The sequence below is a fragment of the Crassostrea angulata genome, chromosome 1 (assembly GCF_025612915.1).
Source record: "Crassostrea angulata isolate pt1a10 chromosome 1, ASM2561291v2, whole genome shotgun sequence".
In the NCBI taxonomy this organism is placed as follows: Eukaryota; Metazoa; Mollusca; class Bivalvia; order Ostreida; family Ostreidae; genus Magallana; species Magallana angulata.
In genome coordinates this window covers 4945255-5089433 of record NC_069111.1, presented here as the reverse complement: position 1 = coordinate 5089433, position 144179 = coordinate 4945255, and the positions used below count along the sequence as shown (strand labels likewise).

Genomic DNA, 144179 nt, shown 5'->3' with positions numbered 1-144179 from the left:
AGCAGACAGCAAAAACATTGAAAACAATCACATCATATCATGAGTAAAACAAGTACCAAATGAATTAATTGAAAACTGCCACGAACTGAAAGATTTTCCAATGTAACGATTCATAAAATAAAATATTTGCAGTATTTCATAACCCCTACTTTAACCCCCCCCCCCCCCGGATATATTTCAAGGAGTGGGAGATGGAAGAAAGCTGAGTAAACAAGAAGATAATATTGAATTACTATAAGAGGTATTGCCAATGTGTAAACACCCCAAGTAGATAACTCTGTAACTAGAATTTAATTATAGCGCGTTTTAAAAGATTGCGTTTGAAAATAGCTTTGCTATATAAGTGAACGTCATACAGTTGATTTTAAAAAGATAGTTTTGTAATCAAAACTCTTAAACAGGCAAGGGTATATCTTAAATTTATCATTATAACAGTAACTTGATTACGTCTTGTTGTTAGGCGCGGATCAACAGATCAAACTCGAAGCTTCGCGTCTCGTTTGATCTGATGATCAGTGCTTGGCAATTCGACGTGATCCGACGCTTTGCATCAAGTTACTGTTATAATGATATATATTTACCTACCGTGTTAACTAAGCCACTATAGGAACTTTTATAATTTTATGGCTTAGCAAGGGCCGTCCATTACAGGTATAATAACCACCATTATTAACAGACTATGAAATGTAAAGGCGCGCCGAATTTCTACATATTATGCAATATCTAGGTTTTTTTTTACCTACAGTATTATGTTATAAGAGCGTTGCGTTGTTCTACAGTATAACTTGACCTGTCCCCAGGATGTAGACAGCTGGAACAAGGCCTCCACCGCCGCGAAATGCGTCACACCAAACGTGTACCACTGTCTGAAAACATCGGATGGACAGTTAATAGAAACGTGCCTGGAGAAAACATGGATTCAGCCAGGTTTGTGAAAACTAATTCATGAACCATAGAGACAAAAATTGTTTAACATTTAGTAGTGGCAACGTTTTTTTTATCACCAATGAAAACATACGGTTTTGGTATTTGATATATGTTAGGTTGCATATCAATGTAGGTATGTGTCCGGAGTACAATACCAATTTAGACATGTTGGACGTTGATGAATGTCAAGGAACCAGCACTGAATGCCCGGATGTTACCTACTGGTCAAACGACGTATATCTGTGTAAGCTTATATACTGTTTCCTTTTTTTGTATTTTACAATGACATTGAATTTAGTTAATTACAACAATGATCAATATTTTACTTATAGATGCAACCTGTCTACAGAGAACAAACCAGACACAGGATTTCAACAACATAATAGTAGTAGACATTCAAACAACAATGTAGGTATTGAATTCAGTTCTGTAGTAATCAGGTGTATTCTATCCAATGCATTTATCAGTAGTAGCAATACATATACAAGAAAAATGCTCGTATAGTGTTCAGCTATGAAAAAATTAAATGCACTCAATAAAATGCAGGTATAAGACTTAGTGCATGCACAACATTATTTATGTTTCAAATCAATTGTTTATGTACCTTTCCCAGATCACCTAACATTACAACGACTACCACTGACAGTTCCGGCCTCGACATACAGACCTTACTGCCCTACATCATAGGAGGGGTCATACTTATAGCACTGGTGTTTGTTGTGGTACTGATATTCATACTGTGTAGAAGAAAGAGATCGAGACACAGAGGTTAGTTGTTTTACCTTAATATTATCACCATGCAAGCCTCCATTACACGTAAATCACTTTCAAGTTGTGGCTTAATGTAAAATCATTCATACAAATATTAATTTACAACAGTTACATTGACAGTTAACTGTATAAGATTTTGTCTTTCAAGAATATAGACACGACATCAAGATTGAATACTCAAGGCGAGAACATAACCCACAGGATGATCTCATTAACCAAGGTAATTATTTATATCATAACCAGCCAAAACATAAAATTATGTAGATACACGGATATATACTCTCTATAATTAAAGGTATGTTTTGTCTATGACTTATGCAGTGCATATTTTAAATGAACAGATGCAGTTAATGGCAATAACCTAACAAACAGGGACTCTTTGGATGCTGAAAAACGCCCATTCATAGGTAAAACTTTTTTAATATTATTATGTTAAACATGATATAGGAAATATATATATATATATATATATATATATATATATATATATATATATATATATATATATATATATATATATATATATATAATATTGAATTTAATTGATTAATTTCCATTCACAGATCACTATTCAGATGTCTCCTCCCCCTCCCCCACCCCTTCCACCGCCCCTAAGAGTAACATCACTGTGTATGTTGGAGACGACCCCGACAAGATTGCTGTAGCCTACGAACATCTAGTGTACGAAAACAGATACGACAAGTGTCAGTTTGTGAAGGATATAAATGAGTTTAAGGCGGATAGATGGACCAAAGTGTACTTCATCCAGGATATATTCCGTCACGTGATACACTCATCGGATATAGATAAATTGCGGGGTGCGTTGCATGAGATCTACTTAGCGGCGGGCCAACAACCACTTTCAATGTTTATTTTAGAGATGCCGCTAACACTGTGGACAGAACAAAGGAAATATTTCCAAGAAATGGCTCTATTTCATGATCAACATATTTCTTTTGTCTGAGAAAGTACAACTTTATGTTAAGAAAGATGCTGTGTTCGTGTGAGATTTTTTTAGCAATGCAAACCAAGAAATTAAATTTTGCAAATTTTTGTCGTAGTATATATCATAATTCGTGTTATTTGTTCTTTATATCATATATACAATGGTAAATTTTTATAATGGTGCGATGATACGATAGTGCACTACATGACCGTATCGGGATTCCATACATAACGGTAAAATCAAAATTGCTTCCCAATTAAAGTCTCTCTAACTGGTGATGCTTGTTTACTGGTTATCTTAAAAACCAGTTCCTTTATTCTAATGATTACACTCTTTATATCTAGAGAATAAAAATAAAACAAGGACATATACTGTATGCAGGGTTCGCCCCTTTCGCCCTTGTAATTCAAGCCTGGGCGATTTCCAAAGTCTCAAATAATCTCTCTATAATCACAATTTTATCTAGGCAAATTCAAGATGGGGCGAAACTGTTTGAATGTGAAGAAGGGCGAAAAACCATGTATACAGTATTTCGTCAAATTTGAAACAATGAACAACTGCAACTTGAAAAAAAAATGTTTTTGAACTAAAAAAAAAGATTTAGTGGACAACAAATATGATGCATGGTATTAACCAAACTCAGTGACATGTTGTGTTTGTTTTCTAAATTAAGGTTAAAAACCGGAAATGGCTTTTTGGAGTTTTGACATTCAGCTTTAAAAAACATTTGAAAACTTACAAATAGAAGAGAATTCACAAAATTAAAATAATTGTTTCTATAACAATTTATTAGTTCTAATATCTTTAAAAAAAACCTGAACCCTCTATGATGCTATATGCTTAATGGTTAGGTCTAACTTTGCAAAAAAAGTGCGGGGCTAAGCCCCCGTTGCCCCCCCCCCCCTGTTCCGATGCCTATGTTAGTCTAATTTTACCATTTTTACTACTGTGCTATGATACGATATACAAGTTTGTTTACATTCACTTTCTATCCCCTATTAATTTATAAATTCATTGATATGAGTGACATTTACACATAACACAGGAGACCCAACCAACAAATCCGTAGATCGTACGAATACAAATTCAACAATTCTTCCATCAGTACAGAGTACTGTATACTTTCAATTCTAGGCGAATTCTGACGGGATCATGGCCTGATATTATACCTACGTTGATAACCATTTCATTTGTTAACTGTTAAACAGATTTAGTTTTGTTAATTTGTTTTATTACTTAAGATCATTGGCATCATATAACAGAATGAAAAATTAAATTGTATAATTGTAATTCATAGCGTTGTGCAATTTCCATAATTCGGTCGTTGTTATGAATCTTCAGATGATTGCGCATTACGCGTAAAATAAATCAGGGATTTTATAAACTATAAATTATAATTGCGGGCAAGGGATTGGGGATAAAAACGTAAATATAAGCATTGACTCATTAGTTTTTGAAAAATGTGGTCTCAAAACTGAAACGATGTGTGCAAACAAGATTTCATAAAGTGCTAGCACGCGTTACTTACATGTAATTGTGCACACACAGTTGCACCTTTCAAAATAAATATTGATTCAATGCTTCATAAATGTTAATTCAAAATGTGTAAATTTCGATTTTTTTTTTCGTTAGACGTTTTGTTTATTTGTATAGATTTTATTATTGAAAACAAATTATCTAAATTTTTAAATCCGATGTAAAATTTGCATATGTGTAAAACATCTGAGAGTGATTGAGTACAGCTGAACGAAATACATGTAAATACATACCCCAATCATTTTAAGCCAAAGAAAGGGGCAATTATAAAGTTATGTTTAAGTCAGTGTGTCAATTTCTTTAATAAGTAATATGTAAATACATAGTTTTATTATTTTTTAACGAAAAACCTGTATATATCTATAGATTTTGAATGAAATTTGTCCGCACGATTTTTGCCCACGTTTCCTGAAACCTTCGATCTGAATCTTTATTCAGTGATGTGTAAAATACAATAATAATTTACTATGCAAATAATACCTTGTCATGACCCAGTGATTGAAAATATCTCTGTATGAGAAAAAAACCCGGTTACACGTATTACAATGATTGAAGGTTAAATTGCACAAAGATCAAATGAACATCATTCAACTGATTAAAACACGCTGTAACTCGATTTATGTTTTGCCTTAATTACAAAGTATAATTATCTTTTTTTCTTAAGATAACAGATTGACATAGACTTTTACAAAGAATTATGCCTAAGTTTTGTTCTGTACTTTGGAATATATTTCAAGTAACGTACTTCACGGGTGACTTGTACTAGCGTAATGACATGCCATTTAAAACCACGTGCGTGACATATCGATTTTGTATATGATTGATTATTTAAAGGTCTTTTTCATTTGCAGGATATGGCATGTTCTCAAAACAAAGCGAAAGTAAGAATTCTAAGGAATAATATGTGCAAATGAGTGTACATCAATGTCCTCAGAATAAGAACGATTGGGACACCGCCTCCCAGAGGTTACAGTGTGTGGACCCTAACAGTTACCACTGTCTGCAGACAGAGGATGGCGGGGAAACGGAGCAGTGTCTGGGAAAAGTCTGGATCCAGGAAGGTGATTTACAGGGCTACTTATAAACCTGAATTTACCACATAAAAACGCTGTAAAAATGTTTCGCATGATTTTGCCTTCCATTTTCTTTCTCTTTCTTAGTTTTGTACAAGTCATTTAGAATTACGGCGAAGCATTTGTGCATACCGTGTTAGATATTGAAATGACTACGTTATCTAAAATCGAAATCAAAGGGGCTTAATTCTAAACATTTTCAGCTTTTCTTTTTTGCTTTGCTTGTTAGACGATTCAACGTCAAACTCCATAGAAAGCTATTGTTTCAAAACAGGCTGTGTTGGGTGTTCTCCACTTATGAATATATCCCTCTACCTGTGCATGTTTACACGACCTTGTAAAACAAAATGAACTGTCATTAAGTCATATACCAATTAGCTAAGTAGTTATAATGAATGCATTAAATGATCGCTTTATCGCGTAAGGATAACAAGTAACATTTTTAGCTCACCTGAGCTGAAAGCTCAAGTGAGCTTTTCTGATCAAAATTTGTCCGTTGTCTGTCGTCGGCGTTGTCGTTGGCGTTGGCGTCGGCGGCGTTGTCGTTGTAAACTTTTCATATTTTCTTCTTCTTCTCCAGAACCACTGGGCAGATTTCAACCAAATTTGGCACAAATCATCACTAGGTGAAGGGGATTCAAGTTTGTTTAAATGAAGGGCCACGCCCTCTTTAAAGGGGAGATAATTGAGAATTATTGAAAATTTGTTATTATTTTTCAAAAATCTTCTTCTCAAAAACTATTCGGCCAGAAAAACTTAAACTTGTGTGGAGGCATCCTCAGGTAGTGTAGATTCAAGTTTGTTCAAATCAGGGTCCCCGGGGGTAGGGTGGGGCCACAAGAGGGCGATCAAGTTTTACATAGGATTATATAGAGGAAATTTTTAAAAATCTTCTTCTCAAAAACTATTCGGCCAGAAAAGCTTAAATTAAAATGGAAGCATCCTAAGGTAGTGTAGATTCAAGTTTGTTCAAATCATAGTCCCTGGGGGTATGGTGGGGCCACAAGAGGGGGATCAAGTTTTACAAAGGAATATATAGAGGAAATTTTTAAAAATCTTCTTCTCAAAAACTATTCGGCCAGAAAAGCTTGAATTAAAATGGAAGCATCCTAAGGTAGTGTAGATTCAAGTTTGTTCAAATCATAGTCCCTGGGGGTATGGTGGGGCCACAAGAGGGGGATCAAGTTTTACAAAGGAATATATAGAGGAAATCTTTAAAAATCTTCTTCTCAAAAACTATTAGGCCAGAAAAGCTCAAATTAAAATGGAAGCATCCTCAGGTAGTTTAGATTCAAGTTTATTCAAATCATGGTCCCCGTGGTTAGGATGGGTCCACAAGAGGGGGATCAAGTTTTACATAGGAATATATTGAGGAAATCTTAAAAAATCTTCTCAAAAAATATTTGGCCAGAAAAGCTTGAATTAAAATGGAAGCATTTTCAGGTAGTGTAGATTCAAGTTTATTCAAATCATGGTCCCTAGGGGTAGGGTGGGGCCATAATGGGGGGATAGATTTTCACATAAGAATATATAGAGAAAATCTTATTCTCATAAACTGTTAGGCCAGGAAAGCTCAAATTTGAGTGGAAGCATCCTCAGATAGTGTAAATTCAAGTTTGTTACAATCATGGTCCCCGGGGGTAGGGTGGGGCCAAAATTGGGGGATAAATTTTTATACAGGAATATATAGAGAAAATCTTTAAAAAAATTTCTTTTAAAAACTATTAGGCCAAGAAAGCTCAAATTGGCGTGTAACTCCTCAGAAACTGTAGATTCAAGTTTGTTCAAATCATGGTACCTGGGGTAGGGCGGGGCCACAATGGGGGATAAATTTATATATAGAGAAAATCTTTAGAAATCTTCTTCTCAAAAACTATTAGGCCAGGAAAGCCCAAATTTGAATGTAAGCATCCCCAGATCGTATAGATTAACGTTTGTTTAAATAATAGTCCAGGGGTAGGGTGAGGCCACAATGGGGGGTGGATTTTTACATAGGAATATCTAGAAAAAATCTTTAAAAAATCTTCTTTTTAAAGACTATTTGGCAAGAAAAGCTTAAACTTGTGTAGAGGCATCCTTGGGTAGTGTAAACTCAAGTTTGCAAAATCACAGTCCCTAGCTGTAGGGCGGGCCGCGATGGCAGTTTGAATTTTTACATAGGAATACATAGAGAAAATCTTTAAAAATATTCTGGAAAAGTTTTCGGTCCAAAACTCAGTACTTAATTTGAAAGCACAGGTTTTGTAGATTTTAGTTTGATGAAACCATGATTCCCTAGAGAAAAGTGGGGCCACGAAATGGGGGGGGGGGGGGGGTTATATAGGAATAGAGAAAAATCTTCTTACAGGTACAAAAACAAAAGGGCCTTGGTACATGTATTTACAAAAAAAAAGATGTGGATAAAAATTGGCAGATTTTGAAATTCTTTTTAGCAAGATCTGCTGCACTTAGTTATCAAGATATTTTGATACTTTACTGCTAATTTGATCAGAGTTAAGGCTCAGTTCCCTAGCTGTAGGGCGGGGCCGCGATGGCAGTTTGAATTTTTACTTAGGAATACATAGAGAAAATCTTTAAAAATATACTGGAAAAGTTTTCGGTCCAAAACTCAGTACTTAATTTGAAAGCACAGGTTTTGCAGATTTTAGTTTGATGAAACCATGATTCCCTAGAGAAAAGTGGGGCCACGAAATGGGGGGGGGGGGGGGTATATAGGAATAGAGAAAAATCTTCTTACAGGTACAAAAACAAAAGGGCCTTGGTACATGTATTTACAAAAAAAAAGATGTGGATAAAAATTGGCAGATTTTGAAATTCTTTTTAGCAAGATCTGCTGCACTTAGTTGTCAAGATATTTTGATACTATACTGCTAATTTGATCAGAGTTAAGGCTCAGGTGAGCGATGTGGCCCCTGGGCCTCTTGTAGTTTTTATTATTATTAGTTTCCTTATAGATCTCATCGTCCGACCATGCCCTGACCCTCTCAAAAAACGCACACTGACTGTTACTGCTTCATGCTTGCTTTAAGTAAACAACTGAACTGCATCTTCGGCCTTCATATTAAAATGAGATAACTAATCATGTTGATTAAGCATAGAAAGAGAGTTTCAATGCTTAATAAAAACGTTGAAAGAAGTTGAAAATCTACTAGTCATTTCAATTTTCTTTGATTTGATTATTTTCGTTGTACGTTGCAATTGGTGTACACGTTGACGTAAAATCACACCTCCTTATGTGTTTACCAATTACAGTTAAAAGGAGAAAAGTAAGAAAATTTGACTAAAATGTATAAAAGAGCCACTGAATAAATATAAAACAGGATACAATTTACTTTAAATCACTGAATTGTATTTTATTTGCAACTTATATATGTATTTATTTATTTCCACAGACTACTAATACTCTTTTTGGTCTGTTTGACATTTTGAGTAAAAAAATGTCCTAAATTTCCTAAATGAACATCGCGGTCTGGTATTATCGTGGCTAGAGGTGCATAGCTCCCGAAATCTTTGTATCAAATGAACATTACAAGGAGTCGTTTTAACTCACCCGAGCTGAAAGCTCAAATGAGGTTTTCTGATCACTTTTTGTGTGTCGTCCGTCTGTCTGTCCGTCTGTCTGTCCGTAAACTTTTAAAATTTTCAACATCTTCTCAAGAACTACTAGGCCAATTTCAACCAAACTTGGCACAAATCATCCTTAGGCCATGGGGATTCACAGTTGTAAAAATTAAGGGTCACGACCTTTTCCAAGGGGAGATAATTAGAAAGCAATTAAAAATTTGAGAAATATTCAAAATCTTCTTCTCAAAAACCATTTAGCCAGGAAAGCTGTGTGGGATTTGAAACTTGTGTGGAAGCATCCCCAGGTAGTGTGGATTCAAAGTTGTGAAAAGCATGACCCTAGGGGGGGGGGGTAGGGTAAGGCCACAATGCGGGGTCAACGTTTTACATAGGAATATATAGAGTAAATCTTTAAAAATCTTCTTCTCATATACTCATCAGCCAGAAAAGCTGAAACTTGTGTGGAAGCATTCTCAGGTAATTTTAAATTCAAAGTTGTGAAAATCATGACCCTTGGGGGTAGGGTTGGGCCACAATGGGGGGGGGGGGGGGGAAGTTGAAGTTTTACATAGGAATATATCGAGTAAATCTTTAAAAATCTTCTTCTCAAAAACTAAACAGACCGGAAAGCTGAAACTTGTGTGGAAGCATCCCCAGGTAGTGTATATTTCAAAGTTCAGAAAATCATGATCTCCGGGGGTAGGATTGGGCCACTATGAGGGGGGGGGGGGGTCAATGTTTAACATAGGAATATATCGAGTAAATCTTTAAAAATCTTCTTCTCAGAAACTAATTAGCCAGGCCCCGCCGTCACCAATTTTCCTCAAGTCAATACTCAGCCTCAAATCTGAGGTTTGACCTCAAATTTATGCACGTTTCTTTAAAGGATTTGAGTTGAGGAATGAGTTGAGGGATTTGAAAATTTTGGTGACGGTGGAGCCAGGAAAGCTGCAACTTGTGTGGAAGCATCTTCAGGTAGTGTAGATTCAAAGTTGTGAAAATCATGACTCCTAGGGGTCTTATTCTTTAATAACTTTCTTTTCTGGAACTGGTCAGCCAGAAACGCTGTAACTTGTGTGGAAGCATCCTAAGGTAGGGTAAATTAAAGTTTGTTCAAATCATGATCCCCAAGGGTTGGGTGAGGGCACAATGGGAAGGGGTTTAAATTCATCCTGCTACAAAGGGGCTCAATGGAACCATAAGAATACACAATTTTTTAAACATGATTTTTTATACGCCACTGTTAAGATATTTTGTATATGAACCCATAAAGCTGATTTTATTATGTTGTTCAGATAAGCGAAGTGGCCAATGGGCCTCTTGTTGTTATTTTGTTATAAGAGATGTTGACAATGTTTGTGTTATCCACTTTTGGACGAATAGCTTTAACATGTAACTATTAGAATGATTTTGACAGACTGTGTTAATAAACGCTTTAAACAAGTATTGTTTTCAATTATGATTTCAGGGATGTGTCCAGAATACAACTCAAAAGTCGGTAAAATAGATGTATTTTCCTGCAGTCACTCCCTAAGTTGTCCGACGGAAATATATTGGTCCAATGAAGTATATCAATGTAAGATACTTCAAAAATGTTTTGACTGTATTTCATTTTTTTCATATCCGCTTATGCTATCTTTTCTTTTATCATGAAATGGGATTAATACATAACATGTATATAGATTAATACATATATAAAATAAAGTTCGCAAAAGATATTTTGGCAAAGCAAATGGTAGCAAAAACTATTTAGTCATAAAATTGTTATAACTTTTTGCCGATATTTTTGTGGCTTTTCAGACCCCATCTGTAGTGAACTAACAAGCTCGACAACAACAAGGTACAGTCAGAGAGAGAGAGAGAGAGAGAGAGAGAGAGAGAGAGAGAGAGAGAGAGAGAGAGAGAATTCTATTAAAGATCAAAACAGATTTTGAGAGGTTTCTCACTTTTCTTACATGCTGTAGTTCTGATCTTCTATGGAATCGTTAGAATTCGTGGGTAGCGCCTCTCCACAAATTTACATCCTCAACGATTTTTTGGGGAAAAAGTTAGTTATCCTATTGAAACTGAAAACCGACGCATCCACGAAATTACATCCCCACGAATAAGAAAATAACCCATAATTTATGAAAATTGCCCCCCCCCCCTCCATCGAAATCAAATGATTCCAAAGCAGGTGGAGCTAGCAAGATTTACAAATAAATAATACACAATAATTAGCCAAATTTTTGGTCGGTATATTTTTAGAAATCCTCTACAGGAAGATGACAACTCTCCAATCGACAAGGACCAGTTTACAAGCGTTTACATCATAATTTCTATTTCTATTGCTACAGTCATCTTTATAAGTTTGCTTATTGGAATAATTTGTTTTATACACAAAAGGAGAAGTGGAAATCGACAAAGTAAGCATACCATTTTGTGACCATTTCAATACAAGCGTATACTATTTTAAAAAAGTAATTTATTTTATCTTATACGTGTGGTGAATATTATCCGTGTGACATATCGTAGCTTCATAAACGGCTGATGCTTTATCAAATACTTTTGGTCAAGATTTTTTTTAACGCAGCTCATCAGTGTCCAATTGCAAATTTTTGGAGATTTTTCTGCATGTTCCACTTCATTATATCTACTACCAAAATTGATAAAATAAATTTTGTCGAAGAAATGAAGGAAAAAACATTGATGTGTAGCTAATAAAACTACAAATCACATTAGCTATCAAGGAATTAATCCTGACGATTTGATGAAAACAGAACGCATTAGTTATGTTTCTATACATAAAAACTTACCGAAATGATGCATCCAAAGACTTTTATTTTATCACCACGGGCACCAGTAAGCATCCCTCATAACTTTTAATTTCAAATCATTTGTATTTGTTTTATAAAACATTAACAACTATTCCTCGTTCACATCGATTCAAACTATCGAGAATTTGCAACTTTGTGCATGTCAACAAACTTGACCATTCAAGTTGTCAGTATTTCCATTTAAGAGATCAAGGTCTAAGAAAAAATATTTTGAGATATATAACAACATTTCAAGGTGTATTTCAATAAAGCTTTAAATTAAAAACATCTATGAATAGAGATTAATACATGGCGAACTCTTTATCTCATCCCATCTCAACCCGAGACTCCAATATTAGTCCGAGTGCCGACGGTTTATTTAAACAATAGCACGCTTTATTTACTATCAATCAACGTTTAAGGAAAATCAGGGTATAGAGAAGGATGGAACCCGAAACTATATCTTAGATAGTACAAGTGAAGCTGTTAAAGAAATGGACGCGCTTATAAACGTTCTCAAACAACTTGCTTTAACAGTATGGATATAAATTTATGAATTGAATCTGACAGGAAACTTACGAAATTACAATGGAAGAACTTGACTCATTACCAAGTTGCTCAGAATGTAAGTTTCTATGAAGTAAAGAAGATAGTGTTTCATCTCAGATGACGGACCCCTTCTATTGAACAACATAGACAACTTTTCTAGTGCCTAATGAGCTAATGAGTTTTGTAATCCGAAAAATTCATCGCTTTTTATAATTAATTATCATCCTTATATGGAATTTGATTTTATTAAAAATCTTTGGATTTAGATATATGATATAAACAATAATCACATTGTTGTTTTGATTTTGTCCCTCGGTGGTACGGGCATGGGCCGATATTAACCGTTCGTGCTAATACCAGGACCGAGATCAAAGCAACACTGAAAACTGCGTATTTTCGACGTTCAAATGTATTTACCAATATCAGCCCGTGGGCCTTCGGCCCTTAGGTGGATATTGGAGTCTCTGGTTGATATGGGGTGTGATACAGATTTTGCCATATATTACTTATTGTTTTGCCTCGGACAAGAATGTCTCGACGTCATTGAATGAATCGCGTCACGTGGTTGCCTTATAAAGTTCTTTACACGGCAAGCGTCAAAATTTATACGGCAACATGGCGGACGTAACGTTATTTTAGCTGAATTTTTTACACAAGCGTTCGACCATACCTTTAAATTTAAAGCCCCAAAATATTTAGAGTGACCCCTCCCCTTTGCTCGTGACATAATATTACGAATTTACAATAGCATCCATGTTTGCACAAACGACTGACGAGGAAGGTAAAAAATTAGAGAATTAAGCTATAAATTTAATTTTTATATGTTATCTTTTGTTTGTTTACATATCAAACTGTAGGTCCTCGACAAAGCAAAACACTTTTTAGGTTTGTTACTGACTGTTCAAAGAATTTTGTGGTGTCGGTAAAGTCCATAGAAGGTTCGGCTCCGCCAAATATTTGTAAACAGTCAGTAACAAATCTAACAAGTAATAGTATCCTCTATTCATTATATATTTGGTATAAAATACAAGAATTTGCAGATGACGCTGGAAAAAGTTTTTCAGATGATATAAAATCTTGTTATCTATCAAATATATGATAAAAACAACAATACATGCCGAAACTTGTATCGGACCCAAATCGACTCTCGACCAATATCAGACCGATGGCCAAAAGCCAGAGGGCTGATATTTGAGTCTCGGGTTGATATGGGGGGGGGGGGGGTTACAGATTTTGCCGTGTATTATTCTCAATGTATTACATATCAAGTATATAATAGACATGTGAAAGTCGTATTTCAGGAGACTTGCACTCTATACTTTCAATGTATTTCAACTGTATTGCGCTAGGTTTCAATAACTGCATAACAAATTAAAATATTGCATCATCGATTAGGCTGAAAGAAATCAATCCGTATCTTTTAAGGGTGGTCACAAAAGCTTCACATTATAAATCAAATCGTATGGGATAAATAAATATCTAGTATTGTGTGAGTTTATAATTGTTTTATCAAACTCGTTTGAATACTTAAATTCGCTCGGCAAGCCTCGCGAATATATACAACATTGCAACTTGTTCGATAAAGCAAATATAAAATCACACAAATAGATATCCTCTATTTATTTAACTTCTATACATTTTTGAGTAATTTTATCGATTTAAAGCACAGTACATGAAATTAGGTTTGTTAAAACATTTTTTATTCAACCTCAGGCCCTGGGGCCTTAAAAATTAGACGAGCTCACTTTTGATCTCAGTCTCACATTTATGAATGAAATATATAGTGGGAAAGTGAGACTGAGATCAAAAGTGAGCTCGTCTAACTTTTATGGCCCCGGTCTGATTGCTATAACCATCATATGTCATTAATTTCTACTGCAATTATAGATACACCCAATGCACATCAACTAACAACAGATTGTCCTCTGCTCGAAGGTAAAATATAAAAATGTATTTCAATGCCACTTTCTCATATAAGCTATAAGTTGAGTTACTTAAATATTTACAATTTTTAACTACACATTATTTACCTATTGTAGTTGCCCCTAATGAGAACTTATCACCTAGAAGACATTATACAGTGGCTAGAAACGGTAAGTCACAACAGTATTATATTTCGTTGGACTATATATTCTACTCTGTCCAAGGCATCTTCTTCCACCTCTTTTTAGTTCACCTGAGCTGAAAGCTCAAGGAGCTATTCTGATCACATTTTGTCCGTCGTCCGTCTGTCTGTCCGTCCGTCTGTAAATTTTTTTCATTTTGAATTTCTTCTCTAAAACTGTTTAACCAATTTCAACCAAAATCGACACATAACAGCCTTATGGGAAGGCAAAAAAATTGCAGAAATGAAAGACCGATCTTTTTTTAAAGTGGAGAAAACCTTGAAAATGTAGAAAAGGGGGTGGCATTTTAAAAAATCTTCTTAAGAACTACTGAGTCAAATTCAACGTCATTTAGCATAAATATTGCAAAAATTATGGGCTAATTCTGCTTCAAATCTGAGTTATTACAAAAGTAATAATAAAGGAAATGCGTGTTTCGATCAGATTATATTTTCAAGTTTGGTATTCCATACTTCTAAAACGGAACGATGTAAAAGTAGGTTCTTTGTTTAAAGAAGCCATGTTGAATGATAAACAGGTCGATCTGACTAATGCTGTGCAACAGTTCGCGTGCAAAGGGAATCTTTGAAACATGCAAGATACATTTGTGCCGCCTTTGTGAAGTAAATTGAGGTTAAATACACAGGGGCCAAGTCCGTTTTAACATAAATTTCAATGTAACCATAAAAAAAGAAAGGGGTCGAACTCTGACCCAGATAAAAAAAACTACCAGCTTGCTTCACTCGCAATATGCATGTATTTTTCATTAAAGTAATGTCTGAGATACACTCATGCCAAATTTCAAGTTGATGGGTCTTAAAAAAAGCGGAGATATACGTCATTATTCTCTCGAGGTCGCCAGTTTATTTTTACTCGGACATTTACCGGTGCAGGGCTCACGATGGGATTTTGCCTATGACAACAGCAGTGTTGCAACAAGTCGAGAAACATTCGCACTAATTTTTTAAAATCTCACATCAAACGTATGCTACTTACATCCTTAAATTCCGATAAAATTCCTTAAATATTCTCCAAACTGATCTTTTATTCTGCAGCCACATCAACTTCTGACCAGACCTGCCATTGTGATAGCTAATGTTAAACTCAGTTTCATTGGTTAATATTCCTGATGGTCCAATCAGAATCAGTCCTTCTCGAAGACGTCAAAAGGGCTGGCCCTGTCAGAAGTCAATGTGATTGCAGAATAAAAGTTCAGTATGTAGAGTATTTAAGGAATTTTATCGGAGTTTTTGTATGTAAGTAGCATGCGTTTGATGTAAGATATTAAAAGATTTGTGCGAATGTTTCTCGACTTGTTGCAATACTGCTGTTGTCATAGGCAAAATCCCATCGTGAGTCCTGGACCTTTCGTTTATGATGGGGAAGACCAATTAAATTTTTGAATGTTTTTGATTTGAGGAATTGAGCGCATTGAAGCACAGTTTTATTCTTCACATCTTCCTATACAGTTCATTCCACCATCTGGTGTAAGATCGACCAATAAACATTATAATAATTTTTTAAAAAACAAAATAACTAGTAAGTATTAAGGAAGAAAATGTACCTATATGCTCTCAAATATTTTGATCGCTTTATATAGTTTTGGGGGGGGGGGGGGGTTAGGGGCAGAACGAAAATATAGGGAATTAGAAGTTAAAAGTGTACCCCTACCAAAAGTTTAGTTATATATCTTGCATAAGATTTTTTTATTTTTGGTAAAAATGCTATTACATAAAGGTACAATGTCAAAGATTAAGTGTATGCAAAAATAAGTGTAAAATTCGAATACTTTACGATATTTATTTTTTGTTATTCTACCATAGGGCCATATGGTACAATATCCTTTGAACGCCCATCTAAATTCATTGTTGCTGAGGTGGGCGACATGGCCCCATGTGCCTCTTGTTGCTTAATTCCTAGCTATAAATACCTTTGTGCCCAAGCAACGTTCATCAACTAAAATGATAAAAGCCCACGTTTTCTGTTTTGAAACACCCCTTCTACTGCTTTAGGTTTAAATATACAACCATAATAGAAAGAAGTATACCGGATTTTGCATTGCAAATAACATGAAAAGCAGCCAATGATAACGTTGAAAAATTGCGCGAGGTGTCCTTAGTACTTTCATATGGAGAAAAGATGTAAATATTTTCCATTTTAAATTCTCCGTAACCCGATTTCGTTTATATTAATTTCTTCGTGGAAACATATATAGATAAAGTGAAAAAAATCTTGGATTCCCCCTTGTATTGATTTCAATTGAACGATTTTGACAAGTAGTGAATTCTCGTTAAAATTCGTCGAAAACTTACGGAAACAGTAACCAGGGACGGACTACAGTATAAACAGAATCAGTGATGACAAATCAATTTAAAATATTACAACTTAAATGCTTAAAAAATATGTTTTTGTATTTGTAGCATGTATTTCTATATCATTTTTACGATTCCGAAAAAGAAACATCAATAACAAGTTTTGTTAACTTCGATAAAATCTATTATCTATTTATGAAATTGCATTTCATATATAAATTTCCGGTGTCGATGTAATGTTATTTTCATACTTAACTAACAGCAGTGTAGTTTAGTTGCTGTGATTTTATAATTTAAAGACGATTTGATAAAATAACACTGCTAAGTCTGTTTCATACTTTAGCAATTTATTCCATTCTATAAAATGAAAGTCTAATTTAACAAGAAACGTTTATTATTAAGTTACAACAGCTACAAATGTATTCAAAGGTCGAAGATAAGAATTAAAAGACTTGAGATGATTCCAGTTCTTTAGTAAATGTTAATAGCTCTCATAACTCAAATTGTATGGCATGCATGGCAATTACACATCGGTTTACTTCAGTTTTCAAAACAACCTGACTTATTCCAATTTACCTAATTTTCTTACATTTGAATCTTATTAGCCACCGTCCCTTTCGTGCCATTCTTAATTTGTTGTACGATGAGGCGCACACAATTACAGAAACTAGGGGTGAAAATTTCTGTTAATAGATGAGTTACTAAGCTTGTTAAATCTTATTTACGTTTTCTTTATCAGATGCAACTACAAGTGTGGATCCGAGTTTTTCTGACATCGAGGATCTGGAAATGTATGGTGTGTTGATATTTATCTATGATGACAGTATTGGAATTGGACCGAGAATAAAGATTATCGAAGAATGTGGAAAATTTGGTAAATCCAAATATGTGTCTCCTCTTGATCAATGGGAACCAGAGGAAGATGTATCGTTGTATTTAATTCGCCAACCTATCGGTGATTTATCATCTCTTATGGAATTTTTGTGTGATAATGGGGACAATCTATACCAGAGAGTGAAGTCAAAAGAAATGTATTTTGTTCTGACCTTTGAAAGAATTGTATGGCAAAGAAACCAAATTCGATTTCTTAAATACGATTTTTTCTATAATGCAAAAACACGGACGATTTAACCTTACTTCTCGGGTGAACTATCTTTAGTTTACATTTTGCCTGTGATGCGAATACAATGACAAAAAACTATGGCGCGGTCTTCTCGCAATGGCAGATGATTGCTAGTACTTTCAGTTTTTAAAATGTAATCACGGACTTCAATGCAAGCCCTTTTGATTTTGCTGTGTAGAAAGTTATAAAATTTAAGCTGCTTGGTCCGATTTTTTTGTTATTACAGTATTAAATTTTTTCCATACAAACCAATTATCTTAGAAAGTTTGGACTTTCTCCTATTTACACGAGCAGAATCAGTCTCCTTTCAAAGTTAGAAATATTCAAAGTAAATAAAAAAAATCTTTTTGGGCAAAAAAAATAAATAAAACAAACCAAAGTGCATCACGGGAATTTTTAGAAAAGGAAACCGTTTGGTTTTCGTCCCCCGAATGATTGGGGTTATTCAACCTGCATGCTATGCATCGATTGTAAATAAACCAAACTTCAGAAATATTAGCAAACAAAACGTATATATGTTTTTTTGTAACTTGTCTGATTATTTCGACCTTAATTTAATGCGATGTCAAGTCGTTATACAACCATACCGGTCTCGTCGTCAGGGGTAAAATTTAACATAAAGCGAAATAACGCGGTACCCTTTTATGTCGTTTGTTTGTTAGCAAATTTTGTACGCATTTTTCATTGAAATTTGGCTTAATTGACTAGAAAAAAAATACTGCAATGTCTATCATTACACATATACTAAGCATAACCATCGTTTAAAAAGCGTGCATAAAATTTGATATAAAATCGGACCAAGCAGCTTTAAAAAAAGTTATTAGTCAATAGGCTCTGACGTGACAACAAACGTGCAAAACATCAACTGTAAAGAGACTGTAGGTTTACATGACTGGTTATTGCAAATTTTTGTATACGTACTGAAGTCGTATTATGATAGGATTGTCAAGATCACAACTAAAGCATTGTATTATCAATATTGCATGACATCTATGTACCAAAGGGAATATTTTTTGTTACGCTTGTAAAGATCACACGGAGATAATGTATGCGATTTGTCTTAAGTCTCTTCTGATACCTAAAACGTTGCATTAATAATCGTCACAAATCAATGCAAAACTCTTTGGCAAGTGTAAGTCAGGAATAAAAAATATCAATAATGTCAAAGGGAAATAAATGAACATCTGATATATATATATATATATATATATATATATATATATATATATATATATATATATAAGAAGCACTAACAAACCAACAACACTCGTTATCTATAGTGTCGGATCGAAAGATACATGTACACGGTTATAAGATGAGATATAAAAAAAGCACTAAAAATAACCAACGACACGAACAATAAAGTAAAATATTGTCAAATTTTCGGGACGACCCGTCCCTTTATCAGAAGGGACGGGTCTGAAGAAGGGACGGGTCGTTCCGAAAATTTGACAATATTTTACTTTATTGTTCGTGTCGTTGGTTATTTTTAGTGCTTATATATATATATATATATATATATATATATATATATATATATATATATATATATATATATTTGTTCATATATATGTTCGTTCTTTGTCTACTCGATTAATAAAGTGTGATGTGGTAGTTTCGAATTTCAGGCAAGTTTTAGATGTGAATAAGACAGTTGACAGCCAGGAATTTAGTATTTTTTTTTAAATTTTCGATTATTACTTTTATTCTATTTTAAGGGAGCCGACTTTGGTGTTCAATGCACGTGTTTTTAGCATTCTTGTAATTTGCCGGGTTTTTGCACTTTCCTAGAAAATTACTTTGATGACTTTTAATAAAATATAACACAATAGATACATGAACTTGTCAATAAGAATAGTTTCAAGTTGTATCATTCAGTAAAAGAATAATCCTCTAAACGTCAAAATTCGGCCCCCGTAATTTGCACAGGAATCGAATTTATTCATACTATATTTTGCATCATACTTTCCTTCAAACATTGAGATTTTTAAATTTTAATTTTTCGTTTTACTTTCTTACTTTGTACGTAATTAGGCATTTTCTGGATTAGCGCAGCAAAGATATGTTGTTTACATCGATTTCTCATAGATTTATGCCTCACCCTTTTTTGAAAGCATATTTTCTATATTTATAAAATGTTTTACGTGTCGTAAATATTGTAAATAAAAACAGTTATATTTATCATTCATATGCATGAAAGAAATTGAAACATGGGTGCTTTTATATATTTTTTGTAATTTAGAAAGTGCAAAATATTGTGTGCTTGTTTCTAAAAATAAAGGTATAGGATGTTTACATTTCAACTCGTCTTGACCTAATAAAAAAACAAAGCCCGAACTCAAATATGCTCTCATTCCTTCTTTAAGCACATCTGTGCGATATTGTGATAAATAACAAGAAAGTATCAAAATATTGTCTAATTCTAAATTCAATACTATAATATGTATACAATATGTATACAAGCGCTAGCCTGAAGAAAGTGAAATAGGTTTTGATCGCTTTCTTTAATATCACTTTAAAAACTTTGTTACTTTTCAAACACACTAGAATTTATTTATGCTAAACTTACTATTCATACTCTTGATTGACGCTCCGCTTCTCATTTAAATAATATAATGACATATACAAAAGTGTAACAGCAAAGTCGGGATTTTGCACTGAACTTGATTTTATTCAATTGATATTATGTTTAATCTGAGAATCTCTTTGACAAATAAGTTTTAAAGGCTCCATGCAGACCATACTTTTAGATCATAGCTAATATATTACAATATTTTGTTTTAAAAATAAATTTCTGTGCTCAAAAAGGGGCGAAATAGCGGGGTTTAGAGGACAATCTTTTATCTAAAAACTGTCATTTTATCAATAGAATTACTAGCAATAATTTTTATGACCCATGCAATAAATGTTTCCTAACTCAACTCATCTGCTAGATCCGCAAAATATTTAATTTTCCTTTGCTTCAAATACCTCAATTAACATAACGTTAAGAATTCGTACCACGCAGGAACTTATTACATTTGTACTCAGTCGCAATAATTTAATCAAATTTTACGCAATTATCATTAGCCAGGATAAGAGCAATTTCAATTATCCAGGTCAATACATTATTTGCAAACAAAATATGTACATAAACAAGGAATAAAAGCCTTACATCTAAGACAACGTAAAGAATGCAACGTGCGGCCATAAATTGTTTATATGAACCAGTGCTGTTCCTATGTATTACGAGTTTTACTCCGCTCTGACCTCATGATACGACCTAGAACGCCCTATTATACTTAATTCTCGTTGAAAATTTTGAATATTGCATTCAGTGTATATTACCTCTTATGTTTCACATTAAACATATCATGACCTATGTGACGTAGCAGGAGTAATTAATCTCATAATACAAAACAAGTATCATAACATTTTCCCCTTTTAAAAATTACAGCGTCATACTGATAGAAACACAATCAAGCACATAAATAATATATATACATTTCACAAAGAAAGAATAGAGCGAGGTTTTATCACACAGCCAGACTTAACTAATTCTTTCTGGGACACTATCTAAAATTTAAGATTTTAGATCACCCGTACCCGGATTGTCTGAATTTATAGTGATTTATACTGAATTTATAGTGGATATTGCTATATATTGGCAGCCTAGGGCCTTAGTTGGTTTCTGTTTAACGGCTTATGGGGTAGCGGATTCATAGTCACGACTCAAGAAAGTATGTGGTTAATTTCCGGTTGTTGTTCCCATTTATATTTTAATGGCGTCTCACTCGAAATAATGTTGATAACATTAAAACCAACTCTATCAGAGGTTATTATGTATAAATGCAAGCTAAACTTTCTCCACAGAGGTAATATTTTTTCACACATAACAAATACATGCAGTATAGTTTCTATTTCAGTGCCACAAAATCTACAACAGTCATCCGTTTTGATTTTTTGAGGAAGCAATAAACAGGGACAATCCTATTAAGGATTCTGTATAATAACCATTGTAATGAGGAATCAAAAGCAATTTTGAAATAATACATGTACTATCTAGGCGATGTGGAGACTTATTTGTAGATACAAATGAGTCCCAAACGAAAAGCCGCACAGACGGCAAAAGACAAGACTAAAGACTGGTTATAGGTGTGACGACGTCGACATTGTTGGTCGTGGGAGTGTTGACCAATTAATTCATCACTTCTCTGTCTCTGTTAAAAGAGTTCTTGTTTATTGGTAAGAAACAGCTTCCCAATTGTTTTCCGAAGGTATCTTTTTGCTTTTCCAATAAGACGCTCATAGAAACCATCCATCCATGGGGCAAGCTCTACTATGAGTTGCCACTTGATTTCTTCATTTGCGATATAGCTCTGAACATCTGGATTTCTAACTGTAGAGGTCTCGGTTTCTTATGAGATATTACTGGCCAGCTTGAATTATGATGCATTATCTGTAATAAGTTGTTTTGGCTTTCCCCATCGAGCTATGAATCGTCTCAATCCAAAAGAAACTCTTCTGTGCACATATCTTGTATAAGCTCTAAATAGATGGCTCTAAGTACTAAACAAGTAAACAAGCACACCCATACTTTCTTGGTGACGCCGTCTGTTGTCACATATATTGGATCAAAATGGTCTACTCCAATGTAGGTAAATGGAGAAGAAATATTTACTCTCTTTCTAGGTATGGCCCTCCTTCGTGGCTCTTGCAGATTGTACATTTCCGCAAAACTCTTTCAACTTTCATAACGTCCCTGTATAATCCAGTATGTCAAACAAACCATAGACAAGATGCAGTGATTTTCTGTGATAACTGTCTATCAGTAAATCTTTCACATGATTTTTCTTAGGAAGTAAAATTAGTGACCTAGCTCCCTCAGGTGTGCAGCTCAAAGTCTGCCAACATATCTAATTATTTCATCTTGGTCTAACATTAATCCTAACTGGTATACCAAATGATGTATCTTCTTCTCTATTGAAGCAAGTTTTACATGTCTGTAGCTCTGGATTTGAATACATTTTATCTTAAGTGTCTTTGCCACTTTACTCTGTCTCAGTCAAAGGACCAGAGGATGACTTCACTCTCTTTAGTCTCTTGATGAATCTAAGAATCCATGCTTATACTCTTATTATCTTCATGAAGGATGAGAATCGCTTGTCGTCCATGCCATATGGATTCTTAATATTCAGAACAGGCAGTCTCTGTGAATCAATGAGGACCCTCCCCAGCTAAAAGTTTTGTTTTATTCAACACTCCAGGTTTCTTGTACGCAGTCCCAATTATACTACCAATGCCACTTTCATTGGTAGGGGGCGTCCATGAAGGCTACTTATCTTTGTTCTTTTTCAACCGTGTTGGGTCATTCCACCAAAAGGTAGTTTCTCTTAAAGTGTCTATTTTAGTACCTCTGTTTGCAACATCTGCTGGATTATCATTTTAAATTACAAACCGACATTAAATGTCAATGCAACGCCAGTGTAAAACACATTGTGAGCGTCAGTTTCAGTTGATCCTCTACAAAGTTTATGCTTCGCAGACCAATTAGAGCAGCCAGAAGTTCAAGACGAGGCATGGGCATTTTCTTTGTAGGTGCTAAACTTAACGAGTCTTGGAAAATATTAGCTTACAGATGCTTGAAGTGTCAGTGATACTCTGTAGGTAAACAGCAGGGGCAAATAACTTCGCTGCCGCAATACAAAAGCACGTATTTAAGAAACTTCTCCTGGGAACCCAAAGTATCTTGGAATCTGGCATTGTTGAATTTCTCTTAAATCTGCTGCTCCCTTTCAGGGATTCAGTGATCATTTAAAAAAATATTCACATGAATGTTTTAACAAGTTTTGTTTTGATTCTATAGCTGGCACTTGATCACTTTTGTGGTTCTCCTGTATGATCGTTTGCTTCATTGTAAAAACAAACTCATTGCTGTTAACCGTTTTACATCAATATCTTGAATTTATATTAATTTCACATGTATTTGTTCTCATGTTTAAAAGTTAATGAAATACGTTATGTAATACGGTCGGTCGCAATAGAAATCATCAGAGTACTGCAAATGTCGACGGTTTCCTTATTTCTTTGAAACACCTTAGAACATAATTCATTTGATTAATGACTGTATGACTGAAAAAAAAACATTCAAACTTTTTTATATTTCCCAAAGCAGGGAGTTGCTGTACAGTGCGTCGTTTCTCTTTTCTCAGTTTTGTGTTTTAGGCCTTTTAGCTAAAATTCACTATAACTATTATCACTGCCCCCCCCCCCCCTCAAGATCAGATAAAAGACTGTATCCTTACCCGTCGCGATTCAAATTCCTCCTTTTCTTTTATGCATAGTCATCATCTACATGTATTTATACAGACGTAGAGTTTTCAACACGATTTGTTTATGTTTGACAAATTAATGTATATAGTTTACTACCAATCTGCAGTGGTATGACATATGATTGAGTTTAAAAACGCTAGATACCACCCCCCCCCTTCTTCTCACATACATGCCTTTATCTGTTTTATGAGAGTATTAACTCTACAATAATTGGCAGTTGGAGGTCACATAAAAAACAGGCTTGCATTAACTTGTCTATCAACTTCTGAATCGTCCCAATTCATTTTCTAAAAACCTGATTGGGCAAGAAGTTATGGTCGTAAGAAGACGACCTCCTATATAAGATGACCTTCTAGCAATATCCTAACAAGTGTAAGGAGAAGGGGTGGTTTTATTAAGGCTGATTGACTATCCTATCTTGGCTTGAAGCTATAACGGAAGACCTCCTCGTTGCTTGCAACGAGCTCGGCTCTAGTGTTGAAGATCTTACTGTATGTGACATTTTTAAGAATTGTTTTAAAACTACCAAAGATTCTTCTGTATAATGGCTTCAATTTAGAATTTTACACAAACTTTTTCTAGTTGGCTTCTTCCTTAAAAAATTAATATCAAAACTACTGACAGATGTGGGTTCTGTAAAAGTAATGTTGAAACTATTATACATGTGGGTTTTTTTTCTTGTGAGAAAATACAAACCCTGTGGAGTGAACTTAGTTTATGTATTTACAGAAAGACCTCTGAAAGAGTCGGATCTAATATGTCTAATATTATACTTGGCCAACTTCCATTGTCGTTTCGTAACAAAGTCATTGACTTTATAATTCTTTATATGAAACAAAAGATATTATGCTTGATTGGTTTCCTTTATTTAAAACTAAAATACAATATTGAAAGATATGCTGCAATACAAACATGTAAATTACAATATTTTGAAAAATTATGGGATAGTTGGAAAGGTTTATTTGATGCTGACATCTCATTTATTTTCATTATGAATATTTTTTCTATTTCTCTTTTTTCACTTAAACTTTTTTTTTCTTTTCATGTAAGCAAGTAACCACTAAATACTACATTTTGGTGTTTTTTCATAAGTGTGGGTTTGTATCAGTGTGTGCGTGACTGAATGTCTGTTCTGTATGTCTGTTCCTTGAAAAAGAAATAAATTATCAAAAAAAATATTGATGCAACTCTTTGTAGTACTTCTCGTACTTTTAGTCACTGGTACTGGCATGCTTCGATAATTCCCCACTGGGACTGAGAGTACATCTTCTGTAAGACTCCAGGTCAATCCAAGTATTTTCATCTTCTCTCTTGTTGATTGATCTTCAGGAGGTATAAGTTTGTAGAACTCTTTAACGTTTGATGCCAAGTCTCTCAAGTTCATAGACATACATGTACTATTGAAGATTTCCTTGCGTCCTTGTACAGGGTTTCTCCTTCTTCAATTGTATCAACTCCTGTAATAACATTGTCAGCATAAATATTACTCCTGATGTTTTCTGCTGTCTTGCTATCATAAGCACTGAAGTGATAATCTGCCAAATCTTTACACTTGTACATTCTTGTCTATCGTGGGATTATTTACATCCTTGATATTTTTCCTGTAAAAATGCCTTCTCAATATCAGATAATTTTGCTATCATTTTTAGTCTAAAGCGCAGTAAAGTAAAAATCCACATAAGTCATGCAGCATCACTGGTCATCTGTCTACTTACTTACTTACTTAGGCCTCTTCATGCCAGGTGGCACATAAGGCAGCCACACAGTCTCTCCACCCAGTCCGATTCTTTGCTTTTGCCACCACTGTTTTCCATGTTAGCTCTATCTTTTTCAGCTCACTCTCTGCTGTTCTTCGCCATGTTGTTTTAGGCCTACCCCTTTTCCTTTTCCCATCAGCTGTCCAGAAGATGCTTTCTCTGGTAATGTCGTGCTGGTCTTTTCTGAGCACATGGCAGATCCATCTCCACTTCCTTCTAGCGATTTCCACGGCTATGTCTTCTTGACCTGCCATATCTCTGAGGTCATCTGTCTAAGCACCCGTTTAAGCTGGAATATTTAGGCTGCGACCTACGCTGATGCATCGTACATGTACACAATTCTTACTTTGGTAGTGAGTTTCGTTATGTCTGTTACAGCATGATGAGGAATGTAATGCTTAATTCCCTTCTCTCCGTAGCTGCTCTAAACTTTCTCTATAATCTCCTTTTTACACTGGTCCTGAATTATCTCATCATACTTATGCTGTAATCAGAGTTACTCTGCAGCTTGTGGACCAGTGACTTGAATCTCCCATAATTATGCTAGTTCTTGATTTTCGGGAAGTTCTGGAAATTCTCCCTTCCAATGCCATGTGACCGGGTATCTGTCGTTTTCTTTCTTCAATGGGTTTTTCCATCATCTGAGGTGTAAGGAGAATCTCATACTCAAGATTCCAAAATTCATTAATGAAAGGTTTCACAGATAAGCATTCATCCACTCTTGAATATAGGCAATACTGTGGTTTCACCAATATTCGTTGAATACATATTTTCGTGGATTTCGTTGTCAAGTTGATCCATGAAATTAAATGTTCATTGAAATGCAATGTCTATTAACATTTTGTATTAATAGGGTCATTGGCCAGATATTTACGTATCCTTGAAACTGTGATTTTCACTTTATCCACGAAAATTGATACCCTTGAATATTAATGAAACCACAGAATTCTGTGAGAGATAAAGTCCAATTAGTTATCATCATAACTTGCTCCTCATCTTCATAATAAGGTCTTCGGGTCCATCCAGTGAGAATCCATCCAAGTCTAGAAGCAAATAGGTTAAATACCTTTGATTTCTATTCTTTCTGGTAGTATCAAATCCAGGTTAAAGTCATTACATATCAGGATGTTACTGTCGAGTTTTCAAACTTTACAGGTAAATTATCTGCTAACTGTGGTCTTTTCCACAGGTTTTGCGTGAAATTTATGGTTCGTAGATCCATTCTTGAAAGGTGCATATTTACTGCATTTTTAACTATTAAGTACTCGCATAAAACTTGTTTGTTTATGCCAAGCATCCTTTTATATCATATATTATTTTAAAGCTATTCTCATTAAAAAGGTCTTTAACTAATAACCTTTAGTCCAACTTGAAAAAGTAGAGATTTATACCTTAAAACTTATGTTTTTATTGAACCAGATATTTTGATTAGCAAAATTGGTTAACTAAATATCTTTGCATTCGTTAAAGACCACAAGAACCTCTTTATAGAACACAACGAGGGAGTTTAATTAAATTCTTTGTATTTTGTAATGCTTGAATTTAGCAAAAATGGAATATCGATATTATGTTTAAGTACATATGCGTTTAAAAGTGAAGATAGACTACTTTTTTCTGAATAATTTTCGAAAATTTGCATCAATTTGATAATTTGCATCATTACTTAAATAATGTCCATTCTTGAGTCTCAGTGTTAAGGAAACTTTAGGTGTTTTCACTATTTTGGGCCTTTCCGCACCAACTGTTATCAAATATATCTTCTCTGTTGTATGGATTTTTAACTGTAAGCTAAGTCCTCTGTTATGTATGTTCTCGGAGATCCTGAGTTCTCCGAATCCCTCTGAAACTTCGAAGTCTCTTCTATTGTGCTTATTTCTACAGTCAGGTGTGAACTTTCTCTTCGACGGAAAGGTATTTTCTTGAGACACAAGCTTCTACGGTGGCTATGCTGCTTAGAATGATCACATGCCTTCTCAACTCTGCATTTTATATAGTTTTGTATTTTCTACATCCATCAGTCCATTGACTACCGTCACAATAGGTACACACTGTCGGTTTTCCTTGATTTCCTGTTGGTCTGTTTCGTCGCATTGCTGACTCCTTATTAGGTGAGATCAATAAGGCTTCTGCTGTGGTCTGTCTCTCTCTATGTCTTACAACACTCGAAGCTTGAAATTCTGATAATTCTTTCACTGTGATGTAACTTTTCATTATATCTCTGTTTCTGCACCGTCCACTTTTCCTGTGAGCCTTTTTGTATTTGAAGCTGTAGTATGGTTTTTGGGTAGTTTTGAGGTAATCATGGAGATTAACACATCCTGGTTGACGTTCCGATGTAAAGCTTCCAAGCGGCGCATGTGTGTTTCAACGTCATCATATAACTTCCGCAGACTTATTGGTAGCTGACTGTGTATTGATGAGTTAAACATAATGTTTGTTGATAACTTATTGCATATCTACAAATATGACAGTAAGAATATTAAAAGAGAAAATCCAAATACACTGTATGGCTAATTGAGCTGCTCCTGTCAGTTTGCTTCTGAGATAGTTGAATTTCTCAATTTTGGAAATCTTTTGGTTCCTGCGAACAGTGGCTTCAAAGGCATCTCAGAATTCTTTGAACTTAATTTTATCTCCATTGTGGGAAGGTAGTTTTAACTTAGGAAGCTTAACAGTCAATGAGTCTGCCACTAGGTTTTCTTGTTGGAGTGACAGCTCTTGAAAATGAATAATCTATTCCTGTATCTTTGCTTGTAAATGAATCAGATGATCTAATCTTGGGTCTGTCATATCCGGAGGTTTTTTCAGAGTTGTGAGTTTTTCTTCTAGTGTTTTCTCAAGAATGATGAGCTGCTCAAAGCGATCATTTGCTTCATTTAATAAAATGAACACTTTTCTACTGATTTCACTGAATTTCTCTTGTTCACCTTGTATAGTCTCTTGGCCCTCTATCACCATTGACCACTTCTCCATCTTTTCTTAAAGTTTGGCGCTGAAGTCCTTTTTCCGTCTCACAGATATCTCAACATTTCTTAGTAGAGCTGTTGGATCCTCCTCGGATACATCTATCGATACAAATTTATCGGCCATTCCAATTTCTGTCTATATAAAATTTTTGTTTCTGGTACAAAGTCCTTTCAAGTAGATTGCTGACATCTTTCTACTGTAAACTTGAACACTTAAAGGTTACTAGAATATTTACAAGAGATTCCGGCACCAATCAATGTGGGAACTATTCCTTTACTTTTCTTAATTTTTACTGGAATGAAAACTCCTGTTTCTCTTTTCACATTTATGGAACATATATAGATAAATCGACAATACAACACAATATTAGACTGAAACAATAGCACGAATAACTTAGTACGTACGTACGTACATACATACATACATACATACATACATACATACATACATACATACATACATACATACATACATACATACATACATACATATATACATACATACATACATACATACATACATACATACATTACATATGCTCACACTACTCAATCTACCAAAACATAGAAATCAGATAACTTTAATTAATTCAACCGCTCTTTCTCGCACGAAAATCCACCTTCCTACACCTATATCTACTTCCCAGCTTAAGCTACACTCTTTTTTTACTAAAAAGTCGTAATGTCTTTATCTACTAGCCTTTCAAACCCTTGCTTCTTCTGCTCTCAAACGTTTCCGTTCAAAATCTGTATTCTGCTTTACTTACTTCATCTAGTTATATATTGACAAAAAGTATACACTCGGGAAAAAAACGGAAAATGGATTAAACATGAACAAAATATTTTAATCTGACAAAAAACGGAGTTACATAAACATCACCAGGAAAAATCAACTTATAAAAGCATACATGTATTCATAAAAGTCTATGTTCATATTAGAAATAAACATATAAAATCAAAATTGTGATATATTGATATATTCACAACAACCCCTGGTATTTTATTTTTCACTGTTCGTTTATAAATATCTTTCTCGATAAATTAAATGAGATTTTTGTCAGAGTTTTATTGATCTTTATTAATCAGGTCTGCTGTGTTTTTGAAATATTAGTATACTTTATTATGAATGTGGATTCTTGCACAACCCATATAAATATTTCATGAATTGCATTTTAAAAAGTTAGTAGTTAACAAATACTTTATTCAAACCTGCTTTCAAACATACACTTTATTATTTAGGGAATAAGGAATCATTCTTTAGTATTATGAGGGAATAATTTCGGTCGAGGACTGATCAAATCCAATAAAACGCGAACGAGCTTTATAATAGATTTGATCACACCCTGAACCGATATTATCACCCCATTATATTCAAGGAATGATTCCTTCCTACTTATATTTTTTATATTTTCAAGAAATGAACGATTAAATATTTGAGTAATTATGTGTTAACACAGACAAAAACACTGACAATTTATGTAAATATTTTACAATTAAAAATACAATTATCAAGGGTCAAGTTTAACATTCAAAATATAAAAGAATTTAATTGTAAGAAAGTAGCAAATAATATGTAAAATGTAATAGTGCTTATAAAAGCCATCACAGCAAATTTAAATATCCCCAAAAATGTTTCATTGACATCCCAAACGTTGTAAAGTTATCAATTTTAATGTTGACTTCCTTAAAACTTTCCTTGTTCCTTGCAAAAACCTCTCATCTGTTTATCACCTTGCAGAAGCACCTAGATACGCAGTATGTATTGCACTGGGATTCTCTTTGAGAAATCAAGTCTTTAAAATAGAGAACGATCTACTAGTCAAAAATACATTTACATTGTACAGCCCGAATAAAACTTTTTAAAAAGTTATTTCGTGTTTAATAACTCTTCGCCTTTATTGTAAATGATATATGTCTTTTAACACAAGAATATACTACCTGTTAAGAGCTTTAGATCAGATAGTTACACACGACCATGCACTTAACATTGAGTTCGGGTCGCTGTTTACAAATACTTATTTCAACTAGGAACAGCATGTGACTTGACTTACAGCACCTGACGTTAAATTTTCATATTATTTATAACCTAAAATACCTTCATAAACACACCTTACAGTTTATGTACATGTACCAAACTATTAAACTGCTGTCCGATGTGGTGTGCTTGTATTCTGTTTTGAAATACGCATTGAATTTCCAGCAATCTACTTTTTGCGATAAAAAACCCAGAAATTAGTTTTCTGATTTTTTTGCCAAGGCCACTTCAACATTGCTCGTGTAATTATAATTTTGATAATTACGTGTATAAGATATAATTGATTGCGGTGTGTAAGACTTGTACAAGACCTAACGATTTTTTAAAAATATATATCTTTAGTACTTATTGTTGAACCTAGCCTTTTATTTTCTATATCGACTGGTATTGGTCACCTTCACTGTAAGTTGATATTTGTTAAATTCCGTTTTATCATCGTTTTTTTCAATTATTCTATGAAATACAAATTTTTCATATTTATTAACATAACATGATTATTTACAAAATAAATTAATCTAACTTGCTAGAAACAAAGTTAATTCTTTAAAAACAAATTATCCGATGTAGTTGATCCATTTCATATCGAGATATTGTCTTACCAGATTAAATCAAAATAAATCGATCGCAAGATTGAATTCTCTGAATAACTAGCAAAAACAAAGAAGTATTGTGTCAAAATATTATTTTTTTATTTATCAATATTACTCCTTGACTCTTTTAACAGCAACAATGTATATTTTCCAATTTGATATCAAACCAATAACAAACAATCAAATATAACATTATCTCATGTCAACTTATTTTGTTGTTGTTGTTGTTGTTCTTGATAGCAGAAAATGATCAGATTGGGTTACAAAGGCTGTTAAAAGCTTTATATGAATACAGAATTAAGCCATGTTTACGATTCGAAACAAGCCTTATACTTTCAACAGCTACGTATATTAACAAGAAAAATATTCTTATAATTGTCAGAGTTTCTTCAAAGTTTAGCACTGTATGAAATGTGGCAGTAACGTACGGTGTTCTAACTCTAATCTGAACAGATAAGGCGAAGTATGTACTCAGGCTGTCTGGATCGAACCAAGGAAGTTTTTTTTTGCTGAAATCAGAAGTTTGGAGTTTACATACAAGAGTAAGTTATGAGACTAATGGGAATAAAATTGAATAATCAATTGATTTGGTTACTTAACCTGCAATAAATAAACTTTCTAGCAACTTTATACGAACTTTTTTTTTAAATAAGTAGCTCATGAAATACATATGTAAATCAATATTTTAAGATTTATTATCGCTATAATTAAAGCAAGTAATTGCAATGGATATGCTTCTTTCAATGTTACTTCAAAAGACTACTGTCCAGAATACAACATCAAAGTTAACACCCTCGACACAGTTCCCTGCAATGTGTGTACCGAATCGTGTCCAGACGTACGTACTCTCTCTCTGTCCTATGAAATGTACTTGTAAGTGAACGATTTGTCAAAAACAATTTATAACCGTCAAATTATTAAAAAAAAGCCTTATCGTAGTGTCTATTAGGTTACATCCAATCATTATACCGGAAGATGTTTATCATCTTAAGGGAAATGTCCACCAACTTGAATATACATGGACCAACAAGATATATGTGAGCCAATGCTCACTAGTGATACCCCCGCTCTGATGTGAATATGCAAAATAAGCGAAGTCGACATTGAACAGAAAGCTGGCATCCGATTGGTACAGAATTATATCCCACAATATGGCATGCCTAAACAAATAGTGTGTTAAAATTTCAAGCATCTGCGATAAATAGCTGCTGAGAAATCTTTGAGGAAAATTTGTTTGAAAAGTTTGGCTAAAATAAACAAAGTACTCATTTAACAGGAAGTTGACGTCCGATTGATACAAAAATATATCCCACAATATGGCATGCCTTAACAAGCATTGTGTAACAATTTCAAGCATCTGCGATAAATTGTTGCTGAGAAATTTTGACAAAATTTTGTTTGAAAATTTTGGCTAAAAATAAACAAGTAATCATTAAACAGAAAGTTGACGTCTGATTGGTACAAAAATATATCCCACGATATGGCATGCCTATACAAATACTGTGTAAAAATTTCAAGCATCTGCGATAAACAGTTGCTGAGAATTCTTTGACGGAAATTTGTTTGAAAATTTTGGCTAAAAATATACACAGTCGTCATTTAACAGGAAGTTGACGTCTGATTGGTACAAAAATATATCCCACGATATGGCATGCCTATACAAATACTGTGTAAAAATTTCAAGCATCTGCGATAAACAGTTGCTGAGAAATCTTTGACAAAAAATTTGTTTGAAAATTTTGGCTAAAAATAAACAAAGTTGTCATTTAACAGAAAGTTGACGTCAGATTGGTGCAAAAATATATCCCACGTTATGGCATGCCTATACAAATACTGTGTAAAAATTTCAAGCATCTGCGAAAAAAAGTTGCTGAGATATCTTTGACCAAAATTTGTTTGAAAATTTTGGTTTAAAAATAAGCGAAGTCGTCATTTAACAGGAAGTTGACGTCTGATTGATACAAAAATATATCCCACGATATGGCATGCCTTTATAAATACTGTGTAAAAATTTCAAGCATCTGCAATAAACAGTTGCTCAGAATTCTTTGACGGAAATTTGTTTGAAAATTTTGGCTTAAAATAAACAAAGTACTCATTAAACAGAAAGTTGACGTCTGATTGGTACAAAAATATATCCTACGATATGGCATGCCTATACAAATACTGTGTAAAAATTTCAAGCATCTGCGATAAACAGATGCTGAGAATTCTTTGACAAAAATTTGTTTGAAAATTTTGGCTAAAAATAAACAAAGTCGTCATTTAACTGGAAATTGACGTCTGATTGGTACAAAAATATATCCCATGATATGGCATGCCTATACAAATATTGTTTTAAAAATTTCAAGCATCTGCGCTTAAAAGTTGCTGAGAAATTTTGACCAAAATTTGTTTGAAAATTTTGGTTAAAAAATAAGCAAAGTCGTCATTTAACAGGAAGTTGACGTCCGATTGGTACAAAAATATATCCCACGATATGACATGCCTTAACAAACACTGTGTAAAAATTTCAAGCATCTGCGATTAATAGTTGCTGAGATAAATGCGACAGAAATTTTTGTTACGGACGGACAGACAGACAAACAGACAAACAGACAGACAGACAGACAGACAGACAGACGGACGGACGGACGGACGGACAGACAGACAGACAGACAGACAGACAGACAGACAGACAGACAGACAAGGGTAAAACAGTATACCCCTTCTCCTTCGGAGCGGGGGTATAAAAATGTAAAAAATCTCAAATTATGTTTAGTACATTAAATTTTAAAGAAAGCCGAAACTAATTCTAAAATATTAACAAAACAATGACTTCTCAGTAAATGTAAGATTATTAAAAAGTAAATAAACGAAATATCTTTAAACCGACATTTTTTCCCCTTAAACTCAATAATTTATATACTTTTTCACCGTTTAATGAAAATAAATCTAACTTTAAAAAAATTAAAGTAATTTTTGCTAAACAATGGAAAAGATCTACTTATTCAAATTTTATTTACAGACAAGAGTGTCCGCTCCAGTATTTTTTCCTTACAAATGACGAATTACATACATTCTTCCGCTAGTTAAAAATATCAGTGGTCTTGCCACATCTGCAAGAATTTTTTTTTACTTTTGTCTCATTTGGTAAAAAAAGACAGTTTATATATATCAAAAAATGAAGTGTATCAAAAAAATTTCTGGATAAATAATCAAGCGCAGAATACCAATCAATATTAATAGCTACCAGCTTATCTTTTAAAAAGATTGGTGAGCTAGCGCTGTAGCCATCATAAAACACAGAAGCAGATTAATAAAACATTGGTTTAAATTTCTGAATCGATTAATTAACAATAGGAAGGCACAGTGGTGTACTGAAATTGTGTTGGAGTGGGGCCGACGTCTCAATTTAGAATTGTGAATCTAGAGTGGGCTTCACATTGGCAATGGCATAGCTCATTGACTGTGCCTTAATCATTACGATCTACTGTTTTTTCAATTTCGAGGTGAAACTTTTCAAGAACCATTGGTACTGTTTTGTAGCAATCGTATCTTCTCGGGCCTTTCCGGCAAGCTCGGAAATCATTATCCGAGGTTGTTTTCCGAGCTTGAAGGAATAAAGCTAGCTATTTATCATAATATCTAAAATAACTTTGCATTATAAGACCTAAGCTACTGTTACTTTTTGACATTTACAATAGAACACAAAACTTCTCGTGAAGATTATAAAACAAAATTCAAATGGTACAGTTTATCTACAGTAGTACAGTATTCCAAGAATCCCTTACTATGAAGTCGAGCATGCGTATGCAAGTGAAAAAGACCAACTAGCGCTAGCAATAGAAAGTACATGTAGGTTTCGAACTTCCCATTATCGACTTTTCGACTTTCACGTGACTCAGTGACGCAAGTGCGATTTACTTATCGGACGAGTTGTGTTGGGCTGGCCATGTTTCATTATAAGCTAAGGAAAGGGCCTTGTGCTTTCGAAGAATCTGTTTGGAAACAAGATGCAGTCTCCCTTCATTGTTCGAGTCCCGGGGATGACTACCATTGCCTCTCAGACGAAAATAACAGATTAGTAGAACTATGTATACAACATATCTGGGTCGATCCAAGTAAGTACAGAGAACATATTACCTGCTTAGAAAACGTTATCTTTCTTTTCTTATGATCACTATGCTTGATAACCGATCTATGTCAGATTAAGAATATTTGTGTGTAAATTTTGCTTGCGCATGCTGTCACGATGGTTTTAAAACCGAGATATTATTAGAAAGGAAACCGAAACTCTAAATATTGTTCTACTTTTACACTTGATTTGCGTATTAACGTCGATCAACTTAACTGCAATGTAGCATTGTTATGATTTTGTTGTAAGCACTATTAAAATAACAGTTTTAATGTTTCATGTAGTAGTTGCAAATCTATGATACTGAAATTGTAGACCCTTTTCATTTTTCTGGCATAACAGATGAATTTTTTGAATGAAACTAAACTAAAGTATCTTTAAACTGGACGTATAGGTTCAATGTATCAAGGGGTAAAAAAAGCATCGTCGTTATGCTTAATTTAATATCACATTAAAATAAATCATTTCTACTTATCATCAAATAACATATTTTGGCCAATTATTATTATATTATAGAATTATAATATCTTACATTAACTTCTCTTTGCTATGCATATACCTTTTCCTAAAATCAAATGCAAAGTGTTTATTAACTAAATCTTTTAGTTTTTTGGGGGATAAAGATACGTGTTGGTCGTGTTCACTATGTACAGACTGTTGTTTGCAATAACCCCATAAAACTCAAAGAACGCTTCCTTGTAGCTATTTAATTTGCTTTTTATTTGTTTAAACATGCAAACATTGTTTGCTCACAAGCAGTGTGGGTCATTTATTCTTGTCTCTTATCTATTTACTGTGGTTTCATTAATACTCGAGAACATAATTAAGTTTCCGTATGTGAGGTATATGAATCTAAATGATAGATTAAAGGATGATTCTTTTGTGGCCAATTGTCTTATCAATGCAGTATCATAAGAAATTGCAATTCAATGAGCATATTTGATTTCCTGGGTCAACTTAACAACAAAATCAATTGATATCACCAAGAGGCGCATGGGGCCACATTGCTCACCTCAGCAACAATGGCTTGGTATGGACGTTCAAAGGATATTTTGCCATATGTCCCCTCGGAAGAATAACAAAAAATAAATACTGCTAAGTATCCAAATTTTACACATGTTTTTGCATACATTTAATCTTTTTCATTGTACCTTTATGAATACCATTTTTACCACAAGAATATCCTATCCAAGATGATATTAAACTCAAGTTTTGGTAGGGGTACACTTGTAACTTCCAAATTCCTTTATTTTAGTTCTGCCCCCCCCCCCACCCCAAACACTTAATAAAGTGATCAAATATATGAGCATAAAGGTACATTTTCTTCATCAACTACTTACTACTTATTGTATTTCATTTTTAAAAAACCTATATGTGAAAGAAGATTATTATACCTCAATTGCTCAAATTAAAAACATTAAAAAATTTAATAGTTCTTCCCCATCAATAAACAATTGTTGTTTACCTGGCGTTAAATCGTGTGACGTTTTATAACCTCATTCACCTGATCGATGAATACATTCGAATGAAAAATGTTGTCACTTGATATGTTAAAGAGCTATTATAATCGATGTATTCACAGGCATATCACTCTATTTTACTAACGCCAACCCATTATTTTCATCTTTATTCAATAACAAGTAGTTACAGCATACCATCCCTTTTGCAAAACATTTCTATAATGATCAACCAAAATTTCGGTATCAATCGTAGAGTTTTAAGCAAGATACATAGATTGGTTTGAGTCATGTTTTTGTTCACATGAGTTCCTTACATTCAAAATAAGATTTTAAAATTTAGTATTTCCTATTCAGCATAGCTGCATTTAAAATATAAACAAACTAAAGCATGAAATCAGCTCTGTGTACAAACATAGCATTGTGCGCAAAGCTCTGTATCTTGCTTATATATCAAACAGATATTTTCTTATACAAATCACACTACAAGAAAATATCATTATGACTTTTTGCTTTGTCAGCTTCTGAGAAGTTTACCCTTCAGAAAAATATTTCAAGCAAAAAGACATATATTGCACCGTCAAAAACACTTTCACATGAAAGTCGAGTCAGTAATTGGAGGGACAAAACAGAATACTGACACAATATTCACAAAATTTCTATTCAAATAAAAAGTTGTTGGCGTTTCGTCTTTTAATGTGTATTAGCTACATGGGACATGTAATGAAGATATAAGGGAATTAAAATATATTGTTTTAAAAGTGCAAAATAAAATATAATCCTGAAAACGTGTATTGCTATTTAAACAAAATTATTTATGTATTAAAATCTTTGTTAGAGTTTGCAACTCTAAAGGAATTAGAATAGTCCCTGATAATAAAACTTTTATTTTTGGTGTCTTAGATGATGTGAACTCAAAAGCATTCAATATTGTACTCATATTGATAAAAAAATACATATACAGAAGTAGATGCCAGAAAAACCAATTAACAGTAAATGCCCTTATGAATGATTTAAAACAGTTATATAAAGTATTCCAATTCTGTGCAAAAGAAAGAAGTGAAATGGATAAGTTCAATACAGACTGGGAAATTTGGACCCCTGTGATTAACTCACTCTAGAGTGCTCTCTCTCTCTCTCTTTCTCAATAAAAAAGGTGCTCAATATGTAGTTTGTTTTTTTCTCTCTTAGTAAACGTTCATTATATATGCATTATTGATGTAATTGTTCTCGTTGCTTTCTTAAACATACTTTGTGTCCTTGAAAATTTGTGATGTATGTACGTGATGTATGTAGAAGCAGTTGGTTATTAATAAACATTTCATCCCAAAAAACAAAAAAAAAAAAACAAAACAAAACAAAACAAAACAAAACTTTGTGTATTAAAATCTTTATATAATAACGTATATGTCAATGACATGAATATATTTTAATTATAGCTTAACTTTTTTTCCAAAGACTACTGTCCGGTATACAACACCGGGGCCAACACTCTTGATACAGTTCCCTGTAATGTGACCACTGGATCGTGTCCAAGCACGCGAATTTGGTCGAATGAAATTTATAAGTGTAAGTTTATCTTAAACTATGTAGTTCTTTAACTAGTATTGTCAACGGATTTTCATAACATACAACTATTGTTGTCTATCCACACCCACTATAATTTGATAGTAGGATGACTTTTATTTATTTATATATGCGAACTGTTTACATGTACATTTATATCATTATTTGAGTGCTTGTGCATTTTTATTTTCCTGATAAAAGTTTATTCAATTTAAAAAAAAAAGATATAAACAAAGATTAAAAAGTTCTCGTGGATATGAACTTGGTTGGTCACGTGATCAAATCCTGTGAAGCCCAAAAGGATTCTCAAAAGGTTTGATCACGCAACATTTTAACATTGCTGTTTTTTTCTTATATTTACGTTTGAGAAAGGCAAATTGTTCAGAATCATTATGATTACCATGATTTTAAGTTAACAATAATGCAATCATTACTATGACGGTGGTTTTACGTTTACAATAACGCAATCATTACAATAAACGATGGTTTGACGCTAACAATAACGCAACCGTCAAAGCATAATCGCGTGAAATTATCAGGTAGTCATTACACATCATAACAGAGTTCACATAGAAATGAACGTTTTCGCTATTTTATAGGTTCATATAAGGAAGCATATTTGTAAATGTAAATATACAGAAATGAACATTTTTTCTCTTTTATTGGTTACTTATTTAAAACAATATTTGCAAATGTAAACATTTATGAAAATGAGCGTTTTCAAATGCTCACGGGAATATGAGATTGGTTGGTCATATGATTAAATTTTGTGTTTAAAGTCCGATGACCTCCTCAGAATATTTAAAGAAACGTTTTAGAAAGGCAATCATTTAATATTAGCTTTGTTTTTATGTTTAGAGCAATGTAATCGTCAAACAATAAGCGCAGTAATCTTTATTACGTCATTGCAAAGTTCATACATTGCAAAGTTCATACAAATGGTCAAACATGTAGGTTTATAAAAGGAAACAAATATTACCAATTAAAGAGGTGATTCAATCCTTGGATCAGGATTCCATGTTTGAACATTTAGTATTCATGCTATGCTGCCAATCAATCACTCGAGTGTGATAAGCTTTTATGTTTTGCCGACTTTATATTTTGTCAGGAAGCTTTTGCAAAGTTTAGGTTTCTTATATATTTTCAGATCCTGTATGTTTGAACAAAACGTATAATGATGGTGAAAAGTAAGTCTTTTGTGTTCCTCTATTAATACTACTGTGAGTATTAAAGTTATTTGTAGAAGTTGTCAAATGATCATTTCCTGCCCTAAATACTATTTATGCCTATGGAATACATTCTAGATTAAAAAAAAATCCAAACTGAATATTTTTATAGGGGGGGGGGGGGTCCGAAACAGATGTATTGGTAATTTGTAAGGGTTTCAATTCTGAAAAGGATGGGGATTGACATTGAACAAATACTTTATTTAAATTTTAACAACCGTAAGTGAAAATCAACAATTAGAACAATACGCTACCATTTCATAAGCTATTTATCAGTGCTCGTTATTTACAGAAAACTTATTTTCATCAAAAACGGTAATACGTCTTTGACAAATATCTTTCAAAAGGCGGAGCCTATAAAATTTAATGGAAACTATTCGAAATTTTGAAATTTCCTTTCGTTGGCTTTTTCTCTCTGCATTTATATTTTGCTTCAAAGAACAACTGATTATGATAGGTTTCTTGCTCTCTTGTTTAATTTCTTTTTGAATTTAAGCGACGTTTGTCAGGGCAGTAGTGATCAACTCTTATGAATTGACGATGTTAAGAGGTGAATTAACCCATATGCAAGCATTTTGCATTTTTAGTATTTTATTGGCTTTATTTACTTTTTTTTGGCCTTGTTTTATAATCAGAATGTTATTGAAGTCACCATTGAAAAAGCGTAGTTTGGTTTTGATTTTACCCGTTGACGTTTGAGATATAAAATAATTATGTGTAAAGTTTATAATCAAAGATGAACATAAACAGAATGATCAAATGTTTTGTTGGGTTTCATATTTAAAACAAATTAATAATTATGTTACATAAAACATTTTCAATTAATCGTCGGTATTTTAAATTTGTTTTAGTGTTTCAAACGAAGCAGTCTCATTGCCGCTGGGGATATTAATCGGAGTTCCTGTATCTTTGTTCATTGTTTTCTTTGCACTGTTTTTAATCGGGCATTGTATTTGCAGAAGAAGTAAGTATTATAAAACTAAGTTTACAAAAGATATTAATAGAAATAAATACAAACAGCACAACCTTTATAAGTTTTCTTTTGATTAGTTACATAGAATACTACAATAAAACATTATAAAGAAGAACTGCATGCAAGTAATTTTTATGATTTGAAAGATTGTTTTAAAAATACTTTACCAACTGGAAGTGCATAATTTTGCCTATCGATGTTGAATCATAAACCATTTAGTGCATTTTCAATGAATCTCTTGTTATGTACTGCAATAACTCTGATGACATGTTCAGTGATAGCTACGTCATCGGAGCAATGGCAATTTCTAACAAAATTCATTATCACTATATTTATTTTTATTTTCAAAGACATAATAGTAATATTATTTAATAATAAAAATATTAATTATAATAATATTATTAAGCTGATGGGCTGTATTGCCCAAGGTTGTATTTCTGAATAAATAATAATATTTGAAATGTCATATTTTATTCTGTTTTTAGGACAATACAAGGAGGGAAATGAAGAAATTCCTTTTGATGGTATGTCCAGTTCTCTACTAAAGATATCAATACTTAATATTTTTACATTCTGACATAATAATGTATGACCTGATAAATAATTATTTTTTGACTTATTAGATTTCAGCTTAGAGAAACCTTTCTATAAAACATCAGCCTTTCACGAGGGAGTGAACTTTATCACCAGCGGTGGTGAAGTACTCTGTTTGGTAGGCCTATGGGGATCTGGGAAAAGGTCAACAGCTAAACAATTATACGTGGCTGTCACGAATTCATCACCGATATTAATCAGCAATCCTCTTACATTTGACGTTACAGAATACCATGAACCAATTATCGTGGACATGACACTTGCAATAGACATATCAAAGTCCGAAAACGAAAACCTAGCAGAGAAAACGCACATGTTATTTGAAAACATGTCCTCTTCAAACACATGTACAAAAGCTTTCATAATCTTTTTAATTGATGAAGATCGGGAAAATATCGTTAAATTTGTCAGATCCCTTGGAAAGAAAACAAAAGTCAAAGATCTATCAGAGAGTTTAACAAAAGGAGATCGGACTCAAATCCTATATTCACAATTTGAAACTTTCTGTCGGAATGAAAACTTCAGTAAAGTTGAAAAACTGGCAGTTGGTAAAGGCAAGGACCATTCATTAGGATACTCAGAAATATGTGCTCTTTTTATTAGATGTTCTTATTTCCAAACATTTGGTCCCGTGTTATTTCGAAATCGTCCTTTACAATATTTAAAGTCATATTTACAACAAATGCACAGATTTGCTGAAAAAGAAAAATTTCTAATGTTGGTGTATATGAGTCTAAATCAAATGGAGATAAACGTTAACAACCCAGACGACATTCTCTTTAAAATACTGGAGTCGTGCAATTGTGTACCAGCTAGAAAGGAGACGAAAAGCAAGAAAAAACAAATAGAAATTACTGGAACTGAAGTAACACTAGAAACAAGTAATACTGAGCATGTATCATCCTCAGAAAATAAGCCAAAAAAGCGCATTATGAGCAGAGAGGATATTATTTCCTTGATACCTATGGAGTTTGTAAACAAGCTAAAGGTACAAGAGGCGTGTGTTTACAGATTACAACATGACGTCATAAAGAGAATGACGCTTATTGTGTTTGGAACCTATCACTTTGATAAACTGCTTGAGTTATCTGAGCCAGGGGAGTTAAAGGAATATGTTAAAAAACAAAGCAGGACAACTTTTGTTGCGCAATGCCAAATTGAACCTCCTATTTTAGAAATCAGTGGAAAACAATGGAGCCAATACCAAGAAAGATTACAATGGAGATAAAAAATTTAATCAAATATTTATCAAATGAATGTAAATGTCAACACTGGAAACGACATGATTTTTACTGGAGCCTTGTAGCTAATTCCTACAAAATATTATATATAAAAGAATTTTGAAGTAAATATTTTTGTAAAGTTTAAAAGAAAATTAAAGACCTTCCCTTTTTATGGCAAATTACTGCTGCTCCGCGTTCGGAACAGCCGTATAATGGGGGTGTTAACACTCATTTAAAAGAAATATCAAAGATGAAGAAAAATAGCTGTAGTGTATCTTTTATAAAGATAAAACATTATTCATGGAAGAAAACATAACACCGTGTTTATGGATAATAATACAGAATACTTATCCATAGAAATGTATTGAAATAAATATTCTTAAGTCTCATCTAAACAACTGAAAAATATGGTATAGATAACGGTTTCTTATTTTTTTAACTTAGAAATTGATATTCAATATGTACTATCTAGGACGTTTTGAGGTTTAGCGTTAAAGCAAAGTAAACACTTGGACTTACGAAGGATTTTTTAAAAAATTGAATAAAACATTTCCAAAAATATTAGATATACTTCCAATCCCTATATTCATGTTTTATATCGACAGTCAATGAAAACAAAGTTTGTTTGTTAATGATGCACCGCTATGTACGCATTGATAGTTATCTACATCTGTGCCTGCATGGATTAACTATTTATCAAAAAAATTTCCATTACGAATACTTATATTTGGATAGAAAATATTTTTTTAGTCAAAGTGCATGTACATGTATATACGCTATCTTTTTAATTCAAAAGAAAAAAATCTCCGAAACCAAGAAAACGGTCTACTTAGTAGACAGTGGCTTATGTATCAAAATTCATTCAGTATAGTTAGCATGTGAATTTACACCTGAATTTATTTCAATAACTGACAATTAGATCAGTTACTTTGTTGCTTTAATGTTTATAGTTTTATTGATTGTGTCTACTGAATGATATTTTTTCAACATTCCAACAATTGAGCACACTTATATTACCTATATATGTTATGAAGTATTCTTGAAAGTTGTCAACATCGCTTTAATTGCTAGTTTCCCCGTAAGTTGTAGATGTTGTACATATTTGTTTTATTCATCAAAGCTAATTCAAGATGCTTTCATCAGACATACGAGTGTTTCAACCTTTTTGAGAGAGAGAGAGAGAGAGAGAGAGAGAGAGAGAGAGAGAGAGAGAGAGAGAGAGAGAGAGATTGTCTGTCGTTTTGACATAATTTGCATAATAACACATCAAAAGAGTCCGACTGTTAGAGCTTCAGTACTTTATTCTGTATTTCCTTTGATATTGATATTGAATAAAAAATACGTAGCTTATAAATTAATTCTTTTTTTCATAGCTTAAGGTGGTTCACTACATTTTGAAAAATATTCTCATAGCAGAAAATTACTTGATTATGACAAAAAGCACAATAGGTAAGAAGTATATGACTCAAATAGGCGAAAAATGTGCAATTTTGTATAAATAGTATAAATAATGATTTAAGAAATGAAGATAATAATTTTTCTATTGATTGACGTATCAAAGAAAATATTGACCGGAAAACTTTTTCATCAATGCGCGTAGCGCATTGATGAAATTTTCCGGTCAATTTTTTCTTTGATACGTCAATCAATAGAAAAATTATTATCTTCATTTCTTAAATCATTATATATTTTAGATAAAGTCAATAAAGCTAAATCATCAATTATCTATCAATACAGGTAAAAAGGTTGATAGGTCAAAAGTCCAACAATTGACAAGTCGACCTGTGCTACCCTTAAATCTTTTAAATCACCTGTGAACCCGTCAACATGTGAACCCGTCAACCTATAGACCTGTCCAATTGTCAACCTGAGAACTCGTCAACTTATCAACCGTCGAGTTGTCAACTTGTCAACCCTTCGACTTGTCAAGCTGTTGATAAATATCCGATCTAATTAATTTTTATCCTTAACTTATCAGAACATTAAGAAATCCTTTTCTTTCCTTTTATAACTAAAAATGACAACAATTAATTTGCCAGAAAAAACAACGCCAACACGCCAATATTGTCTAACCCGATTATTTATATCGATAAATAAGTTGACATGAGAACTACATGTACTTTTGTCTTACACTGTATTTGAGCTACATGTACATCTCTTATGAAACGTTATTTGTTATTTTTCGTATTCCGAGGTAAATATCATTTTTTAACGTAAAAAATTGCAGATAATCTTCATAAAAAAAAGAAGTTAATATGAATGAATGGTCCATGGATTTTTCAAAGTCACCTATCTTGAACTACAATTTAGGATATTTGTGACATAAATATCTCTATTTTCATATTCACATTTGTTAATCTAAGAAAAAATATAATTCCCTTTATACATTTTAAATAAATGACTGGCGTTACGTTATCTTTTGATTTAAACACTTAGAACAGTTCTACAAATTAGGAAAAAGAACACATATTTTCATCTTACTGCCTCCGGGTAATGTTTTACGTTCAGAAATATCTGAAAAGTGTATATATGTTACATGTTCCAATGATTTTCAAATAAGGAATTCGGTTAAGACTGGGGGAGGGGGTCCACTTAAACGTTGAGAGATACATGGTCATTTTTCTTTTCATTTTTTTAAATTTTAAATGGTCAATGTACAATTCGAAGTTTTTTTTTAATTTCATTTGTCCGTTTTCAGCAAAATACAGAGTTTTTTGTAATTTTTGTATGTATACAATGCTTGTATCATGTCTTTGTTTACATTTAGGTTGCTGGCTATAATATCAGAATTTAAACAATATGGGTTGAGCAAGATAGTAAAAATTGTTTAATTGTGATCATAGTTAACAAGTATAAAAAAGAAAAAAAACTTATTTGAGTGAACTTTTTACTACTTAAGGAAGGAGTCTTTTCTGGTTTTCGACTTGTCAAACATAAATTTGATTAATTGTTCATTAAATCAAGATGAAAGGAAATTAAAATAGTATATTTTTCTTTTTCTTTTTTTACTATCATACAACTTGGCATAGAGAAAGTAATCAATGTCTAGAATCTAACAATGACTATATTTTTGGCATAATATTGCCCTATGAAAATATCACGTTTCGCAATTCAGAATTTCTGCAGATTAATGAGTCTGTTTTAGCATTTTAAAAACAATAACATTCATGTTGGATTTTTCTTCTAATGTGAACTAATGATATGATAATTGGGGGTTTCAGAACATGTTTTTAAAATATGATTTGCCTATCAAATTACATTTTTATAAGCTTTTTAAAGCGTCCATTCTATACATTGATTTTTGTGAAAAAATCACTAAAACCAGGTTTTTTCTCTTATTTAATGGTCAATATATTAGCTTTTCTGTCATTTTATATCTTTATACCAAGTCTTCATAATACATAAAAATCAGAAATATTTTATTATTGGAAACATAAAAAAAATAATCAAATTTTCTTCAAAATTTAAGAAAAAATTAAGAGGAAATGCGGGCTAAGCAATATCAATTTTAGTATAAATATTTATTCCAATTAAGTAGTATAAGCTGATAGACATTCTGATATTCTATCATTTCATCGAAGAATAGAATCTTCAAATCTTAAACAAATGTCTACAGAATTTCAAAGAGCTATACTTATTTTGATCATCCTTTACGTTGAGGAAAAAGGTAGTGACCTTGACCTGACCTTGATGCGAAAACAAAAAGGTCAAATTTGATTAAACTAAAAGACTCATTTGGTAATAAGATCCGTTTGACGGTGTCAAAATTTTATGAATTTCTTATTATGAGAGGTATGTTTGATAACAATAAGACTCCTTCCTTAACAATCAATGTAAAAAAAAACAATACACGGACAGTGCATGTATTTACAAAACAGAGAATTGCGAGGCATGTATCTTGCTTATAATTTGACAGCAGACCTTCAGCTTTCGGTAACACATAATAAATGTCTTCATAAAGCATTGTAAACAACAAAATAGGAAACTTAAGATATAGCTCAAATCGTGACTATCTTCCTTAACAAATTAACATTGATTTTTAAATTAGGAATTATTGGTAAAAACCTACAAAATTATGAAAAAAAGAAAGGAGCTTTATTGGTCACTGGATTGTCGATGTTGATAAATTTAGCTTAGGACTTCATCTAACGTGTTTGCTCGGTTTGCACAGATGTTTTTAGGGGTTTTGTCTGGTGTTACTATATAAGTAACAAGTACTGGTTGTTTTTTGTTAGTTTAGGTAGCTATTCATTCGGTGCCTACACTAGTTTACATCAGAAAAGGTGCAGTATTTTTGGACCCTTGTAGTGTGAACTTCTGTTTGTGTCTCCTGATGAGTGATGCCAAGATTCAGAATCTATGTGGTTTCATTTAGCCGCGTTGAGTTGCAGGACCTGACTGCCTACATTATGTTGAATATCCTGTATTGTTGCAACACAGTGACCATCTTTTGTAACTTTAAAGTAATATATTTCGACCACCGATCAATTTCGACCAAATTACTAAAACTCAACACAAGGATTCAGGGAATTGTTTAGAAACGTATACTGTTTCCGGCATTAGAGAAAATCCGTCGCCAAATTTGTTTTCTTTTTAAATTATTTGATCATAATAATGTTTTCTTGTTTGAAATCCCCGTTTTCAGGACGCTTGCTATCACGTCGGCAAATACAAGAGAGGTAATTCTTACTTTTATCTGGGTCCATACAAAGAAATTTGTTTTCAGAAGTATATATAGGAATTCAAATCATTTTTAAAAGAAGCGTAATAATGAACAACTGACTACACTGGATTTAGAACTACAAATAAAAACGCACAGAAGATGAATATCAGGGATTTTCCGTTATATAGCTAATTAACAATGCAATGCAAATATTAAAGAACTTGTGAATGCGGCTTTATTTCAGGAATTATTTCTTTGAGTATTATGTGGTGATAATTTCGGTAGGGGCGAGGTCAAATCCTTGACCACGCTCCGACCGAAATTATTACCTTATAATATTCAAACAATGATTTCTTATTACTTATATTCATATTATTTCCAATTTCTACACTTTTAAACAACATTATTTTAAAACCACTATTTTCTATGTAGCACATGCTATGTATTACTACGCGGTGCAGCAAATACCGTTTCTCGGTTATGCTATAACACACGCCCATTTTGTGTCTCTCATGTTTTATTAAGTTTTTGGGTTTTAGGGTTCAAAATTGACTCGTAATGTAATCACAGACAAAGACAGTTGAAATTGTAAATATAAGTTATTAAAATCCCATGAAGCCTATAAAGAGTCTACTTAGGCATTTTCAGGGGAAACTCTATCACAGAATCAGATTCAAGAGCATAATAATTTTTCTCCGACATTATAGAGGAAAGAAATTTTAACTTCTAAGTTCTTTTTACGGAACAAAACGGACAGAGAAGCATAGGGAGTTAAATTTGACCGTGATTCGTGGATGGACTAAACATGAAAGGTCTGTGATATTGCGTTTCCGATTTTGATCGAGGCTTGTAATAAAGTCAGGAATTGATTTTAACTGAGTTAACTCCTTTGACAAATTGCGATTTTAATTTTCAAGAACGCCTCTTTACGATGTCGATCCATAAACATTATTCTGTTTACAGACCTATCTTAACATGGATCATTTATCCCCCGCAATGTTATTTTTTTTTCAAAAAAAAAAAAGAATGAATAAAACTTCGTATAACAAAATACAGATACAATTATTTTTTATGCATAAATTATGTTTTCATTACGATATCTCATAGGTGTGTTTCAGGAAAAAGTAGTGTCCTCTTGACCCATAATGATGTTATGCAGGAATAACAGCGGATTGCGCAAACAGTGTTATATAAGTGAAAACATCTGCAAGTGTAAATATTTGTTCATATACCTGTATAGATCTTGTTCCTACATGTACTTATGTTGTGCATTGTATTGAAAATGATATTGTAGAGCACATTCCCCTGACACTATTCATTAACAAAAAGCTTTCAAAAGTGTAATAAAAATCAATACCCTGCTAAGTACCAGGGCTTAAATGCTGATTTATCACTTCTCAATTGGGTTGAAGAAGTATTCAATTCAGAAAACAGAAATGATATATACAATAATTTTACTCAAAAATACCCAAAACTTACTGAAAAGCATGTACCAACAAAAACAGTTATTGTTCGACCCTCTGATAAGCCTTATACATGTTTTACTTATGCTGCCGGAAACGAATGTGACTAAGAACAAAATATATTTAAAAAAACTATACGCACCAATGACCCACAACATTGTCAACAGTTTAAATGTATCCGTAATAAAATAAGTAGCCTACTTCGCAATGCCTAAAGATATTAGAAAAATTTCTATTTGAGTCATATACTTCTTACCTATAGTGTTTTCTATCATAAACAAGACATTTTCGCTCTTGTTGAGAGCAAAGAGGTCTTCCGTTTGATTTTTAAAAGATGGAATGACTTTAGTTTTGAATTTTGTCAACAAACATATCTGAAAGTGGGGGTGGGATCTAAAATAGCTATGGGTGAAAAAATATAGATCCCTTTGGATCCCTAATTTGAGGGATCAGTTTCTTTTCCTTTATATCAAATAAAATATATTTAATTTTTAATACATTTTGTGTAAAATTGTTCAAAATTCGTTACTGTTTTTGACATATCTGGGAAGGTCGTTTTAAGAACCGATCCTGTAACTCCTGTTAGGGTCCAGATAACAAACAAAACTATGGTTGTAGATTGTTAAGCACATTATTTTGAACATATTTTGATCAAAATTAAATATTTACATTCTACTGTGTTTTTCCATTAAATTCCGTGATGTTTAAATGCCTCTAAATGCAACACCTATTCACTGCGTATGAATTTACATGTAATTTACATAAGTAGTTCTCAAACAGTGATTTTTATGTAATCGGTTAAAAATGTATTTCATAAATGTTGTCAAAACACCATGTTTTATAATTTTTCAACAAAACAGTTGACTTTATTGTTAAAAGCAATATTTCAATAGTTATTTTTTATGGATTATATTTTCATGCTCGTCGATCTCATCTCAACGGTCTCTGTGAAAACCAGTTTAAACCGGTATTACAAATCAGCTGTTCTTGCTGTTACTAATTTACTCCCTCCGTGGTCTTCACTTTATATCGATTTATTTCAGTAAACAATTGATTTCTTCAGTAAGGGAATGTAAATATAAGCATTAAATGATTTATTTTTGACGTCGTCGTGTCAATAACTGCCGTCAGGTGAGCAGACAAATTATCATAACGCGCTAACGCGCGTTATTCAATTTGTCTGCTCACCTGACGGCAGTTATTGACACGACGACGTCAAAAATAAATCATTCAATGCTATATTGCCTTTCAAAATTTTTCTCTATTTTGAAATAGTGAAGATCAAAATTTCAGACTTTTGGTCCCTTAAAATCCCTAAATACGTAAGAATTGAGATAACAGTAGTTGTCTTGAATAGGTAAATAACGTTACAATATAAATAATTACTTCTATAATGTATCACAAATGATTTATTTCACAGTTAAAAATTATTATAAAAAGAATAAAGATTCCTTTCCGTCCCTCATTTAAAGGCAAGCCAATTTTTCTTGATATCAAATGAAATTTTTTGATTTAATAAAACTTTTATGTTTACATTTTTATACAAAATACATGTGAGAAAACTGATATTCAAAGAAAACCATGCAAAATCGCAACGCTGTTTTTTTTCCATATTTCGAGCTTGGGTGAGCATCGGCACTTTTAATTACAGAGCAATACAAATGCTTCTATAACATTTACAATCTTTGATCTACAATCCCGTAAAATTTGAACTCATATCTTTATTCCGAACAAGCCGACCCTCGAAATGTCGTTAAAATTTCCATATGTCAAAAATATTAATGACGTCATAAATAAAATACATTACATTACATGAGGTTCAAATCAGTATCTATTAGTTTTGAAAGTTTCAAAAATTCGAGAGTTGTTCTCGAGAAATTGTATCCACAAAAATACGTAAGAAAAAAAGAATAATAAAGGGAAAAGAAACAATGCAATAACAAAAAGATATTCCGTTGGAACCTTAGTTACATTAAAGGCGATGAGCTACTATCAAAATTCCAGTCAGGGTTCTTGACAGAAGATCGAATTGTTAACCAACTAGTAGTACTTTATGATAAAATTATATCAAACTTAGGCAAAGTAGAAGATATTTTTAATTTACCGTGATATTTGTAAAGCATTCGATAGAGTTTGGAATCTAAACCTTATTCATAAACTTGAGGGGCTAGATTTTGGGAAACATATTAGGCTGGATCGAAAATTATATTATTTGACTCATGGCGACAGAGAGTAACATCAGAAGGAAATACATCTACATTTAAAATGTTAGATACTGGGATTCCCTAGTATTTTGTCATTTCCTAAATGTTAAATATTAATGACATTACTAATAGTATTTCAAACAATATTAGACTATGTAACGCAGTCCGAGCAACTATTCCCATTTTATGTAATTAGTTAAACCAATTGTCACCCAGGTAGCTTTTTGATATTTAAGCACTGATCGCCCCAGGCGATTAATTCCCTCCTTCGGAATAAAAAGTCCGATGTTTTGTTTACATTTTATTTTAGTAACTGTTAAATCTCGATATAGATATATAAAATCAACAAAGTCCACAATAAACAATAAATCCAAAGAATATCACATTGTAGTCTAAACGGAGTCAAAAACGCACTGCACCGTATTAAATTATCGCTCTAGATATATACATGTAGTAAATTGTCATCATTCCTAATGAGTGATCGGTTATATAAACAATGGGGCATCACTCCTTTTGAGTGACTGGGTATAAACAATTCTAAAAATAGCACGAGTGACTGAAAATAAGGAAAATGATAGGTAACTAATTTAACAATAAATAAATAAATAAGACTAGAATTTTTAAAGTGTTACAATTATTTTACAGATAATACTTCTCTATTTGCTTTGATTTGTGATATCATACAACAAGCTTTATAAGTTACTAATGACCCTGACTTAATAAAATTTTAGTCCAACACATGAATTGTAGATTTTAATTCAAATAAAACTGTAAATGTTGACTTTACTTAGAAAAATGATAAACAGTAACAAAAGTCATGTACTCGTAGTCTTGCATCTACAATCTGATGGTGGTTTTTGTTAGTGGTATTTCTGAAAAAGCATTCAAAAGGCTAAATATATTAACATTGCTCAATCATTTAATTGATAGATAAAATACTTGTTTAAAAATTATGTTGCTTTTATTAGACTTATATTGGAATATGTTGATGTTGTGTCGGGCAACTGTATCAAGAAAAATCAAGAAAAGGTACTAATTGAAGCAGCCAGAATAATAACAGGGCTGAGAGTTAAATGTTTTAAAAGCATCTTATATAGTGACTTTTTATTTGCTAAACACTGCAAAAGTGTCTTATGTTCACAGTTATATTAGAGCTTCTAAGCCTTTTCGACTTTCTAAGTACAAAAACTGTGCTTCATCACATTTGATTATTATTTTGATAGTTATTTCATAGTACACTCTTTAATGATTTAGTGTACTTATTAAAATGTGCTGGATCATGGATACTTCATTCTTATGCCTGCATGTCTCTGAGTATTAATAAAGGTTGTGGATTTGAAAACGTAGGTGTGAATGCATATACATTAACTAACAAATTATTCTACAAATTATCTATGGAAAATTTCAAGATTATATTTTTAAATTCAATTTTCCCTTGTCTTGTTACAAAATAATATCAATAATATATCACTCTGTAAACTTGTAATACTATATCCTTTAGATTATATATTTTATAACAGCACTACATGACTCTCTATTTTGGAGAGGGTTCCCAATCCATTTGCCTTCTTAATAAAATATGTTTAGAATTTATTGTTTAAAATATGCTGCATATTGTTCGTTTTGTATTAACGTCCCTTTATACACTGTGTAATCACATAGGAACAGCTCATTCAAAATCTTAATGAACTTGAATTGAAATCTTGAAAAAAAAAGATTCGCTATAAAAGGAAAGGAATGTAATACATGAAGAATGAATGTCCCGTTTTTTTTAGTATCAAGCTCATTTCAAAAGATGTATATTACCCTTCATATCTAAAAGTTTTGCTTCTATAAGAGACAATAAGGTAACTTTGGATGATATACATTTTAACTTTGAAAGTGTGTTGTTGACAGTGTTAAGAGCATAAAAAGGGAAGGGAGTACAATGGTTTGATTGGACCAGAAAGTTACTAATATCAGGCGCATTACAAAGAATGTATATTACCCTTCATATCTATGGTACGACAAATTGACAACTATGAGCTAAACATAGTTTCACGTTAGATAAATTAGGTTTATCGACTTGTAACTAAAGTTTTCAAACCGCAAACTATAGTTAACGAATTGTTAACTATGGTTTTCATCTGTAAAACTATATTTAACGGTTGTAAACTATAGATAACGAATGATAATCTAAGTTTATCTGTCTGCAAATAACGTTGACAATAGATTAATAGATTTATATCTGTAAACTACATGTATATTTCTTTCTGTTTTTTTTTATAATTTAGTCAGACACAATGCATGTACAACCGTAATGTCACAACCTTTCTTTCGCGTAATATTTAAGGAACACAATAATAAAGTTGAAGTATTGTATTTCGTTGAATAGCCAAATTAAAAACAGAGATAATGAAAATATCCTCGCTTTCTTACAAAATGCACTCGTACTATTCACACTAGTTTTGTTACTCGGAATTGTCCAAAGTTAAAGACTTAGTTATTTCTTTGATGACGGTTAATCCAGTACATCTAAATCACGTCTGGAAATTTCCACGGCGGAACTCAAAACTGACTCTTTCACACAACGCGCATCTTTCACTCAAACATTCAATTAACACAATTAAGGAATTATAACACTCTCACGCCGGTGACTCTTTGATGGGAGGAATGACACTAATCTTAAGCAAAACAAACAACACCTATACTCTTTAGCTTTGTCCCCGGCCCTCGAGGGATCTGAAGTAAATGTTTTCAATTAATAAAGAATTAGAGAAAAAATAAAATGTCATGTTGGAAATTGAGATGTTCATTAAATTTACAATGTGACAATTCCTCCCCTCTCCGAGTAAGACTCTGACCCAGAGTTTAAGAAAACTTGGTTATACGTACTAGTAAAGGTATACACACATTTAAGATTAAATGTCCACATACAGTTCCCATATACCAGAGTCCCCAGATGTTCCAAACTTCCGGTTATTATGCGCAATTTTGAAAATTGTTACATGTACTTCTCAGACAATAATATCATCTTCGTTTTATTTGCTGTTTTATCTTAAATGTCTGAGTATTGTTTAATCTTAAATGTGAGTATACCTTTACTAGTACGTATATCCAAGTTTTCTTAGACTCTGAGTCAGAGTCTTACTCGGAGAGGGGAGGAATTGTCACATTGTAAATTTAATGAACATCTCAATTTCCAACATGACATTTTATTTTTTCTCTAATTCTTTATTAATTGAAAACATTTACTTCAGATCCCTCGAGGGCCGGGGACAAAGCTAAAGAGTATAGGTGTTGTTTGTTTTGCTTAAGATTAGTGTCATTCCTCCCATCAAAGAGTCACCGGCGTGAGAGTGTTATAATTCCTTAATTGTGTTAATTGAATGTTTGAGTGAAAGATGTGCGTTGTGTGAAAGAGTCAGTTTTGAGTTCTGCCGTGGAAATTTCCGGACGTGATTTTGATGTACTGGATTAACCGTCATCAAAGAAATAACTAAGTCTTTTAACTTTGGACAATTCCGAGTAACAAAACTAGTGTGAATAGTACGAGTGCATTTTGTAAGAAAGCGAGGATATTTTCATTACCTCTGTTTTTCATTTGACCATTCAACGAAATACAATAAAGAAAGGTTGTGACAATTTTTTTTATTTTTTTTGTGGACAGTAAGTAAAGGTGTTTATTCAAAGAGCGCAATCGAGTAAGTGATGCGCATAGCCCAATTCTTGCCTGTCGTAAAAATTTAGTTCTTGAAAAACTGACCAATGAAATTAGTGACAATTGCGTATGTTTAGAAAAATGTAAGTAAAAAGACGATTAACGCGTAATAATAATTCACACTATGTAAGAACTACATTTTTGCTAAAGGGGCTCAACTTGAGTAAATAAGAGTCTCATGTATGACACCTGGTGTTTGGACAGTAAATTGCTTCACACATATTGGATAACAAAGAAATTAGTGACATCAAAGAAAAATGAGTATAAGAAGACACAAAATGACTTATCCTAAATAAACAATGCCAAATGTTACAATAAAGGGAATTGGCTAAGTACATGGGTCTTGGCCATTAAAAAAATATTTCAGGAATTTCACACTTTTAAAACCATTGATTTTAGAAATAAACAGAATGATTGAAAAACATAACATATTCTTATATTCCACAATTTTACACAGTATACCAATTAAAGATTTAGAATTATAAAATCCTCTTTCTGATCATTTGAATTATTGAAATCAACGCTTTATATGAAACTGAATGAAAATATGTAAAAACATGTAAACAGTGAAAATATGAGTGTGACAGTAACATAAAAAAAATGAATAAAATTGGAATCTCAGGAAACTAATTTTTTTTTTAGAAGATCCGCCAACTATCCTTGACCTCATTTTCTTTTCGTAAGCTTAATGAATGGGAAGAGTAGATGTTAACATATCTAACAAATTATTGTATTCAAACAATGATTTTGTAGAAGGTAAAATATACTGACATCTGTTAATATAAATAAACCATTTTGCTAACAATATAAATAGATTAAATGTTCTATATAATATCGGATTAGCATGGTTACATCCAAGTTACATACAAGTTCTTTATTTTTCCTGTATTATAATCCAAATGTTTCGTGCATACAGACAACCATAAAAAGGATGACTTATTGACTTCTTAGTTTCATGGCAAAATGAACACATTTCAGTATCTGATATTTTAGATATAAATAAATGAAAGCTAGTGCACAGAATTCTATGTAAAATTTGGAATTGGAAACTTATCAATTTTGTGTTCATTGTGACATTATGAGGAATCTATAATTTACAAGTGTTAACTAAAGTTAACAGTTTTTAATAATAGTTTCACACTAGTGAAACTATATTTAACAAATAAATCATGTTTTGAAATCGCAAATGGTTGTTTTCATTGTTACTTATAGTTTTACACTTCTGAAACATATATGATCGCGTTTACCAAGGTTTAAAGATGTGAAATATATATAAACGGGGTTAAAAAAAATCACAGATGATATATTTGGTTTATCAACTGTAAACAATAGTTTACAGACGATAATCCAGAGTTAACAATAGTTTATTAAGGTCTTCCGTTTCCAACGGAAGACCTTTCTATTATTGTGCGGGAAAAAAATTAAGATTATTCTTATTTTTCTTTTTAGGGTCTTCCGTTTTCAACGGAAGACCCTCTTGTTATTCTTCGGTTTCTTTTTATTATTATTATTATTATTCTTTTTCTTTTCTTCTGACTCCTTTTTTGCTTCATAACTCAAAAAGTGTTTAACCGATTTTGATGAAATTTTCAGAGATTTTTGTAAGTTGGCGTCCCTCAAAAATATTAAAGTTTTAAAGAGAACGTCACTCCCGTTTTGACGTGACGTCATTTTTAAAAATTTCAAAAAGTCATTTTGTCCCGGACTTTTCTCAAAAACGCTTTAAGATAGAGGCTTGAAATTTTGAATGGTTATGATTTGATCGATTTACCTCTGTAATAAGGCTGGAAATGAAAATCTATCACTTCCGGTCGAAACCGGAAGTAAAACAAAATTTTCGAAAAAATGAATTTTCTGATTTAATCAAAAATGTATATGTGTTTTGTAGAGATTATTAAGCTGAATCTAACACTGAAAGCCGTTTTAAAATCGGACGATGCATTGCAGAGATATCGGGGTTTAAAAATTGATTTTTCCGGAAATTTTGATTCTGCGTCCTTGGTTTAAAAAATAGCGTAATGTTCAAAGTAATATTAACTCGTACCAAAAATAATTGTTAAGTCGTACTTGGACACATTCGGATTTTTTTGTTAAGTCGTTCTTGAAATCAGAAAGGTTTTTGTTAAGTCGTACTTAAAATCATTCGGATTTTGTTAAGTCGTACCAGGAATAATTCGATTTTTCATCTTTTTATTTTAGTTCCTCTTGTTATTGGTTTAAGAGCTCTGCTTCTTACAGGAACTTCCAGCTTTACTTCCGACATTAACGGAAGACCCACTCGTTGCTTTGCAACGAGCTTTGCTCTAGTTTTTTTTTTGTTTCCTAGACGCGAACTTTGAGGCTTCATATCTTGCTCATTTCTAAACGCTTTTTGCTCAAATTTTCAGGGCTAATGTACTTTACAAAACACTATCTTAAGCAATTCATTAAATGTAGAATTCCCTTTCCGTTAAAGAGTTATTCCCCTTTTAAATTTTTTTAGGGCCTTTTGTTTCCAGACAAAGGCTCCGAGACTATGATAGCAGGGAATGGGAATCCAACGAATTTGAATAACAGAGACATTGTAGTTGTGCACATCTGTTTATGTTTTTAGATTACGTTTTTTATTTAGGAAAAGGTAGGGGGTCAAAAAACAGGATTCAAAAAAGTGCAAAAATTTAGACATGTTTTCCTTTATATCTTTTGAACGAAAAAAATTTTGTAAAGACATGTAGAATAAAAGTTGTGCAAAATAACAAGGGCTTTCATTTGACACCAATAAAAAGGGGCTGGCCCCTTAAATTAAGGGCCAATGGCCCCTAAAACATTTTGCTTAATAACTCAAAAACGGTTAGGATTTTGATATGGCTGTCGCTGGAAAAGTTGTTTGTTGGGATCTCATGAAGGTCGTTTCAATGTTATTTTGTAAGTGGTTTGTGTAGTATGAGTGTAAAAAGCTTTACATGTTGGCATGTACCTGTTTTTATTTGACAAGTTAACGAAAGACTTTGTGCATACAACTGGCATGAAGTTACCGCAGAAAGTATGCTGGTTTATACAGGAGGCATTAATTCATAAGAATTTTTTTTTTTAGAATACATGTTTTTTTTTTAGGAGTTTAAGTCGTTGTTAAGTTCTTATAGTGCACAATCCTTAAAAACGGGAATTGGAAAACAAAACATTCTTTTTCTTTTCTAGTAAAACACAAAATATGGAATGAAAAAATATATGCATTACCTTTTTAATATAAACATCATGCATTCAAAATCTACCTTGAATCAGAGCTGTGTGTGTACCATTACGAAAGCTCTCCCTCGCCCGCGGCCGAGAAAGTCGGTCACCGTGGTCGCGGCTGGACTACCTAGCGGTCAGTGGTTATCTAATACACGAGAGTTGCGTCTCTCATATATGAATTTATTTAGCCGCGAACTCAAGAATTGTTTTAGTTTTGATTACACAAAATCTTTTGTGGATTAAACGATTGGATGTCAAGTAAGAAATACATGTAGTTCATTTAATTAATAAAAGCAATGTCATTCTCTAAAGCAATAATAGACATAGATCAATTGTGGGTTTTTAGTTTAAAATAAAGAACTTCTATTTGATAGAGTAAGGTCATTATACTGCAAACTTTTCAAATCTTCCTTGGTTCTGAGCTGTGCGTTTCTGTGCGTTGTACCTTTACGTAATCTATCCTTCGCCCACGGCCGAGGAGATCAGCCACGGCTGCATTACCTAGCGGTAAGCGGTTATTTAATACACAAGATTCGCACACCGCGACTTACACTTGCATGCATATGAACGTGTTTGAGTTAATATAGCCGTATATACAAGAACTGTTTTAATTTCATGTTATAAAGGTTTGTCCTACTTGTATATATTTAATTAAATATTTGAGTGTAAATGAATATTAATGAACGATGTTACTCCATATCGGAAAAATCGTTAGACATAAACTAATGGTTGGTTGGTTTATGTAAACTACTTTAAAAACTGTACAATTAATGTTTTAAATCAACACCCCCACCCCACCCCCCTCAAATATTAAACCTTTAAATAATGATCATCCCTCGCACATGGCTGAGGAGATCCGGCGCGAGTGGTTAAGTGATCCGCGGTCGGTTCGTGTTCTTCTACATGTACCTTATGACGCGTTTATGTTTCATATTTTACACGGACACAACTTTATTTTATTATGTTTTCAACTATTATATTGGTTTAAGATAAAGTTTTTTTACTTTTACAGTTGATTAAGCATTGATTTATACGATAGCGTACAAGGTAGTTTAAAAATCAAATCAAATTATAATCAAAGTTCCATGTTACATGTTTGCGGTAGGTGCTAGCACGATAAAGGGATGCCCTGAATTGAGGCATTCGATGATTATTTTAGAAAATATTCACATGAGTTTAAACAACTTTAGATTAGATTCTATCGGTCACATATTAATCACTTCTGTAGTTTCATTGTGGAAGCGAACTCATTGCTGCCCCCCCCCCCCCCACCCCCCACTCCTCCCGCCCCGCTGACAGGTGCTCGCGCTGGATTTTTTTTTAATTGGAGAAAAGATATCAAGATCTGTCGAAAAACATTTTTGGTGGTTTCTTCTTATGTGTAACATTTTGTTTCACTTTCCCACCCCTTTGTTTATTCGGCCAGTCTGTGTTAATTCAATTGCCGCATGCGATCGAGAATCTTGTGCCGCTTCAGCGCACACAGCTCAGAACATTTATAGCCCCAGGTCATCAATTGTTATGTAATTGAGTAACAGTTGGAAGGGTGATTTTACTACATAAAATAATAAAATCATAATATAATCTATTTTATTTGAGTACCATGCGTATAGATTCCCATAATAATTAATTTTTTTTATTTCCTTTCAATGTTTACATTTAATTTTGTTCAAATAATTAATAAATTTTCTATCATTTAAATTGTGTGCTTTATCAAATTCTGATTCCGATTACCTTGAATTCATTAATTTTCCATTGGCTTTTGACAAAAGAGAGACGCCTGACCATCCAATGAAAACAAATACACAGAGTTTGATTGACAGATTCAGCCAGGTGCAGGTCTCGCCCGATGTCCGAGGTTATGTGTACTGCTTGTACACAGCCGAATGGTCTCAGTAAGAGTTATCGATGTAAATAGATAATAAAAATACATGCTTATCAAAACATGATCGTGCAAGTTAAAGTTGATTTAGGTTTGTTCCAATAGAAATCATGTTTCGCTAACTGTATTTAATATTTTTTATGTATTGCGAATTTTAATATTGTTTCAGTACTGAAACATCGCATGAAAACGTTAAATATACATGTAATCTGTAACTAGTCGTCTTTTAATACATATACCTTTCTTTTGTTTTTAAAAATTCGTTCAATTTTGTTAAAGTAATGTAAAACACGCGCGCCATTTTGAAACAATTAACTTGTCAGAGAGTTCCGAATGAAATCTGATGAACGTTTCAAACGGTTCTCGCACGCTTTGCTCGAAACGATTTACACGCTTTGCCCGAAACGCTAAACGGTTTACATGAAACTCTAAAAGGTTTACACGAAACGTTTCTCGCACGTTGGCCGCTCGCTTTTTTGGTGTAGTAGTACGTTTTAGGGTCTGTAAATTTTGTCAGCACGCAATTCTAAACTTGCACATAGTCTTCTAAAATTTAGAAATATTTTAATATAGAAGTTATCTTTGAGAAAAGTTTACGTGTTTTGTAGGCGAGTTCAGTTTAAAAAAGAAATACAATTCCTGACATGAATCATGAGTACATACTGTTTAATGTTTATAACAATGCTTGCTACCCTTTGAAAATTTAACTCGCCATTAAACATGATCTCATTTTTTAAACAATGTTTCAAACGATTACATAAACTCTGCTCGACAAATAGTTTTCCTAAAATATTTTCTTTCTTTCTTTTTTCAAAACACGTTTTATATACAGACTTTCAATTACAACACATTTTTATAACAAAAGCAGAACTGAAAGTATAGTCATTATAATCGTAACATATATTTTCAACTCGTAGCAACAACGGAAGACCTACTCGGGGCTTTGCCACGAGCTCTGCTCTAGTTGTTAACTATAGTTTATGGTTCGTATACTATAGTTAACGATTCGTTAACTATAATTAAAGAGATAGTACAGCGCATCTTATCAAAAAACTGTTCTGATCGGGCTCGGTATTTTTGTTCTACTTTTAAATGTATAAAATTTTAGAAAATCACAAATTTCTCCATGAAATAAATCCTATTATTTCAAGAAAATTAATACGCGGGGGTGTTAAGGAAGCATATGGAATTTGAGTTACATGTAATTCCGTGAAATCACAAATCTTAGTTATTATGTACATATTCAAATATATAAGCAACGAAACGTTGACCAAAAACAAATAAAAAATACTGAAGACAATTTTTGCCAGAAATTAGTTTGTATCACGTAGATTTACACATTGATGACGTCATGACTAAAAGTTGAATGTCGTGTGAATTTGATCGGAAAGCATTGTAAACATATTCAAAATATAACTAATATAAGAAATCTAATAAAGTATTGTGGTGTGATTTATTGAGAATTGAACATAAGAATACTGGGGGAGATGTTAGTTTTATCAATCATTCGCTAAAAGGTATGTAAATTTACTTTTATTTCTCGGCCAGGCTTTCGTCTGTCGTTGTTTTCGATTTAAAAATCCGCCTAGAACAACACTACCCCGTGTATATTGAACTTGAAATTTTATACGTATCGTTAGTTTGATTAATGCTTAAATTGAAAAGTGCTGCTAGAATCCCAAGTTGTTTGTTATTTTAATGCAATTTGCCGTTTTCCGTGCAAACTTTATAAAAGTTGGGAAGGTTTTACGAGAACCGGATGAATAACTTTTTAATAAGGAAAAACATAGGATTCTAGCAGCGGTTTTGATTAAACTGAGATGTTTTGGCTTCACTTGGTATGTTTAATTTTATTTTGGAAACCGGTGGTAGTGTTGTTCTATTTCATTTTATGTTAAGGAATATACGTAAGCTATTTATAGTTATAGTTGTCACGTGATAATGCACCAATGTGGCAGTGATGTACTACCCGATTTTATTGCAGTGACATCTATTTTAAAGGATAATACTAAGTTTTTGATCTGATTCAAAATAATTATTTAATTTCACGATTTTGAATACAACAGTTAAAATAATGCTCATAATGCCCATATGCTTCCTTAACACCCCCGCGTAATTACGCAAGGCTTGCAAAGATTCTCTTGGACGTGTTGAGAGAAATATGTCTTTTTTACTTCTCCCAGGTAATAATTGTTCAAAGGTTTTTAAATAACCACAACTATTATTTTGTAAGAATGTATGAGGGGTTTTTGACATATTCATGTCTGTTCATTTTAACATGAACTCGAATTGGTAAACTATTCATAAATTATTAAGAAAGTGATAACTAGTATGTGTTCCGTTTAGAGACTCCCTATAGCTCGTATACCATGATGATCGTTGGCCGGGCGAAGATCGTGTCAATTACTGTCAATCAAAATCAACTTGGTACAAATAAACGATATAGGTTCGTCCGGTTTGTACGACTCTTAAATTTCTGTAAGTTCATAATTACAATAATTAGCTATGAGAAAGGGATTTTTATATACCTCCACTGCCACAATCAATCATATTTCCTAACAATACTATGGGTAAATCTGAAGTTATTCACATATGTGTTTTTCAGCTGTAATGTCTCTTTAACACTTTGTTTACTATAGCTTTTATCTGCAAAACCATATTTTACGGTTGTAAACTATAGTTAACGAATGATAAGCTAAGTTTATCTGTATTCAAATAACGTTTACGATAGATTTTGATTATAAAAAGAGATTCACCTATGTAAACTATGATTTACATTCGTTAAATATGGTTAAGAGTTGCTTATCATATTTTCACACTCTTGAGACTATATTTATCAGAAAAACTATGTTTTGCAAATATTTGTTTTTAGTGTTACTTATAGTTTTACACTTCTAAAACATAGATGATCGCGTTAAATGTGGTTTACAGATGTGAAATATAGAGTATCGTCGTTAACTATAGTTTTCTGTCCGTAACTATAGTTTAGAACAGTTAAACCTAGTTCATCGACTGTGAAGCTATGATTAGCTCATTTTTGTATACATTATTCAAGTCTGTTGTTGACAGTTTTAAGAGTTAAAAAGGACAGAAGTAAGTTGATTTGACAAGAAATTTACCAATATATTTTAGACTGAAAGCGATCAGGGTTATTTCAAATGCCGAATCTGCGAAAAACTATAATTCATTGTAGATAAACAGCTTAAAAAGGAATGAAAGTAATGTTTTATTGGATTTCGAAACAACTGTGTGCGTTTAAATCATAGTCAATTTCACTGGATTCATTTCCTATTTGACTGCCTACGTTCCGGTTCATAAGAAAGACTCTCGCGAATCTGACTAAAATTATCACAACTGTCGAATGGACAAAGGAGACTTTTTAATTCATGAATCCATAAAACTTTTCTTTTCAAAATAAATAGAGATTTAACATGATTTAGGAAAGTGTCTTTTTATTAGTATTTAACATACCAAGGTCTCAATATAGCCTTATTTGATTCACGTGTAGCAGATTATTCCACAAACATTTAAAGTATCTCTGCCATTCAGTTGAATTCATGTGAAAAAAATTAGCCTTGATATAAAAGATATCTGAGAATGAGATGTTTGTGAAAGAAAATGTAGGTTTCTGCCTTTGGAAGGTGTAAACTTGATATATTTTGATTCATTTTTAAATATTTTGTGTAAAATGACCTTCTTGTTGCATAAAGCTATCTCTCTTACATTTGTAATATTATCTAGGCAATCCGTTACATCTTAAAGCTTCCTCATATGCACTTTACGATACAAGTGAACTTTGTACAAGTATGTGAACAGCAGAGTACATATCTTTATGAAGTTTTGATTGGTCAAGTATATCTGCACTGAACATGTTTAAACTATTGAAAGATAATTATAGATGATGTATCTTCCTTCTTTGATTTCATATACCTTGTAATCTTTATAGTTTTAACGGGAAATATTTGTGCCCTTGATATCAACTTATAAATGTTAGTTTCTCTTTTCTGTATATCTTTATACTTTTAACAGGAAATTGTGTGCACACGACAACTTATACATGTCGGTCTCTCTACTTTACTTATTTTCACATTAACTTCAAACTTTAAACAAAAGCTTTGTTTACATAGCAAAGAATTGGAAGCTGTGTAACTCGCGTATAACTCTGCGAATTACACTCATATTTAGTTGCCTATTAAAAATGCCTAACTGAAGCATAGTGTACACATTAGAATAGAGAAAATAATTTGACGAATGACACTCAAATTTTAGTTGCCAATTAAGAATGCCTTTCTGAGTCATTGTAAACAATAAAAAAGAAAATTCTTTTAGACCCAAATCATGACCATGTCCTTTTATTACATATATTTTTAACAAAGGGGTAACATGAATTTGACTTACAATCAATCTTCTCAATAAACTTGGTTTGTATTAAGTGCTACTTTACAGTTTTACATTTTCATCATCTGTATTTTAAACATAGTTTTAAGAAAAACTATATAATATTGAACGTTTATGACATTTTTTTTTTTTTTTTTTTTATAAAAGTACAGTATGGTTACATGTATGAATGTATTTTTCACTTGAACTTAAATGCTTGAGAAAAATGCGAGGTTATAATAAAAGTTATATTTTTTCTTTATTCAAGTCAAACCCAAATATAAAACTATCAGATGAAATAATTAAAGATGCTACAGGTAATAACATATAGCGTGCGAAGTGCTTAACACTTTGAATTATCTTTTGCAATACATATCGAAGCTCGTGATAAACACATCGCGGTGACTCAAAAACAGTTTTATAAATTGATCATGTGCATGGCAAGTGTGAATGATGATATGTATTCACTTCTTTTGTCCTTGTAGCAATATTCGCCTTGACATCCACTATTCTTTTTTTAAGACACGCCATACGATAAATAAAACTTTTTTGTTGTCCACAAAATAACAGCAATCTGTTTAACCAATCCGAGTAATAAAAAAAGAAAATATCTTATACATCTGCATGTACCATCTTCTATGGAATGGCGAGCGTGGTTGTGGCCTTTATAATACATTTACCACAAGAAGGAAAATAAGCATGAGACATGTGTTTACCAAGTAAACTTTCAAGCTCAATATTTTACACATTTCAAGTTTTATAATTAGATGAACAACAGTGGAATTTTTAACCAGTTTGATTTTTTAAGTCAACACTTTTGGATCGTGATTGAATATTTGTAAGAATATTAGATATGATAACGGATATAGTTGTGATTAGAGTCTAATCCAGATACAGACTTTATTCATGTAACCCTTTGAACGAAATCAAAACGTTTTGTTAAAAATCATGTGTTTATAAGATATTATAAAATATATGTCAGGACTGTTTTAGAAGTAAAGTAAAAATATGAAACAATTCCGAAAAGTCCGAAGAGCTTTTATCATGAGATCTAGACGGTAACTATAAAAAGGGGATATACCTTTTTTCTTTTTTGTTCAAGGTTTCTAAAAGAACTGAAATATTTGAAGCGCATCTGAACTATTTTGAACATATTTCCCTGGAAGCCATAATAGTTTATTTATTCTCTTTCTTATTTTATTTTTTTTTTCAATTCTCTCATTGGTTCGTTAGAAAATAGAATGCGCGTGTGTTCGATCAGTTGTATTTCACATGGTCATGAATCAAGAAATCCAATGACTTTAATGTTTATGCCCGTATCTTATTTATTGAATCAAAACCACACATACTCTGGTGTCGAAAGATGTGTTTTACGTAAAAACACCATCTAGACGTTATCGTTGTCATCAAAATTCACATTTATATCGTCTATTTTTCACTAATCTTATCATTTAATTTTCCTATTCTGAAACGATAATGATGAAATCATGTTAATAATTGTATTCCTTTTTTACCTTTGTTTTACTTATATGTTTCGGCAAGCTGTGAAGACAGTGTGAAGTTGCCAAGGTAAAAACATTCTGAGTTTTAGTGAAATCAAGAAATGAAATTAAGTGACTGGGCTATGTTATGTTGTGTTGGTTATGTAGTAACTAGGTTATTTTGCGTAATAAGTGGGTTATAATGCTTTGTTCTGACTGGGTTATGTTGTGTGTAGTGACTGGGTTATGTTATAAAGTGACTCGGTTATTTTGTAAAATGACTTGGTTATATTATGAAGTGACTGGGTTTTACTGTGTGTTTCAACTTGGTTATATTGTGATTTGACTGGGTTATATTGTGTATTGACTGGGTAATAACGTGAATTGACTGAATTATAATGTGTATTGACTGGATTATAATGTGTATTGACTGGGTTATGTTTGCAGCGAGATGTTTTGCATGGTTACTTGGTTATGTTGTGTAATGATTAAGTTATATCATGAAGTGACTGAGTTTATTGTATGTTGACTGGATTTTGTTGGGTAATGACTTTATTGTATTATACATGTATATTAATTGGATTATGTAGTGAATGATTTTGTTGTGAATTGTCTTGGTTGAGTTGTATAGCGACCAGGTTAAATTATATAATGACTTGATTTCGTTGCGTAGTAACTAAATTATGTTTGGTGGCAACTCGGTCGTGTTATATAGTGATAAGGTTATGTTGTTACGTGACTAAATATTGCATATTTTATCTATATCATTATCAGCCACCCCATGACATTTGTTCTATATAATGATAATAATAACAAAATATAATTCTGTGTAGTGTGACAAGATAATGTTGAAAAATTGTGAGAGGTTTTCCGTTTACTTCCAAATGAAGAATTTTTCCTTTTCCATTATTGATCATCACAAGAAATATGCTTCGATCTTGGTACTTCCCCGGGTAAGAAGAGATAACATGAGAACGAAGAATTATTGGCCCCCCCCTTATTTTTATTTGATTGTACATCGAGATTTACTGTGAGTCACAATGTGTTATGCTTTATAATAACATATTCTCGACTAGGTTATTTTGGTGTGTGCTCCACAGTAACGGAGTCCTGTCTTTGAGTTTTGATTTATCAACAGGAAATGGCCTGCAACTTTGACGAAAGTAGATTACTTGAGTAAAGAAAAACAATCACAAATTTCAAAACAAAGTTTTTACTCTGTATTTTTTGCTCTAATTATTTTTTTACATCATACTCAAAACTGCAAAAGCTAGAGCGCATGAGACGTAGTGTGTACATTAGATCACGAATCAATAAATATGATAATATGATATAATTTTTAGCCTCTGTGTTTTCTGATATAGTGAAGAAAACGCATGCGCAAATCAAAAAATAGAATATGTACCTTATTTCTTCTTTAGTAGTTCTTATGCAATAGGAATATAATAAGAAAGGTGAACATGCGTTGTGTCTTCCAAGACTATTTAAGGACTATTTAAGAAGGAGAAATGTAGCTGGGGCTAAATGGACCGTGGATATCGGCCCGGGTAGCTCAGTGGTAGAGCTGCTGACTAGAGTTGCGGTTCCTGATCCAGGCATATATTTTCATTGTATTTATATTATCATTTCTCTCCTACTATACTTCATTTATGTAAGAACTTACTACATTCAACATTTTGTTTTTTACTTTTTTCATCGAACTTCATCAATTTTTATTTTTTCGTCAATAATATCTTTTTACTATGAAAAATGTATGATTAAATAATAATAATTTATTCGGAATTTATATTTCCGCATGCAGTGACTGAGTTTTGTTTTTAACAACTCACCTACGTATGCATCGATAAGGTAATAATAGTGGGTTGTTTGTGAAGAGGAAAATATTCGATAACAAGAATGTACATGTAGTTATGTTTAAAGTACGAACTGTGCCTTGTTCGTTTAACAAAACTGTATATGAGAAGGATAGAGATTCCTTTAACTGTCGGAGTTCCATCAATGTCTATCATTGTATCCAGAATGAGAGGAACAGGTCAGGGGAAATATGTATACAACCTGTTTGGGTCCAACCAAGTAAGTCTTACATTCACATACAGGAAGTAGATAAGATTATTTTACACATAATTTTAAATACATGCATGTTAGGTTTAACCTTTTTTTCAATTTAGATATGTTGCAATATTTAGTGTATATTTGATTGAGTTTTACTTTTGTTTTCGATTAAAAATTTGACAGAAGTGAAACTGAAACCAACGTCATTCAACTAAATATTATTTTAAATCAATACACTGTAGCAGCTGTCTTTTTTTTTCAAATAGTCGATCAGTGTTATTGTGGAAATATGTCCGTGATAATCATGATTGAACACTTTAATTAATTTATTACACGTTTATTTTTCACGTTACTGTTGACTACTTGATATTACAATGTCCCTTTAAAGTTTTGGATATGTTGTTCGAGGTCTTGGGTAAAAATTTGCTATTTAATCTATTTTAACAGACTACTGTCCAGAATACAACACTGGCGCCAACACTCTGGACACAGTCCCTTGCAATGTGTCAAGCGGTTGTCCCGACGTACTATATCACTCGAATGAAGTTTACAAGTGTACGATTTTTTTCTATTTTAGTGCGTTTACAATACAGATTTATATCTTCTTAAATATAATCAAGAACCAAATATGAACACAGCTTGAAGTCCCCCTCAAAAGAAAAAAAAAACATTTTTCTATGTAGTTTTACTCTTTTTGGTTTGCGTTTCACGAATGATGTATACTTATAATGTGTACGCAATATTACACATGTACTTCTCAGATAGATTCATTAATTTTATCTATTCACCGTGTGTTAGATCAAGATCACAGTCAATGTCAGTGTGTTATTTATATCACACAATTATTAAAAAAGGATTTATTCAAGCGAAACAAGCATATACATTTACCTTACAAATCCGGTTTTAATCTGTTTTTGGGCCTAATCTTAGCGGAGGTTAAAGGAGTAACATACTATACTGAAGGTCATAGCGTTCCATTATACTGAGTTTCAATACACAATTTGACTATTCTTTAAAAGTATAACGTATATATTGACTCCACACAACTTTGCACATAACAAACACTCCATACCCAAAGCCAAAAATGCCCGTTGATAAAAACATTTAACCATTTGAAATTATACCTGTATATTAACATGAACCAAGTATAATTTTCTCTATATCGAAAACTTATAGTTCATTCAAAGCTCTATAGAAACAGCCAGACTGAAATCTACACGCCCCGTTTATCGATTAGTCGATATCTACAGCGACCTAAGAAAAATCACGAACTGCACGAAATAATCATTAATCTACAATGTACCTTAACTTATCTCTTATTTTAATGCTCTATCGTTGTATCCATGTTAGTAACATTGCCATGGAGAATACTGAAATTGCGTTTTCGGCCCGGTTGCTTACTCATACAAGATGGAATACTACTACTGCATTCTAACCAATTTACATCGCGTGATAGTAGAGCGGAAAGTATAAATCAATAATATTGTACTTGTAATTACTGTAGCAAACGTGACACTAATTGATACATTGCATATTTGTGTAAAATAGTCATGATCTATAATATCCAAAGGTACTTCTTTTAGAAACGCAAGTATTTAACTTTTTACGGAAAAAGAAAAATATCGATATACATTGTAGGTCATAAACTGGTGTATATTGTAAAATCACCAGATAGACTGTATATACCAGCTATGTTGATATTCAAACCTTACTTTTTAAAATAAAGGGTATATAGATAGCTTTTATCAAAAGAATACATGTACCGTTCAATGCATTCCTAATACATGTATTGATCTTCAATATATTTATAGTTTAAAGTCTTTGTTTGTGCGACATCACGTTATGTTGAATATGTTATGGTAATGGATAATAAAAACTCACCATTTAAACTTTTATTGTTCAAATATTTTTTACGGAAGAAATTATACTTCTTTTTTATATGAAAGGATTGTGAAAAGTTTATGATTAAATGAACAGACCTGAAATTTATCCATATATTACCAAAATGTGAAAACGAATGTTATATTTCAAAATAATTATTATCTTTGCTTTTTTAGGATCGGTAAATAAAGTTCTGATACTGATCAACAGTATTTAAGCAAATAAGGAATATTTAGTACTGTTTATACAGCTGTTAATAACAATATTTTCTTTTATATGGAGCAATTGCAGATAGCATTTTTAGCATATAATTCAAATATTGATAAACTATCTAAATCACGGATTTTTGTTCTATATTTAGGCTTGCCTGAACCAAAAGTACATGTACAACTTACCTTAAGCTTTTTATAGGTATCAAGTCTTGAACATAGTCGTATAACACTAAAATGTTTAAAGCTGAATGTTATTTAAAAATTGAGTTTTTCTCTTAAAACAAACTCATTTTTCTGAATGAATTCTTACAATATATACATTCCGGTGTATTTCAAGCAAAAATAAAAAACAATTTGAACTTCGCTCACTAACAAAATATTTCACAGCTCTGTATGTTGTTTATAATTCACATTTGAAAATGAAATTTTTGTAAAATCTCAACATTAAAAACGACTATAATTATTTTTATAAAAAAAGACTTTATAAGTGTAGTATCTGTTAATTGTTTATACTCTTGTTAATGCTACTTATTACATCTGTGTGACATATAAAGTCCCTTTTTTCGTGGATTTCTTTATCAACAAACATTTGCGTTATTCGTATGATTTCATATCTCTTTTCAGATCCAGTATGCTTGAGTAAAACGTTTACTTACAGTAAAGAGTAAGTTTCATTCACTTAAAATCAAAGAAATACTAGGAGCAATCAAATTATATATGTTATTTTAGCAATGAACAGTAAAACTTATTCAACATCTTCACAACGTCAAGACATATTTTACGTTCTTTAAATTATAAAACAAGTATTCCTTTTAAAGGAATGATCGGCATGAAATACCATCGGTCAACTCTGTTAATATAATATACGCTACATATATATATATATATATATATATATATATATATATATATATATATATATATATATATATATATATATATAACACCGTTTTAATGATTTCCGAAATGGCAAGGCATGAATGAACTTTACACTTAGTAGGCGAATCATACTTCCGACTAATATTCTTACGCATATGTGGAAAAACCGTGATTTGAATCATTATGTAGGTAACCAAATAAATGTTTTATTTTCAGCGTAAAATGATAAGAGTAATGTTTATAGTAATCTACGTCTAATTATAGATTTAAATAAGGTTGTCATTGCATAATAAATAAAATAGTGCAAGGCGCAATGCGAGCGATAATAGTTAATTTTGCCGGATGCCTCATATGGACACAAAAAAGGCTGTCAGAAGGTAGAGCTTATCAAATGCTATAGTTATATACAATGCGCTATAGATATGATATCCAATTATGTAGGTAAATACATGTAATAGATATGATTATACGGAATATACTTTTTAAAAATTAATAAAAGTCCATGAAAATTGGCAGCAATGCAAATTTATTTTTAATGTTCGAGATATTTAGGAAGAGCAATCGCTGTGCAAATATGTGCATATACATGTTCCAAGTGCCTACTTCTCTATTCGCCCATTTGTCGTGTTGATAAGCAACTGATTGCAATTGCAATAAAATCAATGATCTGTGAATAACAGAAAACAAAGCCTGGCATTCGTCTGAGCAAGTTGGAACATTAAAAATAAAACAATTTATTAAAAGTGCCTGTTTGGGAGGGTAACAATGAAATTGACACCCCTCGAAAACCATTGTCAACAAACGCGAAGCGTTGACAATGGTTTTCGAGGGGTGCCAATGTCAACTGCTACCCTCCCAAACAGGCACTATTTATTTTATTATTCAGAATGTTTTGAATTTTGGAGAGAATTTTACTGCTTTCATATAGAAATGACGTGAATTCTACGGCGAACCGTAGGCGCATAATTTACGCGTATGTTATTGTAACAATTCGTCGTGTTTCCCGCTGGCAAGTGTGTTGCTAATGCTGAGGGTAACAAAACGGATTATAAACTGCGTCTAAACCAATCAGATTTCAGTATTTAACATGAAAGTACATGTATAATAATATAAGTTGATGTTTTGAAGTTGTAAAATTAAACAAATGTTAGCACTTTGCAATTTGATTTTAGATAGACTTTGTATTACAAAAATTGTCGCGGTTTTTTTCGAATTTTATTTCGAATTATTACCCTATGTATCGTTTGCTGTGTTTTAAATACATTTTCTGATTGTAAATACTATTAGTTAACTAAAGTTTATACATGTAGTTTAAATGTGATTTGAATCATAAGCAAGTTAATGTCTTTTTTTAATTTTCAAATAATTATGAATATTTTGATTTAATTAAGCTTTATTTTATTTCAAGTGTTTCAAAAGAAAATGACCCATTGACACAGGAAATCTACATAGGAGTTGCTGTTGGTGTCTCTTTGTTCATTATTCTCCTTGCAGCGTGTTTAATATTGTATTTTCGCATAAGAGGTAAGTAATTTTCAGATTAGTTATAGAAACAAATGTCAAATTTGATACTAAAATCTTCTTAACTCTATTACATTATATAGAAGAAATATTTGTTATGGTGGGACAAAAACTTCCGAGATATAGAGAAACTTAGTTAAGTAGGAGTGTATAACCACCCCACCCAATGTTGAATCATTAACTATATTTACATGTACATGTATAAGATTAACCTCTTTAGGTTATCAGAGCTAACGATTTAGTTGATTTCTTTCATACTTTGAAATTTCTTATGAATTGGACTTGTGATGATTGAAAGCAACGATATCATAGTACTTAAGGGTAACGTTTACTCTGAATGAAAAAAACGAATACATTGATTATAATGAAGAAAAAACATCTATTGTATGTTGTAAACCTTCAATTGTAGTGGGTTTCTTTCACCTAGAAAGCAGATGTATTATATATACCTATATTTTTAGTTAATGGCTGTTGAATTTTTTTTTTTAATTATGTAAAAATACATTAAATACTTAACATGAGAATTTCTTAATTGTGTAAATATTAAATATAATTTAATTCTTTTAAATGAAACTCAGTTTATGAATAGCAGTGGCACTGAATCGATACAAAGCATTGAGTTTTCAGTAATAATTTTTTAAAGCATTTAAGTCAAAATTTCCTTTATCAGTGTTTAAATCTTAGCTTATTTTTTATTCAACAAAAAACAAACACTAAAATGTTTGTTGTATGAAACTACTTACATTGACCTTAATCTGCAAGCATTAAGTTTATATGATGTCAATGATCAAATCCTTGAGATTAGGTTACAAATGCATTTTATCGTTTTTAAGATTTTTTTTTATATTTTTGTGTAACCGAGCAGAAAGGAGGCAGATGGTGATTTCAGTCGATTTATTAAGTAGATAAATAAAGCATTGACCTATAAAGAAAGAAATAATACATTAGACATAAAATAGAGTTTTACATGTACATTTAATATGTTTAGTTTCTGAAATCTTTGACAATAAGCTACCGTTACTCCAGTATTCATTTATAATATAAAAACATGTTTTGTAACAATTTAACATTTGAACTTACAAACAAGTTTTAGAAATTACTATGACAAGTTTAACTGCAAAAATACGATAAAGTATAAACTTTGCAATTAAAATAAAATGCCCTAATCACTAACATGGTAGTAAAGAAATATATAAGTAAATATAATATTAACATACCACAAGATGCAGCAGATACACGCTGGATTGACTGACGATGTTGAAAATGAAATACTGCCTAATTTTACTTAGTTTGAACGGTTACTTATATCAAATAGAGAATTAAATTTATTGGATAATGAAAATAAGAAAGACCAATGAAATTAGAGAACCAATGAAAAACGAAAGACTTTACTCAGCCAACTCAATCCAGTTGCGCAGTGTAACTGGCGGTTATTTAAAATTTAAGACTGTATTTAACAAAAACGGATAATAAAATAGATAAAACGAATAAATACATATAGAAATATGTTTGATACTATCACATACTCCCCCGGAAAATTGTTAATCTGTCCTCAGATTATAAATGTATCATTTTAATAAATAATACATACATATAGAAACCACAAAATAAATAAAGCACAAAAATTAATCACACAAAAGTTCATTTAAGCAAATGCATGAAAAATATGACCACACGCTAGAACACGGGCTTCAACTCCAGTCTGTTCACATTTTTAATTACGGAATCACTGGTTTCTAACTTTACACTATACACTGACGGATATGGTTTTCCGATGATGACGTACATTTCCGTTCGCCACTTATCCTGAATCTTGTCGCGTCCTTTGATTCTTCTGTTGCGTAGATACACCCGATCACCAATCTGTAATTCACTGTCAACGTTTCCCGCTTCGTGTCTTCTCTTCCGGTTATCTTCATTGCTTTGGATTTCTGCTTTGGCCCGACCGTACGCAAACTGTAACTTCTTAGAGTGTAGTTCGATCCATCGGTCCATGTTTAGATCGGTTGTTGGAGTAGCGTTGCCTCTCCCGAGTAGGAAATCTACAGGTAGGTATGGGTCGCGTCCGTACATAAGGAAATATGGCGAATATCCGGTGGATGCATGCGGCGTCACATTATATGAAAAAACAAGTTCCCTGATGTATTCTGGCCATTTCCGTTTTCTCGCTGGGGGTAGAGATCGAAGTAGATCATGGAGTGTTCTGTTGAACCTTTCACATTGACCGTTGCCTTGAGGGTGGTATGCAGTTGTTCTTGATTTTTTGATGCGGTATATGGTACACAGTTGCTGAATAATTTCTGCCTCGAAACACCTTCCTTGATCGGAATGAATTCTTTTGCACACTCCAAATTTAAAGAATAATTCATTCACTAATATTCGAGCAACAGTTTGGGCTGTCTGGTCACGTGTAGGTGCAGCTATTGTCCACTTAGAAAATACATCTGTTATAACCAACACATTTTCGTACCCTTGTGCCTTTTCTAGTACGGAAAAGTCTATAGCAATGCACTCTAAAGGTCCCGATGCTGTAAGATGTCCCATACTCGTATGTACTTTGGGTGGGGGAATTTTTGACACAGCGCATCGTTCACACTTCTTACAGTAGTTCTTAATGTCCATAAACATTTTTGGCCAATAACATCGTTGTCTAATCAAATTAAATGTTCTCTCTATCCCCTGATGTCCATTTTGGTCGTGTAGACTTTCGAGAACGATGTCCTTTAGACACTCCGGAAGTAATAATTAAGTGAGGTCACCTAATTTGGGATCGTTGATCTTTCTGTGAATAACACCATCGATGAAGTCCATGTGTTTTAACTGCCGTAATAACACTTGAGTTCTTTTACCTTGTTTCTTTAGAAAACTTTGTTTTGGGACAGTCTTTGATTTCACAAATTCAACACATCTACTTATCACTCTGTCATTCAACTGCATGTCTTTCAAATCGCAATTGGAATAAGTAGGGAAAGTCTCTGCACTTGACACGTCCGTAGCTTCAATGAATATCGTCGAAGACTGTGCAACTTTAATATCTGGTGGAATCATGGATCCATGAATACATTCACTAATGATGTCCCTAGTATCCACATTTAACCTTGATAATGCATCAGCGTTGGCGTTCTCTTTGCCTGGTCTGTACTTTATTTCGAAATCGAAATCAGCGAGTTGTGCTGCCCATTTTTGTTCATATGCTCCAAGCTTTGCTGTAGATAGGTATTTCAGAGGATTGTTATCCGTAAGCACTACAAACTTATTTCCCAGTAAATAATCCCTGAATTTTTCTGTAACACTCCACTTGAGGGCTAGTAATTCCAATTTGAGACTGCTCATGTTCTTTGCGGATCTTTCATTTGGTCTAAGAGTTCTACTGGCGTACGCAATCACAACAATACGTCCATTCTGATTCTGGGATAACACAGCACCGAGTCCATGCGCACTGGCGTCAGTTTCCACAATAAACGGAATAGTAAAATCGGCGTATCCCAGTAGTGGTGCAGTTGATAATACAGTCTTTAACTTCTCAAACGAATTCTGGCATTCACTGTTCCATTTATCACAAAACTTTGTTTTCGGATGTTTCCCGTTGTTCTTGGAAAGTTCCAATAAAGGTTGTGCAATCTGTGAAAAGCTTCGGATAAATCGCCGGTAATATCCTGCAAATCCGAGGAATGATTGAAGCTCTTTGACTGTTTCGGGTACTTTCCAATTTTCGATACACTTGATCTTATCATTGTCGGTGGATATTCCATCTTTACTCACTATATGACCTAGGTATTTCACAGATGACTGAAAAAATTTGCACTTGCGCATTTTCAATTTTAATCCATGCTTGCGAAGAATATGAACCACTTTGTCAAGACGGTCTATTTGTTCACGCAGTGTTTTGGAATACACTATGATATCATCCAAGAACACTAATAAGGTATTGAACACTTCCTCTCTGAAACAATGCTGCATTAGTCGCTGGAATGTTGCAGGTGCGTTGGTAAGTCCGAACGGCATTCTGTTAAACTCATAAAGTCCGAATGGGGTGGTAAACGCAGTTTTCTCTTTGTCATCGTCGGCAACTGCTATTTGGTTATAGCCCGAGGTAAGGTCCATAGTTGAGAACATAGACGATCCGTGTAAAACATCAAACGTTTCTTCTACTCTTGGTAACGGAAACTTATCTTTGATGGTCTTCTCATTCAGTTTGCGGTAATCCACACAAAGACGTAAAGAGTTATCCTTCTTGCGAACTAGCACTATCGGTGAAGCAAACGGACTGGTGCTTTCGCGAATGACATCATTCTTCAGTAACTTGCGTATATGCTGTTTGACTTCTTCAAACTGCGACGGAGGAATTCGTCGGTACTGTTGAGCGATAGGCTTGTTGTCTGTGAGTCGAATCTGATGTGTAACTGTACTTGTACATCCAATATCGTCATCATCCTTCGAGAAGACTTCTCTGTGCTTTCGGAATAAAGATGTGATCAAGGACTTCTCTTCTTCACTACAGTCAAGTTGGAATATATCTTCAGGTAAATAAAACGGTGTCTCAGGGAGAGTAATTTCGGTGATTGCATGAATTGGTTGAATGAAGATCTCTTCAGTGTTACCCACGCGATTAAATCCAATATCTGAATTATCACATTCAACATCACAAAAAGACACTGTACCTATCATACTGCGTGGTTTAAGATAAATATCTTCATCACCAATGTTAGCTGCACGAACCCATATACGACCGTTATAAACGTTGACACAAGTATTCACAGTACGGAAATTCCTATGTAAATGGGCACCATTGGTCAAAGGATTAACAATAACATCGCCCTTAACATGCGGTCCGGTACATGGAATAACAATGGCGGTATTTGCAGGAATGCACACTGGTACAGTTCCGAATACTCTGGCAAAACCACAAACAGAATTCTGTTTTAAATCATTTGACACAAAAACTTCACTTAAATTTCCGTCCCTACGAACATCACCTAAAATGTCCGTCCAGGCACCAAGAATATTCATTCCAATTATTCCGGGAACAGATTCTTTCCGTTTATGCGTGGCGTCATCACTCGAGTCTTTCACTATTAGGAATCCACGTTGAGGTATGATTTTCCCGTTATAATTTACGTCAAGCTCAATGTTACCAATGTAAGGAATAACTAGTCCGTTGGCAGCTTTTAGTTGTAAATGACATGTTGGGTTCACCATCTTTCCAAGCGGCTCGATATACTTTCGATAAAACGTTTCGGTAATTGTAGAAACCATGGAACCAGTGTCAACTAGGCATCTGATATTCAAATCCATCACATAAATGTTAATCACTGGACACTGTCCTATGATACGACACGAAAATGTAGAGTCCTGTAAACCCCCATCTATTAACGGACTCCCTTTAATAGATGTGACTTGTTTTCCGATGACCCGGCTGTTGTTTCACTTGGTTTAGAACGACAATTTCTCTGCATATGACCAACTTTACCGCACTCATAGCACACAGGTGGTGAACGATAAAAATCCCGGTTTTCCTTTGTATGCTGACTGGTTCCGCGATCTCTGATCAAACCAGTTAGAGAGTCGATCTGCTTTTGCTGTGCTTCGATGATTTTCAAAAGCTGTTCCGTTGTAGGCGAGTCGCTCGGCTGGGTGTTTAAATTATGCTGATCGCTGATCGTGTTCGAATGGGTTGATTTAGCGGAATCCTTGTCTATCATTTCCTCTTCCTCGCTAAATAGTATAATTTCGTCTCGGAACTTGTGGAAGTCTGTATGTTCATTACGCAATAGCTTCTTTGCTTCTTTTCTTAACAATGAATCCCGTAGACCATTCGCAAACTTCTCGCACAGCGTAATGTGTTTATTTGGAAATACACTTCTGTCTTTTCTGATAACGTTTTGATATAAATCCAGCAATGCGTATGAATAGTGTCGAATAGTTTCCGATTCTAGCTGATTTCGTTCAAAGAATTTCTGCTGAAGTGACGTCACAGATTCCGGATTGCCGAATGCCACACGAAGACAGTCCAAAATGGCGTGCGGATCCTGTCGTATATCTGGTCGGAATTTGACTTCTTCCTTTGCTTGACCCTCTAAATGTGAATAAATCAAGTCAACTTATTGAGTATCTGAATATTTTCTTGCTGAAAACGCAATTTCTATGTAATCAATCCAGTCATCAACAGATGTGTCAGATTTTGATTTTGGGCGGCCACAAAATGTCTTTATTTTTCTTGTTTCTGAGATAAAGGTTTGCTTTTCAATGACTTGTTTCGATTGTGATCTATATTTTGCTTCTAGTAATTCCATTTCCAATTCATGGACACGGTGTTGTAATTCAGCTTTCTTCATGGTGATAATTTTACAATGGTATCAACAGTACTCATGAAAATGATTCACAAAGCGGAAAGTATTAGGGCTTTAACACAGACAGGGAATCGTTCGGCATGATATCTACTCACTAACACAATAGCAAGTCGAACAAGTTCTTTCCGATATAAAATTCACTTCAATTAGAAACTTAGCTGCATATTTGGAAAAAAATTCCTACGGTGTTCAATGCTTGGATATGTTTTCTCGCAGCGCCATGATGTAACCGAGCAGAAAGGAGGCAGATGGTGATTTCAGTCGATTTATTAAGTAGATAAATAAAGCATTGACCTATAAAGAAAGAAATAATACATTAGACATAAAATAGAGTTTTACATGTACATTTAATATGTTTAGTTTCTGAAATCTTTGACAATAAGCTACCGTTACTCCAGTATTCATTTATAATATAAAAACATGTTTTGTAACAATTTAACATTTGAACTTACAAACAAGTTTTAGAAATTACTATGACAAGTTTAACTGCAAAAATACGATAAAGTATAAACTTTGCAATTAAAATAAAATGCCCTAATCACTAACATGGTAGTAAAGAAATATATAAGTAAATATAATATTAACATACCACAAGATGCAGCAGATACACGCTGGATTGACTGACGATGTTGAAAATGAAATACTGCCTAGTTTTACTTAGTTTGAACGGTTACTTATATCAAATAGAGAATTAAATTTATTGGATAATGAAAATAAGAAAGACCAATGAAATTAGAGAACCAATGAAAAACGAAAGACTTTACTCAGCCAACTCAATCCAGTTGCGGAGTGTAACTGGCGGTTATTTAAAATTTAAGACTGTATTTAACAAAAACGGATAATAAAATAGATAAAACGAATAAATACATATAGAAATATGTTTGATACTATCACATTTGCTTTGCATGTCTACAATAATCTAAATGAATAAGCGAGATTAAACTATCATAAAATATGCAAAGCTATATTGACTAACAAATGAAATCTTAACGTTTATAGTACAGCCAAATATTTTTCAGTGGAAACATAACAATTTATTTCATAAATACTGTTTGTGTTTTGAACACTTTTTTCTCATGACCAAGAACTTTATAACAATCCGAATTTGCCACCTCAAATCAGTAGACAATTAACATCCTTGATGTTATTCAAGCTGAGAGTGCTTGTATTTATGGAGTGTGGACGCAGCTGGTGTGATTTGGAGCAAACAATGTCAATTACAAACGCACAATAAGTATTGAGTAAACATAGAAAAGCTGTAGTCACGTTATAGTTTAAATCTGAAAAGTGTCAGAATTAGCAACATCATCACTATTTTTTATTATTTTCTGAAAGACGCAATGTTATTTGAAAAATAATCCTGTTTTTCAGGACAATACAGAAAGGGAAATGAAGAAATTCCTTTTGACGGTATGTTAATTGTCTAATAAAGATATCAATAGTAAATATTTTTACGTTCTTGTATCATTATTAATTATCTAAAAAAAATTCCAACTTTTTAGATTTCAACTTAGAAAAACCATTCTATTATACATCGGCCTTTCACGAAGGATTGAAATTTATAAACAATGGTGGAAAAATACTCTGTTTGGTAGGCCGATGGGGGTCTGGGAAAAGGTCAACGGCTAAACAAATATACGTGGCTGTCACGAATTCAATACCGATAATAATCAGCGATCCTCTTACATTTGACGTTACAGAACATCATGAACCAATTATCGTAGACATGACACTTTCTATAAAACTATCAGAGTCAAAAAAGGAAAACCTAGCAGAGAAAACGCACATGTTATTTGAAAACATGTCCTCTTCAAACACATGTACAAAAGCTTTCATAATCTTTTTAATTGATGAAGATCGGGAAAATATCGTTAAATTTGTCAGATCCCTTGGAAAGAAAACAAAAGTCAAAGATCTATCAGAGAGTTTAACAAAAGGAGATCGGACTCAAATCCTATATTCACAATTTGAAACTTTCTGTCGGAATGAAAACTTCAGTAAAGTTGAAAAACTGGCAGTTGGTAAAGGCAAGGACCATTCATTAGGATACTCAGAAATATGTGCTCTTTTTATTAGATGTTCTTATTTCCAAACATTTGGTCCCGTGTTATTTCGAAATCGTCCTTTACAATATTTAAAGTCATATTTACAACAAATGCACAGATTTGCTGAAAAAGAAAAATTTCTAATGTTGGTGTATATGAGTCTAAATCAAATGGAGATAAACGTTAACAACCCAGACGACATTCTCTTTAAAATACTGGAGTCGTGCAATTGTGTACCAGCTAGAAAGGAGACGAAAAGCAAGAAAAAACAAATAGAAATTACTGGAACTGAAGTAACACTAGAAACAAGTAATACTGAGCATGTATCATCCTCAGAAAATAAGCCGGAAAAGCGCATTATGAGCAGAGAGGATATTATTTCCTTGATACCTATAGAGTTTGTAAACAATGTACCAGGGTCGTCTGTTTACAGATTACAACATGACGTCATAAAGAGAATGACTCTTATCGTGTTTGGAACATATCATTTTGATAAACTGCTTGAATTGTCCAAGCCTGAAGAGTTAAAGTCATGGGTTAAAGAAAAAGGCATGATCCCGGATGTTGGACTGAGCGAAACAAAACCTGTTTTAGAAATAAGTAAAGAAAAATGGAGGCAACACAAGGATGTTTTTCGTAATGAAATTTAATCTATTTTTATGAGGATAAAGAATAATAGCATTGAAATAGTAAATGAATGGTCTTCTTTTTAAAATGTTTAGTTGTAAAACATAGATATATATCTTTGTATATTGAAAGTTTCTACATTTACGCATCTGTTTTTTTTTTAAATTTCACATCTTTACTTGAGAATAATGTATGCGCATTGTGTTTTTTCATCAGTTGACTTTTCTTTGTTTTGTTTCCATAAAAAAATCCTTCCGTTTATTGATTAGATATTGTCATAGAAGCACCTATTCTTTCATATAAAGATATTGTTTGTTCCATTTAGATTGTTTTGAAAAAACATTATATCAACTATACTATCTACTCAATACAGTTGGTCAATTATTTAATTTTATACATACTACTGTATTTTACGTGGAAAAGAAACTTTAGTTTAAGAACTTCTATCTATTCATATTGGCTATTTGCAATAAAATTATATTAATTCAACGTATTATGAAAGTAAAATTAAATATCCAACCTTTGTATTGTCCAGATAAACAAAGAGTGAACTCTACCTGTGCTCCATAATTGTCTAATTGCTTCATTTGCGAGTTGCCGTTCGGTGAACACGCTGATACAAACAATCTTGTGTACCAGCCGTTACAAATACAAGTAGCTCAAGTATTATTAGATATCGGTTTACGCAAGGAACGTGACCACTTTAATTAGCTTGTCAATAGATTATTAAATATTCTTGCATACCTGTCACTTGTCCTCCGATCCCGTAATTTCTACTCCTAACTAATAAAACCAAATGAACACAGTTCACGGTACTTTTACTTCCCTGTTTTCTTTGCAATAAAAGGTAGAATTCTATTACAAATTGTATCAAATTTACGCTGATTTTTTCCACGAGATTCGGAAATCGTCGGGAACAAAGTGGAATTGGGTACATGCGGGAAAACATGATATAATACATATACAATTAATTCGTACCATGATTAATTCGATAGTTGTTAAGTCGCACTTGAACATATTCGGATATTATTTGTAAAATTGTTTTAAGACTCATACTCTTCTTTTTTGTATCATTTCTACCTGTTGAAGAATTAAGAAATCTGCTTATTATAGGAACTTTACTTTCATCATGGCCGGAAGAACTACTCGTTGCTTTTTAATGCAATATGCTTTTTTTTACATTCTACTTCCCGTTCGGTTCAAGTCTACAAAAGTATTCAATCAATTTCAACGAGTTTATGTGAAGGGACAATGCCATAAAGCTTGTGAAATTTCAAAAATGAGCTCGGTTTCTTTTTAACGGAACGTTATTTTATAATTTAAAAAGGGGATTTTGTTCAGGGTGACACTTGAAATTTTCTAGGTGTAAACAGTCTCGTTTGAAGTCATCTTTTCGTAAGTTTTATGGTCGATAAAACGACCTAGTCAGCAAATACAATCTTCCACTGGGTCGCACGCTGACTGACGTTTTTCATACTAATTGTTAGACCATAATTAATCACCTGACTGTATATGGACTTTTCTTGTTTCCCCCCGATTACGACAAAGAGCACACGGCGGGTGTGACAGAGGATGCTCACTCCTCCGAGGCACCTAATAATACCTTATCTTTTTGGAGGTTCATGTTGTCCTGCTTTGAATTTTTATTTCGTTTTATGGATTGTTGAGATGGTTGACGGTTTGTTATTGCCAGTTTTTCATCAATGTTTTAAAGTGTATTTCAAACTGTTCGTTTTTTGAATTAAATTCCCTTCCTTTAAATATTTAACCCTCCATACGATACACCGTGTATAGTATGGACGTGTTATATAATATAATTATATAGGACTATATGTCAGATGTCCCCTCTTTAGTCGCAGGCTCATTACATGTGATGTATATCATCGTTCATATCTAATAGGGTCTGATTGTATATAAGACAAATATGTACCGGTGGATGATATACATGAAGCGCTTTAAGTCTGATGCTGAGGGTTTAAAGAGTGTAGAAAGGAAAAGGAGTACGTTGATTTAATTGGACCAGATATTTACCAATATTTTAGGAGGAAAAGCGTTGAAACATCAGGTAATACCAATCTGTAAATAAATATAATTCATTAAAGAATATACAGCTTTAAAAAAACGAAAGAATGTTTTGTTTGTTACTTTCGAAACATCTTTTCAATTTCTATTTGACTGCTTGCTTATGTCAGGGTTCATGAGAAAGACTCTCGCGAATCAGGCTAAAATTATCACAACTGTCACAAAGGAGACTCTTTAATTTATGAATTTAAAAGTTAAATGTATAAAATAACCCTTTCATCGCATGTAGCTGTCTCTCGTATATTTGTAGATATGATATCTAGGCAACCCGTTATATCTTAAACTTCCTAATATGTACTTTATGATACCAGTGAACTTTATATAAGTATGTGAAGATCAGAGTACACATCGGCCTTAAGTTTGGATTGGCCAAGTACATGTATGTCTGTACTGAACAATGCAATCTATCAGAAAATTAAAGATTACATAATTATTTTTCTTCTGTGATTGCATTACATTTTTCTTTCAAATAGAAGTTTCGCGTTACAAAAATATGTAAGTTATTACTTATCATAACTTCACCAAACATTTGGACCTACTTACGGACTTGAATGTTGAATCTAGGTCATGAATTTCAGATGCAGGAGAAGGTTAAGGTTTTTGGAACAGGTTAAAGTTTTTAGTGGAGGTGCCCCTTAATAGCAATTTCTAAGTTACTACTGATCCTAACTTCACCAAACTTGCAGGGATTGCGTCCTGTGATACTGATGCACCTGCCAGGCTTGAATGCTGAAACTGAGCCATAGGTTTTGGATGCTTGAGGAGGTTATTATAATAAGGTTTTTAGAACTGGTTAAAGTTTTTGGAGCAAGTGCCCCTTGATCGTCTTATGATACTGATGCACCCGACAGTCTTGAATGCTAAATCTGAGCCATAGGTTTTGGAAGCTTCAGGAGGTTAAAGTTTTTAGAGCTGGTTAAAGTTTTTGAAGCAGGTGCCCTCTGATGATTATAATTTTAGTTATAACTGGTTCTAACTTCATAAAATTTGTATGATTGATGCATCTTATGATACTGATGCACCTGACAGGCATAAATGCTGAATATGTTTCGGATGCTGGATGAGGTTAAGGTTTTTGGAACATGTCACATGTTTAATAAATAATAGTACTATTTCAAACTTGCATAATTGATTTAACTATATAAATGAATCGCAGAGGTACATTGTAACTTCAGATACAGAGTCTGATCTCCATTATCAAGGATGTTAAAAATGTGTCCTACCTCAATCAAACCTGCTTGATAGATGTGTTTGTTATTAAATGATATAATATGATTCCTGTGATATAGTATTGTACCATTTGTTACACTATTGTATTATATGAAACAATATTATATCATAAATTATATTTTTAAAAGTTATATGATATGATTTTGTATGAATTTTTTACCATAATAATATGATATTGTATCAAGATATTATTATGTATAGTATTGTATATTATGATACAATAGCATATGATATGATATTGTATTATATACAATTTAATCAAATGCTGTTGTTTCATATAATATTGCAATATATAATATCTTATTATATGATAGACTATAGTATAATATGATACTGGATTACTTACTTTATTATTATATTACATGAAATTGTATTATATGACATTGTTATACATAATACTGTATTATATGATACTATATTGTATTTTATAATATATAATTATACTACATCATATTTATCATATGGGGTGATACAATGTTGCATCAAATTATATTGTATCATATTATTCAATATTTTATGACTTATCCAATATGATAAATATATCATACAATACAAAATAATAATATATTTAAGAAATATAATACGAGTTTTCGTGAATGTTGCAGAATAACCCCCGAGGTCTAGAAATGTTGTTTTGAAATATAAAAGCCGATGCGTCAGCCGAGGCTTGTATATTTCAAACAACATTCCGAGACCGAGGAGGTTATTCTTCAACATTCACGAAAACAAGAACTTAAATTTCTATTCTATGTACAGCCCAGTTTTTCTACAGATCGTTTCTCCTATAGAGAGACGATCTAGGTCATTAATATTTTGACAGCAGAACTAATGCATTATATTTCCTCGCTTTCTTACAATGTTAGCATTGAACACACTAGTTATGTTACGTGGAAATGGAATTAGAAAAAAAAGTTTACATTGGAAATTGAGATTTAATTAGATTTACAATGTAACATACGTTCTCAAACTAACCGACTTTCCCTAAAACACACCTAATAGTGTAATGAAAACATGATTCGGGCATAAAGGAAAGAAAACTTGTGTGAGAGGTAGTGGCAAAATGGCAGTTCGCTGTACTTGAATAATTTATCGACTGCAAACTTCCGCCTGAGTGAGTTAGCTAGTAAATAGTTAGGAATAGATAAATCAAAATTAACGTTCGTGTTAATAAAGAGAAGTTTAAATCCCCCGTTGTTAATTCGCACTGTGCTTTAAAGACACGTAGGATCGTTTTTGAAAGTGGGGGGGGGGGGCAGAATCATTCCAAAAATCTTGACAAGCAAGAAAAAACAAACAAACAAACAAAAATCCAAAACACTTTCATAAATCTTCATTATGTTAAACCGTGTGGGAGGTGGCGTAGGTAGTATATCTATAACTTCAATTTCACTCTTAATTTCCTTATTTTCTTTACAATTTTTCTTTTACTCGCAAAAAGGTGTTGGGGGGCAACTCCATGATAATTCAATTTTTATAAGTTATTTTAAGATAATAATTTACCTGCATTTGATTAGATCCGAATTTTTAAATCAATTTAAGGAATTAAATTAAGTTTAAAAGTGCCTAGAATAAATTATATAGTGGCTTGATAATGTTGTGTATAAGTTAAGTTATGTATTGTGTATAATGTCCAGGTTATTTCATATAATGATTAGGTAATGTTGTGTAGTGAGGCCAAATAATGATGTTGAAAAATTGTGCGAGGTTTTGCATAAACTTTCAAATGAAAAATGTTTAATCATTCATATCTAGTGATCTTTGAAAAAATCTGCTTCGTTCTTGGTAGTTTCGCCCCGATTAATTGCATTATTTTTCTAACTGAATTTGCGTTTATTCACATGGGAACATATATTCGTATCAGAGCTTCTATTGTGAGCTAACGTTTGTCAAAATGCCATCTGGGGTGGATGATCAATAAAAAGTCTTGAGTCACATATGCATGTTGGGTGAAACTTTTGTGTTACTAGAATATTTCATTAATCCAATCTGTAAATTAAATGTTTTGAATGTAAAACGTATCATGTATACAGCGCACGTGTGTAGACTAAATTCATTATTCAGATTTAATTGCATGCCTTTTATAATACATGAGACTGTGTAGTAAAATATTTGGTTGACAATGATTACATAATGATTACATCATTCTTACTTTTACATTATTTATAATTAACTTGTACTTTAAATATATCACAAAACATTTATAGACAAATAGCTGCACAGATAGATAAAAGTGCAGGTTTGTGTTTAACTCATCCTGACAGGTGAGCTAAAAAAGGTAAAAAACAAAGTTTTCAGTATTCTACTAGAACGTGTTGAACAACATGTTCAACTACATATCGACCAATATTTAACGAAGGTAATTATTATCTTTACACCCGTCCTGAGCTGATAATTATACAGCGAAGTACACAGAAGCGTTTATTAGGCATTAACTCTAGAAAAGTTTTTACGCAATGTCTAGTATATCCTATAAATTTTTGTAACTTTGAGGTGTTTTGAAATTCTTTAACCGGGGAACCACGATGTCTATATATAGATACTGGGGAGAGGTAATATTAAACATCGAAGAGTGCACGAATATTTAAGAAACTGTTTTCATTACAAGTGTTACCGTTAGTATTCTAATCAAAGTATGCCGAATCTTCCAGGAATAAAATATAGGTTGTAAATTTACTTTGTATAAAGTAAATTTACAACCTATATTTTATTCCTGGAATAATGGTTACTCAGTGAGAAACATTCTTTACCTAAGGACGAATACATCCGCCATTGTTTTATTTTTCCACTAAGCATCCGCCTGCGTTGCCTTTCCTTTTCACTACATCTACATTCATAAGTTATCATTCGTTCGCATTTGAAAATATTTAATGCCCGTATTCTCGGATTCCATGCCAGGAAATTAAGTTGGTTAGTTATGTCATTCTTATACATGTACATGTATGAAGACACTGTTATCGACGGTCAAAGAAATTTTCAAAGTCTTTCTTTAAAACGCTTTTATTATTTAAAGTTATACCAATATAGGATATACATGTAAATTTTATATCGAGATTTCTTCATCGGCATCACTTATAATTTACTCAATTCTTTCTCCTCTCTTTTTCTCTCTCCTCTCTCTCTCTCTCATTCAAGTCACGAGCGACAATGTCTTAACTCCGCCCAGCTACGATCTGATTGGACAAAGGTCAGTCATTTGCTTTTTTGTGGGCGATTTTAAGTTTGATACTCATTCGTTTGCGATGCACGACCTCTGGTGAGAGAATGGGATAGAACTTTCATGAACGAGGTAACCAAGAACACGAATTGACTAATTACATGTAACGAAATGTGTAGGACGAGTTCATTATGCATTCCAGGCAGATACCTTGGATCGGACTTCGATTAATACAAAAAATTGATAAATAAAATGGAACAATTAATGCAATTTTAGTAATAATGGAAAGAACTTTTCAGAACGGGGTGCCTAGAAATGGGTTGACTAATTGACATCATGGCGGAAAGTTTAGGGCGAGTCATATAACCATCGCCAGATACTTTGAATCTGACAACTTTGGTTAAACTATGGATGCAAATGGATAATAATGCAAAACTTAGCGTGTGTTTAATTTCATACATTTTCAAACCACGACAGATTGGTTGTAAACATTGGACATCAAATTTTAAACATTAATAAACAGATTATTGTATTCTACGTCTCTATGGATAAATGATGTATATATGTAAACAGGGAAGAAATAATCCTCCCAAACAAACCTTCATTACGAATTATCTTACTAGTACAACTTAATTAACAGCAACCCCCAATTAGCAAATTGATTCGTTCGTGTTAACTTTCAGCACTTCTACACAAACCGTCCGCTGCGCCTGACGAAATTTTTCCGTCTCTGGCTTATTACCTTTAATACAAAGATGTAGTTGCTACGTACCGATCCGGTGTTTTATGTATTAATTAGTTTATATATTAATTAGGTAATCATCTGGTAAAATTATAAAATTTATAACATGGTTTTCATTCATAAGAAGGGCTTCACCAAAAAGTATGTGTTAGCATTAAAACTCCCTTGCTTTCCTAATATGCTTCACCTTTGTGCACAGAACAAATACATGTTAAATAGTTTCACATTCACTTTTACAAAAAGTGCATGTCTTATTATCTGTTATTTTCATTTTTTTATTTAGTGATTTACAGGCAATATTTTATGTAAAATTCTATATTCTTACCATTGAACTTAAGATCAGAGTTTAAGAATGTCTTAAAGCAAACTTTGAATACATCTTTCAGCTCCACTTCTGGAAAACCTTTAACACTAGTTCTGAAATTGACTTCAAAAATGCAGTTGGTTTAACGTCTTTTATAATAATATTGTAATAAATATCCCTATGAAAGCAACACTATCTTTAAAAGCTACTGCATCTAAATGTCAGTTAATGAAATAAAATTGGCTTTAAATTCACATGCTCACTATACTAAACAAATTTTGATACATAAGCCGCTATTTAGTAAACCATTTTTCTTGGTTTTCGGATATTTTTTTTCTTTGAAATCAAAAACATAACGCTTATACATGCACTTTTTACCATAGAACTATTTTCTATCGAAATATAGGTATTCTTATTGGAATTTATTTGATAAACAATTAATCCATCTAGGCACAGATGTAGATAACTATCAATGCTTACATAGCAGTGCATCATTAAACAAAACTTTGTATTAATTGACTGTCGATTTAAAACATGGATATAGGGATTTGAAGTATATCATATTTTTAATAATGTTTTATTATTTATTTTTTTAAATCTTTCTTAAGTCAAAGTGTTTACCTTGCTTTAACGCATAACCCCAAAACGTCCTAAATAGTACAATTAAAATATCATTTTCTAAAGTAAGAAACTATTATCGATACCATATTTTTTCAGTTGTTCAGATGAGAATTATGAATATTTATATCTAAACATTTCTTTGGGAAGTATTCTATATTATTATCTATAAACAAGGTGTTAGGTTTCTTCAATGAACAATGTTTTATCTTTATTAAAGATACACTACAGATAATTTTCTTCATCTTGGTTATGTCTTTCTTTAAACGCAGTTCATTAAAAGAATAGAAGTTGTGCATGTACTATAAATTCGATTTGGAATCTTGTTTATGCAAAAATAAGATCGCAATTGAATGTTAAAGATGTTGTGGAATTCAAAATTTATAAACTGACCCAAACTTTAAAATTTATTATACATTGTTTGATTTTGAATGACAGCAGTTGTCGATGGAATGTGTTAGATAGTTTTACAGAAATAAACCGATCTTCATCAAATAGAAAAAATATGAAAACATGTAAATTTGTGTTTGAAGAGGACATTATTTCAAATAACCTGTGCATTTTCTCTGCTAGGTTTTCCTTTTCTCACTCTGATATTTCTATGGAAAGTGTCATGTCTGGAATAATTTGTCCATGATGTTCTTTAATGTCAAATGTAAGAGGATCGCTGAACATTATCGGTGATGAATTCGTGACAGCCACGTATACTTGTTTTAGCCGTTGACCTTTTCCCAGATCCCGATCGGCCTACCAATTAGAGTACTTCACCACCACTGGTAATAAATTTCACTCCTTCGTGAAAGGCTGATGTTTTATTGAAAGTTTGCTCTAACTTGAAATCTAATAGGTCAAGAAATTGTTTTTATTTTTTTAGATCATGAATTATACTGAAAGAAAGTAAAAATAGTAAGTATTGATATCTTTATTAGATGATTAGACATACCATCCTTCGGAATTTCTTAATTTCCTTTCCTGTATTGTCGTAAAACAGGATAAAATTAGACATTTTATTCAAATAATGTAACAATTACGTCTTTTAAAAATAAATAAGATAGTGAAAATGCCAAATATGGAAAAATTTAGGTCCAAACAAAAAGTGTTTACAACTTTTCTTTGTTTACTCAATACTCAAACTGCGTTTGTAATTAATATTGTTTTCTTCCATTACCACCAGCTGCGTTTAAACTCTATGAGTATAAGCGCTCTCAACATGAATAACATTAAGGATGTTAATTGTTAATTTAGGGTTTGAGATGGCAAAGTCAGGTTGGTTTAAAGTTCTATTTCATGAGTAAACTTTGCTCTAAACAAAGAAATGTAATATATAAATTATCATTGACATAACATTAGATATTTTCACTATCTTATAGAATTAAGATTAAACACATATGGACTTAAAGCAAAAACAGAGTAAATTAAAATAAAAAAAATTAGATGTTGTTTTCCGCAAAAAATTGTTGGTAGTACTACATGTATAATAATAAACATTTATTTTAGATTTTATTGTTGGTCAATATAAATTTATATGAATATTTATGTTGGATTTATTTCACTTTTCATTAAGATTATCGTAGGCGCACAATGCAAAAGTATTTTTAAAAATCCTTCGATACGTTTATCCATGCATTCAAATTTTTAATCGTTGACTTCATAAACATTGCTTGCCAGCAGAAAAAGAGCAATATAAGTAGTTTAATACTATACATGTGTAAGTGTCATCATTATTCAGTATTTTGTTCAATTGATAAAAAAAAGGGGTCAGGATTTGAAAATTGATAAAGGAAACTTGGACTAGAATATTTTTTTTTTTAAATCACAGAATACTTATTGCGTTGTATCTGTTTTGTGTCTTACATAAACTAAGTTTCAATTTTAAAGAGTATATTTTTTAATTGTTATACTTTCATGTTAAATACTGAAATCTGTTTGGTTTAGATGCAGTTCATAATTCGTTCTATTACCCTCAGCATTAGTAACGTACTTAGCAACGGGTAACATTAAAAATTGTTACATGCGCGAAAATTATGCGCGCACGGTTCGCCGTAGAATTCATGTTATTCCTAAGTAAAAGCAGTTAAGTTTTCTTTAAAATTAAGACATTCAGTATAACAAAATAAATAGTGCCTGTTTGGGAGGATAACAGTTGAAATTGACACCCCTCGAAAACCATTGTCAACCTCCGCTTCGCGTCGGTTGACAATGGTTTTCTCGGGCTGTCAATTTCAACTGTCACCCTCCCAAACAGGCACTATTTATATAATATCTCACAATTAAAATAGAGTAAAATGTTGAAGTATTTTCTTAATATTTTTAAAAATAGTCAATGGCCATTAACTCAAGAAGTAGGCAATTTATCTATATTTGCTTGAAAATAACACCATAATCAAATGAACATAACATAAAACAGATGTTTTTCAGTATGATCAGTAAATTTGGGTTTTTTTTATTCTTAGTAAAAGTCACTCTAAAGTACTCGGATGAAGTAACTATCACGAATCACTGAACGTCATAAGAGCAAATGCATTTTATGACAAATATCAAAGTATGAAAGAAATCAACTAACTTGTTAGCTCTGATAACCGATCGAAAAAAGTTGTAGTATAAATATGATTAATGATTTAAGATTAGGTTGGGAGATTATAGTTACATGTTTGCACTCCTTGTTAATTAAGATTTTCCTCGTTTTTTTGGTCCAACCATAACAAATGTTTTTCCTATATTTCTTCTTTATAATGTAAAAGTGTTTAAAAGATTTTAGTAGCATTTTTGATATTTGTTTCTTTAATAATCTGAAAATTACTAACCTCTTCTGCGAAAACAGACTGCAAGGAGAAAAATGAACAAAGATACAGCAACAACAACTCCGATGTAGATCTCAGGTTTTAATTGGTAATTTTCTTTTAAATCACTTGAAATGAAATAAAGATTAATTAAATTAAAATATTTATATTTGAATATAAAAAACAGATATTAAATTGCTTATAATTGTGATTTAAATATAAACGTTTTGTATAATTATGTGTGCCCTATTTTTTCACAACTTAACTAGCTAGCTAGTTACAAATTGTATTTACAATCAGGAAAGGTTTTAAAAACACGACTAACGATGCATGAGGTAACACTTCGAGGTAGAACTCAAAAAAAACTTCACAATTTTTGTAAAATGATTTATCTGTAATTATAATGCAAAGTGCTAATATATGTATAATTTCACATCTTCAACACTCTTTATAATGTTTTTTTCTTTCTCATATCAATGCTCAGACATGTTCAGAGGAAGGCTACTACAACATGTCAGGCTCTGATTTCTGTTATCTGAATGCTTCCAGTCATAAATCATGAAATTTATGACCACTGTAATCAGGTGCTTATCAACACGACGAATGGGTGGAACGAGCAAGAAGAAAACACTAGAAACAAGTATATACGAATATTTGCACAGCAATTACTCTTGATATGTGCCAATATCTCACATTGTACCAGAAGTAAGACAAAACATGGCCTTGTTGCCGATTTTTATTGACTTTTTATTAGATTTTTATAAAAAAGTATATACTGCAAAATCATATCAGTGTTAAAAACATTTTAGTGTTATGTTATTTTTTACGAGTAATCCAGACTTGATGCCTATAAAAAGGGAGTTGTGTCTTTGGTTTACTCAAGCCTAAATATAGCAGGGGAAAAACCGTAGTCACAAATTTAACAATCCATCGTTTATTTATATTTCAATTATATGATAATAGCGCTGTCTTCATTCGCTGCATATTTACATTTAGTTTTACTATCACGCGATGTAAATGGGTTAGAATACAGTACTGGTATTTCATCTAGTATGAGGAAGCAACCGGTCAGAAAATGCGATTTCTTCTAGAACACGTATTGTTTTGTTTACAGATAGTTGTTTAAGCGTCTATGTCAATGTTACTACATGTAATATTGAGACAACAGAAGAAATAAAAGTAAGAGAGAGGTTAAGGTACACTGTACATAAAGAAGAAGCATTACTTCCAAATCATGATCAACAGACAATTTTTACCTTTGGTTGAGGAGTGTTTGTTATGTGCAAAGCTATGTGATGTCAAAATCTTGTTTTATTTATTTAGGTAGTCAAATTTTGTCCTGAATACTCAGTATATTAGAACGCTTAAGACCTTTGTTAAGTTTAGTATATTACTTCATCAACCTCCTTAACGATTAACGGATTTGTAAGGTGATGTATCCGATGTGTTTCTTGAATAACTCCATTTGTATGAATAATTGCGGCCTGTTCTCGTGATTAAAATCACTTACTAGCCTTTGAGTGTGCACTTGATTAAACGCACGATAAATAGGGAAGAAAATGAATCTATCTAAAAATGACATGTGTAATACATGTATTTGCATACACATTATAGCTGAAGATTATCCGTGCAATGCAAACTTAATAAAATAAAACTACGTAGAAACTTGTTCTTTTTCTTTTGCGTGTGTTAAAATCTGTTCATTTTGGGTTTTTTATAAAATTGAAGTAGATGCAAACATGAATTTTAAACCAACTAAAATAAGGAAAAAGGTCTTACACTTGTAGACTTCATTATAGAGAAATAATACGTTTGGACAGCCGCTGGACACATTGCAAGTGACTATGTCCAGAGTGTTGGCGCCAGTGTTGTATTCTATCTGGACAGTAGTCTATCAAAATAGATTCAAAATGCAGATTTTATATACCAGACATTAAACAACAAAACCAAATCCTCACCAGGACTTTGCAATATCATACATATAAGAATAAGGTGAAAAATAACAGTATCCAGTAATAAAATGCTTTCTTAGTAATAAGGCTGTCCATGGTTCCTCTTCTCCTTACTTTGATTTGATCGAACAGTGAGTTTTGTTCTCATACAGAGACAAGGTTATTCGTTTGCTCCGTAGAAGTAAAAATCTGTAAAGTTCTGTGTTTTTTCTACTTTAAGCTTTGACTTATCATTAGACAACTCTCCATGGCCTGCAAAGTTGACGAAAGCAGATCATTTGACAAAACCGTATGCAAAGAGGTTAAAGCCTTATTTAACTGTCAAAGTTCCATCAATGTCTTTCATTACATCCGAAACGAAACGAATAGATCAGGAGAGATATGTATACAGTCTGTCTGGGTCAACCAGGTGTACTTGACTGGGTTTTTCTTATGTTTTGGATATTAAAAGAAGTGACTAAACGATAGTGAAACTGAAACTCCAACGTCATTCGACTATAAATAATTTTAAATTTATACACAGTAGCAGCTGTCGTTGTTTTAAGTAATCGATCAGTGTCGTTGTAGAAATATTTACTTTAGATGTCTATAATTATCGTGGACAGCCTTATTACTAAGAAAGCATTTTATTACTGGACACTGTTATTTTTCACCTTATTCTTATATGTATGATATTGCAAAGTCCTGGTGAGGATTTGGTTTTGTTGTTTAATGTCTGGTATATAAAATCTGCATTTTGAATCTATTTTGATAGACTACTGTCCAGATAGAATACAACACTGGCGCCAACACTCTGGACATAGTCACTTGCAATGTGTCCAGCGGCTGTCCAAACGTATTATTTCTCTAAAATGAAGTCTACAAGTGTCAGACCTTTTTCCTTATTTTAGTTGGTTTAAAATTCATGTTTGCATCTACTTCAATTTTATAAAAAAAACCCAAAATGAACAGATTTTAACACACGCAAAAGAAAAAGAATAAGTTTCTACGTAGTTTTATTTTATTAAGTTTGCATTGCACGGATAATCTTCAGCTATAATGTGTATGCAAATACATGTATTACACATGTCATTCTCAGATAGATTCATTTTCTTCCCTATTTATCGTGCGTTTAATCAAGTGCACACTCAAAGGCTAGTAAGTGATTTTAATCACGAGAACAGGCCGCAATTATTCATACAAATGGAGTTATTCAAGAAACACATCGGATACATCACCTTACAAATCCGTTAATCGTTAAGGAGGTTGATGAAGTAATATACTAAACTTAACAAAGGTCTTAAGCGTTCTAATATACTGAGTATTCAGGACAAAATTTGACTACCTAAATAAATAAAACAAGATTTTGACATCACATAGCTTTGCACATAACAAACACTCCTCAACCAAAGGTAAAAATTGTCTGTTGATCATGATTTGGAAGTAATGCTTCTTCTTTATGTACAGTGTACCTTAACCTCTCTCTTACTTTTATTTCTTCTGTTGTCTCAATATTACATGTAGTAACATTGACATAGACGCTTAAACAACTATCTGTAAACAAAACAATACGTGTTCTAGAAGAAATCGCATTTTCTGACCGGTTGCTTCCTCATACTAGATGAAATACCAGTACTGTATTCTAACCCATTTACATCGCGTGATAGTAAAACTAAATGTAAATATGCAGCGAATGAAGACAGCGCTATTATCATATAATTGAAATATAAATAAACGATGGATTGTTAAATTTGTGACTACGGTTTTTCCCCTGCTATATTTAGGCTTGAGTAAACCAAAGACACAACTCCCTTTTTATAGGCATCAAGTCTGGATTACTCGTAAAAAATAACATAACACTAAAATGTTTTTAACACTGATATGATTTTGCAGTATATACTTTTTTATAAAAATCTAATAAAAAGTCAATAAAAATCGGCAACAAGGCCATGTTTTGTCTTACTTCTGGTACAATGTGAGATATTGGCACATATCAAGAGTAATTGCTGTGCAAATATTCGTATATACTTGTTTCTAGTGTTTTCTTCTTGCTCGTTCCACCCATTCGTCGTGTTGATAAGCACCTGATTACAGTGGTCATAAATTTCATGATTTATGACTGGAAGCATTCAGATAACAGAAATCAGAGCCTGACATGTTGTAGTAGCCTTCCTCTGAACATGTCTGAGCATTGATATGAGAAAGAAAAAAACATTATAAAGAGTGTTGAAGATGTGAAATTATACAAATATTAGCACTTTGCATTATAATTACAGATAAATCATTTTACAAAAATTGTAAAGTTTTTTTTTCGAGTTCTACCTCGAAGTGTTACCTCATGCATCGTTAGTCGTGTTTTTAAAACCTTTCCTGATTGTAAATACAATTTGTAACTAGCTAGCTAGTTCAGTTGTGGAAAAAATTGGGCACACATAATTATGCAAAACGTTTATATTTAAATCTAAATCACAATTATAAGCTATTTAATATCTGTTTTTTGATATTCAAATATGAATATTTTAATTTAATTAATCTTTATTTTATTTCAAGTGATTTAAAAGAAAATGACCCATTAAAACCTGAGATCTACATCGGAGTTGTTGTTGCTGTGTCTTTGTCCATTAATCTCCTTGCAGTGTGTTTTCGCAGAAGAGGTTAGTAATTTTTAGATTATTAAAGAAACACATATCAAAATTGCTACTAAAATCTTCTAAACACTTTTACATTATAAAGAAGAAATATAGGAAACACATTTGTTATGGTTGGACAAAAAAACCCTTAATTAACAAGGGGTGCAAACATGTAACTATAATCTCCCAACCTAATCTTCAATCATTAATCATATTTATATTACAACTTTTTTCGATCGGTTATCAGAGCTAACAAGTTAGTTGATTTCTTTCATACTTTGATATTTGTCATAAAATGCATTTGCTCTTATGACGTTCAGTGATTCGCGATAGTTACTTCATCCGAGTACTTTAGAGTGACTTTTACTAAGAATTAAAAAAAAAACAAATCCACTGATCATACTGAAAAACATCTGTTTTATGTTATGTACATTTGATTGTGGTGTTATTTTCAAGCAAATAAAGATAAATTGCCTACTTCTTGAGTTAATGGCCATTGACTATTTTTAAAAATATTCATTAAAATACTTCAACATTTTACTCTATTTTAATTGTGAGATATTTAAAAAATATACTCTTTAAATTGAAACTTAGTTTATGAATGACACAAAAGAGATACAACGTAATAAGTATTCTGTGAATGAAAAAAATATATATATTTCCTTTATCGGTTTTCAAATCCTTACCCATTTTTTTTATCAATTGAACAAAAAAAACTGAATAATGATGACACTTACACATTTTTAGTATTAAACTACTTATATTGCTCTTATTCTGCTGGCAAGCAGTGTTTATGAAGTCAACGATCAAAATTTTGAGTGCATGGATAAACGTTTTGACGGATTTTACTTTTGCATTGCGCGCCTACGATAATCTTAATGATACATATATGTAAGTGAAATCAATCCAACATAAATATTCAAATTTAAATTGACCAACAATAAAATCCAAAATAAATGTTTATTATTATAGTACTACCAACATTTTTTTGCGGAAAACATCTAATTTTTTTCTTTTAATGTACTCTGTTCTTGCTTTAAGTCCATATGTGTTTAATCTTAATTCCATAATATAATGAAAATAGCTAATGTTATGTCAATGATAATTTATTTATTACATTCTGTGTTAAGAGCAAATTTTACTCATGAAATAGAACTTTAAACCAACCTGACTTTGCCATCTCAAACCCTAAATTAACAATTAACATCCTTAATGTTATTCATGTTGAAAGCGCTTATTCTCATGGAGTTTGAACGCAGCTGGTGGTAATGGGAGAAAACAATATCAATTACAAACACAGTTGGAGTATTGAGTAAACAAAGAAAAGTTGTAAACACTTTTTGTTTGAACCTAAATTATTCCATAATTGGCATTTTCATTATTTTCATTATTTTTCAAAGACGTAATAGTTACATTATTTGAATAAATTGTCTAATTTTATCCTGTTTTAGGACAATACAGGAATGGAAATAAAGAAATTTCGAAGGATGGTATGTCTAATCATCTAATAAAGATATCAATACTTACTATTTTTACTTTCTTTCATTATAATTTATAATCTAAAAAATATTTTTTTTTCTTCCTGACCTATTAGATTACAAGTTAGAGCAAACTTTCTATAAAAAAAAAAATAAGCCTTTCACGAAGGAGGGAAATTTATCACCAGTGGTGGTGAAGTACTCTGTTTTGTAAGCCGATTGGGATCTGGGAAAAGGTCAACGGCTAAAACAAGTATACGTGGCTGTTACAAATTCATCACCGATAATGTTCAGCGATCCTCTTACATCTGACATTAAAGAACATCATGGACAAATTATTCCAGACATGACACTTTCCATAGAAATATCAGAGTGAGAAAAGGAAAACCTAGCAGAGAAAATGCACAGGATATTTGAAATAATGTCCTCTTTAAGCACAAATTTAAATGCTTTCATAATTTTTCTATTTGATGAAGATCGGTTTATTTCTGTAAAACTATCTACCACATTCTATCGACAACTGCTGTCTTTCAAAATCAAACAATGTATAATAAATTATAAAGTTTGTGTCAATTTATAAATTTTGAATTCTACAACATCTTTAACACTCGATTGCGAGCTTATTTTTGCATTAACAAGATTCCAAATCGAATTTATAGTACATGCACAACTTTTATTCTTTTAATGAACTGCGTTCAAAGAAAGACATAACCAAGATAAAGAAAATTATCTACAGTGTATCTTTAATAAAGATAAAACATTGTTCATAGAAGAAACCTTAACACCTTGTTTATAGATAATAATATAGAATACTTCCCAAAGAAAGGTTTAGATATAAATATTCATAATTCTCATCTGAACAACTGAAAAATATGGTATCGATAATAGTTTCTTACTTTACTTTAGAAAATAATATTTTAATTGTACTATTTAGGACGTTTTGGGGTTAAGCGTTAAAGCAAAGTAAACACTTTGACTTATGAAAGATTTTTTTAAAAAAATTAAACAAAACAAAAAAATATGATATACTTCAATATAGGACACCGCGACAAATATTTGTCATGGACATTTGCACGGATAAACGTATGAACGTCAGATTCGTATAAAAAATAAATCCAGCAATCAAATAGCATGTTAAAAAGAGTGTGCTAAAATTTCAAGCACCAACAAACAACTGTTCCTGAGAATTCTGTGACGATGAATTCATAAAAGCATTTGGTGGCCATACTAGTTTCGATCGCTCCTCGACTGCTACTGTGGTATATAAACCATCGAGACTGTTAAGGTCTTCTATAATAGTAGTACCTATTCAGCCGAACAAGCAGACACGACCTGTCGCATCATAACCGTCTTTAGTTATGCAAAAAGGGAGAGCAAGCGAGCGCATCACCATGCAAGTACCTTTAGGAGTAGACACAACCCTCAGAGGCACCATAAGGCAAGCTGACTAGTACTTTAAGTTTTTTAAAGTTAATTACAGATATTGAAATGATGCTATATGTAACAGGGTAAAACAGGAAGTCATCCATATCTTATATGCTTCCGTTGCCCCCTTCCCCCCTCGCCAAACATGAGTGCTACACATCTCACCTCTAATTTATATATTTTCTTTGTAGTTTATAAGCGATGTCCAAATTCTATGGGGTCAGTATTCAACGTGTGGGGGTCGTAGATTTACAGGTCTGGAATGGTTTTCTACTTAAGAAAAAGACCCAACTTATCACAGAATACTGACCCTGGGTCAGTTTTCTTCGTAAAAATTTGACCCCCGTGTCAATTTTCTGCGATGGTCACTTTTCGTCGTTACACCGGTCGCACTACATCCAACACAGTAGATAAGTGGTAGTACGCCCTTCATTAAAATTATAATTTTTAAAAAGTATTAGAAATTGCATGTTGCCTTCTTTTTTACTAAAAACTGGTACAGTCCTTTAATTCAAGTTTGATATAAATGCACTTCGAATAATTGATGACATCTTAAAATTTAAAACAAAACACAAATTTACACAAATTACAATAATTTGCACATACACTGTAAGCTTTTTTTTAAAATAAGGAATCATTCTTTTAGTATTATAATGTGATTAAATGCGTCGTGGGTAATTAAGGTACCTCACTACACCTAGACTTATACTTTTTAAGACACTACGTCACAAGATGGCGATTTAAATATTTTGTTAACTGTTTATATCGTTCGATTCGGTTGTATATCGTCTTAGCTCAGTGGCTTAAGTATTGGGCTTCTGAACCGCAGATCATGAGTTCGAATCCGCCTGCAGCTTTTGTTCATGTTTACCGAATTAAATTTTCGACAATGTAATTTTTCATCCAAAATTGCACATGTTTTGCCTATTTGACTTACATTCTTCTTTTTCCATTATGATATCTATCAAAATCAAGTAATTTTCTGCCGATTAAAAAAATTAATTTAAAGGTGTAGTGAGCCATCTTAAATAAAATAAACCCCGAATTGCTTTATAATATAATGGTTCTTTATTACTTATAATAATATAATTTTTAGCAATTGTAAGATTAACTATTAAAATAGTCATCGACGAAATGTATTGGACTATTCATTACAAAATCGATTCGTAGTGTTATCTCAAACAAAGACACTGGAATGCATATTTATTAATAAGAAGTTATTGTTATATTCATGTTAACATTGTCTTATTGACTAGATTATATTTTTATTTACATTTAAGAAATCAAACATATCAGAATTATAAACGTAACTATATTTTTGTATGATTTAAAGGATTCAATTTTCAAACCATAAGCTCTTGTGATAATATTATTAAATTCTTAAACATGACCTCAAGACCCGATGAAAAGTTCACACAGAAATGAATATCATTGCTCTTCAGACAGTTTATACCACAAATATATGAATTTAAACTATTTTTTTTTTTAAATATTGGATCAAATTTTACAATTATTTATACTGATTACGCAACTGCATATGAACTGCGTTAGATTGCGAAAAATTCAAAAGCTACATGTTTATGAGCAAACATTTTGAGCGTTTCAAGAAGAGAAGAAAATAAGCTCCCTTTTCTTTAATTAAGACATCCGACGTCGGATGCCAACTTGTCAAGGAGTTTGACAAAGGAACGTGTTCGCGGCGTTGTATTGGCAGTGAATAACAAAACGTGGACGTTTCTGGACCATGATATTCTGAACAGAGCATACGAAAGAGTTTGATTTTGTAGCTAGAGCTGCAAATCTGCAACTACATGTATATGCTCATATGTTTTGATCACTTTATGAAGTGTTTGGGGGGGGGGGGCAGAACTAAAATAAAGGGAATTGGAAGTTACCAGTGTACCCCTAGCAAAACATAAGTTTAATATCATCTTGCATAGGATATTCTTGCGGTAAAAATGGTATTTCATAAAGGTACAATGTAAAAGATAAGTGTATGCAAAAACAAGTGTAAAATTTTGATACTTAACAGTATTTTTTTTTGGTTATTCTACCGAGGGGACATACGGCATAATATCCTTTGAACGCCCATACAAAGCCATTGTTGCTCAGGTGAGCGATGTGGCCCCATGGGGTTCTTATTGATATTTTTTGATTTTGTTGTTAAGTTGACCCAGGAAATCAAATATGTTCATAGAAGTGCAATTTCTTATGATACTGCATTGATAAGACAATTGGCCACAAAAGAATCTTCCTTAAATCTATCATTTTTACCTCACATATGGAAACTTATGTTCCCGAGTGTTAATGAAACCACAGTACATAGAAAAGAGACAAGAATGAATGACCCACACTGCTTGTGAGCAAACAAGGTTTGCATGTTTAAACAAATAAAAAGCAAATTAAATAGCTACAAAGCATTCTTTGAGTTTTATGGGGATATATCAAACGACGATCTGTACATAGTGAACATGACCAACACGTCTCTTTATCCCCAAAAAACTTAAAGATTTAGTTAATAAATACTTTGCATTTGATTTTAGGAAAAGGTTTATACATAGCGAATAGAAGTTAATGTAAATAAAACATTACAATAATTGGCCAAGATATGTTACTGGAATTTAAAATGATTTAATTGATATTAAATTAAATGTGATATTAAATTAAACAAAACGACGACACTTTTTTTCCCCATTTTGCAAATTCTATACTTCCAATTTATAGGTTATTTAGTTAGTGTCATTAAAAAAATTCATCTGTTATGCCAGAAAAATAAAATGGGTCTGCATTTTTCAGTATCATTTATTTGCGACTACTACATGAAACAATAAAACTGTAAATTTTATAGTGCTCACAGCAAAAGCATAACGATGCTAAATTACAATTAAATAAATGGCCGTTAATACGCAAATCAGGTGTAAAAGTAGAACAATATTCAAGGTTTCGGTTTCGTTTCTAATAATATCTTGGTTTTAAAACCAGCGAATCAGCAAACAATTTTAAACCTTTAAAGCGAGTGATCTCATATTTTAAACCCGGAATGTAGAAGTTGAGAAAATAATTTGACAACGGGTTAGTGGTGATTTGTTTGTGATATATGGATGATTAATTTTTAAAATGTAGAAATAGTATATATGTTACGAATATTCAGGGAAACTTGAGTCGAAACATGGGTCGATGCGTAAACCGTCTTTGGTTCCGACATTTACACGTTTTCAAGAATCAAAATATGAGGGTTTGCGAAGAGGAGTGGATGTAGGCTATGCCTGTTCAGTTATTAAAAGAGAATAGGCAGTGGTATTGTCATTTCTGCAAGCGACATTTTAACTTTCGTTTCATTTGATGAAAAGCTACTTAAAATGGATTTTAAAAAATAGAGTAAATGAAAAAAAAAATAATTTGGATAATAAATCGAGCATAAAATATCAAGTGCTAGTAATAGCTTATAGTAAATGAGTTTCTAACTTCCGCTTATCGACTTTTTTACTTTCACGTGACAGGGTGACGCAAAAGCGATTTCACTTATCGGACGAGTTGTGTTGGGCTATTTCTCGCTACTGGCCATGGTTATTCATAAACTAAGGAATGGGCCTTGTGCCTATGAAGAATCTGTTTGGAAGCAAGATGCAGCCTCCTTTCAATGTTCGAGTCCCGACAATGATTACCATTGCGTCCCAAACGACAACAACATATTAGTTGAGTTATGTATACAACAGATCTGGGTTGATCCAAGTAAGTACAGAAAACATATTACCTGCTTCAATACGTTATCTTTCTTTTTATGATTACTATGCTTGATATTTAACCGATATATATCAGATTTAGAGATCATAGGCGTCGGAACCGGTGGGGGGGGGGGGGGGGGGGCTAGGGGGGCTTAACCCCCACACACACTTTTTTTGCAAAGTTAGACCTAATCATTAGGGACATAGCATCATAGCCCCCCCCCCCCCCCCCACTTTTTCTCGCAGAAATGCTAATTGTTCCTAAATTTACTTTGAAAGATTGAGAAGTTGGAGTCATAGGCATACTGCCCCTGTAACGAAGAATTTTGACCCGGGTTGAAAATTGACCCGGGGGTCATTTCTCCACGTTGAATATTGAGACCAAAGGTGTTGAATAAAGACCCTAATCCGTTGAAAATTGACCCGCATCGTGGAATTTTGATCATGAAACCGGTTCAAAATTCAACAGCAAAGAAGCACAAATTAACGAATCAATATTATAACTTGAGTTTATTTAATTAAAAATTATCAGTTTTTATATATTTATTCTTTAGATTAACATGTTTACATGTTTCAACGGGGGGAGGGGGGGGGGGTTAAAATGAGACTTAAATAATTATTTTTTGAATTTACATAGTATCCCTTTAAATATGTACATGTAATTATAACTATTTTATTCATAATAAACTTTTCGCGTATAATTGCTGTGTCTGATATCTATATATTTTAAAGAAATATTTGTTTTCTAATAATATTAGTATACATGGTTACACGTTAAAATATTCAATCCAGTAAATCTCTTTTTTTTTAATTTGCTGGAGAAGTGTACAAATAAAAATAATTTTAAAAAACTACAATACGTCATATTATTTAATTTTGGTTTTACGTTCACCCAGTAAATTGAAACTTTGATATTGTTCATTGTAAATTTTCTGAGTGGGTGTAAATAAAAAAAAAAGTAACAGTATGTCATATTGAGATTTTTGTGTTTGCACCCACTCTGTCACTGAATTTTGTATTCACGCCCATCCAGCCAATAACAGTTTACAAAATGATGATATGCTAACATGATTGTACTCTTTCATGAACAATGCTGTAGTAACTATATCTTGAAAGCCGATTTTTGGTGTTTTATTTGTTCCGTTAGAATAACTTTTGATGTAACTAAATATCATCAAATCGCTAATTTTCTATATAGGCATTAACAATTCTGCTTCATGGAATCTGTAGCAAGTTAGCAACCTAATTTTTGTACAGGATGACAATAGAATTTTTCTTTAAAGTTTCTAAATTGCTTTGATCACAAACATGTATCATAAATTTACTAACAGTAATTGTTTTCGTCAATAAAATGGAAAATTGCATTTTTGGAATAGAAATAAGTAGTAGAAGATCATACAGCAGCGTTGGAGTAGATGATTAACCTTCCTATCACAGCCACCTTCATTATTAATTTAATTTAAACGTGTTAAATGTGTATATTATGTGTATATAAGACATGAGGTACTTGAATATTAAATAATTATCTGAATATTTATCATATATGACTGTATGACGTATTGTTGGTAGACATGTTCACTCACACCTATATTAAGAAACATATCACCTTCATTTATACCTGCAGAGATACAAACATAAGTATGAGATTTTCATGATCCAGCCCATTTGAAAAAAACAGTAAATAAAAGGGAACTGTATATTAAGTAAATATACAGGTATAATACTTAAATAGGTTGAAACAGTGTACCTTAATTAAGAGAATCAAAAACGCTTTGGAGATCTTATATAAGTATAAACATGGGAAACAATTTTACAATTTTATCTATATGAAAAATCAGAACTACCATAAAGTATATAGTTAATATGAAATGGTACACTAATGTCAATAAGTTGTTTAAAAAGTTCGTCTCTTTGTTGAGTGTATCTTGGATATCATGGGGACAAAATCACATTTACTTCAGATTCAGACCCACAGTATAAACATCGACTCACATCAAATAAAAAAATCCTTAAATAAGTAAGCTTTACCATAGCTTTATTCCGTAATTGACGTAAAATAATATTTCCTATTGTCTTAACTGAAAGGTTTGTAAGCTCTAGGTATATTTTGTTTTTTAAGTTTTGACTTAAAAGAAAGATAAAGTTGATGAAATTTTCTTTTCTGCATGAAGATTATTCCATAATTTACATGTAGACGGAGCAAAGCTATTGTAATTAGTATATAGTGGTAGATAGTAAAAAAGCTAATTCGATCTATGATTATATGCATGTTCAGTAAGAAAATATGATTGAATTCAATCTAACATATCTTGTGGTGCTAAACCATTTATATTATTGTAGAATATAATTAGTTTATGGTTATCCCTTCGAGATTTCGATGTTTCCAAATTAAGCTCACTATATAAAATTATTTTAGAAGAATTAACTCTGATCCCTGTCACTGTCCTGGTTGCTTCAATTTGTACATGTTTAAGCAATTCGGATTTTCCCTTGATACAGCTGCTCCAAACAACATATTTATCAGTTGTATACTTTTCGCATGCCTTTCCATGTATACCATTAATATAATTAGATCAACCATCCTCCGATTGTATATTTAGATGCAAACCTACTTTTTTTAAATTGATAACATTTTTGCTGTAGAGGGTATATGTATTTAATTTTGAGAAAATATATTACGTCAGTTGCCTGTGTTTCTAATTTACAGGTAAATAATAGAATTGAAAACTCAAAATAAAAGAAATAAATTGCATTTTTTAGAAGAACCATTACTGTATATGCAGAAAAAATTGGATGGTGCTTCAATAAAGTTAATCAGACATGTTTATGAAAAATTATTTTTAAGTCGTAAAAAATTTAAAACATGTGTAAATATGTATATGCTGTATTTACACGTATAAAAAAACAGTATATATGAAAAAGGATAAAAATATGACAACCAATCATTTATTATTTTGTCAGTGAAATATTCTGACTTCTTCAAATTAAGCATATGTATCTGACATTATATCCCTTGTCTTGATATAAATATATATACCCTTTACCTAATAAAGCAGTATAGAGGTTATATATTTTCAATTATTAAAAAAAATATACAACGTCAGGTGCCTGTCGAATAGAGCTCTGTTGAACTGCCTTAAAAGTGACGATAACGGGTAATATGTTTGTTAGATATATTTATCAGAGATTGTGACAAGTTTAAACTTTAAATTCTGTCACATGAGGGAATGAAAACCATGTCATCTATGTCAAAAAGTATTCTAGCCCTACTCGCCTGCTCCATTCCGAAGCAAACGGTCATCTTCTTAGCTTTTATACATAGTATTGTAATAATAAATTGATATCATATTTTCAATCTAAAAACTAAATGATTAATTGGACATATCAGCCTAAAAGAAATTAGCCACGTCCGCATATGCATCGGACAGTATGTACATTTTAAAACTGAAACTTTCAAATATGTGCATTGTTGTACATTTAAACCGTGTAGAGTAAGTTCCAGTTCAGATCAAAACTCTGAGGTTTGGGTCAATTCTCAACAGGATCAATTTTCAACGGGTCGAGGTCATCAGAGTTTAGAAAAATCTTTCTCATACCGTTGAAAAATGACCCCGGGTATAAATTTCACGATTTTGGTCTCAATTTTCAACGTTGAAACATGACCCCCCGGGTCAATATTCAACGTTGAAAAATGACCCCCTGGTCAATTTTCAACCCGGGTCAATATTCTTCGTTACACCCCCCCCCCCCCCCCACGGATTAGGAATTTCATGTTTTGGGGAATTTGGGGGGGATTTGGTAGGTAAGAATTTATTATTGGAAAGATAGGTATACTCCATCCCCCCCCCCCCCCCCCACTGATTAGGATTTCAATGATTTTGGGAATTAGTTTTTTTTTCCTCAATATTTCTGAGGATTAGTCTAGCCCCCCCCCCCCCCCCTTTCAAATTGCTTCCTACGCCAGTTGAGATAGTTGTGTGTAAATTGTGTTTGCTGTTTCGCTGGTTTTAAAACCGAGATATTATTAGAAACGAAACCGAAACCTTGAATATTGTTCTACTTTTACACCTGATTTGCGTATTAACGTCCATCAATTTAATTGTAATTTAGCATCGTTATCGTTTTGCTGTGAGCACTATAAAATTTACAGTTTTATTGTTTCATGTAGTAGTCGCAAATAAATGATACTGAAAAATGCAGACCCTTTTTATTTTTCTGACATAACAGATGAATTTTATTTAAAGGAAGTGAACATGAAAAAAATAATTGTTGCTGAATAAATTTTAAAAGCCTTTTGAAACTTAAAAATGAGATCTGTTACCTTTTTGTTTATTTCTATCAAGAGATTTTATCAATTTAACACTCTCAGAGAAAGGTTTATGGAGGTAATCCATTTTTTCCCCAGCATGCATCTGTTCTCTGATGTAGATAAGCCACATTGCTGCTGGTGACTGGGTCAATGTTGGAACTAGGCCAGTGTTTATGTACAGAGTTGATAAAAGTTAAGAAGAAAAAATATGCCTTGATGTGAAGAAAAATTGTGTGCACTGTCATGAGAAGACAAGGATTTAGTACATTTCTATAAATAAACCTCAGATAACTATTTATGATTTGTACAAAAAATGAATATAGATGAATTAATTTGTAAAATATAAGACCATCACATTCCAGATGTTTGTACGGAGATGCATGTGGCAGTCAGTGTTTACATAAATAAAATGCTGTTTTTAGATTTCAATTTAAATTAATATAAAATTGTAATTCCATTTTCTTTGTGGGGTTTCTTACCGTTACTTTTTATTTAAATGCCCTGGAAATTTTTCTGATTTGTTTTTTTTTATATACATAAGATCTTGATGATATGTACCTTTTGTTTATCCTGTCATGCAGAAGAATAACAGGACCAAGACACTTTTTAAAAGTCAGGATGCTATGCAATGCACCTTGTGTGCTCATTTATGTAGCACACATAATGTTCAAACTCATAAACAAGAAATTCCCGAGTGCAAGAAAAAATAGGTCACAATAACACTGATCCACGGACATTCCATTCTAGTTACATGTCACATTAACTGCTGGTGGGAATGCATCATTCTGAGAACCAAAATCTTCCTCCATAAACACTGTTTAAAATGACAACTCTTTACACTCCTTTCAAGTTTCCATTCACATTTTGATGATGGCATTTTATCTCTGTTACTAAACGTGTGTAAAAATGCAATGTGTCTCACTGACGGCAGCATCAGTGCTGCCCTCTCTTAGATGCTTAGAGATAACCCAGCAGGGAGGTAATGATTTTAACAATATGGCAGCGCTCATGGATTGCAAGAATTAGTTATTCTAAGTGGTATATCTTTTTACTGAGGAAAGCTCTGTCTAAACAGTTTTCAGATATCATTATACACATCAAACAGACAAATTTGAGCCCTTGATAATTTTTTCATGTTCACTTCCTTTAATGAAACTAACTAAATAACCTCTAGTCTGGAAGTATAGAATTGGCATAATTGGGTAAAAAAGTGTCGTCGTTTTGTTTAATTTAATATCACATTTAATTTAATATAAAATTAATCATTTTAAATTCCAGTAACATATCTTGGCCAATTATTGTAATGTTTTGTTTACATTAACTTCTATTCGCTATGTATAAACCTTTTCCTAAAATCAAATGCAAAGTATTTATCAACTAAATCTTTAAGTTTTTGGGGGATAAAGAGACGTGTTGGTCATGTTCACTATGTACAGATCGTCGTTTGATATATCCCCATAAAACTCAAAGAATGCTTTGTACCTATTTAATTTGCTTTTTATTTGTTTAAACATGCAAACCTTGTGTGCTCACAACCAGTGCGGGTCATTCATTCTTGTCTCTTTTCTATGTACTGTTGTTTCATTAACACTCGGGAACAAAAGTTTCCATATATGAGGTAAAAATGATAGATTTAAGGATGGTTCTTTTGTGGCCAATTGTCTTATCAATGCAGTGTCATAAGAGATTGCACTTCTATGAACATATTTGATTTCCTGGGTCAACTTAACAACAATGTCAAAAAATATCAATAAGAACCCCTGGGGCCACATCGCTCACCTGCGCAACAATGGCTTGGTATGGGCGTTCAAAGGATATTATGCCGTATGTCCCCTCGGTAGAATAACAAAAAAATACTGTTAAGAAATAAATTTTTACACTTGTTTTTGCATACACTTATCTTTTACATTGTACCTTTATGAAATACCATTTTTACCGAAAGAATATCCTATGCAAGATGATATTAAACTAAAGTTTTGGTAGGGGTACACTGGTAACTTCCAATTCCCTTTATTTTAGTTCTCCCCCCCCCCCAACACTTTATAAAGTGATCAAAACATATGAGCATATACATTTGCGGATCCAGAGGGGGGTTCCGGGGGGTTGGAACCCTCAACCCCCCTTTCTCTGCGACATATGATTTTTTTAACTTAAAATTCTAACTGGAAAGCAATTTTTTCCATCTGCAATTTAAATCCAACATAAATGCTTTAGAAATCCGCTTACTAGCATCTGAAAGATGTTCGTTCAACGGACGTAATTTTTTTCTTATAAACAACACCCAATCGATATTTTATTGAAGTAAAGTTATTAGTCAGGTTCCCGAGGCTCCTCTGTTTTTATTACTGAAGTCCCCAATACTAAAACAGAGGGCACTTGGGAACCTGACTATAAAGTAATCTTCTTCAGCATCCGGTGTTCATTTCTTTTAAATGTTTTGAATGTAAAACGTATCATGTTTGCAGCGCACGTGTGTAGACTAAATTCATTATTCAGATTTAAGTGCATGCCTTTTATAATACATGAGACTGTGTAGTAAAATATTTGGTTGACAATGATTACATCATTCTTACTTTTACATTATTTATAATTAACTTGTACTTTAAATATATCACAAAACGTTTATAGACAAATAGCTGCACAGATAGATAAAAGCAAACAAAAAAGTGCAGGTTTGTGTTTAACTCAACCTGACAGGTGAGCTTAAAAGGTAAAACACAAAGTTTTAAGATTCTACTAACAACATGTTCAACTACATATCGGCCAATATCTAACGAAGGTAATTATTATCTTTACACCCGTCCTAAGCTGATAAGTATACAGTGAAGTACATAGAAGCGTTTAATAGGCATTAAATCATAGATGACGCAAATGAGCGAACTATCTATCAATAGTTATAAAGTGACAAATCAAGGTCTAGTATATCTTTTAAATTTATGTAACTTTGAGGTGTTTTGAAATTCTTTAACCGGGGAACAACGATGTCTATATATAGAGATAATGGGGAGAGGTAATGTCAAACATCGAAGACTGTACGAATATTTAAGAAACTGTTTTCATTACAAGTGTTACCGTTAGTATTAAAATCAAAGTATGCCGAATCTTCCTGGAATTAAATAAAGGTTGTAAATTTACTTTGTATAAAGTACTTTCTTCATGGTTACTCAGCGAGAAACATTCTTTACCTAAGGACGAATACGTCCGCCATTGTTTTATTTTTCCACTAAGCATCCGCCTGCGTTGCCTTTCCTTTTCACTACATCTAAATTTATAAGTTATCATTCGTTTGCATTTCAAAATATTTAATGCCCGTATTCTCGGATTCCATGCCAGGAAATTAAGTTGGTTAGTTATGTCATTCTTATACATGTACATGTATGAAGACACTGTTGTCGACGGTCAAAGAAATTTTCAAAGTTGTTCTTTATATCGCTTTTATTAATTAAATTTAAACCAATATAGGATATACATGTACATGTAAATTTTATATCAATTCTTTCTCTCTCTTTCTCTCTCCCCCCCCCTCTCTCTCATTCAAGTCAGAAGCGGCAATGTCTTAACTCCGCCCAGCTACGATCTGATTGGACAAAGTTCAGTTAAAACATTACGTAGAAACCTTTTTGGGAGTTAACCCTTATTAAACGCTTCTATGTGCTTTGCAATAAGCATTTTTTTCATCTGTCACCCCAATTGAATGAAATAGCACAGTTGAGCATTTCACTACATGCTCAATGCTATAAATAGATTAAACAAACTAAAAGAAGCCATGTTTAAGGTACGAAAAACGCCTTGTTCGTTTAATAAAACCGTATATGAAAAGGATAAAGATTCCTTTAACTGTCATGATCCCATCAATGTCTATCATTGTATCCAAAACGAAAGGAATAGATCGGGAGAGATATGTCTACAGTATGTCTGGGTTCAACCAAGTAAGAATTCAATCATTACTACCTGGAACATTATTACCCATTTTATATTTATAAACGTGATTGTACATATAGGCATATCATTACACCTATTTTTCTAACATTAAAACATTTTTAATAAATGTATTTTGCATCTTTTCAATACTGTATGCATTGTAGTTTCTTGTAACTTTACGACCGATTGTTCAATACACTAACCAGCGTGTAAACGATTTTTTGGTTTTCACTGATTTTTTTAAAAAGATTATTGAAAACGCGTACGTGTGCTAATTGAATGCTACTTCTGAACTATCAATGATAAATCATTATATTGTTTGAATAAAAACGTTGAGTACATTAACACTGTAGACGACATAAATATAAATGATGTTGCAATATACTTATTTCCCGCTAGTCTTGTGATCATCATGTGACTTTGCTCAAGTACAAAATCTGTTTACCTTTGGCGGTTATTCACTCACGTAACTGTTTTATATTTTACCTCCTGATTTGGTTTTTTAATAGACAACTGTCCTGAATACAACACAGGGGCCAATACCTTGGACACTGTTCCATGCAACGTGTCCACCGGGTCGTGTCCAGACGTTTTATTTCTGTCCAAAGAAGTCTATAAGTGTAAGAGTCACGGTCATTTCTCATGCTAATCAATCTTTCAATGAAATAAAGGAAAAAACAGACAGTCTCTGTCTGACTGAAAACTGAAGTTCGTCATCTCAATATATTTAATGGAAAATCAAACCACACAAGATTGCCAATCTCTGTATTTGAGTATACAGTGGTGTTTTACTTAAATATAAATTCATATGTATTGTATACATGTAATTATATTATTTTGTATTTTTATGCATTATAACAAGATATAGTCCTATTTGAAAGAAAGAATAGATATTGGAAATAACTATAAATAGCTCACATAGGCCTAATATTGAATTACTTCGAAATTAAATGTTGATCACTTTAAAGGCGTTTTCATTACTCATTTCAGATCCTGCGTGTTTGAATAAAACGATTATAGGTGATGAAAAGTGAGTACAACTCTCTTTAAAAATATCATAATTATTACATATCATATTTATATTATTAATGCTGTCTATAAAATGGAATCTTTTTTGTAAGAGGAATGGTGGTATTGAAATTTGCTTTTGTGTATGACGGATATACATTAAAACAAAATAAATGTATTACATTTTTGAGTTATGAAAAATATATTTTATATATTTTTTTGGCATATCAACAATTCTATGCTTAATAAAAAGTAAGAAGAGAAATGAAAAAAAGCTAAATTAAACAGTCCTTTTTGCCAAAAAAAATGAGCTTCAGAAGGGCCCCCTGACTCAAAAATATATTTCGCAATATTAGAACTTTAATTGAAAATGACAAAATTAACATATACCTGTTTTGCGATCTAACTTTCTCTAATATTATATAATTCCATAAAGAACAAATAATCCAAATGCTATGCGACATTCTGACCCGTAAGCAAGAAGTTCGCAAGCTTGTGTTTACGTTTACGACAAAACATACTTAAAAATACAAAGAAAAAGGGGGTAGGATCAGTATTCATCCTTCTGAGTTAAGGCGATATGTGCACCTAAAAAGCAATTTCAGCTCGATTGGCAATTGTTGCCAGTATTTTTAATGAAGCAAAATTATTTCATCAAATATTGTTCTAATTATGCACAATGATCAGAATGAATAAACGGTTTACGAAAACATTCTGATTTCAAATAAAAGCTTATTGAATATCAAGAACTTTATAAAATTAATTCAGTTTGCCTCGATATGTACATGATTTCAGTATAAAGATCTAAATGATTTTAGTCAAAATTGGCCCCCACAATTTGCTAATTTTAAAGTGATTCAGGTACATTTATTTGTTGTGTAATTTTCTAAAAGAATTGACATAAAATGTGTTTTTTCACCCATTTATTTGATTAGATACGCACTCACTGGCAGTATATGACGTCAGAAGTGACGCTATTTTTATAATTCAGTCAAAAACAGTCAAAAATAGACATTTTCTGATCTTTTTTCCAATCGGAAATATAGAGCGACTCTTTGAACAAGAACGAACTTTTTGTCACTCATAAGTACTGAAGAGATACATTTTTGGTGAAAATATTTTGTTTGTTCAAGTAGTCGCTCAATGTTTCTTTAAAGAAAACTGCTTCAAAACAAGCCGTTTTATGCGAAAAATGCGAAAATGGCGAGAAAAGGTAAACTTTATGATGTCATATCATTAAATTGTGGGCACTAAAATCAAAATGAAAATTGTGAAAAAAACTTCAAATGTATATTTGTTCAAATAAAACAAAGAATTAAAGTTAAATGACAATGTTCATTTATGGGGCCATTTTAGGCTCAAACCATATATAGTCCTTTGGCATAATAAAAGAGAGGGGGTCAGTAATGTCAAATTTTAGATAGAGGGCTCCAAAGGCAAAATTCTTGCAAAATTTTTAGTTGAAAAAATGTTCAGACTTTTTCTAAATATTTCCTTGATTTTATGCTAAAAGTCCATCACACTATCAAGATTTAATTGTGTACGTTACACTGAACATGAATATGTACCAAACTTATCAAAACTTAAGGTGGTATCGGACATCTGTCGATATTAATGTGAATTAAAGTACACTATATTTAAACTACTTTCACCGGTTTAAATTTTTCAATTTTTGAAATATTATTGAACCAAAAGTACATTAAAAATCTTTAGAAAGGTAAAAATGTTCAAATCCTAAGCGGGATTCGAACCCAGTTTTACAGAATCGTAGTAAATCCTCTAACCCACCGCGCTCCGCTGTTAGTTGACAGAGATGGGAGAAAACATTTTTTTATAAAATTACTCTTGATTTTAATGTTTGTGTCACGGTGTGACATTCAATCTTTCGGACTATTTTTAATTATTGTGTAAATTACCTTTTTCGGACTCTGTGTTAATTGCTACAAAAACTTTTCATCTATTTCGACAACTGTTTTATAAACGTCATAAATTCCGCGCAGCATTAATCCCACCTGAGGCACAATCAGTGATGGACAGCTAATCTTTTAATTGACTTCTGTTTATGTTTATTGACACTTAAGTTTCTTTCATCTTATTAATCCTTTTATGTACATGCTGTCAAAATGTCCCGAGTTACTCAATAGCTGTTTGATAATTGATTTACTTGCATCTGTACTTCTTATGTTAATCCTTCATTGTGTTGTTCCATTGTTCATTATATATTATTCTGAATTGTAAATTATAGTCAGTTGGAATCAGACCTTCGGTGCTGATACATACCAAACTCACGTAAAAGTATATTTCATGTAAAGTCTATATAAAAGTCTGAAAACTAAAACGCGTGTTGGCTTGTTGGAGGTTTCATGAGGCTGGGTCCAACAACAAGAGAATAAGCTCACGGTTGGCCCAGTATTAGTCCTGTACGGGAGAGAGCACCCCGTAATATTTGGTGGATAAACCTAAGGGTAATGACACCCGGGACTGCTACATATATTTTGTAGTAGTCAGATCCTGGACCTCTACAACAGTTTAGCGAGTTTCCCCAGATTCAGAGTCTACAGATGAAGAAGACTACTTAAACTAGATACAACATGGAATATTCTTTCCGACCGCAGTGGAGACAGAAGAAGTTCAGCTTCCCCTCATGTCAGCGTCCAGTGTGCGGAAGGTGCGGAAACATACATCCCAACGTTTTATGTTTCGCGTTCAACCAGACGTGTTACCGATGTCACAGAATTGGACATTATTCCAGAATGTGTTTTACACAGATGAAGAAACCAACAAAATGTGTTGAAAAGGAAGCAGTTTTGGGTCGTAAAAAGACGCGAGACATGAAACGACTGTGCAAATATCTTGAAAACAAACGTACTTTGAGAGAATTGCCGTTTAATTCAATTCGTAACAATCAATTTCGTGCTTTGTTTGATACCTCAAGTATTCTACGAACTGAGCTACACAACATTAAGATTCAGCTACGCAAGTCTGATCAACTTACGAAGAGTATGGCTGAAAATTTACAAAGTGCTAAGTCTGAGAACGCAAGACTTCAAAGTGAAAATACGGACTTGAGAACAAAGCTCCAAGAAAACTCTAAACGTTCTGACATTGATATGTATCTAAAGAAAATTCAAAAATTAGAAGCAGAGGCACACGGTGATAAAGTACTCATGGCTTTAATGCAGAGGAAACTAAAAGATATCGGGAGTGAACATTCTCAATATGTAATGAAAATTCAGACAGAGGCTGACGATACAATCAAACAGCTGAGGGAACATAACAACACCCTGCTGCAGACCATTTGGGTATTGGAATGTGATAACGAACATCTACAGGCCTGGTTGCATGATAAACAACTTGACCGCCGATTTCAACCACACAGGCAGCAAAGAAGACAACAACGCGGCTACCGTCGATGATAAAAATTCAAAACACGAGGACGTGTTTTACGCGGACGCGAAGCATGTGTCACGGTGTGACATTCAATCTTTCGGACTATTTTTAATTATTGTGTAAATTACCTTTTTCGGACTCTGTGTTAATTGCTACAAAAACTTTTCATCTATTTCGACAACTGTTTTATAAACGTCATAAATTCCGCGCAGCATTAATCCCACCTGAGGCACAATCAGTGATGGACAGCTAATCTTTTAATTGACTTCTGTTTATGTTTATTGACACTTAAGTTTCTTTCATCTTATTAATCCTTTTATGTACATGCTGTCAAAATGTCCCGAGTTACTCAATAGCTGTTTGATAATTGATTTACTTGCATCTGTACTTCTTATGTTAATCCTTCATTGTGTTGTTCCATTGTTCATTATATATTATTCTGAATTGTAAATTATAGTCAGTTGGAATCAGACCTTCGGTGCTGATACATACCAAACTCACGTAAAAGTATATTTCATGTAAAGTCTATATAAAAGTCTGCAAACTAAAACGCGTGTTGGCTTGTTGGAGGTTTCATGAGGCTGGGTCCAACAACAAGAGAATAAGCTCACGGTTGGCCCAGTATTAGTCCTGTACGGGAGAGAGCGCCCCGTAATATTTATTTAGGTAATGTATGAGGGAGTTGATTTTCGGTCGAAACCTACAGCAAATGAAACTGACAGGACTGTAAACTACACGCCCCGTTAAAATCCTAAGCGGGATTCGAACTATGTTTTTACAAAATCGTAGTAAATCCTCTAACCCACCGCGCTCCGCTGTTAGTTGACAATGATGGGAAAGAAACTTTTTTTTTATAAAATTACACTTGATTTAATTGTTTATTTAGGTAATGTATGAGGAAGTTGATTTGCAGTCGAAACCTACAGCAAATGAAACTGACAGGACTGTAAACTACACGCCCCGTTTATTGATTAAACATACAATATTTTTCTACTCCCCCGTACGTTCTGTTTTCCGAAAATCGACTCCCCCTTACGTTACCGTTAGATCTGAACAGAAAATGCCTTGTTGTTTTTTTTTCTCTAAGATTTGATTATTGCACTTACAAGGTTGATCATTTGTTCGACTGTTTCAGCTGTTTGTAACCCAAACCAAGTTGTATATTTTACAAATCATACATATTTTGACCACACGATCACCGTGAATTTGAAATCTGTCAAATAGTTTCGAAGTGTTTGAGGCTACTAGACGCATAGAGCACTCGGACCAATGACCGACACAAAGTATGACTATCGCTGTCTTCCGTGCGGTAAACATTTTTTGGAAATACTTGTTATTAATACCTACAAAAGGAGTGACCTGAATTCTTCCCTTCTCTGAAGAGGAGAAAATCAACCAACCCCCCCATGCGTTGGAATCGACTCCACCAGACTCTTTGCCGAATCCCCCGCGTTAGGGGTTGTATACGGTGTAACAGCAAATAAAGGACGAAACTGTGAGAAACACCTCATGTTCAGAACATTTAAAAAGGGAACATATAAAATCTTTCCGTTTTACAAATTGTGGACTTCGAATGAAGTCGCCCGTACTCCCAAAGCGGACTTTTAACCCAAAACTTGAAGTAAATTTAGTTTAGATTAAACGATTTAAGTTAAAGCAAACGGACAGATATATACTTATTTTGTCTTTTTTGTTGGATTCTAGAATTTCTAGAGAAGATATCTTGAAAGTGCCACTGCCATGGATCTTTGTCGGAGTAGGGATATTAGTCTTTATTCTTCTTCTCATCGTGAGCTGTGTTGTGCATCAACGTCGGAGAAAAAGTAAGAAATATTTAGGTTCGACATAGATGAGTAAATGGTATTTATAAAGTTGTAGTAGTTATGGTTCCAATATTTATGTTGATATTTCTACATCAAATTAAACACCGTTATGTCTCTGCCTGATGCTATCTCTCAATATTATATTATTGTTTCGTTGCCGTTTATAACTTTTTAAAGTTTTTGTCTAATTTGAATTTGACGATTTCAAGAAATGGTCTCACGATCATATAATAGGACAAAGGGAAGTATAGTGAGAATAACATAATTATATACTACACACAATTATCTTTGAAGTATAATGTAGGTGGTTGTTTAAAGTACTATTTGGTGTTCCCAAATATTGTTTGTCGCTTTTTTAAAACTTTAACATGATTTCTATGTATAATGAATAGCAACCTGCGATTAAATCTTATCTGCAAATAGAATCAAAAACGTAAACTTGCAAGTAATTGAAGTAAATGAGAATTATACAATGCCAAAACTAATAAGACGCACATTATTTTATGAGATTTTTAAGATCACCAGGGGTCAAATCATAAAAATACAAACTGACATAATCTCACGAAAGTATTTTTACGAAGTTTATTACAATTCCAGAACACTGGTATAGATGCAATAAATCAAAGTTTTTAAAATAACTTTTATCAATGTCTTTAAGGATCTTCAATCAATTTATACAAATTCGATGTCACTTTAAAGCAGTTATTGCCCCTTAAAGTTTCTTGACATTGTTAAAAACACTTTTTTATGAAGTAACGCAGAGAAAATATCTTATTAATTCTATTGAAACAAAATCATTTTAAACATAGAAAATAATGAGGTGGATAGACCTCTGATTGTTCGAAAACAATTAATTAGTGTACTAGTTATTTTGTAAGTTTGTATTTTGCGTTTTCTTTTTTTAATCTTATCCCAGGGCTTGCTACAAACTGAATCCATTTTGTGAGGCCCATTGAGGGGTTATTTAACAAATTAATGTCTCTTCATGTTAAAATTAACTAAAACTGGTTAACCATTTATAATTCATCAAGGAAATGAAAATGTGTTCCGTTTAGAGAGTCCCACATACCTCTTAATCTATGATGACCATAGTCGAGCGATGATTTTGTAAATTTCAGCACATTTCAATTATTGTCAATCAAAATCGACATGGTACAAATAAACGATATAAGATCAATCCGATTTGTTCTAGCTGCAGGTCCGTAGCTTCCGGCCAAAAAAATTCGGAAGGACGACCTGGGAGTTAGAGTGCCACCCATTGAAAAAATTGTGTATTTATTACACACAAACACGTGCGCTAATTTTGGACTGATTAACCTTATTTAACAGCAAATTCTGTGAAAATAAATAGCACCATTAAATTCTTCATGCAATTTACTGATATTATCGTCTTTTAACTTGCTTCGGCCGATCACAGTGGTGTCATAATTATCTTTATTTTTTCAAAGACATGAGTGATTACATTAATTAAAAATAAAATGTTTTATTTTATTATGTTTTAGGACAACCAAAGAAGGAAGAGGAAGAAATGCTTTTGATTGATAGTATGTCTAATTCTCAATACTTTATATTTTTACTATCTTGTATTATAATTTGTAATCTAATAAATCCTTTTTTCTTGACTTATTAGATTTCAACTTAAAGAAACCATTCTATAAAACATCAGCATTTTACGAAGGAGTTGAATTTATCAAAAGTGATGGTAAAATACTCTGTTTGGAAGGCAAATGGGGATCTGGAAAAAGGTCCACAGCTAAACAAGTATACGTGGCTGTCACGAATTCATCACCGATAATGATCAGCCATCCTCTTACATTTGACGTTAAAGAACATCATGAACCAATTATTGCAGACATGACACTTTTTATAGAGGTATCAGAGTCAGAAAAGGAAAACCTAGCAGAAAAAATGCAGATGTTATTTGAAAATATGCCCTCTTCAAACACATATACAAAAGCTTTCATAATCTTTTTAATCGATGAAGATCAAGAAAATATCGGTAAATTTGTCAGATCCCTTGGAAAGAAAACAAAATTCATAGATCTATCAGAGGAATTAACAAACGGAGATCGGACTCAGATCCTATATTCCCAATTTGAAACTTTCTGTCGGCATAAAAAATTCAGTGAAGTTGAAAACCTGGCAGTTCCAATTGGCAATAGCCATTTTTTAGGTTACTCAGAAATATGTGCTCTGTTTTGTAGATGTACAAATTTCCAAAGATTTGGTCCAGTGTTATTTCGAAATGCTCCTTTAAGATATTTAAAGTCAAATTTACAAGATATGCACAATTCTGATAAAGAAAAGTTTTTAATATTGGTGTACATGAGTCTAAATAAAATGGTGATTAGTGTTGACAACCAAACCGACATGTTACATGAAATACTGGAGTCGTGCAATTGTGATTCCAGTAAAAAAGAAATCAGCAGCAGCGCAGAACAAAATAACATTACTGAAACTGAAGCCACAGAAAAGACAAGTCAAAATAGGCAAGGAATATCCTCTGAAAAAAAGCTTAAAAAGAAATACACGAGTAAAGAGTATATAACTTCCATAATTCCGGAGGAGTTTGTAAACAAAGAAGCAGATCCGTCTGTTTACAGATTACAACATGACGTCATAAAGAGAATGACTCTTATCGTGTATGGAACACATCATTTTGATAAACTCCTTGAATTGTCCAAGCCTGAAGAGTTAAAGACATGGGTTAAAGAAAAAGGCATGATGCCGGATGTTGGACTGGGCGACATAGAACCTGTTTTGAAAATAAGCGGAGTAAAATGGAAACAATACCAAGAAATAATAAATATTGGTAAAAATTCAATTTAAGTAATAATCAACACGATACATGATTTAATGTCAACACCGGAACCACCTTAATTCCGATAGCATTCTGTATATGTAAAAAGAAGTATGAAACTAAGGAGAATAATCATTTGTGAATTTAAAAAAAAAACAACTTGACTCTAAAATATAAATGACCTCTGTGTTTTTTAACCTACCATATATATATATATATATATATATATATATATATATATATATATATATATATATATATATATATATATATATATATATATATATATATATATACACACACACAGTCGTGTATAGGTGCAAGATATATCGCAAGATTTAATGAGTTTGCATCGCACACTGTTTGCTTTGGATATTGCGAATTTCGTACAAATACTTTTCCATATGCGATTATTTCGCAACAATCTAAATTTGTCGGTTGCAAGAATATTTTGTCGCTTCTGCTTGTGTGTCAATTGTTAAAGGACCTTTATATTGTGTACATGATATCACTGTGTCCATTCGTACTATACAAGTTTTAATGCACTTTTATGTAATTAACAGACAGTAATTTGCACATGTAGTATAGTATAGCAGTTAACTAATTATCATTAAACTGTGGTGAAACAAGTAACGTATACCATAATGCTTTCTGTCTCCATACGATCTAGCCTCAATACCCGCTACATCTCTCAAATGCACTGACATCGTGAAATTAAAATGTGTTGAAGTACACAGATATGCTTCTTACACGATGTATGAATTATCCTGCAGATTAGAAAATAAAATATAAAAAAATGAAGACCACCGGTCTACTAAGTCATATGACAATGGTAATTGATTAAGCTCAAAATGTAATGATCATAGATAATACAAAAGATAAGAAAATAAATTAAAATTTTTAATTAGAATTGATTATGATAAAATTATATTTTTTTAAATTACTATTTTTTTAAGTTACCGAGAAAACTCGAGTAATTTAGCAGATAAAATCTCATTGGGTTTTTTTGCATCCGGCTCGTGCACTGACAGCTATTTAGGCATAATTATGTATTTACATGCACAACACAAAACTATTAATATAAGTATATCTAGCCTGATTTTGAAAATCTTTGTAACAGATGCCACCCGCAGTACACATATATTGAAAACATGGTGATTTATCAATATTATCTTAGTTTGCTTGGTTTTCTATTTATTCTTCAAGTTCATTAAGTAAAATATTAAATATCAAAATGTCTACCGAAATTCCCCCTTGCAATTTGCCTTAAAAACAGTAAACAATCCATAGCTTATACCAATGCAGAAAAGTCTGAGATTCTGAATGTTTTTCCTCTATTTCATGTCTTGACGACAATGACGCTAGATTACCTGAATTCACCTCTGCATGCAACAATTTTAATTGTGATGTATGTATTTCTGAACAAGATGTGATAGATATTACAATATTGTATTTCATACATTCAGTAAACAAAAGTGTGGGTCCAGATAACAAAAGTCATAAAATGCTTTAAAATACTATGTATAAAATAGCAAACCCCCTATGTTTGTCATTTAATCGTTCTTTAAGAGACTGTATATTCCCTAGCTCTTGGAAAATATCCAATGTTTTACCCTTATATAAGAAAGGCGACTCATCACAAATGTCGAATTATAGACCTGTTTCCTTATTAAGTTGTGTTTCTATGATAATGGAACGAATTATGTTTAGACATGTATACAACTTTTTTCATGACAATAATCTTTTTTAAAAGTATCAAGCTGGATTTTTACCGAGTTACGCAACTGTTAATCAGCTAATAGAAACGTATGACCATATTTGAGAGCAATTGATCAAGATCAATCTTGTTCTATGATTTTTTTGCGTCTTGTCAAAAGCATTTGACCGCGTTTGGCATAAAGGTTTATTGTTTAAACTCCATATATATGGTATTACTGGAAATCTATTCAAACGGTTTAATAGATACCTTGTAAAAAGAAAGCAAGGAGTTATGTGTCGAGAAGTGTTGTCGTCTACGTAGTCTGTTAACGCTGGAGTGCCTCAAGGCTCTGTCATTGGTCCATTATTATTTCTTATTTATGTAAATGATATTGCAGATAACATGTTAAAATTTTGCAGACGATAATAGCCTTCAACATGCTGCAATCAATGTACGCGATATAGAATGTAATCTTAACTAGATTTTTTTTAAATTTAGAAGTTTGGTCGAAGAAATGGCTTTTAAGTATCAATTCGCCAAAGATTTATTTACATTGGCTTATGATTATATCAAAAACACTGAAAGAAATATCTAAGTGATTTTAAAACTTCTAGTACACAAATGTTAATTATAAACACGCCAAATGCATATATATAAACTGCCATTTTATCCACTGACCATTATTTATGTTCTGTACACATCCATTGTATTTCTATCTTTGTACTGGGAGAGGGTGATCTAAGATATGGAACTTGTGCTCAATCCCAATTGTATTTTTGTACAATAAAAACATGTTCAAATCAAATCAAATCAATGAACTTGGTGGATTCGACGGACACCACCTAAGGCAAAATTTGCAATATTTGTTTAGGATTCATATTTCAATATTATTTATGAAATAAATATCTCTTATACAATTACAAAATACACAATGAATAGAACTATACATATGGCAATTAATAAACATAATTTCTCTGGTGAATTTTGGTTCATACGTCTTCCCAGTAAGTTTGAATATGCAGGAGTTTATGAATATTGATGATGCTTGGGATTCACAAGCAATAGCGTACGTGTAATTGTATAACAGTTATTTATACTTTTTATACAGGCTCCTGTCCGTGACGCCAAATAATGAGGATTCCTTAAGATCTATCTAGACGTGGTGGACGAAATATTTTATCATTATAAAATACCAGTATAATGGATAAACTGTCTGTACGTCTGTACCGTATATTACTTGCGCATTAACAATTAATCTCCTGCAGAGACGTATCTTTCTACTGATTGATAATTATTGTTTATATTTACAGGTTTATTTACATATTTACAAAGATCACGAATTACACAATACATGTATATTTGAAACACAGGTAGTATTAAATGCATCCTCGCTCAATGACATTCAACTCATTCTCCTCTGTCTCCCACGTGTTCCCTAGGTAAGGCCCTACCAATTATCTCTCACCCCTCAGACTCTCCCATAACTCAATCAACTTCTCGCTTTCATTTCTCGGAACTCTATAATGCACAATAAACAAATGACAACTACTGATATTAACTTAGAAATGATAGAATCATGTTCGCTCTCTATCTCACTTTCCTAACAAATTAAGCTGTAATGATACTGTTGGGAAGCAGGCCTAAAACGCCTCCGTCGCGCACCTGCAACTTTATCAAACCTTTCATACCACATCTTTCAGTCAACATTTATTGGTGGTAATTAACCAAAAGAAGATGACCCTGTATCACGTTTTCTTTTTAAAGCGCTAAGCATAGCTGCAGCGCTTTTTTGTCGCCAGATTTTTAAACCTACTTCCACTTTCGTTTTCGCGTTTCCTATTTACCACCACCTACTGGCGGATGCTGGAGAAGTTGTATCATGGAGAAGTCGTACTCTGGAAAAATCATAACTATGCAGTAGGGAGAACTTAATTATCTTCAAGTTATCCTGCATGCAGATGCATTTGTTCCTTCAGTATTAAATTAACATTAAGTTAAGAGACAGCAACCGGAAGCTAAGGCTGTATCGCTCTCGGGGCTGATGTTCTGTCTCAGTCCGTCGTCAAGGGGGTGTATTGCCCTCGCTAATTCCCAAATATCTTTGCTTTAAATTAAGACTAGTTTGTAAAATAACGATAGGATAACAAATAAATAATACAAAGAATCACCTTACACGTCTCAATATTTGTATTTATTGCTGAAAATTGAAAAATAATACATCAAGAATCAAGCTATATTCTCTTATAATAATACATGTACGTCAGATCAAACAAATCGGAGAGGGCTGTAATATTCATGTTTCTTAAGAACATGTCGAAGAACAACCAACTCCGTGCTGCACGTTTTACTAACTAGTTTATTCCCGGAAGTCCCATAGTACAGGTTACAAAAATGTAAATAAAGGAAAACCTGATAAAAACGGAATTTACAAATAACATTACATCTTTCCCCTTAATAAATTTTGCATTATGATTTAAAAAGTCTTTTTTTTCATAGAGAGAATTTCACTTATAGTATCATTATAGACACAATTGAAAGAAATAGATATATATCATATTTACATAAATATGTACAAATATTCACTGATCATTTATCGGTATACATATCTCATCATGTGCACATCAAAGTAGACTGCCTTGATTGCAATTATATAAGTAAGGGATTATTCTGCCCCATCACACATATTCACTAAGATATTTCGGACGACGCACTTCTCGGCCTGCACGCGTTTTGTACGGTTGCACTTGCTGAACAATGTCTGGACTTCTCGCGTCTTCAACTTCTGTAGTGTCCGGGTTTCCAGCTTCTGTATTACTTGTTTCTTTTTCTCTCACTGTCTCTTCGTCTTCGTCATCAAGTTCAACAATAGGTTCTTTAAAACTGGTTTCTTTTGACTGTATGATGTCTCTTCGATTTCTTCTAAATTGATCTCCATTCTGATCTTGTACGTTGTATGATCTGGTATGGACTTGATCCCTGACATATCCGGGTTGCCACTGTCCTCTGTGTCTGAATCTAACTCTTTGTCCTGGCGACAAACTTGACAGTTTTCGGCTTCCAACATCGAAATAAGTTTTCTGACGATTCTGGGTAATTTTCCTCTTCTGCCTGGTAATGTCATTTGGCACTACTTTTGGTTTCAGTTGATTTTTGGTTACTGGTAATATTGATCTAAGTTGTCGGCTCGTGAGTAGTTTTGCCGGAGATTCAACATCTGTTGGCGTGTTCCGGTATTCTAGTAAACTGATATATGGATCCTTTCCATCTATCCTTGCTTTTTCTAACATTCTCTTCACGGTTTGAACGGTTTTCTCCGCAAGACCATTTCCTTGTGGGTTATATGGACTCGACGTTTTGTGTTCGAAACACCAACTTCTGGAGAAATCTTTGAATTCCTTGGAAGTATACTGAGGACCATTATCACTTCGCACTTCATAAGGAATGCCATGACAGGCAAACATGGACTTCATAAGTGTGATCACAGTTTTGCTCCTAGTGTTCTCAAGATTGACTACTTCAAAAAACTTGGAATAATAATCCACAACGATCAAATAATCCTCATTGTTCAACGTGAACAAATCTGAACCAAGCACTTGCCATGGACCTTCTGGTACTGGCGTAGGATTTAACGGCTCTTTAGGATTCTTGTTTCTCATATCTGTACATGTATGACATTTGGCAATCATGTCGGTTATGTCTCGATTCATACCAATCCAGTAAACCACAGTTCTTGCACGAGCTTTAGTCTTCTCTATTCCAAGATGACTAACATGTAGATATCTCAAAATTTCGGGTTGTAATACTTCTGGAATAACAATTCTTTCATTCATCAATAACAAACTATCTACACATGTAAGTTCTGATCTTAACTTCCAGTACTCTTGTAATGGTTTCCGTAGCTGATTTTTGTTTTCAGGCCAACCACTTTTAACACCATGTAATATTCATGTTTCTTAAGAACATGTCGAAGAACAACCAACTCCGTGCTGCACGTTTTACTAACTAGTTTATTCCCGGAAGTCCCATAGTACAGGTTACAAAAATGTAAATAAATGAAAACCTGATAAAAACGGAATTTACAAATAACATTATTGCGGCTAGTATACATACAACACTGGTGCCAATACTTTCGACTCAGTTCCATGTAATGTGTCCACTAGATCCAGTCCAGACGTTTTATTTCTGTCCAATGAAGTTTTCTCAGTTCTAGGAAGATAATTGAAACCGATCGAATTCTTTATTTGCATCATTTTTTACATTCCCATGATAAAATGTACATCAAACTTAAAATTTATTTTCCAAAAAATCGTATTTTCTAAGAAATGATAATATAATTATATGCATACCTAATTTTTTTTTTTATTAATTCCGTCCCCATTCCGGCGATTACGGCATGCCTTCTTTTCTATCCGTGATCATACAATGGTCGTATAACCTGGGTTGGGGCAATTTACGCTTTATATTCTGCGAAGCAGATTATAAAAAGGCGTAAATTGCTCCAACCCAGGTTATACGAGTATAACTTGGGTAGATATTGAGTTCATTCCTTATAATTTAATTTTCTGTAATTTGCTGTTCAAATTGAGTCCGTTTTACTTTTTAAAATGATATAAATCTGTTCAAAATTCAAACGTAACGTCAAGCGGATTAGTACGTTTTTGACGTTGGTGCATTGTGACGTGTCTTGTGACATGCAAACCTGTAGCCCTTTTCACAAAAAATCTTAAGGTTTTTCGTAAGATTTCAACTTAAGAATATCTTACGAGAAATCTTAAGTGCTTTTCACGAACGCATTCGTAACAGGTTTCACTTAAGATTTTACTTACGAGTTATCCTTTCCCTAGCAACGATTTGAATTCACTTAATAATTCTAATAAAACAGAAGAAACATAATATGTTTTACGGTGTAACCGTTTGGAGGGCGAAGCCAATATCAATGGGGCTAGATATGCCCTTTCATTATCTCTGGCCTGTCATCAGCTGTTCATTTCTTATACAACCCCTGCTATGCTATAGTCTGTCCCAAGCTACTGTTTCCATCACATGTTGACAATTTTTATGGAAACATACACAGCTAAAAGAAATACAATTGAAATCCTTCATTAATTAAAATTCGTCGCTTTTTTTCACAGGAACGAAAAACTGACTTCTTATGGAGATTTTATAATTATCTTTTTCATTTTGGAAGTTTCTTGGAACACCTCACACAATTTTCAAATGCTATCATCCAGATCTTATTTTATATTATTTGCTTTACAAATATATCCATAGATTTTTATTTTAACAGCCGCTTTTTTTAGGCGAACAAGTCAGCTCGAGAGAGAGAGAGAGAGAGAGAGAGAGAGAGAGAGTGGGAGGGAGGGGGGATTCAAATATAAAAACCGGTAAACAAATTTTCATTCTGGTATGTAAATAAATATTGTTTAAACCCTGAAATATTTCATCTTTGTAAGCCAAGGGTTTCTGATCCGCGCCGCTCCTGCAGATCACACACCCTTGGCTAGCGAAGGTATTTATGAATAACTAATAATGAAGCAAAAAATCTTGGGACAGATTTTAGCTGCATTTTTGTTGTTGTTGTTATTTTGATTCTATCAATATGCATGTGTATTATTTTGATGTCTTATTGTCTAGTCTGAAGTAATTTATACATATATTGGATAATACCTGGCTGCAGCTACATGAAGTATCTACATTGCAGATCTCTGGATAATTTCTCAGCATGAAGTATTTTAACTTTTTACTCCCTTATTTCAAATGTATGCATAAACATGAATTAAAGAGTAATGACGTATATTTTTTTTTAAAATAAGAAAATCAAATTATCTTGAGAATATTTCGCTTAAATTTGTCATCCAAACACTGAATTATTAAACATTTAATGATTGATTTGTGCATTAAAACTAGAGAATTGAGATAGTACCCTAGCTAATTCAAATCATAAGGTGCAAATGATGTCCTTCATGTATATTGTACATACTGGGGTGTATAATTTAATCTGAGTTTGTCTGAAAAATGTCATACATTTGTGTTCAATGCATATTTGTGATTGTGAATGCAGATCAGTAATTCCTATTATAGATAATTTTTAAGTATTTATAATGCATATTACTCCAAATAATCTCCCTATTTGCTTTTATTTTTATGGCGGTTTGGGAGTACTTTGAATATTTATTGTATTTTAAATCATATACGTATGGTTTACACATTTGTGGGGGGGGGGGGGGGGGTGAATTAGAATGGGGAAATATTTTACAATGTGTCTGTCAAAGATTAGGATGTCTACAAAATTAAGTTTTGATTATCTTTTGTTTTATACTGAATTATTTATTGGTCGTAACTTAATTCTTTTTATATTTTGATAATTAATTTGAATTCTGGGTACGAAATGACCTGGGTATGAGTATGTTAGGCTACGATTTGAGATGAAACCTAAAAACGAAATTTCAAATATTGAAAGTTGGAGAAAAATCGTCTTTGGTGTTTTCAAATAGTAATCAGAAAGCAAATTTAATTCAAATACATGGTGTTATATTTAATAACAATGAATTAAAACTGCTTCACTGTTGAAACACGTTTTTTGTCCAATCAGATGTCCTGAAATTCATTTGATCGGATCTAATGCAACTGTTGTAAGTTGTAGGAAATGAAAATTTGTTTTCTTAATTAGAAATTAATTTTTCAAGAACACACTAGGTAAGTTTAAATGTATTTATCACTCATTAAACAAAGCTGGTAAATTATCACCAAACGTGAAGTTAGTACGAGATTCAAATTCAACATGGATGCCGGTGATGTCACTGCGCGTGAAGTTATTCTTTTTTCCTCCATCTTGGAAAAGTTTTTCAACTTCATAGGTATAGAGTGTAATTTCTATTTTTAGACATATGTACACGTGTTGTCTATAGGGAGAGCTTCGCTCTCACGGGCCCTTCGGGCCCGTGAGAGGGCTTCGCCCTCTATAAATTAACCAACATTCTCATAAAAAAGATGCAGAACTGAAATTATATACCACTTACATCGAGTGAAATCAGTGTGGTGTAGTAGAAATCAAAATATGACGTCACAATCACAATGTGTGTTTAGTGTGACGTAGGAAAATCTTACGAGAAAAATTTGCCGTAAAAATTTTTGGAGAATTTATTTGTGTATTTTTTCAACAATAACTGCTATATAATGCGAAATAATGGTATAATGCGGCTTAAAACATTAAATTCAGCTGTTTTTCTTGTATATTTTACATAATACGATTATTATTTACAGTTTTGAAATACTTACGAGAGGGTATGTGCTATCGTAAAGTTACGACAAATTCTACACGTAAGAATCTCATATTAAGATGTTTTGTGAAAATGAATAAAAACTTAAGTTTTCACTTACGATAAAAATTAATCGTAAGTTTTTTTGTGAAAAGGGCTACAGGTTATACAAATTTAACTTAATTTTTCTATCCAATCAAATGCCGCGTTACAACCAGAATTAAATTATATATAAATAATAAACAACATTTTACAGCTGCAAATGTGCATCAGTAGGAATCCCTGTGGAGTCAACTCTAGAGTGCTTATGTCCTAGTTTTATAGATTATACTAGACTTTGACCCGTGTGTGCACGGGTTGACATTGGACATTGGACATTTACGAAAAAGAGATCGACACAGCTTATTATCGACTTTTACATAACAAAGCTATAAGCCTACAATAATGCTATTAATGTTACTACCCTTTCCTTAGTTTGAATAATCTAACTGTTTCTCGTGAAAGGTATGGTGTTCCGATGGGGCCACTTCGACCTTTAGGTCGAGGTGCGCGAGTGCGAAGATGTGAAGGCGAAGAGGCGATAGTACTATTCCTCCTTCGCCATCGCAAATTCGCACTCTCGCCTTCGCATTTTCGCGCTTTCGCCTTCGCCTTTTTTATAATTGTGGAGCTTTCTATCGTTTAACCATTTCTGTGCCACAGGGCCTATTTGGGCCTATTTGAATATCTACGTTAAGTGCCACAGGGCCTATTTGGGCCTATGGCAATTTGAAAAAATATACATTAAAATAAAAAAAAAATATTAAATATATTCAGGTTCTGTTTTTCATTATTGATTTTTTAAATTTGTATCAATATACATCGTATGATCTATGTGTTTAGTGAAATACTGCTGATAACGTCACAACGTAAAAAATGACATCATAATCATTACGTCACACAGCGCCAACTCGTTGTCTGCATTTTACCATGGCTGGCGTATGGTTTTTGTGAATACATCCCAAGAACTTTTCCGTCAGAACCGGAAAATAACATCTGTCCTAATGCACAAACTGGACCAAAGGAAATGCCCCCTCCCCCACAAGAGCACGACCAATCCTACTTTTTCCTACTTTGCCATATAAACCTGGTGCTCGTTTAACATAACCGACTTTTGAATAAAGTCTATCTTAAGACCAAATATTTTTCATAAGATCTCACCATAGCTCATAAATTTGTCATATCTTAGGATAATCTTAAATACTGTCAAAATACAGGTCTTAAAGTCCAACTTTAACATGGAGAGAGCTAATACTTTAGTCCACCACAGAAGGCCGAGTATAATTCGAGTGTGCGCGACTTTTTTATTTTCATGCTGCCGTTAGTGCTGATTAAAAATAATCAAATAAAACACATCGGTAATATCCATGCGGTTTTTTTTTTAAATTTAAAACACAAATCACACTTGCTTTTGTCCTCATAGTCAGTTATACATTTAGGTGTACAGAAAACGGAATGGTTTGCAAGAACCTGTTTGATAAAACTGGTATTGCTTTTGGAATGCACGTCATCATGAAACAAAAGAGTCAGTCAATATTTTATCTTCGACTGTAATGGATTATTTCCATTTGCTCACAACGAAAGTGAATAAAAATTTGAGAAAAAAATATCATACAATATTTAGTCGCGGCAGTTTCATTAATCAACGTTTTAAAGTTCATTTGTCTTATTGTATTTAGCTATAGATTTATTCAAATCATTTGAATGAATTTGGGAAAGTCACAGTACACTTTAACACGCATAATTTAATTACTTGCTACATTAAACTTTTCTAGTAAACGTACAAGAAATATAGATTAATTATTCAAAATAAGTTTTTAAAAACACCAAACAAACAAAATCCAAGTTAAACGCATGTTTTTCTGACCGTAGCTGTGTATATAAATTTCATTTTATTCTTTGCATGTACTATAGTCTATACAATAGATCTAGGGTCCGCAAATCCCGGCAATATTTCCTGAAAGCTATAGTTCTGTAGCTCAGCAGATACTACAGTCATCTATGAAGCACCTTTAGTTACCTTTTACAGTCATGTTTCATTATTTATCGCAAATTTAGCATGGATATATACGCTACGGCCGATGTAGCATTTCGTTGAGTGATGACACTTTCTAACCGGTGTGTATTTCGATTGCGAGTCGCTGTTAAGTGAACAAAATTATTATATCTTACATTACCGTTCACAATGTACCATAAATGTATATGGAATATTGCATGAGTTGAACCGATTGTTTTTTCTCACAAAAAGCTAGCGTTTGCTGCAAATTAGAGATACTTGTACACGAGCTGACACGCCGTGAAATCCATAAGACGTTTTACAGCATGTCTTTAATCCCTTATTTGCTTACAAAAAATCTGAACTAAAATCTTTGAAACATCGTAAAATGATGTTTGTTTATACATGTATACATTATATGTATACATGTACATATAAAATGGCGACTTCATTTGCACGTGAATTTTACAATCCGAGGTCGATCGATTAGCGTGTTTGAGAGAAAGTCAGCAGCAAGTAAAGCGTCAGTAGTAAACATCAGTAGTAAATATTGTCTGAAGAATATTGAGGTGCCTGTATTAAAATTAATGTTCCCACAGACTGAGTGGGTTACAAAATTAGGTAAATCACAAGATAGTCCAAAATTAAACACATTTGTACCGTAAATTTCAATTTTTTTGTATGCTAAAAAAAACACATGCACACTTGTAGAAGAAAGTGTGCCATTGATCGGTTGAAGTTCAATAAAATGTAATTTATCTAATATTCATCGTCAGTATCTGTTGTGAATTCTTTAGAATAAGGCTACAACAAAATAAATATTCTGCCTCAACTAAAATTAATGCGTTGAAAATGAATGAATTTATCGATGAAGCATACTTGCTGATATATGATATATGAAAAAATATGAAATGGCAAACATGTTTAAATAGTGTGTTTCTGACAATTGTTTACATCATAAAAAACAAGAAGCGATTATTGTGAGATCTCTTAGCCAATTATCGCAGTGATATAGTTTATGCAGTCTGATACAGAGTTTAACGTCACAACTGGCAGTTGGTGCATAAATTATCGATACCGCGTAAGCAGACAGGGTAACGGCTTATTTAAAATAAAACAAAATTTCATAAATTATTCAAATATATGTACAAAATGATTAGCAGCTATAGTGCCTAAAATATCTGATAAGATTAAAATTAGTTATCAAACTGAAATCGACACATAGATAAAACATTGCGTGTAACACTGCATACCTAACAGAGTTATTGTTCCTTATCCGCTAGGGTCCCCGTGAGAAATACTCATCCAGTCAGGACCGTAGCAATAGACCGTGGCTATTTATAGCCACCGTCTAAAAATTAATTCATGATATTCCTAATCCGGGGGGGGGGGGGGGGGGTAGTACTATACCTATACTTCCAAAAAAAATCTTACCTACCAAAAAAGTTTTTTTCACACATCATGAAATTCCTAATCCGGGGGGGGGGGGGGGGGGGGAATAGTATGCCTATGACTCCAACTTCTCAATAATTTAATCATTTCAAGGTAAATTTAGGAACAAATATGTTTCCTGCGAGAAAAAGACAATTATAGCTGTATAAAAGGACATCTGAGGCAGACGATGAACTTTTTAAAATTTATTTGCAACAGCCTGCGCAGATCCATAACTTTATCTAAGGGAGGGGGGGGGGGGGTCGAGACATATTTTGGAGATTTTACTAAATATAATTTATGAAATTAAATTTTCCGTGGGTATGGGATCCGGACCCTCTCTAACGTTTCCCCTTTACTGCAAGTGTGAAGTTATTAATATTGAATTTTCCGGAGGGGGGGGGGGCGGACCCCCTCTACCCCTCTAGATCCATACATGAGCAAGGAGTGTCGCATAATGAAATTAGAATGTTACTGTGTTTGATCCACGGTAAACAGATAGCTGGTAAGTGACAGGAGTCTGGAAGTGCATATCTATACATTATGGCGGACATTACATTTTATGTGGAGTATATAATGATTAGGCATAAACCAGCACTGGTAAACATATATGTCACATATACACATTAAAATATTTATAAACATTCATAGTAAGCACAATTGCCTAGCGCATGCGTACCAATAATATCATGGATTAATCGGAAAATCTTGGCGAATACGGTGCCTGCATCAAATTCTATGTAATGATCGACCGAGACTTTCTGAATGCTATCAAAAAAGCGAAGGCGAAAGTTGCGAAGGCGAATTAGCGATAGTAGTATCGCTCCTTCGCCTTCGCACTTTCACCATCGCATCTTCGCTCCTTCTCCGTCGCACTCTCACACTTTCGCCTTTGCAACTTCGCACTCTAGCATCTCCGACTTAAAGGTTAAAATGCGAAGGTCGAAGTGCACCATAGAAAGGCCCTCACCACAGTTACCCGTAAAGTAGCAGAAAACGATTTTGAAGAGAGTTAATGAAGTTGCCTTGAAAATAACTGTCAAATTCATCACAACAAACCTTTTTGAAGAGAGTTTATGAAGTTGCCTTGAAAATAACTGTCAAATTCATCACAACAAACCTTTTTGAGACTGCAAATACCTTTCAACTAAAAATTTTAATCCACAGAACGGAAAAATTCAACACTTTTTCACCAACGTACACGTATTTTCTTTGTAAAACTGGGTCCGTAGGACATCATTCATTTTAACGATAAAACATATTCTATCTTCACTCTCCTAACTAACTTTTTTGCATGTAATCAATTTTTTTTTGTCATCACGAAGACAAAAGTAAGTACTTAGTTGTTATTTCATACTTTCTCTCATAAGACATCATTGATATGTATGAACAGAATAGCAGAAGTCCAATGAAAATTTACCCGTATTTGTATTATCATTTCTAAGTTTATTCATGCAGATGGGATATTGTGGAAACATAAACTAAAGATCCTGTTAGCGTGAATGCATTTCGCAAGCGCAAGATCGTAAAATCAAAACAATCAACGTTATTTCCGGGATATTTTGAGGAATTTTCGTTGATTATTAATTAGCAAAGCTTAACTGAGAAAAAATAAAAACAAATTGGTAATCTTCAAGTACCAATAATCATGATAATGTTTAAAATATATAAAACAAAAGACAGTATTCTGCCGATTTCTCGGTATTAAAGACCAAAAATTCGAGTCTATTATTTTAATATAGTAGTATAGATGATCAAACTCACACTCATTCATACTCCGGCTCACTCACCAACACGACTGCCTATTCGGATGGTCTGGATTTTTAAAACGATTACTCTCCATATATGTGTGCGCAGTGCAGCGAGAAGCCATGTTTAAAGTCCGAGAGAAACGATGTTCGTTTAATAAAACTGTATATGAGGAGGATAGAGATTCCTTTAACTGTCGGAGTTCCATCAATGTTTATCATTGTATCCAGAATGAGAGGAACAGATCAGGTGAAATATGTATCCAGCCTGTCTGGGTCCAACCAAGTAAGAACTGATACATACTGACATATTAATAATACTTAGCCATTAAATAACTTTACCATACTTTACTGTAAGAAAATTGTATATTATGTTGTAGATTACCATACACTATTTTATTACTGCCTATCTTGATTTCCTTTCATTAAAAATAAACGCTATTAAAAATATGTCCATTATGAATGTGAAACGCTGTCTACCAGATGTCACTCACAGCACTCATGTATTCAAAACACGGTTGTTTATCAATATTATCTAAGCTTGCTTATTTTTCTATTTTCTTCAAGATTACAGAGAAAAAGACTTATCTCTGTCATAATCAGTACTAAGAATAAACTTGATGTGGCCATTTCATATTTAATGGCAAGCTATATGTTCTTATAATAATACATGTACGTCAGATAAACAAAATCGGAGAGGGCTCCATTATTGCGGCTAGTATACATATGTATGTCTTGATTCAGTAAATTTATTTAACAGATTACTGCCCAGAATACAACACTGGGGCCAACACCCTCGACACAGTTCCATGTAATGTGTCCACCACTGGATCGTGTCCACGCGCATTATTTCTGTCTAATGAAGTCTACAAGTGTAAGATTTTTAATAATTAGTTGATCATCACCAACAATAGGCGTTTGGTGTAAATTTCTTAATCTACAGAATATTTATAAAAATACATCTCTTAAGCTAAAAAAAATTTGGCTAACGATAACATTATTTCACCGCCAGCTGGTGCTTTTATTGATTGATACTTTATAATTTGCATCGATATGACATTGTTAATCATGTGAGAGGCATGAGAGTCACAAGATCCTAAGTCACGAGCATTTTACGTAATTTGTGCTTCAGTGCGTTTTTAACAATATACCACTCTATTTAAACTGGCATGTAAAACCGGATAGACGTGAGAGGAGGGCGCTGTGGGGATACACATTATAATACTTGTTTGAAGGTTAATGTGACAAATTCGCTCAAAAAGAAAATTCATTTTTAGATCACCAGCGTTATTCATGTGACCGATTGATAACTGTTTTTGTCCCTCGTTGTGCGTTTTGCGTCGTGTGCCTTGTGTTAAAACCTTAATCAAAATTGGTGTGGCAAACAGAAAAAGGAAACATAAATTGGGGAATTCATTACCCCATCACGGCCATTACTTTGGGTAATAAACTATAATATTGGTATAGTTTTAACAAATATAATGTCGATATACACGATGTGATACACAAAAGGACGATGTCGACATAAACAATAAACTTGAAATAGGTTGCATGATATCAGTATCGACGATACACAATATGATGACATCGATATCGTTCTCGGTTATTTGTATTTGCCAATTTGATGTAGGCAAATATATATTGCTTTGAAATTATCTATTGTATTCATGATAATTTTCGCCCCTAATTTTAACCCTTCTTCACTTGCAAACGGTTTCGCCCCGTCTTGAATTCACCCAGACACAGTTGGAAATTGATACTCTTTAAAATTAACATAATTATTAAAAAATGTTTTGAATTCGCTTAGTCTAACATTTGCCCCTCACTATGACTTTTATACATAATAATGATTAATGAGTATCACAATAGTGAAATGATATCGATACGTTATGGTCGATATCTACACAAAGTATAGATGTACAGAACAGATGTGCAACGTTTCTACAGCAACAGATGTTGACATCGACGATATCGACGCAACTGAAGATCCCCGAACTTTAAAGAAACTTCAGTTGTTGACATATCGTTGATATTAAAACCAATGAAAGACAACATTGTTGCAAATGATGTCTTAATAAGTGGGGGTTGTGTTTGGCAATCTTGAAATGAAATCGATACGATATCGTCGATATCAATACTACAATTTATATATAAGTGTCTTGGACAAAACTCACAACTGGACATAAACTGCGCACATTATATAATGAGCAAGAAAGTTTCAAAAAATGTGAAATTCCTGGCTCCAAGATCAGGAGTTTTGGTGTTACAAGGGTGGGATTCTTGTGAGTCGCAATCCTTATGGTGTTCACGTGTATACTTTCAGTATAAATGTTTTGTTTGTGCAACATAAAGTTACACTGTATGGATTAAGGTAATGGATAATAAAAACTCTCTATTAAAACTTATACTGTTCTGATATTAACTTCTTACATAATTATTCAGTAAAACTCGGTTATAACGAAGTCCTAGGGACTAAAGGATTTTCTTCGTTATATCCGTAATTCCTATATCCGTATAATAAATTTGTAATAATAATTATAGCGAATTCACTATATACATGTTTTCTTTCACCAGACTGCACTTTTTGCTGAATAGGGCTTAAAATGGAAATTCATTCTTGTGATATTTTTAGTAATCAGATTGTAAATTGATGAATTTATCTGAAAATAAATTCATCCAAACTATTATGTTAAATGGTAGTTGCAGACTTTTTAAACTGTCAAGAAATTCGTTATAAAAGTGTTAAATTTCGTTATAATTATTCACCTCTACGGGACTCAATTTGCTATATCCGTTAATTCGCTATATCCGAATTCGTTATAACCGTAAAATAAAATTTTGCAAGAGTTGTTAAAAGTTTTATCGGGGACTCAAAAAAACTTCCCTGTATCCGAGATTTCGATATATCCGTGTTCGTACTAAACAAAATTTATTGTACATCTGTTCTTGATAAGTAAATGTTATTCTAAATGCTTAACCCTGAAATTCACAGTCATATCTTCATAAAATTTGAAAAATATCATAGTTTAAAATATTATATTTGCTTTACCATATTATTGAAAGCATTTCTGATGTTGATCAACAGTTTTTTTAATGCAGTTAAAACATTCGATAGTGTTTACATACCTCATGTATGATAGAAATATTATTCTTATAAAGTATTATCATATAATTGTAATGCGGGTCGTTTACTTTGTATTTACCGTCTTTTCTGCTATATTTAAGCTTGCGTGGACCAAAGTATAACTGACCTTGTATAGTTATTAAGCCTGGATTCCTCGTAAATAAGTCTAAGTCATAAAAATCTTAGATGCTTATTATTATTTAAATATTGAGTTTTTCTCAATCCGGAGAAAACCCATTTTTGGGAGTTGATTTTAAGCAACTCTCCTATGCAGTTACTCTGACAAACCGAGAGGGAAACAGTGTTTAGACCTAAGCACAAATCATCACCGCTGACGACTTAGTTCTTGAAAATAATAGAAAAATTCGATGTAACGTATGCTGAAGAATTGTTTTTCAAAGAAACTTATCTATAAACACTTTGAAAATAGTTAGATTTTATATAAAACGAACAATTTAGATATTTTTGTAGTCTCATATGTTCCTTCGCCAGAGTGTAATAAAGTCTTGTTCAACCAGACACTCGGCTGTCTCCGTAAATTTCCGACAAGCTCTTTTGCTTGTCGGAGATTAACGGAGACAGCCGAGCGTCTGGTTGAACGAGACTAGAGTTCGATATCAATAGTGCTTGGATCCATACGATTATTAGAATTGTTTTGATTACTAATACATAGTTTGAAAAACTATCTTTAAATATTACACAACATGATTCATATGGGGTTTCTCGAAATCCTGTCGGAAAAGTCTAAAAATTCATATAATAAAAAAGTGTGTAATTCAAATACAGACTAGAAACTAATTGCCATGCAAGATAAGTTGATTTTAAAATAAATGATAATCGATAAAATCAACTCCCCTCAGTACTTCAGTACTTTGATTCTGGATGTCTCTATTACAATATAAATGTTTCCGATGCATTTTCTTTTTAAACCAAAATAAAAAATTGACTGGAACTTTGCTTACTAATAAACAAGCTTATGTATTATGTTTATAATTCTGAAAATGAAAATTTATTCAAATCTTAAGTTTTGAGAATGACTGTATCATGTTTTATTTAATAATTATTTACCTACTTCATACAAAAGATCAGCCAATTTTACGCTGTTTGTTTATGTTCTTCCTTATGGTGCTGAGCAATCCTCTTTAACGTATAATGTATTTTTTGATGAGTTAATATCTACATTTTTTCATCAAGCATTTGTGTAGTGAGTATTTCATTTATCCTTTTCAGATCCTGTATGTTTAAATAAAACGTTTACTGGTGGTAAAGTGTGAGTTTTTATTCATTTATTATCATGCAAATAAAGTTATTTCATAATCAGTTTTGTGACTTGAACAAAAATCCATAATGTATTTTTGTAAAGGGTAAAACCAAACTGAAAAAAATAATGTAACTAAAATACAATATTAATTTGTTTGTTTAATTCATCTGAACGACAGGTTTTCCTAAATTTCAGCCTGCAAAAGACGTTACGCATAGAATTAATATTTTACTTTGCATAACCAAAAAAGCAAAATTTACAGAAATTCGAAAAATTTATAATTGTTCATTAATTTCTGAATGTTTAATAATGAACTTTAAACTTAAATAATATCCTCACAACGTCAATACATATATATATATATATATATTGTACGTTTCATAAACCAAGACAGAATGTTTTTAGAACCTCAAGCTAATCAAAGTTTTACACAATGCGCTACATGTATATACGAGGGTTGTTCGGAAATTATTGAGACATTTTCTCTTATTCTTTTAGTAAAAAGGATAACCTCTTGAAATTTCACCAAAAAGTAAATCAGGATAGAGATTATCAATGAGAAAAGTTTCTTGTCCATGGCATGAATAGATCATTCCTGGTAAGCTGGCCAACGTGCCTTCGTCCAGTGACCCGGCGCAACCGCAAACTTTTCGCAACGTCATTTTAACGCTTCTTATTGGTCATGTGTTTTAAACACCTTACAAACGAACGGAAATAAGAATTATTCTTTATTTCTCATCTTTTGTTTTCATTTCAAGATGTCATCATTCAGATTTTCTCTCATTCTTGGTTTTTTTAAAGAACAAATCGAGTTATTTTACCCGAAACTCTAGTTACTGTGAATGTCTCCTGCAGTCATTTTTTATATATTTTAGAACTGTTGAAAACAGTTAGCGTGTCGAAAGTACTTGATAATTAAAATCTTTGGCCTAATTCTAGTTAAACAATCAGTGAAAAAAATATGATGAACTGAAGCTCTATACCTTGTCTTGTCATCGTATAGTTTTTTAAAACAATTGCGTGGCCTTAAAAGGTCTTCTTCGGAGATTTCCACTAGTTTGACGGTTTTCAATGCGCCGCCTTGACGTCAAAATTCAATGTAAAGTCGTTGTCAGATTTCTATTGTTTGGTAAATATACGTGTACCATATCCGTATTTCAACTCGAACATCAGTGAAACTTAATCAAAAGTTAGTCGCAAAGAATAGCAAAATGAACATATTTAATTTGATTTCTTTTATCATTAACTGTAATTCTACGTACACTTATAACGTAGATGTTTAAGTTGTTAAATCTCCGAGTTCATGGCTGCGCCGGGTACCCCGACCACCGACTTGTTTATCTACCGTCGTAAAAAAAATATTAAATATTTTTTTAATATTACTTTGTTTTATTATTTGCTGGCGTTTCTTCTGTGTCGATGCCAATTTTCACCAAAATCCGTCAATTTGACAAGAAAATATTCGAGTTGTCTCAATAATTTCCGAACAACCCTCGTATAAGATATCGAATGATTATCTAAAAGATAATAAATGTTTGAAAATAATGTTGTTTTTTTTTTTAAATTTAATTAACACTAATGATCAGGTGTGAAACCCATCATACAATCCAATCCCTTCAACTACTTATTCGGCTAAAATTGGCACTTCGCGAATGTTTCGAATGCCTCCTTTTCTCTCCGCCAATTCGTTTGGTTGATCAGCGACTGATTTAGATAACGTTAATGATCTTAACAGACAGCATGCCTAAAGTTTTTTTCGTAGCGACTTTCGTCTGGGCATAAGTATAAGGAATGAAACATTATAAGTTGACAATATCAAGACGTGAAATCTTACAAATTTTCACTTGGCATTTGAAAATTTAATTATTGGTATATTTTACACATAAATTGTCTAGTTTTTAGCCCACCTGAGCCAAAGGCTCAAGTGAGCTTTTCTGATCACAATTTGTCCGTTGTCTGTCGTCGTTGTCGTCGTTGTTGTCGTCGTCGTCATTGTAAACTTTTCACATTTTCATCTTCTTCTCAAGAACCACTGGGCAGATTTCAACCAAATTTGGCACAAAGCACCACTTAGTGAAGGGAATTCAAGTTTGTTCAAATGAATGGCCACGCCTTTTTTAAAGGGGAGATAATTGAGAATTATTGAAAATTTGTTGGTATTTTTCAAAAATCTTCTTCTAAAAAACTATTAGGCCGCTAAAGCTTAAACTTGTGTGGAGGCATCATCAGGTAGTGTAGATTCAAGTTTGTTCAAATCATGGTCCCCGGGGGTAGGGTGGGGCCACAATTAAGGGGATCAAGTTTTACATAGGAATATATAGAGAAAATCTTTAAAAATCTTTTTCTCAAAAACAATAAGGCCAAAAAAGCTCAAAATAAAATAGAAGCATCCTCAGGAAGTGTAGATTCACGTTTGTTCAAATCATGGTCCCCGGGGGTAGGGTGGGGCCACGATTGGGGGATCAAGTTTTACATAGGAATATATATATAGAGAAAATCTCTAAAAAAACTATTAGGCCAGGAAAGCTCAAATTTGAGTGAAAGCATCCTCAAATAATGTAGATTCAAGTTTGTCCAAATCATAGTCCCTGGGGGTAGGGTGGGGCCACAATGGGGGATAAATTTTTATATATAGAGAAAATCTTTAAAAGTCTTCTTCTCAAAACTATTAGGCCAGGAAAACCCAAATTTGAGTTGAAACATCCACAGATCATATAGATTCAAGTTTGTATAAATGATAGTCCAGGGGTAGGGTGAGGCCACAATGAGGGATGAATTTTTACTTAGGAATATATAGAGAAAATCTTTCAAAATCTTCTTTTTAAAGACTATTTGGCCAGAAAAGCTTAAACTTGTGTAAAGGCATCCTCGGGTAGGATAAATTCAAGTTTGCAAAATCACAGTCCCTAGTGGTAATGCGGGACCGTGATGGCGGTTTGAATTTTTACATAGGAATATATAGAGAAAATCTTTAGAAATATTATGGGAAAGTTTTCGGTCCAAAACTCAGTACTTAGTGTGAAAGCACAGGTTATGAGATTAATGATAGATTTACGTTTGATGAAACCATGATTCCCTAGAGAATATTGGGGCCACGAAATGGGGGGGGGGGTATATAGGAATAGAGAAAAATATTCTTACAGGTACAACAACAAAAGGGGCTTGGTATTTACCAAAAAAAATAAGAGGTGGATAAAAATTGGCAGATTTTCAAATTTTGTTTGGCAAGATCTACTGTACTCAGTTGTCAAGATAATTTGATACTGTAATTCTAGTTTGATAAGAATTAAGTCAATTGTTGCTCAGGTGAGCGATGTGGCCCCTGGGCCTCTTGTTTCTATTTCGAATGTACATTGTTGCTTATTTCCCTATACATATTTCTGTGTTATAAAACTGTACTTACTGTTTCCACTGCTATCAGTCAGCTAGCTAGTCCAATGTGGATGCCGTTAATTGACGTTAATGAAATTAAAACCATTAAAGGCACAACAATTATCTAAAACGGTTACAGTAAAATCTGAATAAAAAGCTTTTTGATTAATCGAATTCGTTCGGATTCATGATCAAATAACTGTTGCCAATTTAATTTTGATTAATCGTCAATAGTTTACTCTAGGGTTTCAAAAGAAAGTACTTCATCGACGCCATGGATATATATTGGAATTGCTGTTTCTTTGTTTATTCTAACAGCACTCATTTCAATGTGTATAATCGTGTTTTGTTTTCGCCGAAAAAGTAAGTTTTTGTTTTTGTTTTTACCAAAAAAACATGTGATTCACGATAAATAATACAACATTGGTACATGAACATTCTATTTATTAACACAACACTATTACTTTTACATTGAATACATTTTTATTAATATTTTATATTTAAAAAAAAAAAATAGAAAAATTTCATAATTTCATCAACTAAATGCATAATTCTGCCATTAAATATTAAATCCTATTTTTACGAAAATAATGTATTTTGGTTACATGAGCCAAGAATTTTATTTTCTTTCATTCAAAAATGTGTTATTAACTGTAAAAACTCTGAAGACATATTCAGTGGTGGGTGATAGCTTCGTCAGCAGAGTACTGAATTCTGTTCATGTTCAATGATCTAGTATTTATGGATTTTAAATGCAACTGATGTCATGGGAAAACAATAAAAATCCCAAACGCAATCAGATGTATATTGTTTTTTTATTCACAGGGAAAAGTTTATTACGGAACTTTTTTAAATCTAAATTTTATCATAGCATTAAGCTATTCTTACCAGGGTTATCAAAGACCTAATAGTAACATATTCCAATTTTAAAAAATGACTTACTTTACCTTAATTTCTTTTAGGACAATACAGGAGATAAGATGTAGAAATACTTTTGCTTGATGGTATGGCTAATTCTCAAAAATTATATCTATGCTGTTTATTTACATGTACCTTCTTGCATTAAAATATATAATCTAAAAAATAAATATATTTCTAACTTACCAGAGAAGGAACCTTTCTATAAAACATCAGCTTATTACGAAGGAGTGACATTTTTAGGTAATGGTGGAAAAATACTTTGTTTGGAAGGACTTTGGGAGTCAGGGAAAACTTCAACAGCTAAACAAGTTTACATGGCTGTCACAAATTCAACAACGATAATTATCAGTGATCTTTTAGGGTTTGACGCAAGAAAACATTATAAACCTATCATCGTAACCAAGCTTTCTTAAAAGGAAAATCACATGAAGAAATGGAACACTTCAAAGAGAAAATCCGCATATTTTTCAAAAATACACCCTCCTCAAAAAAAGTCTTCATTATCCTCATACTAAAAGAAAATGAAGATCGGGAAGCAGTTTTCGAATTTGTCAAATCCTTTGTAACACAAAAAAAGGACAACATTTTTGGATCTATCAAAGAGTCTAACAAGAAGAGATCGCACTCAAATCTTATCTTCACAGCTTGAACGTTTCTGTCCTAATAAAGATTTCAGTAAAATCGAAAATCTGGCTATAAAAGGCAATGACAATTCATTAGGATACCCAGAAATATGTGCTCTGTTTTGTAGATGTAATCATTTCCAAACAGTTGGACCATCGGTATTTTGTAATCAACCTCTACGTTATTTAAAGTCGTATTTAGAAAATATGCACCAATCTGATGACATCAAAAAGGTTCTCATGTTGGTGTATATGAGTCTTGATCATATGGTGATAAATGTCAACAACC

At 32.6% G+C, this 144179-nt stretch overlaps 7 protein-coding genes and 1 pseudogene across 11 annotated transcripts in view; 7 read left to right on the top strand and 1 right to left on the bottom strand.

The window, feature by feature from the left end:
• Positions 1–2871, top strand: part of LOC128155692 (uncharacterized) — a 3993-nt gene extending 1122 nt beyond the window's left edge. Inside the window, exons 1-8 of one of the 3 annotated variants that reach the window (XM_052817547.1) lie at positions 280–651; positions 780–927; positions 1061–1171; positions 1260–1335; positions 1541–1695; positions 1847–1918; positions 2040–2105; positions 2262–2868. In XM_052817547.1, the coding sequence (XP_052673507.1) occupies positions 1063–1171; positions 1260–1335; positions 1541–1695; positions 1847–1918; positions 2040–2105; positions 2262–2662 (879 nt within the window). In that variant the 5' untranslated portion in view covers positions 280–651; positions 780–927; positions 1061–1062 and the 3' untranslated portion in view covers positions 2663–2868. Of the gene's footprint in view, positions 1–279; positions 652–779; positions 928–1060; positions 1172–1259; positions 1336–1540; positions 1696–1846; positions 1919–2039; positions 2106–2261 lie in introns of those variants that run through there. The other 2 variants (XM_052817539.1, XM_052817531.1) reach the window with 2 other exon arrangements.
• An 8388-nt stretch (positions 2872–11259) lies between these two features.
• Positions 11260–18931, top strand: LOC128155709 (uncharacterized). The gene is made up of 4 exons (XM_052817559.1): positions 11260–12942; positions 14049–14096; positions 14201–14254; positions 17318–18931. Exons 1-4 carry the CDS (start codon positions 12915–12917, stop codon positions 17707–17709), a joined length of 522 nt encoding a protein of 173 aa, XP_052673519.1. The 5' UTR covers positions 11260–12914; the 3' UTR covers positions 17710–18931.
• A 16284-nt stretch (positions 18932–35215) lies between these two features.
• On the top strand, positions 35216–43792 carry LOC128158510 (uncharacterized). Its single transcript, XM_052821384.1, has 6 exons — positions 35216–35464; positions 38394–38504; positions 39649–39688; positions 40579–40691; positions 41186–41224; positions 41324–43792. The coding sequence occupies exons 1-6, from the start codon at positions 35296–35298 to the stop codon at positions 42520–42522; spliced, it is 1671 nt and encodes a 556-aa protein (XP_052677344.1). The 5' UTR covers positions 35216–35295; the 3' UTR covers positions 42523–43792.
• Positions 43793–67203: 23411 nt separating this feature from the next.
• LOC128171482 (uncharacterized) lies at positions 67204–84299 on the top strand. 2 transcript variants are annotated; one of them, XM_052837251.1, is made up of 6 exons: positions 67205–67573; positions 68000–68107; positions 70270–70309; positions 71933–72048; positions 79767–79805; positions 79898–84299. In XM_052837251.1, exons 1-6 carry the CDS (start codon positions 67411–67413, stop codon positions 81088–81090), a joined length of 1659 nt encoding a protein of 552 aa, XP_052693211.1. In that variant the 5' UTR covers positions 67205–67410; the 3' UTR covers positions 81091–84299. The 2 variants fall into 2 exon arrangements, with proteins under 2 accessions (XP_052693218.1, XP_052693211.1); XM_052837258.1 differs by lacking the exon at positions 68000–68107 and having other exon boundaries at positions 67204–67573.
• An 18156-nt stretch (positions 84300–102455) lies between these two features.
• LOC128171460 (uncharacterized) lies at positions 102456–120616 on the top strand. Of its 2 annotated transcripts, XM_052837242.1 has the most exons (7): positions 102456–102513; positions 102942–103173; positions 111906–112016; positions 112387–112426; positions 117499–117617; positions 119120–119161; positions 119248–120616. In XM_052837242.1, the coding sequence occupies exons 2-7, from the start codon at positions 103005–103007 to the stop codon at positions 120444–120446; spliced, it is 1680 nt and encodes a 559-aa protein (XP_052693202.1). In that variant the 5' UTR covers positions 102456–102513; positions 102942–103004; the 3' UTR covers positions 120447–120616. The 2 variants fall into 2 exon arrangements, with proteins under 2 accessions (XP_052693202.1, XP_052693201.1); XM_052837241.1 differs by lacking the exon at positions 102456–102513 and having other exon boundaries at positions 102520–103173.
• Positions 120617–124791: 4175 nt separating this feature from the next.
• Positions 124792–125802, bottom strand: LOC128176573 (uncharacterized protein K02A2.6-like). The gene has a single exon (XM_052842995.1). It carries the CDS (start codon positions 125800–125802, stop codon positions 124792–124794), a length of 1011 nt encoding a protein of 336 aa, XP_052698955.1.
• An 8783-nt stretch (positions 125803–134585) lies between these two features.
• LOC128171513 (uncharacterized) lies at positions 134586–139016 on the top strand. Its single transcript, XM_052837293.1, has 3 exons — positions 134586–134875; positions 135350–135463; positions 138944–139016. Exons 1-3 carry the CDS (start codon positions 134713–134715, stop codon positions 138985–138987), a joined length of 321 nt encoding a protein of 106 aa, XP_052693253.1. The 5' UTR covers positions 134586–134712; the 3' UTR covers positions 138988–139016.
• Positions 139017–143332: 4316 nt separating this feature from the next.
• The window catches only part of LOC128171498 (uncharacterized), a 974-nt pseudogene continuing 127 nt past the window's right edge, over positions 143333–144179 (top strand).

Bases quoted from the DNA above. Each gene is read 5' to 3' on its own strand.
- LOC128155709 (XM_052817559.1), top strand. From the start codon at position 12,915: ATGTTTGCACAAACGACTGACGAGGAAG. The intron at 14,097-14,200 runs GTAAAATATAAA...TACCTATTGTAG, and splicing joins AGATTGTCCTCTGCTCGAAG to TTGCCCCTAATGAGAACTTA. The intron at 14,255-17,317 runs GTAAGTCACAAC...TTTCTTTATCAG, and splicing joins TTATACAGTGGCTAGAAACG to ATGCAACTACAAGTGTGGAT.
- LOC128158510 (XM_052821384.1), top strand. From the start codon at position 35,296: ATGTTTCATTATAAGCTAAGGAAAGGGCCTTGTGCTTTCGAAGAATCT. The intron at 35,465-38,393 runs GTAAGTACAGAG...TTTTTTCCAAAG, and splicing joins ACATATCTGGGTCGATCCAA to ACTACTGTCCGGTATACAAC. The intron at 38,505-39,648 runs GTAAGTTTATCT...ATATATTTTCAG, and splicing joins GTCGAATGAAATTTATAAGT to ATCCTGTATGTTTGAACAAA.
- LOC128171482 (XM_052837251.1), top strand. From the start codon at position 67,411: ATGTTTAAAGTACGAACTGTGCCTTGTTCGTTTAACAAAACTGTATAT. The intron at 67,574-67,999 runs GTAAGTCTTACA...CTATTTTAACAG, and splicing joins ACCTGTTTGGGTCCAACCAA to ACTACTGTCCAGAATACAAC. The intron at 68,108-70,269 runs GTACGATTTTTT...ATCTCTTTTCAG, and splicing joins CTCGAATGAAGTTTACAAGT to ATCCAGTATGCTTGAGTAAA.
- LOC128171460 (XM_052837242.1), top strand. From the start codon at position 103,005: ATGGTTATTCATAAACTAAGGAATGGGCCTTGTGCCTATGAAGAATCT. The intron at 112,017-112,386 runs GTAAGAGTCACG...TACTCATTTCAG, and splicing joins GTCCAAAGAAGTCTATAAGT to ATCCTGCGTGTTTGAATAAA. The intron at 119,162-119,247 runs GTATGTCTAATT...TTGACTTATTAG, and splicing joins AGAAATGCTTTTGATTGATA to ATTTCAACTTAAAGAAACCA.
- LOC128176573 (XM_052842995.1), bottom strand. From the start codon at position 125,802: ATGATTGCCAAATGTCATACATGTACAGATATGAGAAACAAGAATCCT.
- LOC128171513 (XM_052837293.1), top strand. From the start codon at position 134,713: ATGTTTAAAGTCCGAGAGAAACGATGTTCGTTTAATAAAACTGTATAT. The intron at 134,876-135,349 runs GTAAGAACTGAT...TTTATTTAACAG, and splicing joins GCCTGTCTGGGTCCAACCAA to ATTACTGCCCAGAATACAAC. The intron at 135,464-138,943 runs GTAAGATTTTTA...TATCCTTTTCAG, and splicing joins GTCTAATGAAGTCTACAAGT to ATCCTGTATGTTTAAATAAA.